The sequence below is a fragment of the Lontra canadensis genome, unplaced genomic scaffold (assembly GCF_010015895.1).
Source record: "Lontra canadensis isolate GAN:19392208 unplaced genomic scaffold, GSC_riverotter_1.0 scaffold31, whole genome shotgun sequence".
Lineage (NCBI taxonomy): Eukaryota > Metazoa > Chordata > Mammalia > Carnivora > Mustelidae > Lontra > Lontra canadensis.
In genome coordinates this window covers 8,485,108-8,628,450 of record NW_022631025.1, presented here as the reverse complement: position 1 = coordinate 8,628,450, position 143,343 = coordinate 8,485,108, and the positions used below count along the sequence as shown (strand labels likewise).

The window sequence follows — 143,343 nt, the reverse complement described above, 5'->3', positions numbered from 1 at the left end:
TTCATGCTGGAATTTCCAAGAAAGCAAGAGGATCTAGCTGAGGGCAAGGAGCAAGTCCGGCCAGGACAAGTCACCACAGACTGGGGGGCTTTGAAACAACAGAAATTTATTCTCTCCTTGTTCTGGAGGCTAGAGATCCAAAATCAAGGTGATGACAGGGTCATGCTCTCTCTCAAGGCTCTAGGGGAGGATCTGTCCACGTCTCTTGGTTTCTGGCTGCACTTGGCAGTCCTTGGCTTGTGGACACACCACTCCAGTCTCCATCTCTGTGTCTGTGTCTCCCCAAGGTGTTCTCCTCTCTGTGGGTCTGGGTCCACATTTCCCTCCTTTTTTTTTTTTTTTAAAGATTTATGTATTTGAGAGAGAAAGAGCGCATGGTGGAGAGGGGCAAAGGGAGAAGGAGAGAAGCAGACTCCCCACTGAGCATGGAGCCCTACGAGGGGCTCGATTTCATGAAACTGAGATCAGATCTGAGCCAAAACCAAGAGTAGAATGCTTAAGCAACTGTCCCCGCAGCATATGCCCCTGCACTTCCCTCTTTGACAAGGACACCAGCCACAATGACTCCACTTGAACTTGCCTAATTACATCGGCAAAGACCCTATTTCTGAATAAGGTCACAGGTTGAGGTTCTGGGTGAACATGAGTTTGAGGGGATAGCAGTCAACCCGGGACAACCCGTGACTAACCCCAGGAATGAAAGCCTTTCTGTCTGGGAGTCAGGGGCATGGCCCAGAATGGCTGCTTCACCTTGGCCTCTGGTCTGCCACAGCAGCCCCCACAGTTGAGGACTAATCCTGGGCCAGGCCTTGCATGGTTTGACGTGCAGTAGCTCCTTACTTTGCTACAAAAATCCCAGAAGGCAGAGTCTGCCGTCCCCATTTGACAAAGGACACTCACCATGCTGGGAAGTTGAGTATGTTTTGGATAGACCCCCACAGAGGCACCAGACCAACTCTGTGCAGAACTCTGGATCAGGTTTGCTTTTATCCATTTATTTTGCTTTTTGTAATTCTAAGAAACATCAAATTATGAAACATAGTCTATCAAGGTCCACGTTTTCAAAATTATGTTTGAAAAGGGAATTAACCAAGATAATTCACACAAGCCTTGAGAAAATGAAAACCTACGTATGAGAAACAGTACAGGGGTGCCTGGGTGGCTCAGTTGTTAAGCGTCTGCCTTCTGCTTAGGTCATGACCCCAGGGTCTGGGATCAAGCCCTGCATCAGTGTCCTTGCTCAGCGGGAAGCCTGCTTCTCCCTCTCCCACTCCCCCTGCTTGTGTTCCCTCTCTCGCTGCCTCTCTCTGTCAAATAAATAAAATCTTAAAAAAAAAAAAAAGAGAGAGAGAGAGAGAACAAATCTCTTGAAGTCAGCCATGTGTGGCTAACTACCAACCCCCAAGGTTGGATACCTGAGTGCCGTGAGCCGGGTGTCCCCCAGGAGTGGTGACCCCATGTCATAAAGGGGCCGGATCTATGGGCTCCCTGACTGTGACAGCAGCCCTTCTCCACCCTCGAGCTCCACCTTCGAGACAGCCTGGAGGAAGGAACAATCCTTCTGGCCCCAAGGAACTCCTGTCTAACTGGGCGGTGACAAGACGGACCAGTCCCTCGCCTCACGGACCTTGTGTTTTGGTGGGAGACAGGCATTTAAACAATCAAATGAGTGTATTTCAGGAAGTGAGCTGTGCAGGGCGAGGGGCAGTGACCTTTGGGTGGGCAACATGAGTCTGGGACCCCGAGAAGAGCCTCTTTCAGGAGATGACAAAGGAACTGAGACCCCATTCCATGGGGTCTGAGGTGAGGTCCAAGAATTGGTCTTTCTGCCACGTTCCCAGATGTCAGCGAGGCTGCTGGTCTGGGAACACACTTGGAAAATTCTTCTGGCGTCTGATTCCTCCTTTCTCCCGGGTGCACTATTGATGGCTGCATTTTTCCTTTGTATAATTTTTTAACCTTCCCGGAGGTTCTGTGCCTCAGTTCACACACTTTGGTAAACCCCTTGGAGCTGGAAGTAGCTCGAGTGAGCTCTGTCGTCTGCAGCTAAGCAGCCTGATTCACACAAAGTCGCCAGTCTTCTGTACAGATGCTCTCAACAGTCTTGTAATTCTCAACCGAATCCACCCGTCACCTCCGTTGGGGTCTTCTGGTCAGGTCTCTACCCGTAGCTCTATTGCTTGCGGAAGTCCTGGGACTCACACTGACCTAAACCCCATTCGACCAGATGTTCTTCATTTCACCATCCGGGCTAAGTAACTCCCTCTTGTTCTGGAACTATCCCAGACTCCCCCACTTTCTCCCAAAATAAACCAATCGGGAATGTTCCCTGAAGGCCAGAGTTAGGGTCCATTTTGCTCAAAGGCAAACATGTCTTGAATTTAGCACCGAAACTGAAGTAGCCGCACTGAAGAAAAAACTAAAGTTGTAAGAACATCTTTTTATCTACCAAAGGGGAACAGAAGTCAGATGGCAGGTGCCTGCTTTGTGCTCTGTTTCTTAAGATCTGATCCTTTTTCTCCTTCGCCTTTTCCTCCACTTCCTCCTCCTCCTCTTTCTCTTCAAGTACCTTAATGTAAAATTTAAAATCAAAGCAACCTAAAAGAGCCCGCTTTGAAGGCTATGAGAGTGGATAAGATTGATTAAAAGGCATCTTGCTAGACGCGTCTATTTAAAAATTGGTTAAAAGGTATTATTTACCCAATGAACCATAAGGGCTCAAAAAAAAAAAAAAAATCCTAACACAATAACAGTCCCTCAGGTAAATGCCCCTTCAGACAGTTTTTTAAATGTGTATCATTTATTTGATAAAGCATAGCGGCCTATCCAGAGAGGAGTTATGGTCTGCTGCATAAATAGGCATTTGGACAGCTTTAAAAATGCATAGTCTTTACGCCCAATGCCGAGGGAAAATCCCAACAGAAGGCCGTCATTATGAGCAAAGAACAACCACTTTTCAAAACCAAGAGGTGATGCAGCCAAAAAGTCTTTCAAACTTTTCTTCTCTGAGAGCGGCATTAAAAATCTTATTTGTTTACTTAAATGACCACCAGTTGCTTCTGGGTCTGGGTCTAGAGCCCTCTGACCTGCCCTGAGCTCGGACTTGTGGGTGTTCTCACTGTAGTGTGCCCACCAGAATCACCAGGGGCCTACCCAGACCCCATCCCAGAGAGGCCAAGGCTTGGTTCTAAAAGCCCCTCAGGTGATTCTGACGTGCAGGCAGGGTTGAGAAACCCCATGCTAGATAAAGAATCCAAAGCCCAGAGAGGCCAAGTGCCTTACCCAAGATCACACAGCAAGCCTGGGGGCGACCCAGGTGTCTGGATCCTAGGCTTCACTGGTGCTGCTCCCGGACATCACTCCTTGCCTTGCAGAGTTGCCTTCTCCGTTTACTTTTGGCATAATTTCACGCTTCTTTCATTACATTTAGAGTATGAAAATAGTGTAGAGTCACATCAGCAAATATTCGGGAAGTGCAACGAGAGAGAACACACTTCCATTCCCCAAATACCAGTACAATAAGTACTTCTGTATTTATAGTACTACATTACCTTAGGTCCCGTTTTCATCTTTATATATTTTCCCTGTTTGTAAATGTGAGTTCATATGTTTGTGTATTTTAAAATTTTATACCGCAGGTATTCTACCTTACTGCAAATTCTCTATTGGTTTTAAATTAGTTTTTAAAATAATAGATGTTTGGAACACCTGGATGGCTCAGTCTGTTAAGCCTCTGACTCTTGATTTCGGCTCAGGTCCTGATCGATGTGGGGGTCGTGAGAGGGAGCCCTGCACCCAGCTCTGCCCTGATTGTGGAAACTGCTTACGAGTCCTCTCTCTCCAAAAAAAGCAAAAAACAGAACAAAACAGAAAAATCCCTCTTCTTCCTCTGCTCCTCTTCCACCCCACTCTCTCTCTTTCTCTCTGAATAATAATAATAATAATAATGGATATTACTGAAAATTTCAAGGACTAAATATACATAAGATAGAAAATAGAAGGTCCTAAACCCTTCACCTCCCAGTTTCTAGAAGAAATATTTTTTTTTCTACACATACTCTGAGATGAGAACAAAGGATGGGTACAATTCTGTAATTTGTTCTTTTTTTCTCTTTTTCTACTTAACTACATGCTCTGGGCACCTTTTCCTGTCAGTACATACTGATTACCTCATACACGCCATGCCCCTAAGTAGATAGTCCATAATTCATTTAACCGGTCTCCTACTGAAACAACTGAAAAGCCTTTTCTATCAGAAACATCCAGCATGCCAACAAACTGCAAACCATGTGAGCTCCAGGGCCTCCCAGCTGCGGCGCCCACCCACCCCGGCTGACCCCCGCCCCGGCAGTGGGTCCCCGCTGCCCGCGTCCCAGCGCACACTCTGTACTCTGCAGATAGAGGGCTGGGAGGACGCCCGTCACTGACTCCCCAGCCCGACCGCGGCTGGAAAAGCAGCCCACAAGGAGTGACACTGATAATTCCCCTCCTTTCCAAGCCAACTCAAAGAACAGGGAGGCCGGCCCAGGATGCGTCTGATCTGAGTGTGCCTTCAGAAGTCCCCAAGCTGCCAGAATTCAAGGACTTGAGGTCTCCTGCCCAGACTAACCTTTGTTTTCCGGGGCCCTCCTCCTGCTGCCATCACAGGGATGGGAGGCAAGATGGAAAAAGAGCCATTCAGCAGCAACACAGGTGGTTTTGTCTTTCACTCTTGTTTTTTAAACATCAAGGAACGAGAGGAAATAGAAACTCATTGCCAAAAGAGTGACTTTTGCAGAAAGCAATTTAGCAGTATTTCAAGAGCCTTGAAAATGCCCTTGAAGCGCTAACTTAGAGATCCTATGTCTGGGCAACCTAAAGAGAGAATCACACTTGGGCAGGAATATTAAGAGCCAGGCCCCGGGGGCCAAACCCTGGGGGTTGAATCCTGGCTCTGCCCTTTACTGGCAAGTGGCTTTGGACAAGATTCCTCTCCGCACGCGTCTCCTCATCTCTCAAATCCAAGTAACACTTGTACCTCGTCATTGGGCTCTTGTGATGTTGAGATCAGTTAACCAACATAATCCATTTAGAAAGAGACGGAGGAAGCTTTGTAAATGTTGGCTATTGTCATATGTAACCCCAGCGATTGACAGGAGTTAGTTAAATAAACACTGGACTATTATGTAGCCATGAAAAATCGCCCCAGGCAAATGCTCACAATGTAACGTCAGTTGAGAAAAACAATTAAAAAATCGCTTTACACAAAGTATGATATTGATTACATAAGATTGCAGCCAAGTAGTCTAGACTACCCGATTATGAGAATTTTTAGATTTTTTTCATATCTTATGAAGTTTTCTGTAAATAGGCATCAGTGACATTCATAATCAGGGATAAATAGGGTTGTTGTTGTTTTTTAATAAAAAAGGATCTCAGGAGACATACATGTGTCAAGCACTGCTAATCCTTTTCTCCCAACATTAGAGCCAATGCTGCTCCAAAGTGGGGGGCTAAGTGTTGTTTGTCCAGTCTCTTGGTCTCCCCACTGTAGTGGCCCTCCCCCTCCCCACTGCTGCCCCGTCTTTTCACTTCCCTCCTTTCTCCCTTACTTGGCTTCCTCTCGAGATAGGAGTCTATGAACTTCTACAGGCTCAACTGTAAAAGACGGTAATGCTTCAAGGGTTGTACTTCCCACGAAAATGTTTTACCGGGGAACAGAGACAAAGGATGACATCCCTAACAGTAGAATTTTGGACACCGTCAGGACAAAGGAGGATGTTGTTAAATAAGCAGGAGGGGAAAGGATTTCCTGCAAGCCTCTGAAATCGAATCCTGGCGATGACATTCAGCTGACCCAGCTCAAAATAAACGGACAGTTCCAAGTGCAAAATCTTCATCTCCTGAGAAGAGCAGAACTTGATCAAATTACCGGGAACGAATCAACCAAGTTGGAGGAGGGGTAGAAGAGGCTGTGGAAAGGGGAGGTTCACCCCAGAGAGAGGTTTACTATTTTCAATATGATATAGGTTGTTAATGAGTCTTTGGGGTGTCCAGAAGGAGATGCTGGGAAATAATGCCAGTTCCTTGGCAAGGAGAAGAAAGACATCAGTGGCTTCCAAGAACTGGACTCTCCTGACTTTCTGCCCACCAGAGGTAGAAAGAAGGAAAAACGAATGCCCTTCCCAAGTTCAGAGGCCGCTGCGCTGGGGAAAGGACAAGCCTGGAATTGACATTGTCAGCCCAGGTTTGTAACAAAGAAATCGCTTCGTAATTTTAAAATTATTCATCCTCCCCCCCGCCCCTGCCGCCCATACCGTGGCCTCATCCCAGGAAGTAGCAAGTCAACTGTATCCAATGAGGGATTCAAGATAATAAATAAAAGAGTAGCAATTAGTTGTGCGTCCTGATTTAAGAGGCCGGGCTGCCTGGGTCACGCTCGAGTGGCTTATCAAATTTAGGTCTATTATGACTGTCTTGTATTTCAATTGATGTTTGTGCTCACGTCTGAAAGCCCTTGTAGCACGAGGCTTTTCTGTTATAAAAGAACTTGAACGCATAGATTGTTCTAGGATTCTATCATTCTTGCAGCGCAAGGCAAAAGTGTTCAAAATGGCAGTTTAATGAGTCGTGCAAAGCCGCTTGGAATTCCGAGCTCCTGCTTCAGTTGTCTTCCCCTCTGCAAAGGCCAGGAGACACGGAGTCCTAGGGCTGTTCTCTAAATGCCGCAGTTCTGCCTCGCCTCTTTATAATTCTTGGTAATTTCCTTGCTTTCAGAAAAGCAAAAGCATTCTGGGGGCCCCAACCTGAGAGGGTCTGATAAAGGTCTGATTCCTTCTCAGAACCAAACAGGAAAAAACAAAACAAAACAAAAAACCAAGAAACAAAACAAAACAAAGGTGAGGAAATCAGCCTTGGAGGAAGTTGAGGACGGGGCAGTGGGAAGCGGGGAGTGGGACAGGGGAGGGGATTTTCGAGGCGGCCCTCACCCGGAATGCACCCCTTCCCGAGCTATTGCCAGGGCAGAACGTGCAGGTGGATGCTGGAAGGACCCTTGCTGAAACGTGCTCAAAGTCCTCTCCTCGGTGGCCTTGGCAGCGTCCTTGGCCAGGGACTTGGGGGAACGCCCTGATCAGCCCCAACGGGCAAGGGTTTCCCTGCTTGATCGACAAATCTAATTTTAACAGTGCACTAATTCTTTCGTTTGCTGCCTCCGTATTTCCACCTCCCAGCCATAATTTTACCTGCCAACTCAGGTAAACAGTCTTTAATAGGACAAAGGCTTCGAAAGGTTAGACCATGCTCGCTTGTGTGCAGAGACTTTGTACTTCCCTGTTGAGTCCTCATAAGAGAGGTTTTGTTCCCCTGGGGTCACCACCTGGCTATATTTTTGGGGAAGGAAGGGGTCCAGGCTATCCTGTAGCCAGGTGTGAGAGGACCAAAAAGCCAATAAATGGCCCCCGTGCTGTCCACCTCTCATGGCCCTCTGTTATGTCACTGCACATGCTGGGGACATGCAAAAGGAAGTGACAACTGAGGAGAAAAGGATTTTTAAATCCAACGGGACTACGGCTATTCCTGTAATACAAGGGAATGGCTCTCAAGAAAGAAAGGGAACAAAATTTAAAGTCGTTATCCCGCACTGTACTACATAGAAATCAAGTTAGCACATGAGAAACCCTAAAAATAACAAAGAATTAGCTAGAATGCTTAAAATTCCGTCCCTAGCTTCCCCCAACAGTGTTACATGGGGAAGCACCATTTGCTCTAACACCCCGTGATCGGGCAGGCGAGGCACTCGCAAGTTTCTAGAAGCCCTGTGGACTGATATGATGTTGGATTTTAGGAAGCTTTTGCAATCTGTAGTTTGGTGGCACTCAGGTCCGCAGCCACAAATCGCTTCCATATTCATATGAGGTATTTGTGGGCTCAAGGAGGTTCTTACACGTTCCTCGAAGGCACAATCACATTATTTTTGGACTCCCTAATCCATGAGATAATCCATGAGTGCGTGAGCTGCAAAGTACAGGAAACCAGGGCGTTTAAGCAACAGAAACTTCCTGCCTCACAGTTATGGACTGGAGGCTGGAAGTCCAACATCAGGAGGAGACACCCAGAGGCAGGGCTCCTCCTGAGGCCATGAGGGAGGGATCTGTCCTGGGGCCTCTCGTTTAGCTTCCGGCGGTCCTCGGGCAATCTTTCCTTGGCCTTGGCTTGTCGACGTGACCTCTGCCTTCATCTTCATACAGCCTTGTCCCTGAGTGCATCAATGTGTCCAAATGTCCCCCTTTGATGAGGACATCAGTCGCTCTGGATGAGGGGCCCAGCCTACTCCAGCTCCCCTGACTCTCAGCTTGACTAATTATGCCCACTGGGACCCCACTTCCAAAGCAGGCCTTGTTCAGAGGCACTAGGAGCTGGGAATTTAACACACGAGTCCCTGGGACACAATTCAACTCCCAACAGATGTCTGTGCTTTTATTTCCGGGAAAAATGATGGAGCGGCTCAATGAAATCTACCGGTAGGAACCTGGTCTTTGTTCAACACAAAGCTGATTTATAAATAAAGAAAATAATGTTGGATTTCTTTAAAATACACACACACACACACACACACACACACACACACAAAATCTCTGAATATCAACTAGCTAAATGACCTTGGGTGAGTCCTATAATCTCTCTGGATTCTATTCCCTTATCTATAAAAATGAGTTTGAGATAAACTTAAGATTTTTCCAGTATTAGAAATCTAAGCCCACAGCACAGAGGAGAATTTATGACTTGTATTGACAATGGAATGCAGACAGTTTTACAGTGGGCTTATGGTCAAATAATAAAAGAAGATCCGAACGTTTTGTTTTTAAAGATTTTATTTACTTATTTGTCTGAAAGAGCGAGCACACGCAAGGGGAGCAGCGGGCAGAGGGAGAAGCAGGCTCCCTGCTGAACAAGGATGTCAATGTGAGTCTCAATTCCAGGACCCTGAGATCATGAACTAAGTAAGCCAAAGGCAGATACTCAACCAACTGAGCCCCCTGCAGGCCCTGTATCCAACCATTTTAAAGTAGGTTTCTGCGGCTGTTGAGTAAGACAAGCAGACCTGTTCCCGCCAGTGTTATGCACACAGTAATTCGGTGAGTGACCCCAAGTTTCCAGAGGATTCTGGCTCCAGCATGGACACACGCCCGCCTCTAGGGTCACTGGCACAGCTATCAAGTCAGCTACACAGCCTGGGATATGAGCACAGTCAGAAATAACAACTAAATCAAAGCTAATCATTAAATGCATAGATCACCCTCCTCTCTCACGGGGTACCAAGACTTGGGTCGTCCATTGCTAAAAACCACATTCTTCCTTACAGGTCACAGAGTGAGCACCTTGAAAAAATCATTCTCTAAAACAATCATGTTCGTAGAACCATGAAAATATAAGCATCTGGGGCGAGCTTGATCTAATCACCTCCCAGCACACGGGGGAACTGGAGAAACCACTCTGTACTCTTTCCTTCTATTCTTGGGCAAAGCTCTGTGAAATTTCCTTGGCTTTCAGAGCCCTGAACAGAAGTGCAGACGAAAGCTCACTAGCTCCAGAATGTTATCCTTCCTGCCTCTGTGTAATAGCGGTCCTGCTCTCAGACTTTCCTAAGGAGATACAATCTCAGACGGGGAGAAATGGAAGGAACAGACCACCGTGAATTTCTTGCTTCTCGTTCTGTGCATGGTTTTAAAAGGACAGAATTGTTTAATTCCGCTTCTCCTTTAGTTCGTGGCAGTGTGAACAAGCCACATTCTCCAACTACAAATGAACTTGCTTAAGAGAAGCAAGAGAGCCTAACGCAACTGATTCAAATCAGTAACCGCTGGAAATAGTAACGATCACGCCAATGATCTCGATATTTGAAAAGAGATAATTTTATTTGAAGCATATATTGCCGCACAGGTTTATTTGTTAAGAGAATATGCCTTACATAGGGAAAATGTTTAAGTTAATTGTTAAAGATCGACTCCGTGGAATTTTAGGTATTCTTTTTAAACGATGGTTTTGAAGTCTATGTAATGACATAAGGAGAAGTATATTAATAATTTACAGGAATGGGACACCTGGAAGGTACAATCCATTAGGCATCCAACTCTTGATTTTGGCTTGGGTCGTGATCTCGGGGTGGTGGGTTTGAGCTCTGTGTTGAGTTCTGTGCTAGGCATAGAGCCTACTTGGGATTCCCTCTTTCTCTCTCCCTCAGCTCCTCGCCCCCCACCAATACACATGCTCTCTCTCTAAAATGAGTGAATGAATGAATGAATGAATGAATGAATATTTTAAATGTCACAGGGAAAAATCAGGGTCACCAATGTATTTTTATAAATGTATATACAATGATTAACAAAATAAAGTCCCGTACTCTCGCCCAGGCCTGCATGATCTGGCCCCCTACCTGGCTCTCTGGCCTCCTACCTGGCTCTCTGACTATATCTTCTCTCCCTGTCCAGGTTCTGCACTGTGCTAGAGCCACCCAGCACCTCTTACGGTTATATGCACCCAGCGTGTTTGCACTGCGGGGCCTTTGCACGTGCTCTTTTAGCTACCTGGAATGTCCTTTCCCCTCTCCTTACACACCAACTCTTTCTTCGGTGCAAGTCATGGTTCAACATCACCTCCTTGGGAAGCTTTCCCCGAGTCCTGATCCAAAGAAGAGACCTCATGCTTCCTTATCACCTTGTTTGATTTTCTCCTTAGTGCCGGTGAAGGGCCGAAATTATTCTTGTTGTGTGTATTCATTATTGTTTTTCTCGTTTACTTGATGACATCAGGAGCTCTGCTTATCATTTACTAGTAGATCCCCAGATCCCAGAATAAAAGTCGGTCAGGTAATATTTGTTCTATGAACTAATGAAAATATGCATTAAAAAAGGAAGACAATACATTAATTGCGAGCGTTTTCTACACAGTTACTGGAATTAAAGGCTATTTTCCCCTTCTTTTCTGTATTTTTTATGTTTTCTATAATACTATTCTATATTATAATGAAATAAGAAATTATTTGCCTTTCAAAATGCCCACATAAACATAAAAAGCACAGTCCTATTGTATATTCCAAACTGTGATAAATTCATAACTTTTTCCCTTAGTAAACCAACTCCAAAGAACCCAAAGAAAGTAAGAACATTTGCATCTGCTTTTGGAAATACTAGGACTAACTTAGAAACTGATCACATTCAATCACTCAAAAGTATTCTATTTTGTATCTTGCTTCTGGAACACTGTATAATCAGAACTGGGTTCAGAAGTTCCACCTTGGGGCGTCCGGGTGGCTCATTCAGTTAAACTTCTGACTCTTGATTTCGGCTCAGCTCAGGATCTCAGAGTTGTGGGATGGAGTCTGGAGTCCCGCTCTGCGCTCCGCGGGAGTTTTCTTGAGATTCTCTCTCTGCCCCTCCCCCACCCCACCTCATGCCCTCTCAAGTTAATTAATTAATTAAGTTCCACCTCAACATAAACCAGCCTTTCTGTAGATACTGTGGGCTCATACTTCTATAGAGATTTCTGGAAAGTACTGATTTTTTTTTTAAGGATTTTATTTATTTATTTGACAAAGAGAGTACGAGAGAGCACAAGCAGGGGGAGCTGCAGAGGGAGAGGGAGAAGCAGGCTTCCCGATGAGCAGGAGACCCAGGACCCTGAGATCATGACCTGAGCCAAAGACAGAGGCTTCACTGACCGAGACACCCAAGCACCCCTAGAAGGTGCTGAATTATGATAGCAACTGTAAGTAACGTGCCTTGAATTTTTAAAAATAATCTAACCTCATTAAATAAAGACCATACAAAACTTCTAATCGCTATATTAATGACATGGGCAGTATGTACTTGGTAAAATAGGTGATGGATGCACTTGGAAATGTCTGGAAACCATGAATCTTGACCAGAAAACTCTGAGAGAGAGGAAATAAGAAAAAAAATGTATTAGGATTGTTCAGTGGGTCTTTTGTAAAGGATTTTCCCGGCTCTGTAAATTAAGGGGTGCAGGGCTGTGAAAAGGAAAGGGAAAAAAATTTTTCCCAAATCACAAAAAATCCCGGTGAGGAATGGCCGGCCCTCCGAATGAGCGGCCCGTTGATGCCCCCTGCTGGATCCTGGCGGCACTGCTGAGAGTCCCCCCCCACCCTTTCAAGGCGGGTTGATTCTTGTCCTCTGACCTTCTTCAAATCCTCTAATCTCTTTAAAGCCCCCAGTCGGACTTCCTCCTTCTTTTCCTTCTTTAAAGGCCCTGGGCTGCTAACTGATGTTCACCGGACGCCAGTCCCTGTTCTATGAGCAAAAAGGACCTTCTGAAAACTGACTCTGTCCGAGGACTTGCTCTGGCGCGTCCTCTGCAAAGCCCGTCCTGACCCCCCCGGGCAGAGTTAGCCCCCCTCCTGCTGAGTCCTTCCCGGCCCACAGCCCACCTGGCCCTGGGTGCTGGTGCATCTGCCCCCACCGCCAGCTCTGCAGCACGTGAGGACCCTGGGGGCCCCTGCTTCCTGAGCCCGGAGTATGATAATGCTGGCACGGATGCTGGCAGGCTTCACTCAAGTGCCACAACACATTTCATCCTCCCCACAGCCCAGCAAGTACCTAGAACCCTCCCTACTTCCCAGATGAGGAAACTAAAACAGAGAGGTGGAGTAAGCCTCCAGGGGCCCCCAGGCAGGCAGTCTGGCTCCAGGCCCGTGCCCTTCACCGTTGTCTGCAGGCTCCGCGTATGAACTTGGGCCTGTGCTCACCTGTCACAGCGGGCCACCACGCTGGGTTTGGGCACTGCCCTCCAGGCACTCCGTCTTCTGTTCCCTGCTCTGCCCCGTGTCCTGGGATACTGGCCTCTGGGGACCGCATCCACAGGGCCCCTTACTCTGCAGCTTCGGTTTGGCTGTGGTCAGCGGGAGGTGCGCCCCGCAGCCTGGGAAGGCAAGAGAAGGGCGAGAAGCAGTACCTCTTTCCTTGGTTTTCTCCCTGCTGGTGGCCAGAGGCTGGCTCAGTCCCTGCTGAGCCACAGGCCCTGCCAGAAGGCCTTCTCCAAGGCGTCAGCAACTCATGGGTTCCCTCGGCCATTCCTCCCCACGCCTTCAGGACGAGGGGGCAATGCCGGCCACTGGGTGCTGTGTCACCCCGTATTGATTTCTCCTGACGGTCCTCGCACCCCTGTAAAGTGTGTTTGTATTCAGTTCTCCTGGGGGTGCCGTCCCGCTCCTGTTGGTACCCTGACCAGTCCCGCCTCCAAGCCCTCCCCTGCCTGCTCCAATCTGCCCCCCTGCTGAGCCCACCATTCAGTTTGTGGGTTAAGGTTTTCTGTTTCCGGGTGTCCTTTGTGTGAAGGCCAACAGCTAGGAACCTTCCAGCCAATAATAACAACTGTTCATCATCATCCCTGTCCCAGGACGAGTAGCTTCTGCAAAGAGAAATAGACAAGGGAGTCGGGAAGAGCAAACCAGGAGGGTAGAGAAGGGGGAGGAGGGATGTGGTCCCAGGTACAGACTCTGCCAGGGTCCTAAAGACGACTTTCTAGAGGGCTGTCTAGTGCCGTGGTTACAGCGGGGCCCTGGAGGGATGGGAGCCGGGTAGGAGTCACAGCTCTGGTACCTAAGAGCTGGGGGCCCCCGCACCGCACAGAACCTCTTCATTTAGAAAAGGCGAACAGTGGGGCGCCTGGGTGGCTTGGTCGACTGAGCTTCTGGCTCTTGGTTTTGGCTCGATTATGATCTCAGGGTCAGGAGATCGAGCCCTGCACTGGGCTCTGCACTCAGCGTGGCGTCTGCTTGAGTTTCTCTCTCCCTCTGCTCCTCCCCCCAGCTCGCTCTCTCTGAAATAAGTACACCCTAAAAGAAAAAAAAAAAAAAAAGGTGACCAGCAACAGGATATGTTTGCTAAGGTTGTTATGAAGGGTAGACGTATAACACAAGCAGACACTTCCCACCACGGCCAAGTGTCCCGGGCACAGCAGTTAGGGATGCTGTTAGCAGCTCAGCGTTTCTGTTCCCAGTGCTTTGGGAGGCTGAGCGGAAACCTTTGGCTCAGCGATCGGGGAGGTATGGGAGGGTCGTGGGGGGAAAGCAAGTACTGTCTGGAAAGCAGGGAGCTCGGAAGTCAGGACGTCCTGGGTTCAGATCTTGTTTTGTCAATTCATAGTTACATGACCATGGGCAGGTTTTACGTCAACTTTGTGTGTCTCAGCATTCTCATCCATGAAAGGGAGGTGATTTTGCCTACCTCACAGGCCTGTTCAGAGGGTCTGGTGAAAGCAGAATGGTGATCCCATAGGAGGCACTTGATTTTATTTTCTTCTTTTGAAAGCAAGATTTTAGATAGGTAGATACATGGATAGATGATAGATAGATAGATATCATTATGAAAGAGAAAGAGACGGAGAGAGAGAAACATTCATTTTAAGGAAGTAGCTAACACAACTGTGGAGGTCATGGGTCAGAACTCTGGGTGGCCGGCCAGCAGGCTGGATGCCTGCATGGGTGTTTATGTTGTAGCCATTGGGCAGAATTTCTTTTTTGGGAAAACTCTTATGGCCCTCCACTGATTGGATGAGACCCACCTACAACAGGGACTCAAGTCAACTTAACTAAATATTAACTACATCTGCAAAAGACTTCCACGGCAACATCTACGACACTAGTGCTCTAAAACACCAATGTTTAACCACACAGTTGGGCACCACAGCCTAGCCAAGTTGACAGAGTATAGTAACCAGCACAATGGCCATTCACATCCCACATAGTGTTATCTTTTAAAGACCATAGGATCATGTCGCTCTACCATTTGTGTATGGGGGGTGGGGTGGGTGTGGGTGAGTGTGTGTGTGTGTGTTTTCTTTCTTTGCTTCTCCTTTAGGTCTTGAGTTCTCAAGAGAAAGAGAGTTAAAGATTGATTTCTTGGGAGACAGAGAAATTCCTGGACATTACAGACTGGTGCTCCTCCCAAGTCACACTCAATCTGACAGAAACTTACTTCTCAGCATTTGTTTAATTTCTCTCGTTAGGAAGAAAAATTACATACTAGGCATTTCACATTATACAATTTAACTTATTTAAGCTTAGTTAATTGACTTGCATTTATTAAATTAAAATACTTTCTTTGGGTGGGTGATCGTGAATGGCAAAGGTGAGGGACACCACCTGGGACCCTTCTGTAGGCGTATTTTAACAGCTCTAGCCAGCAAAGTATGGGCGCGACCCGGATTTCCTCATTGACTGGGTTGGCTTTGACCCTTTCTGCTGTTCCATCTCTAATTTCATGAATGACAAGAGGCGTTTGTGTTCTGTGATTTAGCCAATCTTTAGAAAAATGTGGCCATTCAGTTGTAGTAACTCAATCCTAAAATCAATTTCTGTAGAAATTTGTGGTGTTGTCAGGAGCCCGGGGCTCTGGCCCATGACTCAAAGCTCCCCCCCGCCGCGGCCGCATCCTCGCTCATTCTGCCCAGAAGAACCGTATCACAGCCCTGATGAAACAAGTTCTGTTGATGATGATGACTTACAGCTAAATCTGCAGCCGGGGCCTCTTCCTCCTAGGCCCCTGTCCTCTTCAAAATGCCATTTATTTCGAGAAACAGCTAGTTATTTTGGTTGCATGTCAAATGAGCTGCCCGACTGCTACCTGAAATGAAACCACTTGTGTCTGGGGACCTTTCCGAGTTTCCTTTTCAACATGAGTTACTTTAAAATGGCCGGGGGCAGGGACCGGGACAACGCAGAGCCTGGGCTCCTTCATCATGAAAGTGGTGATTACCACGTACCAGCCTGTCCCACTCCGGGAAAACAACCCAGGAAGACAGGAAGTGCCACCAAATGTCAGGTTTTATTATAATGGGGCAAAAGCCCCAGTATTTTCCGCAAAGAGGCCATCACTAAGGAGAAACTGCACACACGCTGTTCCTCTCACTGTTCCCTCCCTCCGCCCAACGTCGGCCTGACCACTTGGGCTCATCCTTCAGGTTTCTGCATAGTCACCTCCTCAGAGAAGCCCTCCTAGGTTTCCTATCTGTCTAAATCCCTGGTTACAATCTGTCCCTGCTCCCTTTAGTGGATTCATTCCTCACAGTCTGTACACAGATGTTTATTTCTGTGATTCTTGGTAAAATGTCTGTCTTTGCTCCTGGAATGAATGCTCCAGGAGGCCTGTTCCTCATCTGTGTGTTCACAGCACAGAGCCTGGCACTTAGGAGGTGTTCAACAAATATTTATTAAAAGTGAATTAACATGCCTGTCCCTCCTAGGATTCTCTTCCCCAAAACTTGAAGGAAAAACTTTGGGGTTGATTTTCCCTTCCTAATTTCCTCAGAAAGATCCTTGATTCTTAAAACAAAAACACAAAAGGAGGAAAGAACACTGAACTTCTGTTCACACCATGCTTGATCTTCTTAATAAAACTTCAGAGACGGGCTCGGTAGAAAAATGATGCTCAAGAAACTGCCCTTGGAACAAAAATTCGCAAAAGTTGGGGCCAGGTTGACCTAAGTCCCTCTCGTGAACAACAGTGACCTTGACCTGCCCTGACCTGTCTCCCGGGACATGCCCACCCCTTTCCCGGGGCCCCTGAGGAGCCTGCCTGAGGCCCCTGAGGAGTGGCATGGCCTTCCTGAGCAGCTCTGGAATCCCACCTCCCCACTGCCCCCTGGTCTTCCCTATTCTTCATTAAACCTCCACCTTGTGTCGCCTCCCTTGGGAGAATAAATTTGGCACCAGTTCAGAATTAAAAGAGGACACACGAACGCATTTTCCTGTGCTAATATGTTTTCTCTTGGCAAGAGCGTGGACATTCACGTGGCCATTACTTACGATTGAACATCCCGCCTCTGTGTGGTACTGGCTTAATATTAAGGAAAATGCCAAGGCTGATAAACACAGTTCTTGGCTCATACCCATTTCCCCAAAAACGAAGAAAGAAAAGGCAGAATACATATTGAAACAACTTCCCACAATGAAAGATTTATAAATTCTGGAAAAATATTATAGATATCCTATAAATTCATAGCTGACCAGAAAAATAAGAGAAATCTCCAGAGGTGCCAAAGAGCCTAAAAAATGATATCTCATCAGACTTGAACTCAGATTTTTACTTCAAAAGGCCTTCAGGAAACCCTAGTTCTAAATTCACATCAATGCCTAGAAATGAGGATGCCTGGGTGGCTCAGTCAGTTAAGTGTCTGCCTTCGGCTCAGGTCACGATCCCAGGATCATAGGATTGAGCCCCACATCGGGCTCCTTGCTCAGCAGGGAGCCTGCTTCTCCCTCTGCCTCTGCCGCTCCCCCTGTTTGTGCTCTCTCTCAAATGAATAAATAAAATCTTTTTTTTTTAATTACCTGGAAATGTCCCCTATTTACAGGTAACTTACCCTCCAACTGGATGAACCAGGTCTTCCTCTGAGCTAGATTAACAGTTCTTAGCTATGGCACTCAAAAGCACAAGACATTAAAGAAAAAAAGTGATAGATTAGACTTGACCAAAATTCAAAATTTTACGTTCCCAAAGGCACCATTAAGAAAATGAAAAGACAAATTGCAGACCGGGAGAAAATATTTGAAAATCGTGTATTTCCTAAAGGACTTGCATCCAGAATAAGAATTATTATTATTGTTTTTTAATGGGCTCTATGCCTAACGTGGGACTCAAACCCATAACCCTGAGATCAGGAGTCACATGCTCTACCAAATGAGCCAGCCAAGCACCCAAGAATAAGAATTATTAAAACTCAATAATAAGAAGACAAATAACCCCATTAAAAAATGAGCAAATTATTTGAATAGTTATTTCACCCAAGATGGTAGAAGAATAACTGATATGCACATACAAAGATGCGTAACATCGTTAGTCAGCAGGAAAATGGAAATTTAAAACCACAATGAGATACATTTCACGCTCACTAGGATGGCTATATTAATAAATGCAGAAATCATTAAGCATTGGAGAGGATGTAGAAAAACCGGACCCCTCCTACATTGCTGATGGGAAGGGAAAACAGGGATAGCCACTCTGGGAAGCAATTTGCCCATTTCTTAAAAAGGTTAAATATAAAATAGTCATGTAACCTAGCTATTCCGCTCCTAGGATCTGTTTGAGAGAAATGAAAACATAGGCATTTACAAAGACTTGTATGTAAAGGTTTATAGCAGGATTGCTCACAATAGTCCAAAAATCCAAACGTCCACTGACTGGTAATGTTGCCTACGTCTGAGTAGCAGTGTACCACACGGTTCCATATGGTAGAATCCTATTCAGCATGGCTGAACCACAAAACCATTGCATTAAGTAAAAGAAGACAGATTCAAAAGGACACATATTATACAGTGCCATCTGTGAGGCGTCCAGGAAAGGCAAAGCTGTGGATACAGTGGATTAGTAGCTCCTTGGGCTCGGGAACTGCAAATGGACACAAGGGAATGTTCTCAAGCCGGATTGTGGCGATGAACCCACCCCTTGTACGTTCACTAAAAATCACTCAGTTGTACCCTGGAAGCAGGCAGATTGCATGGCTTATAAATTATACCTCATAATACCTCGATAAAGTTGTACTGTAAAACAATTAAGGGGGGGCTGCCTGGGTGGCTCAGTCGGTTAAGCGTCTGCCTTGGGCTCAGGTCATGATCCCGGGGTCCTGGGATCGAGCCCCGCGTCGGGCTCTCAGCTCAGCGAGAGTCTGCTTCTCCCTCTCCCTCTGCCCCTCCCCCTGCTCATGTTCTCTCTCCCTCTCTCTCCCTTTCACAAATAAATAAATAAAGTCTTAAAAAAACAATTAATGGAAATTTTCAAGTTGTGGGTGTGTTTTTTGATGTTGGTTCACTTTGCTTTATAAAGTAGCAATGAAAGAACCGTGTGCGTGAAAAGATACACCAGGACAGCAAAATCAGGTGTAGAAAATATTGATCCAGAGAAAACAAAATTCAAGAAAAAAAAATCATTGCAAGTGACCAGGAGAGATATTTCACTCTCCATTAAAGGTACAGTGCACTGAAAAGACGTAATAATCATGAGTTCACAAGTCTTTATGTCCCCAGAGCCATGGCCTCAAATTATATACAGCAAAACCCAGCAAATACAAAAGGTGAAATGAACAGATACGTGTATGTGGTTATAGGGACACCTGAGCACATTGAGACATCAACAGATCACAGGGCATAAAGTAAGGATGGGGAATACATGAAAACAAAATGAATTTGTATGTACATTTAACCTTGTGTGTATGTTCACACTTTGCACCTCCCAGAAATAGCAGTCTTTTTTTTATTTTTTAAATTTAATTTATTTAAATTAAATTAACATATAGTGTATTATTAATTTCCGAGGTAGAGTTCAATGATTCATCAGTTGCATACAACACACATTGCTCATTGTATCATGTACCCTCCTTCATGCCCATTACCCAGTTACCCCGTCCCTGTACCTGCCCCAGCAACCGTTAATTTATGTCCTATAGTTAAAAGTCTCTTATGGTTTGCTTGCCTCCCTGCTTTCATCTTGTTTGCTTCTTTCCCTCCCTTCCCTTATGCTCCTCTGTTTTGTTTCTTAAATTCCACATATGAGTAAAATCATATAATTGTCTTTCTCTGATTGACTTATTTCACTCTTAATATCCTCTAGTTCCATCCATGTTGCTGCAAATGGCATGATTTCATTTCTTTTGGTGGCTGCATAGTATTCCATTGTGTATATATATATATACCACATCTTCTTTATCCATTCATCTGTCAATGGACATCTGGGCTCTTTCCACAGTTTGGCTTTTTTTTTTTTAATTAACATATAATGTATTATTTGTTTCAGGGGTACAGGTCTGTGAATCATCAGTCTTACACAATTCACAGCACTCACCATAGCACATGCCCTCCCCAATGCCCATCCCACAGCCTCCCCATCCCTCCCACCCCCTTCACTCCAGCAACCCTGTTTGTTTCCTGAGACCAAGAGTCCCCTGAAGTTTGTCTCCCTCTCTAGCTTTGTCTTGTTTCATTTTCCCCTCCCTTCCCCTATGATCCTCTGTCTTGCTTCTCAAATTCTTCATATCAGTGAGATCATATGATAATTGTCTTTCTCTGATTGACTTATTTTGCTCAGCATAACAGCCTCTAGTTCCATCCACGTCATCACAAATGGCAAGGTTTCATTTTTTATGGCTGCATAGTATTCCACGGGGTGTGTGTGTGTGTGTGTGTGTGTGTGTGTGTGTGTGTGTGTATCCCACATCTTCTTTATCCACACAGTTTGGTTGTTGTGGACATCGCTGCTATAAACACTGGGGTGCTGTTGCCCCTTGGAGATCACTACATTTGTATCTTTGGGGTAAATACCTAGTAGAGAGAGCACAGTCTTTTTCAATAACTGTAGAACATGCTCCCAAATTGGTCATGTATTAAGTCACAAAGAAAAGCTTAATACATTCTAAATATGAGAATTTATTTTTAGGAAAACCAAATCACATTCATTTTGCTGTCGCCAGAAAGCTTACAGCATTCACTTAAAAAAAAAAAAAAAACCTGTTTCCGTGGTTTTGATTTGCCAAGGAGATTCAGCACTTGTGGGTGTGGTTCCATTTACTTCCCACTTTCTGGGTTAAGCCACTGCCTTCGGCTCAGGTCATGATCCCAGGGTCCTGGGATCGAGTTCCACATCGGGCTCCTTGCTCAGGGGGGAACCTGCTTCTCTCTCTCTGCCTCTGCCTGCCACTCTGCCTGCTCGTGTGCGCTCTCTCTTTGAAAAATAAATAAACAACAACAACAACAAATTTTGAAATGGTCTTAAGGCACTCAGTCGGTTAAGCGTCTGTCCTAAGCTCAGGTCATGATCCGAGGCTCCCTGCTGAGTAGAGAGCCTGATTATGTGGGGCTCTCTTCTCAGCAGGGAGCCCTCTTCTCCCTCTCCTTCTGCCTGCACTCTGCTTACTTGTGCTCTCTGTGTGTCAAATGAATAAGTAAAATCTTAAAAAAAACCCAAAAACTCAATATATGCCTTGCTTCCCCTTTCTTTATTTTTCTTAGATTTTTATTTTGCCTTATTCTCATTGATTTAAAGATTTTATTTATTTAGAGAGAGGTGAGAGGCCGAGGGAGAGGGAGAAAATCTCAAGCAGGCTTGGGGCAAAACCCAACTCGGGGCTCAATCTCACAACCCTGAGATCACTACCCCAGTGGAAATCAAGAGTCAGATACTCAACCCACTGAGCCACCCAGGCTCCCCTTCCCACTGATTTAAAGAAAGAGCTGCTTTCCCCCTGCCCATCTTCCCTGGGTACTTCTGCAACGTTCATTATAAGTGTTTACTTCCCTTACTCTTACTTATTTTGATTGTGATTGGCAGGTAACATTCTATTAGTTTCAGGTGTACAACAGAATGGTTCGATATTTGCATACACTGTGAACTGTGAGGTGATCACCCCCTGAGTCTAGTTATCATCCGTCCCCACATGTAACTACATCCCCACCCCCAGCTTTTTTTTTTTTAAATATTTTATTTATTTATTTGACAGAAATCAGAAGTAGGCAGAGAAGCAGGCAGAGAGAGAGAGGGGGAAGCAGACTCCCTGCTGAGCTGAGATCCCGATGTGGGGCTGGATCCCAGGACCCTGGGATCATGACCCGAGCCAAAGGCAGAGGCTTTAACCCACTGAGCCACCCAGGCACCCCACCCACCCCCAGCTTTAAAAAAAACAACAACCCTAAGGCTTATCTCCTTCTGTCCCATGTACCCTGTGCCTACCCCGGGAAGCCCGGTACCAGTCCAGTTCAGTCTAAGTATGTGACAGTTATCCTGGTGACCCTTCCTCCTTGCCTCCCATGCTTCCTGCCTTAGCCATTTTCTCTTGTTAGAAAGGGGCCATCCCCGCTGGTTTCTCCTCCTTCGCTCCCTGGTTCTTCACTGTTAATCACATACCAGGCCCCCGTGTGAGGCTCGGTGGTGGGTAAAACCCACGTGGCGCTTCTGGCCAAGGTAACAAAATGCAAAACCAGTTTGCAGGTAGGAAGGTTGGAGCTGCCCATCAGCAAGGGGGTTCTTGCTGCCTTCTTCTGGATTCCTTAACGAGAGCTCTGTGATCTCTTTCTCTCTCTGGGCTGGATAGGATCCTCCCCCAATTTGTCCTTCAATCATCATTCGTCATCTGTTTTCCCTAGTGTCCTATGGGCTGCTTTCTTAGTCTGATGAATTATGCCCTAACTCCTCTACTTCCTTCAGCCGGCCTCAATTTCACTGAAAACGAAGATGGGTAAAGGTGGTGGTCAAAGGTACAAACTTCCGCTCATAAGACAAGTAAGCCTGGGGATGTCCTGTGTAGCATGGTGACTACAGTTAATAATACTGTATTTTATATTTGAAAGTTGTTATGGGAGTAGATCTTAATAAAGGTTCCCATCACAATAAAAAAAAATTGTAGCAGTGTGTGGCGATGGACGTTAACTGGAATATGGTGGTGACCATTTTGCAATGTGGACGAACTTGGAAACTTTCGGCACACAGCTAAAACAAATGCTTTTGTCAATTATATCACGATGAGAAAATTAAATTTTAAGGTCTGAAAAAAGAAATCCTAGGCTAATGATAACCTTAGCTTTCAGCTTCTGCTACGGAGTGATGAAGTGGGCAAGGCGATGTCCCTTTTAAAGCAGTTGCAGAACATTTTGATGTCCCTGATGGGTCACCGGTTGGGACACCTCCCCTGACAGGTTACCTGCAGCAAGAAGAAAACCTCTCTGCATTCTGGTTCCCAGCAAGGTTGTCGCCTTTGTTCCATCCCTGAACTGGCCCCTGGATGCACGGTCTGGGGATTCCAGCGGGCTGAAGGCGAGCAAACCTTCTTGGAGAGCAGCACGTTCACTGACCTAGCACAGCGCCTTCCTGCCCCAGTACACGGGGACTTGAACCTTCAGGAATGAAACATGGAGATACTGGCTATGCAATTTACAAAACCACCTAGGTTGTTTTTTGCAGTAGACCTTTCCTTCCCCACAAAGAGTTAAACTTCGCAAAAACAAACTATCGATGACAGGAGGGGTCAAGAGGTAGCCTTCTGGAGTTCTATAAGCAGCACGTCGCTTGACCTGGATGGCCGTCATCTGAGTATATACAATGTAAACTGCATGGACGGGAACACTTAGGGTTCCTGCAGTTTCTGTTTCTTTTGCTTCCATCTGAAAATTTTAAAGTAGAGATGGATGGTGGGGATGTTGCACACTCAAAGATGGTTAAAATGGTGCATTTTATGTAAATGCTACCACAATAAAAATAATGCACTTACGTCATCTGGTACAGGTCCCTCTCATATTAAAAGATGTTAATTAAACTTATTGATAGCCAAGCTGTCCTTATGAGGCGATGGAAAACCACCTCTTTGCCTGGAAAATTTGCCTTGGCTCTGCATTTGTTTTCCCAAGTTCCTTCCTTCCCAAGGTCGATCATCTCTCCCAGAAAGTGGACTCATATCTGTGGGTGAGACTTCTGTCCGGGCCTCCTCGTGACCCTGACCTGACCCAGCCCTCACACTCTCCCCTGCTTGCATGGACTTCCAGGGTTGAGGGAAGCCGAACAAAGACCTAGGGTTCAAGGGGAGGGCAGGGTGCAGAGCAGGGCAGAGAGAGGAGGGGAGAGGCCCAGCCAGTATCTCTGCTCTTCTCCTATCTCTGGCTTCCCCTCTTCCCTCCCACCAGCCCGAGGCAGGAGGCCCATTGCAGACTTTTAGGCAGCAAAGAGACCCTAGGTCATTAAATTCTACCTCTTTCTTTTTATTTCACTTCTATTATTTCATGAGGCTAACAAAGCACAGAGAGGTAAAGGGGCTTTTGCAAGGTCACCCAGCAATTGGAGGCTGAGCCAGTACTGAGGTTTAGCTTGGTGCCTATTGTTACACAGGACCTGCACTTGCCTTTAGCTCAGGTCATGAACCCAGGGTCCTGGGATCAAGCCCAACATCGGGCTCCCTGCTCAGCAGGGGAGCCTGCTTCTCCCTCTCCCTGCTCGTATTCTCTCACTCTCTCTTTGAAATAAATAAATCTTTTTTAAAAATCCACTCATTCATTCAACAAACATGAATGAGCTACTAGGGCATCTCAGGTTCTGGGCTAGCAGGTGGAGATACAGCTATGAATAAGACCAAACAAAAACATGGAAAAGAATCTCATCATACACTTCGGTTTCTGAGGACCAGCTCAAAGCCAGCTGCCCTGACACCAGTCATAACTCCTTGATGAACAGGAATCTTCCCCTCCTCTCCTCCCTGATTTTCTACAGCATTTTTCTCATCTGATCGCAAATTACTGTTAATGACCTACCCCTTTGTCTTGTTTGCTTTGGCAAACAAGAGTGCTCAGTGCGGATCTCCCTAATTAAGCTATATCACGGCTCTGTTCATCTTAAAAAATAAATTGTCAGTTATTCTACCAGCAAAACCAAGTTTATTTAGGAATAGCAGAGGACGCCATTCAGCACGCACAAGCTAGGCGAAAACAATAGGCAAGTCTGAGAATAAAGGAGAGCAATACCTTTCTATAAAGGGTAGGGGGAAGTTGGGAGAGGCTGTTATAAGCAAAACATCCATTGGGTAAACTGGCAGTTCCAAGTATAGTGGCTTCTCATTGGCCGGATTGTGACTGTCTCACATTGGCTGGGCTGTTCCTGGGCAAGGAGAAAATCTTCCTTCCTCCCTCCAGAGTCATCAAGGATAGGCCTCTTCTTGATCGCGATGCAAGGTACTGTCTCCTGCCACTGGGGTCTGGAAGTGGTAGGGCACCAGAGCTCTCTTTTCTGGCTTCCCTACTCCATTTTATTTTGTTTTATTTTGAATGTTTTTAAGTTTTATTTATTCATTTGAGAGAGAGAGAGAGAGAACACAAGCATGTGGGGGGAGGGGCAGAGGGAGAGGGAGAGAGAATCCCAAGCAGAGCTCGTTGCAGGGCCCTATCTCCGGACCCTGAGATCACAATGTGAGCCAAAATCAAGAGTTGGTCTCTTAACTGACTGCACCATCCTAGTGCTCCCCCACCTCCATTTTGCATGAGGTTTCCCTTTATTAATTTTCCCAGCACACTTGTCCACTGTAGGCCTGGGACCCAGAAACATCCTGCCCCTCCCCATTCCCATGACCCACTTGTTCCCTGTGCCCTTTTTGAGGGACAATGGAGGAGCTGCTGGATCTTTCTTAACACATGGAGAATGTGAGCCTGGGTCCACTTGCTGACTTTTTTTTTTTTTTTTTTTTGATTGGGGAAGCCACTTCACCTCCGTGGACCTCAGGTTTCTCACTTACAATGTGGAGATCATGACAGGACCTAGGTCAAAAGCCCTGGTGATAATTCAGTGAATTAATAGAGAAAGCATTGATCAGTGTTGGACATGAGGAAAGCTCTATGCAATTGTTGTTAATTGTTGCTTAATTTCCCTTCACTTCATTTCTGGAGTAGATCCTAGGCTTGCATGCATTTGTTCTTTTATCCTCCTGTTGGGCTGAAATAGTCCTCCCTGCCTGCCTGGTGTGACTCCTCTCCTCCCCAGACTTGATACACTTCCTCCATACACGTCCAGCCGAACACTGTATTTATGTGGCTGTCTCTCCTGGTAATCCTGAGCTCTGGCAAGAGAGGGTCTAGGTCGTGTTCCTCCTTTAACCCACCAGCCAGGCGGGGCCTGCTGAGGGGAGGGGAACCTGAAGGGCAAGGACAGGTCCATCATTTCAGACCAAGCCTGCTGTCCACAAAAGACTTGGAATGTATTTCCAAATGTGTTATCCCATTTTGAACTGTTGTCTTAAAAAAAAAAAAAATCATTCTGGGAGCCTCAAAAACAAATGGAAGCCCATAGCAGGGATTCACACTCTTTTTAGGTAACAGGACCAGATAGAAAATATTTTAAGGTTTGTGAGACCTACAGGCTCTGTTGGAGCTCCTGGACCCTGCCCTCCTATCTTAAAGCAGCCATAGACTGCACATAGAGGAGCGGGTACAATTGTGTTCCTATAAAACGTTATTTAAAGGCACCAAAATTTTGAATTTCCTATAATTTCCCATGTCATAAAAATTCAACTTTTCATTTTCTTCCAGCCATTTAAAAATGTGGAAGCTATGCTTCTCCCACAGGCTCTAGCAAACATACAGTCATCAGAATTTGGACTACAGAGACAGAGCTGATGATACAAAAGTGGTTTTCTGGGGAGTGTGCGTGGGGCACTTGAGTGGCTCATTTGGTTAAGCGTCTGCCTTCAACTCAGGTCATGATCTCAGGGTCCTGGGATTGAACCTCAGGGAGCACTGGTGCTCTCTTTCTCTCTCTCAAGTAAGTAAATAAAATCTTTAAAAAAAAAAAAAGTTTTATTTTTTTTCCTATTCCTAAAAGGACTTGGGGAAATGGTGTTTCCCAGAACCTATAAAACTTGGGTCGCCGTATTTGGCAAATAAGAAATACAGAACACCCAGTTGAATTTGAGTTTCAGATCAACAAGGAAAAATAGTTTTTAGTGTATTATGTCCCATGCAATATTTATGTATTTTGTCCTGTACCCCTACTTCAGAGAGTATCAGTAGTATTCACTAAGTATAAGGCTACCAATCCGACGCTCTACTCCTACCACCTACCACCTACCACCTCCAACGCCACAGGGTTGGGGTCTACCACAACAGCTGATTATGCCTATTCCCATATGGAGACCCCCTTCAAGTTCACAGTGTGTGGGGATGGGCAGGGGAAACACACACTGCCTGTCTTCCGGGCAGGAAATAGGGCCTGACAGGGAGCAGGGAGAAGTTTCCTTGCCCTGCCCAGGACCCCCACCACACCAGTGCATGTCTACAAGATGGCAGTCACGTGGGGCAGACATACCGGCTTGCAAATGGCGCGTGCCTGGTGGTTGCGAATCTGGCTGTGGGCTGGCGGATCCCCAACCAATGACCTTCCCCTTGACATCTCCCGGAAGAGGAATAGAGGATTTCACTTTGCAGGCTGGAGAATGTCCACGCATGGCGCTCTGGGATTATTTCCTTGTTGCTTTTCTCTGTTTTATGAATATTTTTAAGTAGTAATAACTAAAAAAAATATTCTGCCCTTGTCTCAAAAAGTTTCCTCAAAGCAAAGAAAGGCTTTGTGTTCCTCCCAAGTCTATTAAAGCAAATGGAATGCATCCGTTAGGAATGGCCATCCAAGGAAGGCAATGAGGAATGATGCGGGCTGGGGACGTGGGCACCCCACGGATGAACATTTCAAGGTCAAGTTGGAGTCGCCTGAATGTCCCCATCTTGAGGCGGTCCCATTTCCCCCTTCGGGAGATGTAATTCGAGTTTGTATCAATTTACCATCCCTTCATGACTTGGTTCATGAGTCCAAAAACTGCTCCCCTGAAAGCTTGCTTCTTCTAAGAAGCCTCCCAGGCCCCCTTCAGTCTTCAGGGTTTTCTCTTCGAAACTCCTTCATGCTTAACGTCGCCATTCGTTGGGGATGAATCCTGCACTAACTCAAGACACTTTTTGAACTGAACTGTTACTGATATTTTCTTTGCCGAGATATTTCACACGTTTGTCTTGTTTTCTGAGCACCAGGAACATGTTCTAGAGTGTTCCCGAAGTCATGTTTGGTTAGGGGTGCCAACTCGGACAATGACAAATTACAGGAATCAACTTGAAGCAATATTCATCGATAGTAGTATAGAAATGTATAAATAATTATTTCTTGTTATAGTTGCAGGTAGTTTTTCTTTTTTTTTTTTTTTAAGATTTTATTTGTTTGTTTGTTTATTGGCAGGGGAGGGGCAGAAGGAGAGAGAGAATCTGAAGCAGAGTGCAGAGCCCCACATGGGACTTGATCCTACGACGCTGAGATCACGACCTGAGTGGAAGTCAAGAGTCAGGAACAACCGAATGAGCCACGCAGACGCCCCTACAGGTATAAATTATTTTTAAATGATTTATGCCAATAATTGTAATGATTAGGGTTAGCCATCCTCACTCTCTGGCTTCTTGACCCATCATTTTTTCTTCTGGAATTAGACGAATTTTTGTTTTTATAATGTATCTCTAAAACTTGGTGTAGTTTTCTTGCATTTGTTGGGAAAGTGGAAACCTGACAAGGCCTTCTTTGGGGCGAAAAAAAGCTCGCTGAGCCACATAATAACTGATATATGTGTCTACTAAAGGTTTCAATTTTTAAACTTGGAATCAGCCACAAAATATTCATTTTACTATTCTCAGCGCTTCTGCCTCATGTGAATGGCCCACGGTAAAAACCCAGGCATACTTACATTGTTATTTATCTTGGTAGTATTAGCACTGTGAAACTCTCTGTTTGCCTTCTTTTTATTTTGTTAGCAAACTCAGAAATCGGCAAGATAGTGGCTATTGAACCCAATGGGAGATGTATCAGAGCCCCTCTGTTGGTATACATTTTAACTTCCAATTCATTTGAAACTCTTAAATGAAATGTTATTTCAGGATTTGTGTTCACTGTTTCCTCTGGTCTTTTAACACTATCGCAGCAGAAGGCCCAGGAAAGCCTTGTGAGAGCCTCAGTTTACCAGAACATTAGCTGTATGAGGAAGTACTTACCTAAACAGTCAGTAATTTCAGGGGGATTGTTAAAATTAAAAAGCGGACAGCTTTGTTTTTAAATTAGTTAAAATAAGGCATTTGTAAGTTAAATCCTAGAAGAGCGATTTGAATGTGTTTGCTCTTTACAAATCTCAAACATTAAACCTGTATGTTATTTATTCTTTCTCCACCTAACTAAACTTTGTAAAATAAATTTTTCTGAGCCTAACACTTTACTTTTCTTATTAAGGTGGTTTTTCTTTAAGTTTTTATTTAAATCCTGGTTAGTAAACACACAGTGTAATATTACTTTTGGGTGTAAATTTAATGATTCAACAATCCTGTACCTTACTCCATACTCATTAAAATAAGCATACTATTTAATCCCCGTCTCAAATATATTTTTTAAAGATTTATTTATTGGGACACCTGGGTGGCTCGGTCAGTTAAGTGTCTGCCTTTGGCTCAGGTCATGATCTCAAGATGCTGGGACTGAGTTCCACTTCTGGCTCCTTTCTCAGTGGGGAGCCTGCTTCTCCTTCTGCCTGTGGCTCCCCACTGAGCAATGAGCCCCAAGTAGGGACTCATCTGCTTAGGTTCTCTCACACTCTCTCTCTGACAAATAAATAAATAAAGTCTTTAAAAATATATAAACATTTATTTATTTATTCCAAAGAGAGCACTTGAGAGAGCATGTGGGGGGGTGGGGGGAGGGGCACAGGGAGAGCATCTGTAGCAGACTCCCCGCTGAGCAGGAGTCCAGAGAGGAGAGCCTTGACCCCAGGACCCTGAGATCATGACCTTGAACAGAAACCAGGAGTCCTCACCTAACCAACTGAGCCCACCGGTGCCCCTACAATAAGTATTCTTAACAGATTATCTTCTTGAAATTTTAAGCAGTTGATCCTACAAAAAAACTTATGACGGCAAACTATTTCTTTTTCTTTAGGTTAATATAAAAAAGTCAGTATGCTGCTGACAATCTCAGAACAGCAGTTAATATTGAAGCGTCAACTACTATTATCTTCAGAATGCATTTTTTACTCTCTCTGGAGGCCAAGTGCGTTTTCTCCCGATCACTTCATTTAACTTTCAGGTCCAGTGATTTTTCTTTTTTCTAGATAACTTAAGGTTTCCCTTTAAATGTCATAATGTTTACATTTTAACAATTCTTCCTGGGAAAAATTACAAAATATTTATATCCTTTTCTTACAGGGTAAGGAATAGAACCTGATTTAAACTTCAGTTGCTAACTCATGGAGGGCATTACTTGTGAAAGTCAATCATGGCACAGCCTTAGAAACAGGGATGACCCCGGGGTCCCCTGCAGGCAATAAGCATCTGCCTCTAGTGACACAGAGCCCCGCCTCCCTGGGTGCTGACTCCTCCCACCCATGGGCTCCCACACATGCCACTCAGCCTGCTTGATGGTTTTGACGGGCCAGCTTACTGTATCCTTCAGTTTCCCTCAGGGCCTGAGACTGGCCCCAAGTGCTCAGATAATGTGGGGACAGTATGCTTTGTGATTGATGTTTGCTACTCAGAGTTTCTGTCCCTCATCTCCAGGCTAGGCTCCTAATTACTGACCTTGCCGGGAACAGACTCAGGAAGAATGAGCCAACTGCTCAGATCCTAGAACCTGCCTCAGTTCCCCTCACCTTCCACTGGTGGCTCAAGATTCCTCCTATAGGATTCTGAAACAACCCCTCACACTAAGGTAGTGGTTAATCTCTTGCATGCATGGACCGAAGCCCTTTACATATGTTCGTAATTGCATTATGTCAATTGTCAGGTCCTTTCCAATTTCCAGATAAAGAAAGGAAGGCCTGGAAGGGGTGAGTGACTTGCCCAGGAGCAGTACATTGCTGCTAAGTGGCAAAGCCATACCTCTAACACAGGCAGCCTGCGTCCCTATACCCCACGCTCTTCAGGACACTGACTGCCATCCTCTCTCCTCCATCTGTGTGTGGCAGGCATGGAGCTGGACATCTTGCAAATAACTCTGATCCCTCCGATATTGTCCTCTCTTCATAAGGACCAGAGAGGTTAAGTGGCTTGTTCAAATCACCCAGCAATTGGCAGACCTACCACTTTCATTCCTCAAACACCTCAAGGACGAAAACCTTTATCCTTCTCCATTTGCCTATAGGATAGAAGCCAAATTCCTCACTGGCAGGCAAGGTGCCACCCTATCTTTCCAACCTTATCTTCTGCTGGGCTCCAGCTTGACTCCTCTGTTCCAGACTGGCAGGCCTGGGCCCTCTCCCCCAACCCACAGGATCACTCCCAGTGTCCAGCCTTCTATCAGTCGTTCCCACGACCTAGAAGGTCCTGTTTTCCCCTTTGTGCCTGCTCAGATCCTGCAAGACTGTGGCCATAGACTCTTCCTCCTGCATGCAGGGTCTGAGGCTCTACCGTGCTCCCTCCTCCCTAAATTCCTACTGCTCATACTGCCTGCCATTGCCCCCGCACAGCTGTACACTGAGTTGCTAGTTCAGGATAGTGAACTCAGGGCTTCACACTTGACCCTAGTATGTAGCTTCGTGTAGAGGGTCAGAAGCACCAGAGAATTTTCCCCATGACCTGTGGCACCAAGACCCAGGGCTAGGACTGCTTTCCATGGACAAAATGCAAAGTAGATGAAATTGATCATTGATGTTTTCTAATAAAGCTCCCCACTCCCCACACTAAATTATACTAACATGTGAAAGGTTATATGTATATGTATTCTGCTTTCTCCCACTCATTTTTTCTTTCCAGTATGGAAATAATAATAACGATGACAACAGACTTGTTACTGGGTGTCAGATACTTTTCCAAGCACTTGATAAGTATTAACTGATTTAGCCTTTCTAACAATCCTTTGAAGCAGTTATTATTACTATCCTCCTACTACAGATGACCAGACTGAGTCACAGGGAGGTCAAGAAATCGTCTAAGCTCACAAAGCTGGGATTCAAAGCCAGGCATTTAAATATGGTGCTATACTGACTCACTAATAAATTAATATATTTGCTTTTTAATGATGGTGGAAGTAATGCCTGCCAAATGTTTTTAAAAATCAGATAGTAAGTATAAGCACCACAGAACTATGACAACTAGAAAGCACAACATGTAATAATTTTTTGTACAATGAGCTTGGTTTCCGAATTCTGGTGCTGAGAATGCTGGAAAGCTGAGGCTGACCACAGGGCTGAGGCTGGGGGGACTTGGCCCAACCCGGATGTAAGCCCTTCCCACACAGCCATGGGGGGAGAGACAGAATGGGGGTGTGTGTGCTAGAACTTGGATCAACTTTGCAAAAACATAAAATAAAAACAAAGTATAAGGAGGTTATCCCTCATAATCCGGTAACCCAGAGAAAGCTAAATAGCCTATCCAGCTATAAACCCACATTAGTTCTTATTTCAGAAATGGAATCACATTGTATATTGTGGTGCTCTTTTGTTTATTTGATTGTTTGTTGAGGCAAAATTTTTAAAAATTTTACTCATTTGAGGGAGAGAGAGAAAGAGATGTGCATTTTGCATTTTGATAATGCCAGCAGAGAGAGGGGCAGAGGCAGAGGGAGAAGCAGAGTTCCTGCTGAGCAGGAAGCCCAAAGCAGGGCTCAGTCCCAGGACCCTGGGATCATGGCCTGAGCCGAAGGCAGACGCTTAACGGAGTCCCCCAGACATCCCAAGGCATAATTTATATACCATAAAATTCTCTTACTTTAGTTATACCAATAATTTTAATAAATTTGCTGAATTTTGCAACCATGACCACAATACAGTTTTAGACCATGGCATCACCCCCAGAAAGACCCCATATACCCATCTGCATTTCCTCTCCATTCCTAGCCAGTCCCTGGCAATCTCTGTAATGATTTGCCTCTCCTGGACATTTGATATAAATGGGAACGTACAATATTACGAATCTGGCTTCTTTTCCTTAGCATCCCGTTTTCAAGTTTCATTCTTGCTATGAATGCAGCCCCATCTCATCACTTTTGATGACTGGAGAGTCCATGGTATATATATGCCATATTTTGTATATACATACATACATACCTTCATTCAAGCATTGATGAATTTGGATTATTTCATGTGGGTAATGCTGCCACAGATATTCACGTCCAAGTGCTTGTGTGGACAGATGTTTTCATTTCTCGGGGTTGCTATCTAGGAGTGAATTATTTAGTTGTATGGTAAAAATTCCCCAAATGCCTGTGTTACTTTACATTCCCACCAGCAGTAGCTGAGAATTCTAGTGTCTCTACATCCTAGCCAATACTTTCCACTCATCTCTTTTTTTTTTTTTAAAGATTTATTTATTTGACAGACAGAGATCACAAGTAGGCAGAGAGGCAGGCAGAGAGAGAGGAGAAAGGCTCCCCGCGGAGCAGAGAGCCCGATGCAGGGCTGGATCCCAGGATCCTGGGATCATGACCTGAGCCGAAGGCAGAGGCTTTAACCCACTGAGCCACCCAGGTGCCCCTCGTCTCTGTCTTTGAGCACAGCCATCCTCGTGGTTGTACTGTAATTCTTCACTGTTGTTCGGACCTAACATTTCCCTAATGGTTGATGATAGCAAGCATCTTCCCATGTGCTTATTGGCCATTCAAATATTTTCTTCAGTGAAATGTCCATTCAGAATGTTGCCCATTGTTTTGGTTGTTGTCTGTTCTTTATTAAATCATAAGGGTTTTAATATATTCTAGATACAAGTCCTTTATCAGATATATGATTTCCAAATATTTTCTCCCAGTCTGTGGCTTTTCAGGTTCTTAATTCTATCCTTAGAAGCACGAAGGTTTTGCATTTTGATAATGCCAGTCTGTCATTTTTTGCTCTTAATGCTTGTGCTTTGGTGTCATATCTGAGAGGTCTTTGCCCAACCCTGCTAAGTTTTGGAACAGACTTCCCTCTGCCCCCACCCTACTCATCAGCATGTCTTGGCCATCTGTCCAACTCAGTGCATACAGAGCTGCATCATCAGCCTTCAGAGCTCTGGTTTCTGGAAGGGGGGCAGTAAAGAAACGAGACAATAGGGCCAGACCGCTCAAAATATCCAGAACCAATCTGCTTGCTCCTGAGGGCTCCTGACTTCTCTTTTGGATCATTTTGTGCCTGATACTCCCTCTGTGGTTTGCAAATAAAACTTTATTAGGCTATTAACTTTCTCACATTTTATGTTTTTGTACCTTGGTCACACAGCTTCCTAGCCCCAAATTGTCTGTAGCCTTAAATCTCTCCATCACAGATTCTAGTGATGGGAGGCCCCTAAGAAACATGTGCTCCCCTATAATTTGGGACTCGACAGCTGCTGCTTCCAGCATTTACTTCGTTCTCTTCAACTGGATTGGGCCTTCGGAATAATTCAGTGCTAGCTAATGTATTCAAGTATAAAAATATGGAAAAGGATCATTGGTAGGTAACTGCAATTGGCAGGTGTGTTTCAGTGGAAGATCTAGGAGTATTGCTCAACAAAATAGTAGTTATCATTTAACAGATTCCAGAATGAGATAAATGGTTGCATCCTGGCTTCCGTCCAGAGTAGAGCTTCACTGGGCTTGGTGGTAAGGATACGAGGTATTGTGTAAAGCTAGGAGCTTCTTTAGGAAGTGATTTTCGGCCAGAGAATACTAATGGAGAAAATGCAGGCTCAGGGAAAAAGCCCGTGAGGGGGGCTTCAGAATAAGAATGCAAAGAGTAGGTTGGAGGATTTCAGAGCTCAGTGAAATGCCAGTAACCACCTTGGTGAGAAGCCAAGCGGGGTGGCCTCCATCCTTTGCGGACCTAACCCCCCTGGATGGGGGCATGGCATTTGGAACCCGAGAGCTAATACTGGGGAAAAGCAGGGAGAGTCCCAGAGAGATGTTAGGGCAGCCCCCTGGCTGGACAAGGGCCATGGCGAGGTTAGGGAAGTGGCACTGAACAAAACTGTTAAAGGGCTTCCAAGCTTGTTGGAAACTCTGTGAAGCTGAGAAAGGCGGGGGTGGTAGGGGGGATCACTGAAGTCCTTTAAAACACAGCCTTGGGTCTTTAACTTTTGCTTTTCACAAGGCGAACAACACAAGGCCATTGCAGGGGCCTGCTGCTGTTTTATGTGAGATATACTGAAGATTAAGAAACAGGGAGCCCCTTTGGAAGCTACTGCAGATCCAGACATGGGAAGGGCTGGTGTTGTAGGGACATTGTGGGTGTGTAGGAAAAATGATCTGATCAGCAGGCCTTAGGTTCCGATTTGCCCTGTAAGTGAACAGAGGCTCAGAGGAGTGTTGTCGGGGTGTGGGTGGAAGGCTGTAAGACCACCGACGGTGTTTAGAGGTATAATTACACACAGCGAATGCACAGATCTTAAATGCGGGATGAAGTTTGGATAAATGTCTCCATCTGTTAAGTATGACCCCTCTCCCATCCCAGTAAGGTTTTTTAAAGGCTGAGTGCACAGAAAGACCCATTTTTGGGTGCGCTTCAGCCCCACAGTGAGGGTCTTATTTGCTGATTAAGGGCAGAGACTTTTCTTCTCTCAGGGCTCCCATCTCATCCTTCTTTTAAGTAAGAAACCGCTTTTCGAATTGGCTTCTGCCAACCTCTGCCCTACCGAGCTAACGTGGAGAATGGGGGAAGGGAGCTAAAGGACCCCACAGGGTGGTCTGCACCTCCTCCAAGCGGCGTGCACGACGAAGGTGCACAGCTACGTTCCTGATCTAGGAGCTCAGCTCCCTCCCTGTGCAGCGTGCTCCCGGCAGCCGGGCCTAGGTGCCTGGGGGAGCGCAGAGATCACGTGTCCCCGGTGGCTCTGCACCTCGAGGTGCGTTGCAGCCACCTGCAGCCACGCCCTCGGTGTTTGCAGCCTGTGCGAGCTGGCTCCCGGCGGGAACGCAGTGGCTGGAGTTGGGGGGCGGTGGGCGTGGCCGCATTCCCTCGCGCCCTCTCCCGCCCAGGCAGTCCCGGGAACGTTCTGAAAAGTATCTAAAAGTTCTGCGCGGCGCGCGCGCCAAAAGAAAGGGCACAACCCCCCACCAGTCTGGGCGTTGCGTGTCCAGACCGCGCCACTCCGGCTGCACCTCCGGCTGCAGCGCACACGTCTTCTGGGCCTTCCCCGTGGGAGCCTCGCCGTCGCCCGTGTTCTTCGCTTGCAGCCGTCTCCAGACCCGAGAGGGGCCCGGCGCTTCCTCGCACTTCTCGCTAGGGCACCATGCCCAACGACGACGCGTTCAGCAAGCCCTCTGCCTCTTCGGAGGCCCCGCACGCCGCCGGGGCACCCCCGCAGGGCAAGGCCGGGGGCTTTGGCAAAGCGGCTGGGGCGCTGCTCGGGAGCAGTGGTGGCGGGAGCGCCGGGGGCAGCGGCGGAGGCGGCGGCTCCTCGGGCTCCGGGGCGTCGGGCATGGGCTCCGGGAGCAAGAAGTCCCCGCGGCTGCCCAAGTGCGCGCGATGCAGGAACCACGGTTATGCGTCGCCGCTCAAGGGCCACAAGCGCTTCTGCATGTGGCGGGACTGCCAGTGCAAGAAGTGCAACCTGATCGCCGAGAGACAGCGCGTGATGGCCGCGCAGGTGAGTGCGGGCGTCCGGGAACCGAGCGTCCGCCCCCAGCTTAAAGTCCCTCGGGCCGGGCGGGCGCCGCGCGGTGCCGGGTTCCGGAGACCCGCGGGGGAGCTCGCCGACGCCGCGGCTGCCAGCCTCGCGCCACGCCGGGCTCGCAGGGCCGGGAGTCCTCTGGGATCCGGCCCGCGGAGCAGGGAGGTTGCGGGGTTTGCTCGGCCTCCGAGGGATCCCTGATCCCGACCTTCGGCAGAGTGGCGGGGCCGCCCCTTTGAGTTTGCCCAGGACCTCTGATCCCTCTCTCAGAGCAGAGAGTTGCGGGGTTCGCTCTGTTGGGAGTCCCGGGATCCCTGACCCCCGCCCTCCAACAGAGTTGGGGGGGTTCACCCCGTCGGAGATCCCGAGAATCCATCCCCACGATCTCCGCTCCTGCTTCCGGAGCAGTAAGTTGCGGGGTTCGCTCTGTTCGGGAGTCCCTGATCCCGCCCTCCAGCAGAATCGCGGGGTTCGCACCCTCGGAGGGCCCCACCATTGCTAGGCTCTCCGGTCGCTTTCTCAGAGCACAGAGTTGCAGGGTTCGCGCCTTCCGAGGGCCCCAGGACCTCAGCTCCCGCTTTCAGAGCGGAGAGTTGCCGGGTTCGCCCCGCCGCGCGCGCGGGGGGTGGGGGGGGAGGGCATCCCTTGGACCCCGGACCTCACTCTCCGAGCGGAGAGTTGGGGACCCTCCCCCGCCTCGGGAGGCCTTGGGACTGGGAGCCGAGACTGGCGCTCACACTGCAGAGGTGCGGGAGGGCGCCCGCTCGGGCGACTGGCGGGAACGGCGGCCGCCGCTCTTCCGGGTACCGCGCGGGGCGCGTGGTGCTTCTGGAAAAGTCGCGGCAGCGCGCGCGGAGGCCGCGTGGTCCTCGAGGAGCTGCCGGCGCCGGCTCCGAGCTCGCCGCCCGCGCGTCCGCGCCGCGCGCTGCGGCCATTTTGAGCGCGACGGGAACAGCGTTCGCTCTGCGGCTCCGGCTCCCTCGTCCCGACTCCCTCAGGTACCGGCTACTCGGCGTGTGTTCGAGCACGCTCAACGAGTTTTTACAAGGAAGCGCGAGGGGGAAAATGCCACGGCTTTGAGGGCTTGTCTGTCGTGTTAAAAAATAAAGAAAAGGAAAGATACGTCCTGAGGAAGACAGGCACGTAGCGTCTTAAGCCGAAATTCTCCAAGTCGTCTGGCGTCCTGAAAGGATTTTTTTTTTAAGGTTTTTTTTTTTTTTTAACTGAAAGGATTTTTTAGGAGAGAATAATACACATTCTTTCCAGCTAAAATTTGTTTCATCCTTTTCAGGCAGTTTATTTAAGATGAAAAGATACCAAAGAGGTGTTTGCTTCGGATGTGCTGCTTTGGACTGGGAACGTGTAAATATTCTCCGTGGAAAATAATTCCTGTGAGAGTGTTTTAACAAAGACCGAGAAAATGCTTGAAGATTATGCTTTTTATATGCGTCTCATCTTTTACAAATGTGTCTTAAATTGGATATATGTTGGCTTCGCAGATTTCTTGGGTTTGCGGGGTCATCTGTAGTGGGTGAAAAGATTTCCCCGATGTAGCGTTAAAATGCATTACAGTGACTTTACTGAAAAAGCCTTAGGGGACCCCGAAGTTCTATTTGTAGCTAGAAAAATCTTCTGAACATAGAGCTGTTTTAAATATTGAGTGCAGAATATGTATGCTTGGGAGGGGACTTTTCTCAAAATGTAATAAAAACATGTATTGAAGTAGGGCCATTCATTTTGTACAAGCTTCATTAATTGGGGCACCAGTTTCCAAAAAGCCCGTTTGCTATGTTAAAAACAAAAACGACTCAGGATTACTTCAATAATAGGAAAATTCAACGTTTTCCACGCTGGAAGTCTTGTGTGGTGCTAGATAAAATCCTGTAAAATTCTGTGTACCGGCTATTTTTTTCTTTCTGAAATAGTGTGAAATTGATCTTCGATATGACCCTAAAATAATTGCTTTTTAATCAGTTGCCCCCACCTTCCCTTACTGAATAGCTTTCCTTTAAAATCCTTGAGAGGCCTTTATAAAAGTGTCCTTAGTTTATGGCTCATATAATAAATACCCTGTGCATTTTGTGCGTGCATGGAATTTGTGTGGATCAGGACATAAGCATGCATTGATATGCTTCAGAGATTTGTGGATTTTTTTTGTTGGTATTTTTTTAATCAAATCCTTAATATTCTGTTTCTAAACTTGGTTAATAATTAAAAAAAAATCTAAGAGCGGTGCTTAATCGTTTAATGTTAATTGATTATTTAAGGATGGTTTTTTAAGTTGAAAACTCTTGTTATGAGAAAATCCAGTTGTAAGTTAATCAGCTTGCTAAGTTTGGACTACAATTTTCCTAAAACAATAAAGAGTCGTTGTGTTTCTGGTTTACCGTTTTGATTTCAACTTTTGGCTTCTGTTTTGGTCTCTGAGGTACAGATGTTTTACTTTCTCATTTCACTATCACTAATAGTCAAGTTTCAATAGAAAGTCTCCTTTTTTGTTACATGTAGTAGACAAAAGTACAATTTCTTTTTTTCTTTTTACTTTTTTCTTTGCAACCTTTAACAATGTTATTTAAAAGCAGATAAGTTGAAGAGGGACCATGAGGAGTCTTTTAGGTAGTTTAAGTCCCTTAGACCCTCACTTCCGGCTCCTTCCGTCCTGCTGGCATAGAGGAAGGACCTGTCCTTTCTTTCTACCTGCAGCCTCTTCCTTCTCCAGGGACTTCAACACCTTATTCCAGCCTTTCCCCCATTACCGCTCTACATGCTCCCCTCATTCCGGAAAGCCTGGCCCTGCGGGGTTTCCTTAGCAGCCCCTGCCTTTCCTGCCCACCCTGCTCCCCTGTTCTGCCTTGGGTTCCTTCATTCTTGCCTGTGTGCGTGTTACTCAATCTGTTCTTCAAGGCCCTCTTCCAGTACCTCTTCTGGCTGATTCTTACCCTTCAAACCATTTTTGCCTCCAGAGTCCTGCTGTGAGGCAGCGGTGTCCGTCTCCTATGGTTTTTGCCGCATTTTGTGTTGAGTTGCCTTCGCATGTGTGCCTGCCTCCTCTTCCTGCTTTTAAACAGTGACTACCTTAGGATCTAATCTAATTTTACTGTATCTTGCTGGTCACTGGCCCCAGTACAGTAGCCTTTGACAAATGTGTGGCCAGAAAGAGTGAGAGATCCCATTCTCCTTCCTTCCTAATCTGTCAATGCTGACTTCCCTTCAGATGGAACTCCTCTGCTTGACTGACTCTACAGCTTTTCCGGATCCTCTGCAGCCAGCCTTATTCCCTGCTCTACATACTCATTAGTGTAACGGACATTTTTTTTACCTACTGTGGGCTTGACGCCATTTCTCAGCTTTGGCTGCACATCCTGGTGACTTGGGTAGCATTCAAAAGGAGTGAGAGAATCCTAGACCTTACTCCTGGAGCTCAGGGATCATGATATCTGGGGTGACTGGGACTCCAAGGGGTTTTGGCAAAGCCGTGCAAGAGATTCTGGTTATGGGTGGCTGACCTGCTGCCCTGTGCTTCCAGGTGGCCCTGAGAAGGCAGCAGGCCCAGGAGGAAGAACTGGGGATCAGCCACCCCATCCCGCTGCCCAGCGCTGCTGAGCTGCTTGTCAAGAGAGAGAGCAATGGCAGCAACCCGTGCCTGATGACCGAGAGCAGCAGCCCCTCGCAGCCCGCGCCGGCCAGCACCCCCACCACTGCAGCGTCAGGTAAGGTGCCTGGGGTTCACCCAGGTGGTCGCCAACCAGGATGGAAGGAGGGCCTTGGCCACAAAAAATCAGTCTCAGACTGTCCAGAGCCATGCCTCACATTCAGGACTTAAGAGAGTTTTCTTTTTCTTCTTTTTTCTTAAATAAAGATTTTATTTATTTATTTGAGAGAGAGGATGAGAGAGAGAAAGCGTGAAAGGAGAGAGGTCAGTGGGAGAAGCAGACTCCACGCCGAGCAGGGAGCCCGATGTGAGCCTCGATCCCAGGACTCGAGGATCATGACCTGAGCCGAAGGCAGTAGCTTAACCAGCTGAGCCAACCAGGTGCCCGTTACAGAGTTTTCTTAAAGGGTTCTCCCTCTGCAGGTTTGTTTCTGGGGGCTTCCCGAAGGAGATGGCCAGGAGTTCTAGATTTGGAAGTTTGGTAGCTTTACTTTCTTGTTGGTTATTAGCTAAGTCTGAATCTGGATAGAGTCAGACTCATTGATAATCAGAGGGCTGAGATTACAGATTTCATCTCTGTCCACCCTCCATCTTGGGGTTCTTTTGGTGGGAGCCAACGATCCTTGTTTCTTAGAACTGAAAGTCCATTTCTCTGGAAAGGACTGCAGTCTGTTTGGGGAAAGTGTCTGAAAAGGACAACTCCTAGGTGTCTAGTTTTGGTGGGAACTGGGAAATGAGGAGAGGCATGTCCCATTAGCTTCGATTCTCTCTTGTGTGCTTAGACTGTACCAGGGGCTACATGCATGCTGATTCATTTCATTTCATTCTTAGATAGAGCATTCTGGATGTACAACCCCCGTTTTACACATGTAAAGACTGAGGTACGGGATGTGTAAGTGACTGGCTAGGTCCACAGAACTAGAAAGTATCTGACTGGTCCATTGGCATCCAGAGCTCCTGGTGCTTGCTGCTCTGGGTCTTGAAATTACCCTAAGAATCAGCGTGGTCTAGAGCTGCACTGTCCAGTATGGCAGTCCCTAGTCACATATGGCCATTTGAGTTTAATCTCATTACAGTGAAATGAAATGAAAACATCAAATCAAAGAAGGTATATGGTTAGTATTACTGATCACAAGAGAAATGCAGATCAGCACTACAGTGAAATACCACTTCACACTCACTAGGATGGCTGCTATAAAAAAAAAAAAAACCCAGAAATTAATAGTATTGACAAGGATGGGGAGAAATCAGAACCTTTGCACATTCTTGGTGGAAACATAAAATGGCGCAGTTGCTTTAGGAAACAATATGGCGCTTCCTCAAAACCTAAATACAGAATTACCAGACAACTCACCAATTCCACTTCTGGGTGTTTACCCAAGACAGTTGAAAGCAGGGTCTCATAGAGATACTTGTACAGCTGTGTCAGTAGTAGCATTCACAGTAGCTAAAATGTGGGAGCCACCTGAGGGTCCACTGACCTCTGAATGGATCAGCAAACTGTGGTCTCTACATAAAGTGGAATATTATTCAGCCTTCAAAAGGAAAGAAATCCTGCCACATGCTGCAGCTTGGATCACCTTGAGAGTATTCTGCTGAGTGAAATAAGCTGGTCACAGAAAGGTAGATACTGAGATGCCTGGGTGGCTCAGTGGGTTAAGCCACTGCCTTTGGCTCAGGTCATGATCCCAGGGTCCTGGGATCGAGTTCTGCGTCGGGCTCCTTGCTCGGCGGGGAGCTTGCTTCTCTTTCCGCCTCTGCCTGCCTCTCTGCCTGCTTGTGTGGTCTCTCCCTCTCTTTCTTTCTCTCTGACAAATAAATAAATAAATAAATAAAACCTTAAAAAAAAAAAAGAAAGGCAGATACTGTACGGTGGTACTTACTTAAAGTCATCAAGATCATGGGGACAGAAAGTTCAATGGTGGTTGCCAGGGGTTGGGGGGCAGGCGGAGGGAAAGGAGAGTTACCTTTTCCTGGGGATCGAGTCTCAGTTTACAAGATGAAAAGAGCTGTAGAGATGGATGATGTGACGACGGTCGCACAACAGTGTGAATGTGCTCATTATCGCCAAAGGGTGCATTTAAAAATGGGTAAGATGGTAAATTTTATGTTGTGTATTTTGTCACTGAAAAATGTTGAAAAATTTAAAACCTTCAGCTCCTCAGTTGTACAAGCCACGTTTCAAGAGCCCTGTAGGCACAGCTAGCTCAGGTTTTAATTATTTAAATTACTGGAAAGTGTGCGTTTCTGTTTTTCGCAGAGTTCCATTTAATGGCACTGGTCTTAGAGCACAGGAGTTCTAAGAAATGCACCAAAGATCTGTGAAATCCTGTTGGCAAATAAATACTCATACTGTTCACCCCTGAACAACACCCCCACTCCGCGCAGTCAGAAATGCACCTGCTAACTTTTGACTCTCCAAAAACTTAACTGCCAATAGCCTACTGTTGACTAGAAGCCTTCGGAATAACAGGAAACAGTCAATTAATGGATATTCTGTATGTTACATGTACTATACACTGTATTCTTACAACCAGGTAAGCTAGAGAGAAGAAAATGTTAGGAAAATCATAAGGGGGAGAAAATACATTAACGCTACTGCCATATTTATCGAAAAAATCAGCATGGAGTGGACCCTTGCAGTTCAGGTCTGTGGTGTTCAGCAGTCCCCTGTGTGTCATCCTAAAAACACATGCAGAGAGTCGCAGAACGTCTTCAGAGTCTGCTGAGGATGAAATACAGCCTCGCCATGTGGTTCCTCTTAACTAAGCTTTTCATGAGTTACTACTCCCTTCGCTGTGCCCCCCAGCTGAGTAGCAGTTAGTCCGCTGTCTGCCCCTTACACCCTGTGAAACTTTGAACAAGTCATTTTAGCTCTCTGGGCCTTTTGTTTTCTCTTACCAAAAATGAGGGAGGAGGTCTTTGAGGGTTTTGAAGACTGAGTCTTGACCATGACCGTGAATGTAAAGGTTAGCAGGCACCAAAGAAAGCCAGTGAGGGATGGAACCCTGGTCCCGGGGCAGTAGGTAGGGGGGTGTGTGTGTGTGTACCTGTCACTCTGTGTGTTGCTGGGGCGGTAGGTTCTGTAGTTATCAAGGCCAATCACTTTTTTTTGTTTGTTTCGTTGCTTATAACATAGGCTTACAAGGCTTTCCAAACTTCCCTTTTGATAGAAAGGGTGGAGTATATTTATCAGAAATAGGATCTTTATACTTCCAAGATTATACACTGTGTTTAAGGTTGATTACCAAATAATACCAGGTCCTGGCTGGTCTGGTGGGTTTAGCTGGAGGGCTGAGATGGGAAAGGGGTGTGTCCAAGGAATAAAGAAGGGAGCGACTCACTGGTTTTTTACAAATGAGGTAGGAACTATTCCCATTTGCAGATAAGGAAACCAGTGGTAAGGAAGGTGCCCAGAATAAAGCTGAGTTGAGCTGGGGTTCAGTCCAGGGCTGGATGGTCCCAAAGCCCCTGGATTTTCCATTTTACCTGCCTGTGGAGAGAGACTGGGAGCAGTTGCCCTGTTTCCTTAGGTAATGGACAATTAAAATCAGAGGCTGTGGTTTAATCCTCGTAAGAGCTTTAGGGCCACCTGGCAAATAAGAACAACATTAGGGGCAAAAGTCCCTCCCATTCACTGTTGTCCTAGAAGGCTGCGGCCACTGAGCGTGGGGAGGAATACAGGGAGTGAACCAGTGATGGATAACCGTCCAAGCTGGGCAGTGTGTGGGGCCTCTTGGGTGGACCTGGTTTAGCTGCCATCTTGCATTCCGCCTCGGGGGAAGGGATGCCACAGTTGCATCATCCACCCCAAGCTAGGAGCTTTAGAGCAGGATCGGGATCTCAGGCTAGATGGAGTTCAGCCTGACAAAGGCCTCGGGGCAGAGTATTTCAGAGCAGCAACAGGGAAGGCAACAAAAAGCAGCAGCAGGGGAACAAGATAGAAGGTTCAGGGTCAAGGAGGATGTGACCAGATTCCCTTCTTTGCCTCTGGAGCTGGTAGACTGTAGAGTCCTTTTGGAATCTTGAATCAGCCCTCAAAGGGAGGGGAACATGGGAGCCAGCTCTGTGCTGGGCTCCCGGGCTCTGGAGGCTTTACCTGCCTCGGGCAGGGGGCTCTCCCCTTGTCAGCCCACTGCCATGGGGCAGGAGCCACAGATACATGGTCTCACTCCCAGGACTTGCACGAAGCCTTTTGAGTTGAGATCAGTAATTCCAGATTGGGCCAATAGAATAAACTACATAAATAGAGAGTGGTGGCGGGGAAGAAGGAGGAAAAGAAAGGGAGGTGGTAAAGTGGAGAGGTAGAAAAGACAGACTGAAGTGTGTCCTTCAAGTTTCATGCAGCACATGGGGCCCAACTTCTGGAAATAGTTTGCTGCTAACAGGTAAATCTTTTATTTCCAGAGAGTGGGATTATTAAAATAACACATCATGTGAAATGGGATTGTCCTTCTAATTCCAACCTGCAAGTCCCTTCTGTCTGGCATTTCAGGATTACTAGCTCCCTGGACAGGCTCATGTGTCTGTCGCTTTTGCAGATGCGTATATTATTTATGTATTGAACATAATGGCAGTGTACTGTTCTCACTGGTGTGTAAGTAGGGTTTTTTCGTTCACTTGCAAGAGCTTGAAATTTTATAATGGGCTAATATTCCATTATATGGATGTGAAAGGCTAGGCCTTGAGATTATTTAGGCGGGGTGAAAGCTGTCGATGGGATCAGACGATGAGGGCCCTACCCACCTGGCAAATAAGGGGCAAGCTGCTCCCCTTCTCTTTCTAATCATTTATGTTAAGTGTCTACAAGGGCAGTAGCTTAGTGAAATTCAGTAAATTTTTATGTCCTTGAAGTTTCTTTGTTATCTCCTTTTGGCTCCCAAAAGTGCCCAAGTAGAGTGGAAAGTGCCCAAGAATTATTGCTGAGGTTATTGGCTGAATGCGGAGGACACTGTGAAGGAAATTGGGTTTATTACCAGGCTTATTACCAGGTTTATTACCAGGTTTATTTCATTTATTGGAGAACGGACTTCCTTGGAGTAGGGTAAAGTACCTAACATCTCTACCATCCTTAACCAGAGATTGACTAAAATCAAACAAAACACTGACCAAAGATTCCTGGAACGATGGGTGTGAATGATTCTTACTGTCATCTGCGACTGTGGGTATCACCGTGGAAGAAATAGCCTTCTGAAGCAGTACCCCCCGTTCATTGCTATTTCTCACACTAGTAGGATCCAAAAAAAAAAAAAAGTGAGTTTCTTTTATTATAAAATTAAAGCAACGTCAGCATTATCTCCATGGCTTTACATTTTGAATTTTAGCAAAAGATTGATATACTTTAATTTTCCAAAGTGTCTGCTAACTTTAAAAAGACTTTCACAGACATTCTTCCACTTTGAAACCTGGGTTCCTCTGTTTTGTTTGCTACTCCCCTCCTTCAACCCCAGCAGCCAGCCGGAGGCGGTTTCCCCCGCTCTTCCCGCTGAGGTCGTTGTAGCTCCTGGCCTCCTGTTCCGCACACCGCCGGCACAGATGAAGGGTTGCATTGTAGAGCCCTTGCTTCTGCCTGTGCGCCCTTTGTAAGTAAGGACCTGAATGTTATCGCCCTTGAGGCCCTCCCTTCTGGAGCACCCTGGACTTCCACACACACTCACATTCACACTCCCTCACATCCAACTGCCTCCTACGGTCTCTGGCCTTCCCCCTGCAGCCAGGCTTCCTGGGGCCAGTGGCCCGCTCTCCCTCGCCTTGCCCCTGTCAGAAGGGTCAGTCAGGTCTGTGTTTGATAGTGACGGGACCTCCCCCTTCGCGTCTCCCCTTTAGCAGTAATTTCTCATTTCAGCATACAGACAGACAGCACATAGGCTGGTAGGGGAATGCACTAGTATGTGCTTTATGGATATGAAAAGAGGCAGTTTGAAAATTTATGGAGTCCTGTGCCCATGTTGTTTTTACTGGTAAGAAAGGTCACTAATGAATGATTAAAGATACTGAGTTTATAGATTTTTAAAAAGACTTTATTTATTTATTTATTTATTTGAGAGAAAGGGAAAGAGAGAGCACAAGGGAGCACAAGGGAGAGGCAGAGGGAGAAGGAGAAGCAGACTCCCCACTGAGCAGCGAGCCCAATGGGGGGCTCGATCCCATGACCCTGAGATCATGCTCTGAGCTGAAGGCAGACGTTTAACCCACTGAGCCAGCCAGGTGCTCCCAAGTTTATAGATATTTTTTTAAAAGGAAATAAACTTTATTTGGGGTACCTGGGTGTCTCAGTCAGCTAAGTGTCTGACTCTTTAAATCGGCTCAGGTCATGATCTTGCATCAAGCCCCACATGGGGCTCTGCACTCAGCATGGGACTCTGAGGATTCTCTCTCTCTCCTCACCCTCTGCCCCGCCCCCATAAATAAATAAATAAATCTTTAAAAAATTATTCTTTTTTTAAGAAATATTTTATTTATTTATTTGACAGATAGAGATCGCAAGCAGGCAGAGAGAGAGGGGGAAGCAGGCTCCCTGCTGAGCAGAGAGCCCAACGTGGGGCTCAATCCCAGGACCCTGGGATCATGACCTGAGCTGAAGGCAGAGGCCCCAACCCACTGAGCCACCCAGGCGCCCCAAAAAATAAACTTTAGAGTGGTTCTGGATTCACGTCAGAATGTGGAGGGAGGTACAGATATTTCCCATATGCTGCGTCTCCCACACAGGCACAGCTTCCCCTCCTATCCACGTCCCCCACCTGAGTGGGATGTCTGGTGTAGTTGAACCTGTGTTGACCCAGCGTCACCTCCTGACAGCTCTTGCTCATATAAGGATGAGGCGTTCTGTGGGTTTGGACAGATCTGTGACAACTCACATTCACCATCATCGTATTATACAGAGTCATTTCACTGACCTAAAAATCCCGGATGGAGTTAGATAAATTTAAAATAACATTTCAGTTTTTATCTTCACAGTTTTCCAATATTGTACAAGAGAAGCACTTCATTTAAATGAACGCCCAAAGTATTTTATCTAAATCGCTTTGAGAATTCATTTTTGGAGGATTCTGGCCACTAATACGTTAGATGACCTCCACTGATTTTTTTAAGATTTTTTTTTAAAGACTTTATTTATTTATTTGACAGAGATCACAAGTAGGCAGAGAGGCAGGCACAGAGCGAGCCCAAGGGAAACAGACTCCTTACTGAGCAGAGCCCGATGCAGGCCTCCATCCCAGGACCTGGGATCATGACCTGAGCTGAAAGCAGAGGCTTTAACCCACTGAGCCACCCAGGCACCCTAGGTGTTCTTTTTTAAGAAGACTTTCCATTATTTTCCCAATTTTATTTTCAGAGTCAAGGAGATTTCCAGGTTGTCTAACAAAACAAAACTCCTTACACTGAAGCAACATTTGGAGGCTTGAATAAAAAAACAAACCCTGCAGAGTCATGCTTCTGATCATTTGATATCTGTTGTTTTAGATAGTATCTCACTCAGTTTTATTGATTTTAAGGGCAGTCTTCACTTCCCTGTCAGATACTGGCAATTAATTGGCCTGATGGAAATTCTCTGTAGGTAGTATTTATATACAGCAGTTGTAGCAACAGAATACACAGGAAGTAACATTCTGATCTAACTTTGGCTAAAAAGAAAATTTGGAAAACATCTAGAGCCACAAAGATAAATGTGGGGGACACCTGGGTGGCTTAGTCAGTTAGGCTTCCAACTCTTGATTTACGCTCAGGTGGTGATCTCAGGGTCCTGGAATCGAGCCCCATGTCGAGCTCTGTGCTCAGCGTGGAGTCTGTCTGAGATTCTCTCTCCCTCTCCTGCCACACCCCTGCTCGCATTTTCTTTCTCAAAATTATTATTTATTAAATTTCTTTCATTTATTTATTTCTCAAATAAATAATAAAATCTTGTTTAAAAAAGATAAATACCAAAAAGTAAATTAAATTAAGCCAAAAATTAGTTGGGTAACAACATTTTCAAAAGAAATGAAAATATTTGATAGTTTTACATCTGTATCTCCCTTCTGGACATGCAGTCTTAGGGAGAACATTTTGTTCATCACTGTGTTCACGTGCACAGGATGGTACTCAGCTTTACAGTAAATGGTCAGTATACTTTTGCTGAGTGAGTGTACAGTGATGGTCACATTGGAAGTTGTTTTAAAACATTAGACCAGTTGTTGTGAGCCCATCTGCAGATGGCCAGAGAGTAAGTTCATCGATGTTCAAGGTGCATTTTTTAGTTTTGTTTTGTGATTTTTTAAAAAAAAAAGTATTCCAGAATTTTCAAAATGGTATAAACTCAAATGTAATTGAACAGTGTAATTTACATATTATACAATTCATCTATTCAAAATATGCGACTTATTGTTTCTTTGTAAATTCACAGAGTTATGCAACTATCACCAGACTCCCAATTGTGGAACATTTTTGTCTCCTAAAAAGAAACTGTGCACATTAGTAGTCACTGTTCACCTCCTCCCCATACCAACCCCAGGCAACCTCTAATATATTTTCTGTTGCCATAGATTTGCCCACTCTGGACATTTCATATATCTGGACCCCTCATATAAATGGAATTGTATATGTGACCTTTTGTATCTGGCTTCTTTTGCTTTTCCTGCTGTTAGTGAGGTTTATCCATGTTGTAGCATGCATTTATTATTCATTTTTAAAATTAAAACTCAGTAGGGGTATCTGGGTGTCTCAGTCAGCTGTGTCTGACTCTAGATTTTGGCTCAGGTCATGATCTCAGGTTCATGGGATCGAGCCCCCAAATCAGGCTCCATGCTCAGTGCAGAGTCTACTTGAGATTCTCTCTCTCTCTCCCTCTGCCTCCCCCCACCGCTGCTCGTGTGCTCTCTCTCTTTTTTTCTACCCCCCTCAAATAAATAAAGTCTTTAATATTCCATCATATGCAGGGGCTCCTGGGTGGCTCAGTCAGTTGAGTGTTCTTGAGTTCAGGCCTTGCATTGGGCTCCACACTGGGAGTGGAACCTACTTAAGGAAAAAAATACATTATATGCATACATCCTATTTTTTTCTTCATCAACTGATGGACGTTTGGGTTGCTTATACTTTTTTGGCTATTGAGAGTTGTTTTTTTTTGTTTTTTTTTTTTGAGAGTAATTCTCCTGGGGCACCTGGGTGGCTCAGTCTTTAAGTGTTTGCCTTCAGCTCCAGTCATGATCCCAGGGTCCTGGGATCAAGCCCCATACCGGGCTCCCTGCTTAGTGGGAAGCCTGCTTCTCCTTCTTCCACTCCCTCTGGTTGTGTTTCCTCTCTTGCCATCTCTCTGTGTCAAATAAATAAATAAAATATTTTTTAAAAAAGAATAATTCTTTTATCACATTTTTATACCCTTTTTAAAAAGATTTTACTTATTAAGTAATTAGTAATAAGTAAGTAATAATTACTATTACTTATTATTAAGTAGTAATATTCACTTATTAAGTAAATTACTACTTAATTTAATCTTAAAATTAAGTAAATTACTACTTATTAAGTAGTAATAAGTAAGTAAGTAGTAAGTAAATTAGTTAAGTAGCAAGTAATACTTATTTACTTATTACTTATTTTACTTATTTAAGGGAGGGGCAGAAGGAGAGGGAGAGTCTTTTTTTTTTTTTTAAGATTTTATTTATTTATTTGACAGACAGAGATCACAAAGTAGGCAGAGAGGCAGACAGAGAGAGAGGAGGAAGCAGGCTCTGTGCTGAGCAGAGAGCCCGATGCGGGGCTCAGTCCCAGGATCCCGGGATCATGACCCGAGCTGAAGGCAGAGGCTTTAACCCACTAAGCCACCCAGGCGCCCCGAGAGGGAGAGTCTTAAGCAGACTCCATGCTGAGCGCATAGCCTCATTCGGGACTCTATCTCATGACCCTGAGATCACGACCTGAACTGAAACCAAGAGTCAGATGCTCAACCGACTGTGTAACCTGGGCTCCACTGTATCAGTGTTTGTATGAACATTCTCTTTGCTATATATCAAGGAGCCCCAATTGCTGAATCATAGGGTAACTCTATGTTTTTTTAACCTTTGAGGAACTTTTGAGAATGTTTTCCAGAGAGACTGCACTCTTTACATTCCCATAAGCAAGGTATAAGGATTCCAGAAAATTCAAACTTCAGTTTTTTAAAATTAAAAGGTAAGATGCTTTCATCCTAGTAAACATTGCAGATATAATACCCAGTGAGAGTCTCTCTGAAGATTAGAAGTTTACATCATGAAGGGTTCTTTAGGTTTGCGTTTTGTTATTCCTGGATACATATCAACATTCAGTCTTTAAAAAAGTTTCCTCTTTTAGGGCACCTGGGGGGCTCAGTGAGTGAAGCGTCTCCCTTCAGCTCAAGTAGTGATCCCAGGATCCCACGGATTCCCGGTTATCTGCTAATTCAAGGATCCTGTCCATGGACCACCCCCTCACCACTCAGCTGTTCTTTGGGTATTGCGGATGCCTTTTAGTCCCATCAGCTATTTTATAAACTAACTTTTAAAAGATTTTATTGCATCAGGATGCCTGATTCTTCTGACTCTTAACCTCAGCTCAGGTCTTGATTTCAGGGTTGTGAGTTCAAGTCCCATGCTGGGGTTCACACTGGGCATGGAGTCTCCTTGGAGGAAAAAAAAAAAAAAGTGAAATTTTCGTCATGTCATAACATCCATAGCATAAACCTGGCCATTTTAACTGCTGGTTGGCATGCCATTCTGAAGCCAAAGCAGCCGTGCCGTTGTGCAGCCATCGGCACTGTCCTACACCAGGGATTTTCTTCATCTTCCCCAAAGGGAAGAGTGCTCCCCTCTAAGCAGTAACTCGCCATTCTCTCCCTCTCAGGAACTGGCTTTGGACTCCGAACAGCCTGTTTTGCTCGCAGAGCTGTCTCCAAAGCTTTTCAGCCTCTGAAATCATCTGCAGGCTCCCCTGAGATAAGATGATCCCTTTTATCTCCGTCATCATCCTTCCCTTTCTCTCCTCTTTCCCCAGCCGCTCCAGTTCTGCCTTATTGCTGACTTCTCTGTCTGTTTTATATGCGGGTCTAATCTGTAGCGCTAGGGTAATGAGATCTGAAGTTTCTCAAAGGACTGAGGTCTGTAGAGAGGGGGCCGCAGGGAAGTGCGCCTCCTGCAGGACACTGTAAATTCTGTACCTCTGCCAGGTATCGCATCAGAGCCTCTTCCAAGTGCTGCTCCGTGTGGTGCCGGGATGCAGGGGAAGCAGGGCGGGGATGCCTGCGGCCCCGCAGCTCCAGACACTGTCTTGTGGGGTCTTGACTTGCCACGGTCCCTTCTGTCATCACACTCAATTATGTAAGCACAGATCTGTGTTTCTGTCTCAGCCTCTCATTTTTCAACTTATAAAAATATTCAGTGTGACCACCTTTTTGACTCTCCTAAGAAAAATCACATAAATATTGATCCCTGTTGCTGAACCAAGTAACATTTCAAACCCCAGTTTACTCTAGTCTCGTATGTCTGCTTGTGGCCTTCACAGTCATCGCTCTGGTCTTACTGTACGATCCTACTGAATATGCTTTTCAGAAGAAAATGCACAAGAAACTCTGAAAGTACAGTCTAAGTAGCTGGTTAGTTGTCAAAAGAAAATATTGATTCAGTATTATGGCAGATTCTTCTTTCATTTTTTTAAAAGTTTTATTTATTTGAGAGAGTGAGTGAATGAGAGAGCACAAACAGAGGGAGTGGCAGAGGGAGAGGGAGAAGCAGGCTCCCACTGAATAGGGAGCCTGGTGCAGGGCTCAGATCCAGGGGATCCCAGAACCTCAGGATCACAACCCAAGCCGAAGGCAGACGCTTAAGTGACCGAGCCACCCAGATGTCACTCAGTATTATAGCAGACTTTTCTGATGTTTCTTGGCAGTAAGAATTTTTTTTTTAAGATTTTATTTATTTATTTGACAGACAGAGATCACAAGTAGGCAGAGAGGCAGCAGAGAGAGAGAGAGAGGAGGGAAGCAGGCACCCTTCAGAGTAGAGAGCCCAATGTGGGGCTCGATCCCAGGACCCTGGGATCATGACCTGAGCTGAAGGCAGAGGCCTTAACCCACTGAGCCACCCAGGCGCCCAAGCAGTAAGAATTTTTAAATATTGTTTCAACCATCCAGTGTCAGTTAATTGTATATTAACAAATGACTCTCTGTTGATTTCAGCAGTTACAAAACTACTATTTTTGCACCACCCCTTAACTCCAGTCCTGAGTGTTTGGAGTTTATCTAAAACATAGCATATGAATAAATTCAGGGAAGCAGATTGAATTTATCAAACACCATTGAGTGCTTGCTGAACTGAATTGAATTCATCTTGGTTAGGGAGTCTGCCTTCAGGACAAGATCCCCTCCCTCCCTTCTTACCTTTCTTCCTTCTGCTTTTCTATCTTATTTTTCTTTCATTTAACACATGTTCACCATGTGACTGTTGTTTCAGACCCCTTTCCAGGTCTGGGAAATACAGCAGCACGTGAAACGTGTCTCTTGTGGGTCTTACATCACCAGCAGGGGTGACTGATAAGCAAGTACACCAGCAAATACAAGATGTTTTCAGAAAGAGTTATGAAGAAAGACAAAATGATATGATAGACGTGTCCAAAGGGTCAGCGGCTGTTTGATAGGGTAGTTAAGGAAAGGGAGCCGCTCGAAGGAGAGTCCTGAGTGATCGTGAGCCCTTGGTGGTCAAGGTCTGGGGCTTCCAGGCTGAATGCACAGTGGAGGGACACCTCACCTGAAATAGGGAGGAGGCCAGGGTGCTGGGAGCAGGGGCTGACATCACTGGGGACTGCATCTTGGGGGTCGCTGTAGGATGGGGGAGAGTTTGGGTTTTATTTTAAGTACAGTGGGAAGTCAGTGGAGTGTTGAAGCAGTGAATGGCATGATCTGATTTACTTTCTCAAAAGGTCTCTGCTGAGGCCTGGCGTATAGATTGAAGAGATGAAAGAGAAGACTGTGCAGGTGCCCAGGCAGAGGGAGAGCTGCTTGCCCTGGGGCGGTGGGAGTAGAGGTGGAAAGAAATGGTGGGACAGGAGGTTTCTCTTGGAGGTAAATTACGTGTAAATTCAGGGGATCTCGTCAACAGCACTGCCTGCAGACAGTGGCTGCCCCAGCACTGCCAGGACGAGGTTGTCTTTGGTGCTTCCTGGCCTGAAAGTTGAAGCGTTGTATGTTGGGGTGGTTAGAATAACGGCCCCCCAGAGATGTCTCCACCTCAATCCCTGGTACCTGCAAAGATGTCCCTGTCCATGGCAAATGTGACAAAGTGTCAAGGACCAGGAGACGGGGAGTCGGCCCTGGGTTTTCCAGGTGGGTCTGTCCTCACGGCGTGAATCTGTAGAACTGGAAAACCCTTCCCGGCTCCCCCCAGAGATGCCAAGTGGAAGGAGCTGCAGGAGGGTTTTGAAGCAGGAGCCTTGACCCATTGCTGCTGGCTTTGAAGGTAGAGGAAGGGGCTCTGAGCCAAAAAGTGCAGGAGGCCTTTGGGAGCTTGGGACAGCCCCCAGCTGGCAGTCAGCAGGGATGGGTACCTTGGTCCTGTAACTAACTGCCAGAAACTGAATTCTGCCGGCTCCCTGATGGAGCAAGGACCCGGACCCTCCCCCAGAGCCTCCAGAAGGGAATGCAGCCCTGTTGACGCCGTGCGCTTTAGAGACTTGTATTAGACTTTAGGCACACAGAATTCTATGATAAATTTATATTGTTTTAAGGTGGTGGTAATTGCTATATAACAATAGAAATAAAGTACGGTTTGTAATCACTCTTTTTTGTTGTTAGTGAAATTGAACATCTCTTCATATGTTTGAGGGCCGTTTCTAATTTTTTTCTGTGTCTGTCCTTTGCCCGTTATTCTTTTGAATCCCCCACACCTAGGAGTTCCTCATGTATTATGGAGATGGGTTCGCTGTGCTATGGGGGGCAACTCCCACCTCCCGGACTGCCCGGGGTTTCACCCACGGGATTAACTGGGCACAGAGGGCAGAGCGGAGGGGCCCGAGGACTGAGCCCTGGTCACTGCACTCTCTGGAGCTCAGGCCGAGGAGTGGAAGCCTATGGCTCTTCTGGTTCCCCATTAGCAGACCGTTAGCCGAGTGAAAACGGCCATGGCAGAGAGCTAAATCCGCTGTGTTCTTCCTATTCTCTCAGCTTCGACTCCTTGTTTCAGTTTAACTTTGGGCAGATCTGAAGCTCAGCTAATGGCCCCAGTGGATTAAACCATTCATGGTTCTGCCCAGTGTTGTGGGCCGGCAGGTTCAGTTTGACTGTTTGGTGGGTGACAGACTGGAATGGCTGTGACTGGGGAGTGGGATTACACCATCGCATCAGCTATTCTGCTTACTGGAGACTAATCTCGTGATTACCAGGGTTACTTAGTGAAATTACAAAGCACGTTACCCGTTTCATACTTACTGCTTTCTTGGATTGGTGTGGAAGGTGCCCAGGGTCCTGCTTCCCCTGGGGGTGAGATGTTAACCACCACACGTCAATGCTGGGTTCCTCCTCCCTGCGAGAAGGGTAGGGTACGAGGCAGCAGGAGCTCGGTCAGAGGTCTTGGAGATCAAAGACCTCTGGAAAGGGTTTTGTTGGTATCTCCTAACTTCACACCTGGGGAGGAAGCTCCATGTCATTGAAAGAACCTAAAACCCAGAGTCCAAAGCCTGGCTCGGGTACCTGCCCCCTGTCTGAGGTTGAGCCGTCCACTTCCCTTTGCTCATTTGTAAAGTGGAGAAAATGGTAATGCTTGCCCAATTTACAGTGCTCGCCTAGAAACATGCGTGAAAGGTCTTTGTCAGCCCTGAGGAAGGCAGAAACATGCTGAGTACTCAAGGCTCAGGTACTGATATGGGGGCGGAGGGGTGAGCCTCGGTACAGTCCGCTCTGGAGCCCTGAGCTGGTTTCTTCTGCACATGAAGCCACGTGGATGGACAGGACAAGGGCTATGTCTCTGGGTGAAAATTACGTAGCCCCTCACCTTTCCCTCCACCCCACCTGCACCCCAGGTGCCAGGAATCTCAGGAATGCATCCCAAAAGAAGTTTTTTTTAATTTTTATTCAAGTATAGTTAACGTGGACTGTGTATTAGCCTCAGGTACACAGTATAATGATTAAACAATTCTGTATGTTACTCAGTGTTCCTCACCGTAAGTGTACTCTTCATCCCCTTCTCCTGCCCCCGCCCCCCGCAACCACCAGTATGTTCTCTGTAGTTAAGATCTCTTGGTTTGCCTCTCTCTCTCTCTCTCTTTCTTCCCCTTTGCTCATTCGTTTTGTTTCTTAAATTCCACGAGTGAGATTATATGGTATTTGTCTTTCCTTCTCGTCTGTTGCACTTAGCATTATTCTCTCTAGATGCATCCATGTTGTTATAGATGGCAAGGTTTCATTCTTCTTTATGGTTGAGTAGTACTCTATTGTGTATTTATACCACTTCTTTATGCCTTTATCTATCAAGAGACACTTGGGTTGTTTCTATATCTTGGCTATTATAAATAATGCTGCTGTAAACAAAGGGGATCATATATCCTTTTGAATTACTATATTTGTTTTTGGGGGGTAGATATCTAGGAGCAGAATTATTGGATCATATGGTAATTCTGTTTTTAAGTTTTTGAGGAACCTCCATGCTATTCTCCAGAGTGGCTGCACCAGTTTGCATTCCCACCGACAGTGCACAGTGGCTCCTGTTTCTGCACATCCTCGCCAGTCCTTGTTGTTGATTGTGTTGTTGATTTTAGCCATTCCGATAGATGTGAGGTGATACCTCGTGTGGGTTTGAAGAGTGAAGTTGAGCATCTTTTCATGGATGTGTTGTCATCTGGATGTCTTCTTTGGAAAAGTGTCTATTGAAGTCTTCCATCCATTTTAAAATAAGATTATTTGGGTTTTTTTTATGTTAAGCTGTATACATTTTTTATGCAATTTGAATATCAATCCCTTATCAGATATATCATTTGCACATATCTTCTCAGGTTGGGTTTTTGTTTTGTTGATGGTTTCCTTTGCTCTGCAGGGTTTTTTTTTTTTTATTTCAGTGTGTTGCCAGTAGTTGATTTTTGCTTTTCTTTTCCTTGACATCTCCATAAATATATTGCTATAAGTCTGAGATCAGAAAGATTACTGCCTATGTTTTCTTCTAGGATTTTTATGGTTTCAAGTCTCACATTTAAATCTTTAATGCATTTCAAGTTTTTGTGTTTGGTGTAAGGAAGTGGTCTAGTTTCCCCAGCCCCATTTCTTGAAGAGGCTATCTTTTCCCATTGCGTATTCTTTCCTGCTTTATGGAAGATTGACAGTATAATCATGGGTATATTTCTGGGTTCTTTATTCTGCTCCATTGATCTCCAACCATTTTGCACCAGTACTATACTGTTTTGATCTTTGTAGTATATCTTGAAGTTTGGGGTTGTGATGGATTGTTTTGGCTATTTGGGGTCTTCTGTGGTTCCACAAATTTTAGGATTTTGCTAGTTATGTGAAAAGTGCTGTTGGTATTCTGAGAGGGCTTACACTGAATCTGTAGATTTCTTTGGATAGTAGGGACATCTTGACGATATTGGTTCTTCCAAATGAGGGGTGCACCTTCATGCTTACACACAGTGAATACATGGTGTCTTCACATTAGAATATGAGTACGCTTCCCCCTTCTTTTCTTGGCCTTACTTTTCTCTGTTTTATGACTTTTACTGATCTAGGTCTTTAGTGTTAGCCTCTCTTATCCTTCCTAAGGGTGTAGGAATGCTGTGTCGCCACACAAATACTCGGGAGTCAGAGACAAGGAACTTATCGCCAGCAAAATAGGGAAAGCACCACAGTATCTTGTTGCCCTTCACAGTTTGGACAGAAGGCACAACATTTTAGAAACCTTGGGCCACACGTGCTACATGTTAGCATAAGAAGCAGAGGGTGTCAGCACAGACCTGCCGGGGACAAGGGGGAGGAGACACCGACATCACCACCTTCCAGGTGAAGCGTGAGAAGGCTGAGCTGCGTTGAGCCTATTGTGTTTAGTTTTAGGAGTTTTTTATTTCATTATTTGAGAGAGAGAGAGGGAGAGAGAGCACATGCATGAGTGAGCAGGTGGGGTGGGGGCAGAGGTCGAGGCACAGAATCCCAAGCAGACTGGGCTCAGCACATAGCCCGATGCAGGACTGGATCGCAGGACCCTGAGATCTTGACCTGAGCAGAAATCCGAGTCGGATGCTCAACCGACTGAGCCACCCAGGCCGAGAAATTTTATTTTTAAAAACACTCCAACAAAACTTGTGTTGAACATGAACAGTTTTCGGAAACAAAATAAACTGTTTGAAAATACAGTGTCAGATGCTTTTGTTAGGGGTAGAACAAAGAACGCATCAAGGACACTGTTCTGATGTACGTGTGGAAGGCAGCGGACGGGGGAGCAAGAGCGAATCAAAGCGGGAGCACACAGCTCCTCATTAGCGAGTCAGAGCCTGTCTGAGAGGGCCGCTCAGCATCCCAGCCGGGAGCTGCCACCTCTTAGAGCCCCAGCCATCCTCTTGGAGAGGGTGGTGTTCATTTCCCTTATCACACGGTGCCTCAGTGTTTATCTGAGAGATGGAGTTATGAGTTACAGGAGAAAAGGAGTAAGAAGCACATCAAAGAATTTTCTTGTGGCTCTGGAAGAAGGGGCCTTACCGGTGTAGGGTTGTTCACTCTGGCTGTGCTGTTTTCATCATGGAGCACCTGGGGTTTGTTTTTCTCTAAAAGAAGTAGATAAACTCGAGAGATCCAGGGGAAGGACAACAAAAATGATGTATGGCTTGGAGAGGAGGAGAATAACAGTCTATAAATATTTGAAAGGTAATATAAAAGAGGGAGAGAGATTATTTACAGCAGCGGAGAGGAGTTTGACAGGGAACACAAGCTTGCATCTCGGAGCAGGGGAAAATTGGGTAGACCGGGAAAGACCACGCGTTATAAGGGCGATTAAGCAGAGAAATGTAATTCTCCCATTAGCCTGTGTTGCCAGGAACCCGAGTGGCAGGAATAAGTGGGATTTCTGAAACGGAGGATCCACCCACGATTGTGAATAGCGTTTTCTTGATTCTTCCATGAGAAGGGAGGACATTGCTTTTGTTCTTTGCCTTCTGAGCTTTAACTCCCAGCTTTCCGGCTTTGTGTGTTCAGAGGTGGTGACGGTGATAATCCTTAAGGTACCACTAGCTCTCAGTTACTGAGCTAGGACTCCTGCTGGGTGTGGTCTTCGCTGCTTTGTTATTTATATTCTCATTTAATCTCTACAGCAACTCTGTAAAATAGGAACTGTTTCTTCCACTTAGAAGGAAACTGAGGCCCAGTAACGTGCTCTGATCACACGTGTATTCAGTGTTGGGGTGGGGATTCTGACCCAGGTCTAGGACTCAGAGCCCAGGCTCGTGTGCTTGCTTGTGACAGGAGTCGTTTGCGACCCACTGGGGAGACAGGGTGCTCAGCTAGGTAAACAGTTTGTATCCAGGTGTGGGGTGAATAAAATAATTGATGTCCAGAACTCCTTTTTCTTTTCTCTCCCTGTTTTCCTCAGATACATTTTCTCAGTGTCAGTAAGTGCTATGTTATTATTTTACATTTTCTCATTTTATAAATTCAGTTATACACAAGCTTTTAATCATCCTTACAGTTCTACGTGACCTGTAGAATTTCACGTAAGAGATTTTTTTTTTAAGATTTTATTTATTTGACAGAGATCGCAAGTAGGCAGAGAGGCAGGCAGAGAGAGAGGGGGAAGCAGGCTCCCTGCTGAGCAGAGAGCCCATGCAGGACCCTGGGATCATGACCTGAGCCGAAGGCAGAGGCTTTAACCCACTGAGCCACCCAGGCACCCCAAGAAAGAGAAATTTTATAAGGCAGGTGTTACCCTCAATCTTGTGTGCTTGTCCTGGGGATCCCTAAGCCATGTTCTGTGCCTCCTTTGGCTTTCTGGCTCTGATATTTGCAGTATCCAATGCATTGATGATTGCTAAACAAAACAAAACACACAGAATTAACTACTCAGAACAAGGGCGAAGAACTGGATGTCAGAATTTTTCCTGTGCTTTTGGGGCAGTGGAGGGGTCCACACCTGGAATCAGAAGGCTTGGGTTGAATCCCGACTCCAGTGGCTGCTCTATTCCCCGGTGTGCAGGGCCCCTGCTAAGCCGCAGGTGACTCCTCTTGCCAGGGGGCAACCTGGTTCCTGCTCTCTCAGCCCCCCAGGGTAAGTGCAGAGCTCTCGCAGGTAGCAACTGCAAGATTGTATGTAAATTGGTAAATTGGAGGATATTCTAGAAATGAATGCTGATATTAAAGTTAAAAGTTAGCATCATTTGTATTAGCAGCTCTTTTCTTAGCTCTGCTAGTTACGGGGGAGTTAGTAAGGATTGAGACTTTTCGAGGCAATTGATATTAGTCAGAGAGGGCAGTGTCAGGTTTTCACTGGGGGGCGACACAGCAAGTGTCAGATGACTTTCAAGGACGCTGCCCAGCAGATACTACAACATTGCCTCTTCCCTTTGCTCACGCAGGCATTGGGTGAAGTTCACGCCCAGTTTCCTTGCCAGATGTTGATGACATAGAAACCCAAAATGTGGCTCATGGTCCTGACATTTTTTACTCATACTTTCCATATTGCCCGTCCTATTCGTTCTATAGAGGAGGTACCTTCCCTCTGGAGTCGTGTGCCTTTTTTTAAAAAAAGGGCTTTTTGATTTCTGTCCCCATGCTGTTCACCCAGTAGTGGTCTCCAGTGAATTTCTTTCTCGGAAGTCATTCCTAGATTACTTTTACTGTAAACTGTAATGATTTTACTCTGGTCATATTTCTCCCAAGGTCTCCTATCTCGGTTACTTGTAAGGCTACTCCTCCCCTCTCATGTTCTCTTTGATCTTTTATAATTGGCTTAAAACTCACCATATTTAATCTACAGTGACTTTGTTTCTCCTCCCTACTTTCGGTTTTCCAGTCCCTGAGAAGTTAATAATCTGTTGCTTATTACTGCTTTAGTTTTACTTTTACCTAAGGTGTCATATTTTCTGTCGCACTGTTTAATAGTCTTTTCTCCTTGTCTACAGTGTTTCAGTTGTGCAGGCAGGTCTGCATGGTCTGTGTTTTGGCTTGCAGTAAAGGAAGCTGCAGTGAAGGAAACTAGGAGCGAGTAGGCTTCCTAGTTTCAGGCTGAACCTGAAGGCACCTGTGGGTGCACGTGGTAATGTCGTGGTAAAGTGACCCTTCCTACCTTGGAGATAAGCAGGTGAGCAGCCAGCTGGTACTGAATGAATGAATGAATGAATGAATGAATTTGAGTTTGGGTGGGTTTTTTGTTTTTCTTTTTAAGAGAGAATGTAGGGGGGCGCAGAGGGCAGGGGCAGAAAGAGAGAGAAAATCCTGAGCAAGCTCCACACCCAGGGCAGAGCCCGACACAGGGCTTGATCTCATGACCCTAAGATCATGACCTGAGCCATAAGCAAGAATCGAACACTTAACCGACTCAGCCTTTCAGGCGCCCCGAATGAATTTGAGTTTTGAGAGCTTTTTCTTACAAGTGGACTTACCCCTACACTTAAGTGGGGCAAATGGCTGGGAGCGCTCAGCTCTTACAAAAGAAGAGCTCTCTTTCCTCCTCTCTGGCTGACTTCTTGGTGAATCCTTCCTGTGACAGCATCTGGTCCCAGCACTGCAGTCTTTTCTCAGGAGAACAGCCTTCTTGCTGCCTTTCTGGTCAGTGTCTAGTCCAGGATGAAGGAGGACCCCTGTGGGGCTCGAGGCTCTGTCTGTTCTGTCGTTTTTTTCCTGGGGCTGGAGGACAACTTACTTTTACAACCTGTGTGTTTCTAGGAGTGTGTGCGATTTTTGCTTTTGTTCAGTTACTTAGCCTTGTCTCACTGTTGAATTCAACAACAACAACAACAACAACAACAACAACGTCTTCTCTTGTCAATCCAGTGGTCTCAGAATAAACCTTGAGAGGCCTCGCTGAGGTGGGTGGGTGACACAGCCACAGGTGACAGCAGGGGCTGCCCACAGAGTTGGCCGACTCCTTCGCTGCACACAGCCCCCTCTGTGCAGGCTCCCAGGGTTAGAGTGCGTGCACCCCTCCTGCCGGACCCCGGGCTATACCCCACTGCAGACATGCTCCTAGGGGCTAAGTGTGCTTTCCGTGGCGGCCCCCAGCTCTTGATAGTGGAGACCTTTCTGAGAAGTGGAGTGTCTGAAAGCATGTTAGATCTCCAGTGCTCCAGACATGCAGGAGTCCTACACGGTAAAGGTGGGTGGGGGCGGCTGTGCCTGTAGGCGCGGGCCAGTTCCGTAGCTCCCGTCCTGCTGTGTCTTAGCTGCTGGAGAGCGTTCTGGCTAACTCTGCGGAAGGGTTTCCTGGAATTAAGATTTGCCTTTCTTTGCTGTTAGGATGTTGATTGATACATAGGTACTGATAACAGGTGTGCATATGGATCTGTGTGTGTGTGTGTGTACGCGTGTGTGTGTGTGTGTGTGTGTGTGCCTATGTGTCTGAATACACAAGTCCGTATCCCACATGGTCTGCGTCTTCAGGGCTTTGCACTTGCTGTCTCTGCCGTTATTACTAAAAGCCAGAAACCTCTCACTCCAGCCAGAAAGAAAGAAGGAAGGAAAGGGCACTGTCACAGCGGAAGTCTCATTTGGGCAAGATGACTGGCAGAACTTGCTTTCTGTGCGTGATGAGGCCTCACTGCACCGAGGCTGGGGGGTGGGGTCCTGGCCCCCATATCGGGGAGGCAGGTGTTGTCCCAAGTACAGCGTCTTTTGCCATGACCTTCTGTCCCTGTGGTTAGGGACACGTTTGGTGCAGCACCTAGCTGCGAGGAGGTCACTGCAAGTCTGGGTGACTTGCACGCACACCTGGAGAACAGCGTGGCTGCCGGGTTGGCAGCAGCTGGGAAGTGAGGCTGGTGAGCTGTCTCAGGGAGGCGTCAGAAGAGCCACAGGCTGGGGCTTCAGATCGCTGTGGTGCCCTCAGACCAGATCACGGCTCTCAGTCGCTGTCCTGCCCAACCTTCCCCAGTAGGGTGAGATGAGGTTCTGACCAGGCCTCTGTCTTTGGAATCTGAGAACGCTCTAGACTCTGTGTTTGATGCATCGCCGTGTCAGCACTTAAACCATGAGCAGTCACTTATGTGCTTCCCCAGGAAATTGTCAGGCTTGACTCTTTTTTAGCAGCAACAGATGTTTTTTAAACCTGGCACATTCACTGGTCGTGTCTGCACGGCCTCCTTTTCCCCTAACGATGAGGCCTGTGGCCAAGTGCGGGAGCCTCAGCCTTATCCACCGCTCTTGTGCACACGTGCTCAGACTCGCCCCTCTTACTTCTCCAGACATCAGAACAAGGGGCAGAATTATGTCGTAGGCTTCCCTGGTGCCCGACTCTGTGAAAAGCTTGTTAGGCTTCCTTTTCTCAGTTCACCCGACCTGGCTTTGGTAACGAAGAGTGTTGAGCAGATGGACCAGGGTTTATACTTAGAACTGACTTCTTCTCATTTTAGAGGAGCTTCATTGAAAAGGAAGGAAAGACCGAGGGAGGATAAAGATTGCAAACGCTGAAAGGCCACTCATCCAGGAGGTGCTGGCGGACAGCGTGGGGGCAGCAGCCGCGAGTGGCCGCACAGCCGTTGAGTGGTCTCATTTCTAACAGCGCTGCTTTGGATCTTGGCGTGAACTGGGTCCGTGCTTAGAGGCGCGTCTCCCACTGTCAGGCCGGCACTGTGTAGCAGGGCTCCGGAAGGAGGCCGTTGTGGGGAAGCCAGGGAAGTGCCCAGGGATGGCCGCACCCCCAGGCCCTGCGCCACATGCAGCCAGTGTCCCGTCGCTTCCGCCCATTCCCTGCTAACACTGGAAAGTGGGATGGCTGTAGAGTGACTCGCTGCGGGGGGACCGAATGTCCATCCTAGAAGTAATGTCTTAAGTGCACGTGGAATCCCCAAGGTCCATTGTCATCACTGATTAGAACACAGCACCTCTTCCTACTCAAAAAACAAACAAAACCCCCCACTAAATGTGGGAGCATATATATTGAATTTAAGATTTAAAGTTTCGCCCAACCTCACCTCCACCTTCTCCCAGTAGCAGTCTTTAAAAAGTGTGATACAACTAAATAGCCAACTTCAAAGAAAAGGGAGTACGAAGGGCTGCAGATGATTCCCGGTTGGGTTACCAGCTCCCACACAGTGGGTTATGCTTTGTTTTCCTGTTGTTCCTGGGGAGGTAAGACTCCATGGAGGTGGGAAAGGTGCATCGGGAAGAAATGTGAAACGTCGCCGATTCGAGGTAAGCGCGCCTGCGGACGCTTCTGGTGTTGACTCGGAACAGCCCCTTGCAGGTACTAAGAGTCAGGAGAGCTGCCTTCACAAATTTGGTGAGATGGAGTGGTTAGCTGTAACAGCCTGCAGCCCTGGAGGTCACGGACCAGCCTAGGAGAAATAATTATGCATGGTAATGGGCAATTATAGATAATGGGCTTCTGGGGGTGGCAGAAAATACACAGCCCCACAGTCTTGCCTGGAATGAACATTGAATAGCACATTAACTTTATAGCAAGCTAAAAGTTCAGCCTTGGAACAGCAGCGGTCCCCCCAAATAAATAAAATCCATGACTGACTGAAGGGAAGTGGCACCGTCGTTGCTATGCTTCTCAGAAGCAGAACTGAGTACTCGAGGTGGTGGGGATGGGGGAGAGAGTTTGGGGACAGGAAGCAGGGGTCAGCTCTGCCCGCCCCCCCCCCCACGGCTATATTCACTTCACTAGATCGAGATGGGTTCAGGCCTGTGGCAGGTAAACAGGGAAGAGTTCATTTGCTTTCCTGGCTCTAGGTTTGTGTTTGACGTTTAAAATAGCCCTGTCATGATTGCCTTGTGGGAGAAACAGATTGTTCTCGCATTTCCTGATTATGACTTTAGGGAGTGATACCACACCGCCTGTACTCAAGGCTACCGTCTGACCTCAGAGAAGGCCAGGCGCGGAGGATTCTGTCCCTTTCCAAGTTCATTTGCGTTCAGGAAGCCTCTGCCAGGTGCAGCGCAGCCCTTCTGTGGTACCCCAAAGATGAGCATGCGTGGCAGGGATTTTTTTTTTCCAGAATTATTTGGTGGCTCTCTTGCTTGATGGCAGAGAAGGCCACCACTATGTTGTGACAGTGATGAGAATAATAGTTAACATCTCTGGAGCACTTAGTGTGTCAGAGCCTTCTGGGCCCTCTTTGGTGTCAGTGGCAGCCTTATCCAACCACGTTACACGGAGACATGGGGCACAGAGCATGAAGTGCCTGGATATCGGGTCCTGGGGCAGTAGAGCGTAGATCTGATGGAGCAGTTGGACATGGGAGCCAGTGCTCTCACCCAGAAGTGCTGCTGCCTGGCCATACGGGGCAGTGGTTAGTGTCCGCTCCACTGAAAGGAGTGTTTCTGGCTTAAGGTCAGAGCCAGAGGTGCCCCCCGGGACTCGTCGCTAACTGCTAACTTGGCAGCAGGAGTGGACCCCGGACTCCAGTCGCTCTGAAGTCATTCCTCCTGGAAGGAGAAGACTCACAAGACACAGGCCTGCAAACACTTCAGGGGCAAGGACCCCTTCACGCTCTTAAAATCATCAAGGACCTCAAGGAGCTTATAAGGATGTGGATTCTATCTATCAACATTTATGGAATTAAAGCCCAAAACCGAGAAATTTAAAAACATATTTGTTAATTCCTTTAATAAATCTATCACTTGTTAGCAGAAGCAACATATTTTAATGAAAAAAAAAAGTATATTTTTCCAAAACAAAACTTAGGAAGGAGAGTGCCATTGTTTTGACGTTTTTGCAAACTGTTTTAAGTCGGACTTAGTGAGACGTGGCTGAGTTCCCATCATCTGCTTCTTCAGCTTGTTTTGATTGAGATACATGAAAATTCAGTTTCACATAGATAAATATTTGGAGAATGGAGAGTAGTGTTTGAATAGCCTCTTGAGACCCTTGTGCCTGTTTTCTGATAGCGGACCAAAACTTGAAACATGGTTTATTTGTTTATTTTTAAATATCTTATTTATTTGAGAGAGAAAGAGGGAGAGAGGGTAAGACGGCATGAGCGAGAGGGAGAGCGAGAACCTGAAGCGGACTCTGCGCTGAGCTCAGAGCCTGAGGCCGGGCTGGATCTCACAACTGCAGGATCGTGACCTGAGCGGAAACCAAGAGTCTGAGCCAGCCGAGCCAGCCGAGTGCCCTGGTGATGATTTCTCAAAGATTAGTTGCAGGGTAAAGTCTGAAGCCATGCTAACGAGCCTTTTGTTCTTTCCAAATTGAAACCCATCGGTCCATCTTGCACTTTAGTTATTTACTTACTTCAAGATTTACTCATTTTGAGAGTGGGTGTGCACGTGTGTAGGTGAAGGCAGAGGTAGAGGGACAGGAGAGAGACACAATCCCAAGCCGACTCCCCACGGAGGGCAGAGCCCAACACAGGACTCCTTGTTATGACCCTGAGATCACAACCTGAGCCAAAATCAAGTGTCTGATGCTGAACGGATGGAGAGCCGCCCAGGCACCGCCATCCTGCGCTTTAAATGGACCTTTCGCCCGTGCATTACTTTGTAACATCATTCATTGGTCATTTGGAAAATACGAGTTCACCGAGTTGTACAGATCTTCCAGAGGCCTTATTGCATTGCAAAATATCAGAAAAAATCCCATTCGTTGTAAAACAGTCTTCAAATTTGGGAAGCTGTCAAGTGCATGGTGGCAGATGTAAGTTTGCAAAAATTCTGATTTTTACTTGAAAGCTCGATTTTTGGGCAATAAATACTGTCGGTTGTTTTCCTTGAAGTGACAGGCTCGCTTTGTTCCTTTTGAAGACCGTGCCAAGCGCCCAAGCCCCAGTAGCCAGTTTGTCATCATTCTTTCAAGTATATACGGTGTTCCATAAAAAAGCTGAGCGTCTAGCTCTTCATTCAGACGTTTGGACAAAGTACCTCGTTCAAGGAAACCATCGCCCTCAGCTTGCCTCAGAGAAGTGCTTCATGCATCCCTCCCACTTTGTCACGGGATATTAAAAAGGGACGGGCAAAGGTAGAGATTTAATCAAGGTTTTTTTTTTTTCTTGCTTCATCAAGGGCATCTTAAGCAAGATGACATAAAAAATTTTAAATTCTTTAATATTTTACAAGATTACAAATGAGGACTGCTGTGAGGGAACCAGTGAGCACTGGAGCGGTTTGGTAGGACTGCCTTGATGTCCCCACCACTGCTTCCACGTCACTAGCACGGCGGTCAACACAGTGGAGAAGGCAAGTAACATCTGTATATTACTGTGGAAACTGGGTTGACCTCGTGGACCCCTGACAGGGAGCTGTGGCTGGGGGCCTCTGCGTTGGTGGAACTGCTGCGGTCGGACATGGGGTGTGACTTCTCGACACAAACACGCCAGCCTGTGCTGGGTTTAGAGCTGGGCTCCGACTGCTGGTCCTGGCGTCACCGTGGGTGCCCGCGGTCGGTCTTCGCAGGAGGCTGCTGTGTACAGGGGCTGTGGTGTGGCCTGGCCCCAAGGCATCCTCCCCCAGACCACCCCTGCCACCAAGGGTGACAGCTGGCTGAGAGGCAGGCTGTGGGGGTCGGGGGCAGGCCTTCTCAGGGATCGGTCCCGAAGACCAGAAGCACAGTGCACGACAGAGTCCTCACTGAAGTCACACGGGCACCAGGCAGATCCTCAAGCTGAGCAAAAGCCGTGTGAAACAGGGTGATGAGAGGAAACTGGTGTTTTATTTCTTCACATTTACTGAAGTGTCCACGTCCAAACTCCCCATCACCATCTGAGACCTGCAGGAGCAAAGACAGAAGCACCTGTGATCCCCTTGTGTTTATTCTTCAGTAATTTTTTCAAGTTTAAATTCTGTTCGTTAACAGCGCGGTGTGGGTTTCTAGAGTAGATATCAGCGATTCGTCACTTCCAGGCAACACCCAGTGCTCATCGCAAGTGCCCTGTTTGGGACCCATCATCCATCCCGCCCATCCCTCACCTACCACCCTCTGTGATCTTATTTTCAAAGAGAAAGTTATGAAGGAATCTAGATCCCAAGCCAAAGGATGCTGGCTGGGAGCAAACTTGCAGACGGACACCCCGGTGCCCGGCATCCTTGGTGGCCAAGCGGGAGAGCCTGACAGAGCCTCTGTGTTTGAAGTTGTCTGAACAGAGTCCAGAGCAGACACAGGTCTGTGTTCACAGTCTGTCACAAATGCTCCTAACTTCAAGTTGTCCCAGTGCAAGGGATACAAAAAAGAGGGAGGAAGGGACTCCCTGTAGGGTCTCTTTCAGAACAGAGCACCGGATAGCTCTCCTCTCTTCTCCATCCCCTCCCAAACCCGGGCTGGCTGGGGGACTGTTGGTGGCCCTGCTACTGTCAGGCCCACTGGCGATATCAACAGAGACGCATGCTGTCTCTGGCCTCTTGCCAATGATAGGGAATTTTAGCCTAAAAGGGAGAAAACTTTCGTGGCATGAAACATTTTCTAGCAAAGTCAGAGAAATGGCATCTTCTCCATCTCTTTCCCTCTGCCAGCCAGCAGTTTTCCTGGGTGGCCCCGGGAAGTTCTGGGGAGAAAGAAGTTCTGGCCCTGGGAGGGGATGTGGAAGGGGGAACATGCAGGGAGAGGAGGGAAGGGAGAGCAGAAACCCGGGAATGGGAACACAGGTAGATGTGCGTGTGTGGGAGGGAACTTGTGCGATGCCATCAGCTGCTCTCTGGGACCACATGGGGAAGCCTGCCTGCACTGTGGGGTGCCAGTCTTCAGATTCACTTAGGATTTTCTTCTTGGAGGAGAGCCTGAACCCCATCCTATGCCGGCAGCACCCTCATTCTCCTCCTGCTGGAGGGATATGTGTGTATGAGTGGTTATTTATATATATGTATATGTGTGTGTGTACATATATGTGTATTTGTATATATATGTATTTTTTAAAGACTCTTATGAAAACCTTTTGTGATCCTTTAATTTCTCCTTGGTGCTCTTTCTCACCATTAGAGAGAAGCACCTTGAAGGCAGGGATGGACTGACCAGCACTTGAGCTTGTAGCTGGGGTGTGGGGATGCAGGAGCAGCCAGCTCTGGGGGTCCCAAACAGACCAGGTTCGACTACTTGGTGCTGTCAAAAATCCTCACGCAGAGAGCCAAGTGGAAGAAAAGCAAGAAAGGCATTTCTTTTAGTGAGGCCAGCACCTGGAAGACAGCAGATGAATGCCTCAAAGACTCTCTGAAGTGCCAAAATACTTCCAGGGTTACCGAAGGAAAATGCGTTACCGAAGGAAAATGGTTACCGAAGGAAAATGTCCCCACAGGTGAGCAGCAAAGGTCAAGTCAAACATTGTCTTGCGCTCAGTCTCTTGGGGGTCTTGCTCGCTCAGGGCAGCCTGGTTGTTTGAGGGGGTGAGTGTCAGATCCTATTCTAGGGAAGCTTTGCCCACAGGGTCTTTGCCCTGAGTTAAGAGGTCAGCTAGGAAGAAGAACATACTCGAGAAAGTTTGAGGTCAGGAGGTCCTTGAAGCCCAAGTTCAGGGATTGCCCACACAATGGATGTGTTACTCCCGGGGCTTTTCAATGGCCCCAGCGCGGCCTGTTGCAAATTGTGACCAGCTCCGCTGGAAGGCCTTTCTCTCTTTATATTTTCTCCATTTCTCTTGTAGTTGCTGCTTGGTTTCTCTGATGTGGTCATGTTCATCAGTCAGTGTCTTCCTCCCTTTCTCTGTCTCTCCCTCCCTCTGTCTCTCCCTCTCTATGTCTCTTCAGACCCATTTGTATCCCACATTGATACTCTACCCACCTTTGAACCAGACCTGCTCCTGGTTTGAAAGACCAACTTCAGATTCGTTTTGTTTTGAAAAGCCTTCACCCTAAGAACACTGAACTTGGCAGTTCCTCCAGGACCAGATTACATTTTTTAAAAACCCCTTGGGAAAAAGGAGAAATTGGCTCAAGCACATTCCCTGCTTTGTGCCCAAGAGTGATGTGAGTGAGCCAGCAGCAGCAGAACATGTACTTGGAAGGCTGGACTTCATCTCTCCCTCCCTTCGCATACTTTGTGTTTTCCCACAGCCTTGGCCAGTCTGTCCTTCTGTGTGTTTGTCTCACACTGTCCCTGTGAGTCCCGCAGCACTTTGTGCCCCGAGGTCCCAAACAGGTTGCCTTGTGCACAGTAAGTTTCTTATGTTGAACATGAATTGTGTCTCCATCCCGGGAAGGTGCCAGCAGAGGTGATGGTCCCTTGTTCATCATCACAGACACCTATTACGGGACAGTAGGCACACGGCCCCCTCCATGCTTAAGTCTCCCGCTGCACCAGCTCTGCTCTCCCTCTGCAAACCCACCCATACCCTTGTCAGGATGGCAAGTTGTGTTGGAATTGTGTGCGTGCTTAGAGGTTCCAGCGGTCAGCTCACAGGATGTCTGTTCTCCCTGTGTCTTTCTCCAGGTTCTCCCCTTGATGGGGAGAGACCGGAAACATCTCTCAGGGTCTCTCCATTATTCCTAGGTCTAGGAAATGCCAGGAGCTGATAATCTGGACATAGGGGTAGCCCTGCCGACAAGAAAGGTGTAAAAAAAAAAAAAAAAAAGCCAGTTGCTGAGCAAGTCTTCTTATCCCAGGGAGGTAGCCCCGTTGTCTTCCCAGTTCCCTGACAGGTCATCATTGAACACAGTCTTAATACCTTAATTTCCCTTAAAAAAATAAAAAGAAATAGAGAAAATGACTGACACTTTTTCTGTATCCTCCTCCTATTCAGCACAACACATTAGATGGGTAATTTTGAGATCTCAAACTTAGCAGTGAACAATTTTGCCTGGTGGGTAACTCTTAGAACGAGAAGCTAAGTAAGACAGGGACCGTGCAAGGCATGGGATCACAAGGAAAAATAAAACCTGCTATATGTAAATGAACCATTCTCAGTAAATTAACTGAGATGACTGTGAATCATAAATAGTCTTATTATTTTAAACGGTTAATTCTGGTTTTCTGTGCGATCTTTCATATTGGAAACGGGTTTGGTTTTGTCATTAAAAAGGGAGTCTGACTCTTGGTTTGAATGTAAAGGACTCAAAGTGCAACAACTCTGAGAATCTTGACACTAGAGAAGAGTAGGAAAAAAAGCCTTCATATACCTTAAAATGAATTACTGGTTAACTACTATTAATATGCCATGGGCCCGGAGACCAGCATATAATACTGCAAGATCAATACGGGTATTTATCAAGTGTGGGTATCGATCTCTCATGAAGGAGTGAATCATATTTCACGCTGCATATGTTAGTGCAAAAAAAAAGTAGCAGAGGCATTGGGAAGCCTTATCAAAGAACTGGCTGGGTGGAAGGTAAATATACTGAGCTACGAACACGAGCATGGCAATAAAAAGGGATCCAGTCTGCAGGCAATATTTCCACACACGTCTCTGTCAGACGGATGCCATTGGTCATTTTTCCAGATAGATGCTCCTCTAGCTCCTTCTTGCTTTCTTAGTTGTTGAATCCAGTCCTGCTGACCTGTTTTCCTTCTAGCACAAATTAGTACTGTACCAGTGATAAATACCAGCACTGAAAAGGTCCAACTTCATTCTTCCATTGACATCTTGGCAGAGGACCTGGAGGTTGATAATTTTTACAAGAGACTGCTGGTTAAGAAAGCTACCACATTGTCTTGTGAAAGCACAAGCTGCTGTGTTTTCTGTTATTACTAATACCATTTTAAGTCATCTTGGCCGTGTTTACTCTAGAAAAATAAAGTGAGATCCAGCTTAAGAATTTTCAGCAAACTCAGTAAGATGTTTCCCCTGTCTTTGTGCTTCGTCATCCTGGCCATGCAGTTAAAATGCCCCCATCACAGTGTGTGTCAGGTATGGGGCTGGGCAGGAGGAATTCACAGCGTTTAGATCAAGTCTGTGGAGCCAGCTGCCAATGTTTCCTTTTCTCCCCCTATGGCTCAGAAAAGTGTTAGGAATAGCTTCTTAAGAGTTCGTACGTGGGGAACTACTTTTTGAATATATACATACATATACATTTCAAATTGTGCATGGTTAGTTTATATGAGTTTTGTGATTTAGGAGTAATAATTCTGCCTCTGGGTTTATTGCCAGTCCGTAGTGACGCTTGGCCCAACCGACGGGCTTTGACGACGACATCCCAGCGTTCCAGACGAGGTCTCTAGCTACTCTTTTGGGAATTAGGCTGGAGTAGAGGTTGGAGAGGTCGCATGTTCTGCTTCTGTTTTAACTCTTCCCCAGTCTGGGTGAGAGCTCTGCTCTTCACAGGCTGGAGTGTCACGTGATCACTCGGCAGCGGAGCAAGGGTCTGACTGGGGAGCTGGGTGGCTTCCCTGGGTGCCAGGTGTCAGCAGTGTAACTTGGTTGTTTGATGGGAGTGCCCACAGCACAGACAAACCAGGGATTTCCGGGCATTACTGCAGCCTCCCTGTACAAGCTCATAATTACCTCTCCAGGCCCCGACTGTTTAAAAAGTCTAGCATAGCCTCACTTCTAGACCATCTACTCACAAGAAACGATTCTAGTGTAGTCCATTCTCCTGCCTCCTTATTCTCATAGATCTGTTGTTTGTGCTTGGATCACCTTTCCTAAAACTTTTTTTTCTTTAAAGATTTTATTTATTTGATAGAGAGAAACACAGCGAGAGAGTGGATACAAGCAGGGGCAGTGGGAGAGGAAGAAGCAGGCCTCCCGCTGAGCAGGGAGCCCGATGTGGGGCTCCATCCCAGGACCCTGGGATCATGACCTGAGCTGAAGGCAGATGCTTAACAACTGAGCCACCCAGGTGCCCCCCTAAAATGTTTTTATGTTACTCCCTCACTCTGAGAACCTTCATTGACTCGCTATAGCTTGAGAAGAAACCAGAAGTCCTTGGCTAGTCTCCACATTCAAGGCTTTCCATGGTTTGAGCCAACGCAACTTCCCATTCTCATCACCTGTGGGCCCTTGACATCAACGCTGGACTCCTGCCAGGCTCATCTGGGCACTGTCTCTGCAACACTCCTGTGCTTCTCCTCCTTCATGACCCTGTTGCTGTCATTCTCCTTCGAGTGTGTCCCCATGCCATCTTGTCTAAATCCCCATCCTGGCTCCCATCTCCACTACTTTCGCTGATGGTGACATCTTCCTATACTGTCATTGTGGCAATGAGTTGAATGCTTTATAGATTTCTCAATCTGTGCTTATTTTCCCAAGTAGATGGCACATTTTTTTTTAAGATTTTATTTATTTGAGAGAGAGAAGGTGAAAGAGAGCACAAGTGGGGGATGGGAAGGGTGGAGGGAGAGGGAGACTCCCTGCTGAGCAAGGAGTCCATCATGGGGCTCGATCCCAGGACCCTGAGATCATGACCTGAGCCGAAGGCAGATGCTTAACTGACTGAACCACCCAGGCACCCCTAGATGGCACACTCTTAAGAAGAAATGTTACATTTTGAATATTTCTTTGTGCCTTTTACGACCAAAGCAAATCTTTGAACATAGTTCTAAGATAACAAATGAATGAATCAAATATAAATACAAAAACATAATTTAAGGTCAAGAATAAATGATTTCTATATTAACTGCTCCTCTTGATTTTTCCAGAAGCCCTATGTAGAATATTAAAGTTTTCCAAAGGGGATAGATGCTCAGATGGAGTTAAGCTTTTGTGGTTAGAAGACACGAAGAAAGGCTGGGTGGAGGCCGAGAGGATCGGAACGTTTGGGCAGCAGCACACACACCGCCTGCGATCAGAGCTCTGCAGAGATTTCGGTGGGAGTCGTATTGATCTGCTTGCTCTTTGGTAGCCAGTGAGGAGTGTCACAATAATGCAGTCAGGGGTCACATCTTTAGGGATAACCTGTGGAGCAGTTGCTTTGAATCTTTAAAATAGACCAGTGATTCTCGATCTTTGAGTGCATCGGAGCCTCCTGAGGGCTTTGTTAAAGCTCAAGATTGCTGGGCCCAACCTTCAGAGTTTCCGATTCAGTGGGTCTGTGGTGGGGTCCAAGAGTGCGCATTTCTGCAAGTGCCCAGGTGGTACGGATGCTGCCAGTGCAAGGACCACACTCTGAGCGCCGCTGGATCAGACACCTGCTGTATGATGGATGTTTATTTCAACCTTGGGAAATTTCCATGAACTAGTAGCATGCGCATAAAGACTGGGAGTCATAAAGCTGTTTTTAACATTGACCAAGAGTTTTGATGTGAACTTGAAAATGAAATGTGTGATTTATAAGATACAGTGTTTGGTAGTTCCACGTGTCCCTAGAGCTTTTTAAAGTGTCACTTTTTGTTTTTTTCTTTAAGAGAGGAGGAGAGAGAGTGGTGGATGAGGGGCAGAGGGAGAGGGAAAGAGAGAAACCTAAGCAGGCTCCATGCCCAGCCTCTCACAACTCTGAGATCATGACCAGAGCCACATCAAGAGTTGGATGCTTAACCAACTGAGCCACGAGGCATCCCTGAAATGTCATTTAAGAGTAATTAAACATTTTAAGATTGGAAAATATTAAGGCATCTTTTCTTAAAGAGCTCAAATGATTTTTATTATTTGAATACTGGTATAAAATGAAGCTTTTCCAACATGTATCTTAATTTATTCTATAATCTGAAAAAAGAAATAAAATATGGGTGGGTGGGAAAGTGATGGCATCACTAGCTAATGACAGTCTGCTATAGCAAAGCAAATCCTTGCTCTGACCTGACATAGCATGTCATTTGAGGTTCCCTGTGTAGTTTGTTCAGTCTATCCTCTTGTTGCCTTGAGAATTACTACCAGCATCATTTTGTTGCTGGATAGAGCTGAGACCTGCTAAAAGATCCTGACTGAGTTGTGATGCAGAAATTCATGAACCCGTGTCCGTAGAATGCTAGTGTTCTTGGGGTTCTATTTAACTCTTTGCCCACTAAAGTACTTTGTTTTCTGTATTGAGACCCTTGCTTTTGAAGGGCAGGTCATAAGGGGTATCCAGGTTTCTCACTGCGGGGACACAGATGAACATCTAAAATGCCTTCCTAAATGTCTGAGACTGTGTATGGATGTCCCATCACTGCTTGTGACTGAGTGGTTAAGACTATGTCATTCATGATATATCAGATAAAGGGCTTAGAATCTAAAACCTATAAAGAACTTATCAAACTCAACACCCAAAAAAACCAAAAAATCTTGTCAGGAAATGGGCAGAAGACATGAACAGACATTTCTCCAAAGAAGACATACAAATGGCCAACAGACACATGAAAAAACGCTCAGCATCGCTTGGCATTGGGGAAATACAAATCAAAACTGCAACGAGATAATACCTCTCACCAGTCAGAATGGCTAAAATGAACAACTCAGGAAACTAACAGATGCAGAGAAAGGGGACTCTGCTACACTGTTGGTGGGAATGCAAACGGAGGCAGCCACTCTGGAAAAGAGTATGGAAGTTCCTCAGAAAGTTAAAAATAAAACTTTCCTATGTCCCAGTCACTGCACTACTAGGTATTTATTCTTGTATCCCAGAGGATACAAACATAGTGACTCAAAGGGTCATGTGCACCCCAATGTTTATAGAGCAATGTCCATAATAGCCAAACTGTAGAAAGAGCCCAGATGTCCATTAACAGATAAATAAAGAAAATGTGGTGTATATATACACATATACACACACATGTATGTACGTACATACATACATACAATGGACTGGTATGCAGCCATCAAAAAGAGTGAAATCTTGCCATTTGCAATGATATGGATGGAACTAGAGGGTATTATGCTAAGCAAAATAAGTCAGGAAGACAAATACCATATGATTTCACCATGTGGAATTTAAGAAATGAAACAGATGAACATTGGGGAAAGGAAGGAAAAATAAGATAAAAATAGAGAGGGAGACTAACCATATGAGACTCTTAACGCTAGGAGACAAACCGAGGATTGCTGGAGGGGAGGTGGGTGAGGAGGCTGGGGTGACTAGGTGATGGGCTTTAAGGAGGGCATGTGATGTAATGGGCACTGGGTGTTATCCCCAACTGATGAATCACTAAATTCTACCCCTGAAACTAATGATAAGCTATATGTTAACTAAATCGAATTTAAGTAAAAAATTTTAAAAAGTATATGTCATTCTTCTCCGATTTAAATATCCATACAATTTGTCATTTTTGCAAAACTTAAATTGCTAATTTAATCAGGAAAACAATGAAGACACAACATTAAACACTTGAATTAGCTACTGAAAACCAACTGTTATGGCATGAGTTTGGTGTTTAAAATAAGAAAAAGTAGGGGAGTTCAGGAGGAGCGAATAGGCATGGGTCTTCTCTCAATGCAGTGTAGGATAACAAAATTGGAATTTCTCATCTCCATCTGGGAAGAGGAGAGAAGAAAGGGAAGAATTATAATAAAAATTGGCTTGACAGAACATTGGCAGGAGCTTAAGGGGATGGATTTGGTGTTCTTTGAGAGAAGAGACGTTAGCACTGACTTTAAAATGAGGTTGTAAAACAGAACTTGTACCTTTTTTATATTTTCTTCTTCTCCTTCCACATTTAGCCAGTGGACATCTGAGCATCTGCTCTGGGCCATGTGTTGACTCTGGGGAGTTTCTCTCCACTGGCTTCTCCCTGCTTATCTATGCTCAACCCTTCTCTGTGGTTTAAAAATGAGATAACATCTTATTAGGAGCTTCTCTGTCTTCCTCACATTTATTTTGATGCCTGGCTACTCGGAAAACCATTACGCCTTGATCCCTTCTGCAAATACTAACCGCTGCATGACCTACGCTGCTAGATACGGGGATGCGCAGGTGAACCGGAGGCGTGCTGGCTGCTTGCTGGACCAGCACTCTGGTGAAGAGAAGGCTCTTTCCGTGCTCATGTGGTCTGTCTGTCTCATTGTTTACTTGTTCCTCGATCTCTTGGAAGCTCCTGCTCCTTCCACTGTGCAAAAACCACAAGGCTCTGAAGACTTACCTAGTCCTCCGTTGGTCTTTTCCAGAACTGATTTGCTTGATGTCTTAGCTGCAGTTGACAAGGCATCCTGGCCCCTCCAGGATCCCCATCAACTTTGGTCTGTGTGACGTTGTGTTCTTTCCTCCGTTCTCCCAGTTCTATCCCCGGATCCCTTCTCTTCTCCCAGAACACACTGTTTTTTAACAACTCCCTCCTCCTCTCCCCAGAGGCAGCCAGCACCTCCCACCTCCGGGGTGCCTGGATCCCTGGATCCCTGCTGTCCGCCTCCTCTCTGCCAGGAGCGCACTTTCTCGCCCTCCCCGGTAGCCTGCATGTGCCTCCAGCATGTGCCTCCAGCGTCTCCTCTATTCAGCAGAACCCACCACCTCCCTCTCCCCTGCCACACCAGGCTTCTCCCTCTCCCCAGACTGCCCCTCCAGGTCTGCCGAGTTGTCTCCCCACGCATGGCATAGGTCCCTCACTTCTGTTTGCAGACTTCAGGGTTCTCTTTCCTTTGCTTGTCCTAAGACTGCCATCAGGTAAATCACTCTGCAACACAGACCGGACCATGGGCTCCTGGCTTGGAAATCATCTGAGGTCTTGCCGTACCCTGCAGGGTCTGAAGAGGCTTCCCCACCCCTTGCTCCAGCTCCACTTTTTCCCATTCCCTGCACCCAGTTCTTCAACCCCATCGCCCTGTCCAGCACTCCCAAGCCCTCCCCCTTTCCTGCTCCCAGTCTTCTGTCCTTGTTTACACCTCTTTCTGCTCCTCCATTAGAGGGCAGCTGGGGTAGTTTTTTTCCCAAGATCTCTGTAATCTTTTCTAGGCTGCAGGTCATCTTCCCAGTCTTTGGGTTTCCATAAAAGTTTCCGGGTCTTCCTGTGTGATCATTCTTGCTGTTATTTGTAATCCCATCACATGTTTCACCCCGACTGCAGACTCCCTGGGGAGGGGCATCCTGACACCTTGCGGCCATTTCAGGCACGTGGACCCACTCTTTGAACATTGTTTAATGGATGTCCTTTGGAGAGATGTCTTAGAAGTCTGCTTGTTGATTGCCATCGACACAATTTAATATCTAGACCCAGGGTTGAGAACCTGTAGCCTTTAGGTTGCTTCGGCCCAATGTCTGCGCTTGTGAATAAAGTTTTATTGCAACACAGCCACTCAGCATCCTGGACATTCTGCCGCTGAATGGCTCACAAAGCCTGAAATAGTTAGGAACTGACCTTTTACAGAAGAAGTTTGTCTACCCCAGTATATACTATTGTCCAGACTCCTGAGGGATACAGTATCAGCTGTGGAAGGAAGTGAAGGAAACAATGTTTGCTTCAACTCTTAGCCTTTCACTTTGGCTCTTTGATATATCAGTGTGCCTACCATAGTTAGGGCAGTGGGATTTTGCTATTTATTTAGAGTGAAGTACAATTAACTTTGTTGTAGAAATGATACAGACAGCCAAGTTAACTAGAGTTGATCTCTAATTTCTTGATGTTAGAATAGGATTCTCTGGGGAGATGTTAAATCTGGTCAAGCTTTACGTTAGTAAAATGTTTTTGGTATTCTCAACAAAAACTGACCAGCAAGGGTTGCCCGGCTGTGTTACTCATTCCGCCAGTCTTAGACACTTATCCTGTATTTCAGCCCTAGGAGGAAGCAGCGTGTTCCAGACCCTTCCCCTACCCCTTTGGAGATGAGGAAGGCCATAGATCACCAGGGTTTCGAGTTAAAGTTTTGTGGACCACCCCCCTACCCCCGCTCCCACATTTAATACCTTATGGTCTTTTTGTCTTTCTTTCTAGAGGGACGCATGGTCATCCAGGATATTCCTGCTGTCACCAGCAGAGGGCACGTGGAGAACACACCTGACCTGGTGTCTGACTCCACCTACTACAGCAGCTTCTACCAGCCGTCTCTGTTCCCTTACTACAACAATCTGTACAACTACCCGCAGTACTCCATGGCCTTGGCTGCGGATTCCTCTTCTGGGGACGTGGGAAGCCCCCTTGGCGGGTCCCCCGTGAAGAACAGCCTTCGGAGTCTCCCAGCACCTTATGTGCCTGGGCAGACAGGAAACCAGTGGCAGGTAAGACATTACCCAGAGCAACTGGATGTGTCGAGAGCACACACAGACGTACCCATGACCAGCTCACACATGTGTGTACACGTTATGCCAATGCTGTGGAAAGGGGTTCACTCTCCCATGACGTCATGTGACCCCAGAGGTTGGCTGCAGGGATTGTAAGGGAGTATGCTTGTATACATTTGCGTTTGAAATTTTACTTTTCTCATTTTAAACTATCATTTTACATAAAGACCCCGTTGGGTAGAGTCAGATTCACAAGGGGTTCACTGTGAGGTCTCTCCCCCTCCAGGCTCATCCCCACTTTCTTTGAGCAGCTTAGAACATGGTGGGTGCAGCCTTCTGGCTGGCAGTAACATTAGTGATGAATTAGCACCTCGGGAGGGAGAAGTTTTATCATCTGTATGTTTCTGTGGAAGCAAGGTAAGAAAACGAATTAGGTCATTGTCATTCTGGGCCAAATTGTTGGGTTTTTGTTTTGCTTTTTTTTTTTTTTTTAAAGCTGGAAATGAAGATCATCAGTCATACTCAGTGTACAACCAATAACTTTTATTTTTTTTAAAGATTTTATTTATTTAATTGACACAGAGAGACAGCTAGAGAGCAAACACAAGCAGGGGGAGTGGGAGAGGGAGAAGGAGGCTTCCTGCTGAGCAGGGAGCCCAATGAGGGACTTGATCCCAGGACCCTGGGATCATTACCTGAGCCAAAGGCAGACGCTTAACAACTGAGCCACCCAGGTGCCCCTAACCAAGAACTTTTAAATTAACATCTCAGATAAAGCGTTTTGCATTGTCAGGAAAGGAGTGTTGTACCAGAAGCTGTCATGCTCCTTCAGCTTTAACCATTTCAATCCTGGAGTATGTGTGAGGCAGGTGGAGGCAGGGAAAGCATTCCCAGGCTGGGTCCCCATGCTGCAGGAGTGTGGACACACAGTGCTGACACTCACCCCTGCCATGGCCCCTCTGACCTCGGTGTTATGATTGTGGGAGAACGTATTTTGGGTATGTTTACCATGTTCAGGCTTTGTCAGTGGGGCTTCCAGCACAATGGACAGACATATTTGGGAGTTTAGGGCAAATCTTTGACCTTCTTATGTGCACCTTAAAAAAATGTGAGTTGAACTTTTCCTTTGAGCAATTCTATTCTATTTTGCATTTCTTAGGTGTGGGGAAGTTCTTAATATTCACACTTCCCCACTTTGTGGATTCTCTCATTACACTTTGGGATCAGACTTCTTCAGCCCATCAGTATGTCTGTTGTAATCTGCTGGGCTACACATTTTCATGTTTTCCACACATTTTATTTTTTAGAATCATACTTTTTAAGAAGAGACCTTAAAGCCTGTGGGTGTGTGAACTCAGAGTAATACGAGATAGAGGAAGTGCAGTGATTTATGGATCAGTCAGCCTGGACCCCTGCAAGTCTGTCCACATGCCGGCTGGACTTTATTATTAGGGGCAGGTTTTAGGTTGATTTCTATCAGAGACTCACTTCTCTGGAAGGAGAAAGAAGTATCTTGTAATTCTGAAAAAAAAAAAAAAAACAAAAAAAAAAAACAGTGCAGCCTGTAGATTCCCGGGAAGCAGGGACTACTACTGAAGTGTTCTGGTTTCCTGGCTACTTCCAGGCTTTAAGGATAAAGTAGGAAGGTGAACCTGTTGCTTATAAGAAAACAGGTGAGCAAAAAACATCTTAAGTGTGTTCCGAGAGAAAGCTGGCGAGCTCATGATCAGCTTTAGAGCGAAGTCCAACATCTACTTGATCAGATTCATTCAGCAGGTGTTAAGATGGTAGCTGGCGTATGACGCTCGACACCCTAATGCTTCTTCTTACTCCACCTGGAACACCTGGGAAGGGGGTGGCAGAGGTCTTGGATTTCCTTGGAGGACTCTTGCCAAGTTCCTCCCTCCCAGGGACAGCCAAGAGGAGACGGGCTCTGTCAGCCATCTTCCTTGCCTGGTCTTGGAGAGACATCTCAGGTGCTATGTGCAAGGAGAGAGTACCCCGAGGGCATGTTCCTGCACCCTGGCTAGCAAAGCGGGAAGGAAGAACCGTGCCCAAACTTTCTTCGTCCTGTGGTGCCAGCCAGCTTTGAGGCTGCTCATGCTTTCCCTTGCACCGCCACCTATAGAGAGAGGTGTCCCTGGTTAGCTGCCCAGGAGAGATGCCAAGACATCGTGTAACGTGGGAGTTTATTTTCCCAGGAGGCTGGGCTTAAGACTTTTTCTTTCCTAGCCAGTCGCCTGGTAATCTGGTAATCTGTTCTCATAAAACAAATTATTTTGCAGAACCAGATCCTTTTCTGCTGCTGTAGTTGATTCCCATTCCTCTTAGTAAGTAATAGCACCAATGATGACAGCCAGCGTTTGCAGGCCAGTGAGTCCTCCTCATGGCCTCAGGAAGCAGATCATGTTGTCTCCTCTTTAGAGAGAAGGACATTGAGACTCAGGGCTGACTTTGGGCCATGGCCTGTGCCCTCCTGGTGGAAGCTTCCCAGGGGAGGGCAGCATGTGGGTGCTCCCATGCCTGTCATCATGTTCTTCATCTCCTTTGTGGCAGGTGTCCCACATGTGCATCTGGAGAGCCCCACGCTAGCCTCTCCTGTCTGTGTCTTCTCTTGGTCAGACCCTGGCTCCACCTCAAGGGCCCAGACCTCTGGCGGCATCTCCTCTACCTTCTTGACTTGCTGCTAGGAGCTGACTTCCTTCCTCACTCCTCGCCAGAGCGAGCCACTGTTCTGTTTGTTATCCTCCTCCCCTTGTTGCTCGGTGGATCAGTGTGTCTTGAGGGAGCAGCACACGTTTCTCAACAAAGAGCTGACTTTTTGACTCCTAGAAAGAACTGACAGAAGTGAAGATCAGCATCATTTTTTAAAGCTAGTCTTCTAAGAGATCAGTAGGGAGGGCATTGAGTTACTTGCAGAAAGAAATCATTGACTTTTTATTGTAAAGCTGAGGCTTCCGGTAGGTGTCCCTATAAAATCAAGCAAGCCACAAATATTTATTGAGCACCTACTAAGTGCAAAATCTACTAAAAGAAATAGAGCAGCATAGTAGGTCAGCATCCCAGCATCTCAAGCTTCTTCCGTTTTCATGCCCTGCATGCTGAGAGCTGCTGTAATCACCTCAGAGTCTGCCTCCAGCCTCTGGAGATTTGTGGCCCAATCACAGATTCCTGTCCTACTGTGAAACAGGAATAACATTTGTGACACTGGAACCGACTCACGATGAATGGCTAGTTCCGCTGACCAGCAGCTCAATTTCACTTCTGCATTTAATTGCCTGCAAAAGCTGTTTATTGCCTTGTGCACTCCTCCACAGCAACATTATCTCTTAAATAAACATGTTGTACCAGGTTGACAAGGGAGAGGTACATATCAAGTGAGCAGAAATAAATACGGGAGGACTCAGAGCTGTACCTGGGGTCTCCTTTCTGTCCCTCTGGCAGGCGGCCTCTGGATTGCTTTGCAGAAGCTGGGGCCGCCAATGTGTAGACTCCCAGGCAGACTCCCATTTGGACCACAGTTCTGGTGTGGTCACAGTGGCAACGCGGGTGATTTCGTTCATTCAGGTGGTTATTTTGGGCCCAGTCTGAAGTGTCTTATGCTGTGTATGCTGTGTATGCTGATGCCTCTCACTGGGTGTGTTTGCTTATTAGATAAGCAGGCACGGAGAGCCTGCTGTGTGGTAGGCATCTGCCACTGAATCAGACAAACATGCGAAAGGCAGGTCTTGGGGTGGAATCCTGCCGTTGTCACCTGGACAAAGAGACAGGAACTTGAGGGTCATCTAAGTAGCCCTGTGTTTAAAACTGAGCTACAAGCGGGAAGGAAAGCTGATTCCGGCATCTAGAGCTTGGAGCTCGGAGAAGGTGCCCCCTTGTGAGCATTCCTGGGATGGCCCTCTAGCACCTTCCATGGGTGGGGGAGGGGGTGCAGCAGGGCCTTGCAGAAGCCCCTGCGCTTTGATGGTCGAGGTCCTACAACAAGCAGCCTGATGGGGCCCTTTTCACACTGCCTCCTCCTTTCATTCGAGTTGCTCAGCATCAGAACAATGTGTTAGCTAAAAGATTAAGAGGAAGTGACTTCTAGAGCTTGTGCTATGTGGGGGCAGCCGGTGGCCCCTCCCCATCTCCTAGAAGTCCCATAGGAGGGCCCAGTGGGGGTGCGGGTGGCTTAAATCTGGCTCTTGTTCCCAGGGAGACAGTTCTCATTAACAGTCAGTGTTTTAAAATACTCTTAAACCTAAAAAACAGTATGTCAGAGAAAAAGAAGTAGAATGCAAAATCTATGTCAGCTTTTAAGGTTTAACAGACTTGAGATCCATTCTTTGTTTGCCTCAGGCCACCAAGCTCTACCATCAGGGACCCCAGGGTGACGCACATCTGGTCACCTCAGATTCCAGGTTAGGTCTGAGCTGAGGAGGCCGAAGGGATCAGTGGAATGCGGCTGGGTATAGGGGAGCCAAGATCCAGCACTGGGCCCGCTACCCTTGGTCAGGGGCTCTCTCCCCAAACGGTCTTGTGATTGCCGGGCTGCCTTCTCCAAACTGTCCCATGCCAGCTGGTAAAACTAGCCGACGCTCCTCCTCTTAGAGCAAGCTGGGTATTGGCCACTGTCTGTTGGCGGGTGGACGCTGACTGCCTGTTTTCTCAAGAAAGAAAAACTGGCAAAGTTTGCCAGCGCACACACACAAGGAGAGTTTATGAGAGCAGATACCATTTAAAATATTTCAAGCAGTTTCTTTCCTTAGGAAAAGATAATTACAATAGATTCAGTATTTGCCTGAGGCTGTTAGTGCTAACAACCTTAATTTGGTTTCTTAAAGGGGAATTAGAGAGATATAAGTTTATGTTGATTAAAAGTGTGATGGGTTCTGCTGAGATGGGGTATATTTATTTCGTATCTTACCACTTCTGTGAAATCTGTAGTTTTGGTCATTTTGTAGTTGCTTCTTTTGGGGTATCCAGGATAGACTCAGAAAAATGTTAGTACTGCCGTTTCCCCCCAGATGCCCCAATTCTCATATATGTTCCTGGTGCATTATTCAGTTCTGATAACTGCAGCGGATATTAGAGTGATCTTACTTGACTGGGAATGTGTCTAGTGCTTCACTGTCCTCTGTGAGGGTTGTTGTTACCTGTACTGATTTTCACAGAGAAATGAGAAAAGAAGGACAAGGGAATTTTTCATAAAGCTCAATTATTCAATTCAAAAAATTGCTTTTAGGGGCGCCTGGCTGGCTCAGCTGGTAGAGCATGTAATTCTTGATCTCAGGGTCGTGAGTTCAAATCCCACGCTGGGTGAAGAGCTTACTTTAACAAAACATTTTTTTAATTGTTTTTGTTGAGACTATGCTCTCCAATGTTTTGTGAAAATAAAATGATTCTATGAGGTGGCAGGATTTCTTTTTGTGTAAACGCCCTCACTCAGCACCATCCCTGCCCCTCCCCGTCTCTGTCTCTTCTCCATCTTGACTAGCCTGCAGTCCAGAGAGAGTCTGGAAACCTCTGTGTCAGTCACTGTGTGTCACCATGACAACAGTAGTGTTCCCTGGGTCTTCTGCTGCTTTTAGGGATTGTGTCCACTTTACACGCTGCTTAACTCTTTTCAGGCAGAGTGGTTTAGTCTCTTCCTTTCTGCGGCAGCTCTGTGAACACCCAGCATTTTGTGGGACTCCTTCCCACGAACCCCAAGTAGGCTCTGCTGTCTGGCTTGGTGAGGACTCAGGACTCGGCCAGGTCAGAGGGTCGGTCTCAGAGAATCTTCTCTTTAGGGAAACACAGAAGTCCCCACAGACCTCCGGAAGTTTAAAGCCAAAGGGAAGGCATGCGACTTCTCCAGGTTTGGGGCTACCTTGCCTTTGCTGTGAACTTCCCCCTTCAGAGGGCTGTCAGATCTTCGCTGCATTTATACCTCTTTCCAAGATTCTTCTCTTGGAAGGAGAGGATAATGGCTCCGGCCCTCGGGGGCCTTCACAGCACAGTCCTGCTCCTGTAGGCAGCGGGCTTCTGTTGGCCGCCAGGCCCCAGGGACCATGGAGCCCTGAGGCCTGCATGAGTGCAGCCCCCACTCCCTGCCTCTCAGCAGTCACCAACGATGGGCATGGTGGCCAGCATTTATTGCTTCCTTCTTGAAGGACTTGCTGGTTTGTCTCACAGATGATGAAGACTTCGTGGCCCGCGCACTTCTAAGCCTGCAGTGAGGGCAGTGTGGGAAGGAATGGTGGGGGCGGGGGCGGTGGCTCTGGGCCTGGAACAGAGCTGAGGGAGACAGTGGGCATTTCGGAAGCTGACACCAGACAGATGGTGAGAGGTGGGCTGAGGGTTCTCTCCTAAGGGCGGCAGGGCACAGGGCGGGCATTTATGCCAAGTGTTTTGGTGCAGATGTGCACCATGACAGAAGTGCAGATGACAGAAGGAAATAGAAGTCGCCTCTGGAAACCGGGGGCAGGCAGTGCTGACCAGGGGCTGGGCCCTTAACATCCTGAGGTGCTGTTTGTCAGCCTGCAGGGAGCAGTCCGGTAGCATCTAGGCAGCCCCCATGTTTAGGGGGGTCTCAGGTGTTTAGGAACCTGGGAAGACTCTGGTACATGCAGGTTCATGTCCATTCTAACACAAGTTCAGTGTCACCTGGACGGAGCTGGAAAACCCTGCACAGTGCTGGTGTACCCCGGGGACTGCTGTGTATTCAGTCGGGGGCAGAAAGAAATACATTACCGGTCTGTTGCAAGATTTTTACACAACCTGATCTCTGACACAGTATCACCAGGTTAGTAAAGAATCCAGTCATTTGGGGATTCTGTAATCTGCTTGAACACCAGATAATTAGATCACAGTTCTTGAAAGCTTTCAGGTTTGATTTGGTTGGGCTGGTGGCCAAAATCTTATCTGTTTATATTTGCCCTTTTAGCTTACATTTTTTCCTAAGCATATGTGAATGTGATACAAAATCAGCTGCTTTTCAGAGTGTTTAAGTACATGGCTGGGTAGGTTCAAATTTCTTGAGAGCCCATTTTATATGGCTTGCTAAGTGTCCCTCATTAATTGAAATAAAGACCGAAATCAAGGGGGAATGCATGGGAGAGGCTGGTTTGCCTATTTTTAGAAAACTGTATTAGGAATATGACAGTAGAAAGGTTGAAAGAACAGGGTCACAAAATATCTCTGGGGCACCTGGTTGGCCGGCTGGATTGGTAGAATGTGTTACTCTTGATCTCGAGGTTGTAAGTTTGAGCTGCACGTTGTTGGGTATACAGGTTACTTAAAAATAAAATCTCCATTACAGAGAGTGTATGAGAAATGCATTCACCCATTTCATCATTACCATTCATGTATTGAGTCCCAGCTCTGCCCCCGGCGCTGTGCTAGCCTCGCTCACCAGCCCCAAGGATAGGTCGCAGGGAAGTGGATTACAGGAGAATCAGAGGACACACGGAATTCTCAGATGCTGCTGTGACTGAGCCTGGAGCTCTCCTGGGGAGGGCTGTGGACATGTCATCCCTGTGCGGTGGTGTGCAGGGGCGGGGCGAGGCCAGGGTGTCATCACCGCTGTTGTTGAGAACGGCCACTGGATGGTGACAATTCAAAGCAGATTGACTTAAATGAGTTTTACTACATTTCTTTTTTTTTAAGTCATTTTAGAGTAAGAGAGCGTGGGGGTGGGGGAACAGGGGCAGGGAGAGAGGATCTCAGGCAGACTCCCTGCTGAGCACAAATCCCAATATGGGATCTCACAAACCTTGAGATGGTGACCTGAGCCAAAATCCAGTTGGGTGCTTAACTGACTGATCCACCCAGGACTTTTATTAATTTTTAACCATTCTCTGCAGAGAGTAGGCCCCCGTACTGAGCACCCCCAGGACAGGTTGCTCCCAGGGCCCTGTGGGCATCACCCTGGTCATGCACAGTCTCTGGCGAGCGGGCGGGTTCATAAGAAGACAGAGAAACCGGGGAAAAGGGATTGTGTCCTTATTTTGTTTTTTCACATCTTTTCATCTCATTCCTTCTCATGAACATTCTTTTTGGCAGTTAGTCGTTCTTATCAGCCAGTCCTGGGAGAATGCAGGCGGACAAAATAACCCCATCTTGAGTAATGGTATGGGCTCCAAAAAATGTGAAGGCACATTCTTCTCTCTTGCTGTTTTTCTCTCACTCTCTATGTAACAGTGGCAGGGTAGCATCTGCAGTGGGGTTTCCAAATTTTTAAGATTTGAAAAGTAGAAAAAATTCAGAGAGGGGAGTTTTCTTTCAAATACCAAGCAAAAGGTCCATATACTTAAAAAACTTATGTATGTGGTAAAAAGATTTGTCTGTCTCCCTCTTTTTTAGCAGATCCCTGGCATACCTGGGAAAGGGCACCCCAAAAGAGGGGTCCTGGAGTGTGACCATTGCCGTCCCACTAGTGCACCCACAGAGGGAGGCCCCGTTGGGGGAAGGGATGGAGAAGGTGCAGCAGGACAGGTGTTAAACAGCCTTAGTCTGAGCACTTCATATCTGCTGTCTGTTCACCCCCTACAGGCAGCCCTCAGGGATTGCTACCACATCTGTGGGTAAGAAAATGGACGCTCAGGGAGAGGAAGTAACTTGCCAGGATCACACAGCTGCTGAGAGTGGGATTGGCTTTGAGCCAAGGTTTACCTGACTGCAGAGGGTACATCTGTTCCCTTATATCTCTGCCTTCCTAGTATGGCAGCCCACATTCTTGGTTTTCCTTGCAAGAAGCCTTGACAGGTATTATATGATGTTTTCTTATATCTTAGGATATGTCTTATCAGATCTTAGAGGATGTAACCTATCTTAGGTGATGTTTTCCGAGACCGGTTATACTAGAGAAAGTGGAGACTCTTATGTCTGCATAGGATTAACCAAATTTAAATCTCGGAGTTTATTGTCCTTAAGCATGGTTCTGTGGCTCCCCATCCTGTCCCCTCTCCTGCCACTCCCTCTTCTGTACACTTCAGGGAAACAGATTTCTGGTCATTCTTGTGTCATTTTGGTTACTGAGAGGTGGGCTGTCCATCATAGTCTTGGAGTGGCCTTTCCATACCGCTAACCCAGGGGGAGTTGGGCGGACCCATCACCCCTCAGCAGCCTGCATTTGAATCTTTCATACCAGCTCAGGTGAAGTATGTGTCTGTGCGTGTGCTCACGTGTAGAAGCAGGCCCCAGACAGTCTCACCTTGCCCTCCAAGCAGTCTGTCATGTTCAGTACTCATAAGATACCCTTCACACTGCTGATTTATGCTAAAAGTATCCTAATGTTTCTGACAGCTCATGTGTGACGTGAATATAATCCATATTTCTTAGAGCAGCTAATCCAAGTGGCTTATTTCCCGATAATGCTGATAGGGCTATATCTCTTGATGTCACAGCCGTTGAGATTCTGATGGTAACATATTGTTTGTGGGTCACTAGTTTTGTCTAAAATAGTAGGTTGGAACAGAGTAGCAAAGGTTAATTAAGTTTGTCCATCAAGATGGGAACAGATATGGATGCCTCTAACGCTTTCGGTCCTAAAATCAAAGTTCCCAAATGTGTGATTATAGGCTCGTTTTCCTCTCATTTTCAGACGTTCCCCTCCACACAACCCCTACCAAAAAGTTTCTTATTTGATCTTGAAGAGGGAAAACACGGAAGAACTGGTAAAAGCCAAAGTTAGTGAGGAGGTCTTTATAATCCGCAGACATCTTAACTTGCAGCAGGCAGGGCGGCTAGGATTAGTGGAGAAGCTTCCAAGGTGGACTTGCTCTGTTTGGATACTGCTTCTCTGTTTAATCTCTTTATGAGTGGAAGCCTGTCACTTCATCCCCCTGAGCTGTTGGTTCTTCTTATGTTAATGCTTATTTAACTGTGAGGATGCCAGGAGAGCACAGGACAGGTCTCTTCTAGCATCTCTCAATGAATTTACTCAATTTCACTTTCCTTTCCTCCTCTGAAAGTCCATTCATCCTGTGGTCAAGAACCAACATTTTCTCAAGAAAGTTACTTTAAGAAAGTCGCCATCACAAGCCCCCACCGCCTTGCTGAAGAGGGGTTATAATGATTTCAGAGACACACCGTGTTTGCCAAAACGGGGAGTCCTGTGTCTGGGGAGTTATAAGCCCGGTTCTAAAAATGCAGACTTTCCACACCCTTTTCCACCAGCTACTTTGCTGAAGCTGTGTTTTCTGTTGGCTTTCAGGTAAATGATGCTTGCTTTTCTGTCTAGCTCTGGAAAACTTCAGGTGGTTTAGATTCGTGAATTGAAACAGATGGAAATACTGACCCAGGAGCTGGGTAGTCCAGCAGAGATGCGTGGCTTGGGAAGACAAGGGAGGTGCTGGGCTGGCTGTAGCCGAGACTGTGGGCAGGCAGACCAGTCCCCCCAGCCCCCTGAAGTGCATCTGAATCTTTCCAGGGTTCAGGAAGGGAACCATTTTATAAAATGGGGTTTTTTTTCTTGTGTGTACCTGTTTTTTGAAAGTCCTTGCTTCCTTTTACCAGATTTATATACCAATGTCTTTCAAACATTTTAGACAGATCCAGAGTAAGAACTTAATGTTTTATATTGTGATTGAGTTCATGTTTACACATACACACAAACAGAAAATGAAACATTTCATACAACAGTTCTCCCTCATACCATAGACAATGAGCATTCAGATTTTTCTTCTATTTTATTCTATTCAGTTTCATTTGACAGAGATAGAGACAGCGAGAGAGGGAATATAAGCAGGGGGAGTGGAAGAGGGGAAAGTAGTCTCCCCACTGAGCGGGGAGCCTGATGCAGGGCTGGATCCCAGGACCCTGGGATCATGACCCGAGCTGAAGGCAGCCGCTTAAGGACTGAGCCACCCAGGCGCCCCTATTTTTTTTTTTTTTATACTGATCGCAACGTGCTGAATTAGGTCACTTGCAGTCACAGTGCTGCGTTTTGGAAAATACTGTCTAAGGAGTAAACCCTGTTCTCTCAACACCACAGATGCATATGGTGAAACCAACCAACTGAGCAGCACAAGTTAAAAATTAATTTGGGTTTTTTAAAATGTGGAAATAATCCTATTTAATTGTTTTGTATAAGGACAAGCATAACAGACCAGTGACAAATGTGCTTGTCCTGATCCCTGTAGAGTGTCCACTCCTTAAACTGTGTGTGGGAGTGGTGTGGCTCTTCGTGCCCTCTCTGGGATTTCTAGGAGTCGAGGGAGGCTTACTGTATGTTCGCACAGTCTGTATAGGTTCTGTATCTCCAGATGACTTGCTTATTGTTCGGTGACGCATCTTGTGCATCTTATGGCTGTTTATCCTGTGTTTTGTATCTGCGCTGGTGTGAATCCAGACCTGACATCGAGCTCCTTTCCTTCCAATTCTTTCTGAGAAGGCCCACTCACACAAGTTTCATGTTACATTTGCCTGTCTTGTCACAGACTTCCTGGAGCTTGGGGAATTGTGGGGTTTCAGGTGTCATAGAGGTGTCGTTGCTTAACTGATTGTCCTTCCTGCTCTACTGCATGGCCGTCCTTCTCCTCCTGTTTTTTCTTCCACCTCCTCTCTGAGGAGCCTCCCTTCCGTTTTTGGGCACATAGCTCTTAGCTTCTTCAGCTGACCCTCCGAGCCAGCCCCTTCCTCCATGGCTCACTGGACAGATCTACCCAGGCTTGGGGGAAATCTCCTGCAAGGGCCTGAGGTGGCACAAGGCCAGTCTCGATGTGCTGTCCCCTTGTCTTCCTCACACTGAGAAGGGACTTGGAGGGCACGGTAACATGAGCCCCGAAGAGAAAGCAAGGTGAACACAGCAGAGGAAGTTAAGGAAGCTGGGTTAGAGAAAGCTGACCGCCAGAGGACCCGAGGGACAAGGAGGGAAAAGGGGAAGGACGGGCTGTGTCCCAAGAGTCAGCATTTGCCATGTTAACATTTCAGTCATCTCTGAGATGTGCACGTAACAGCCATCATTTTTAGCTTGTGTATTAAGAAGAATTCTTTCTAGCTGTGACGTGTGGCATCCCAGAGGATGAATGAGGCGTGTGTTTCAGGAGGTGAATGGGCATTGCCCTTTGGGTAAAACATGTGCACAGGTGAGGTCTGTGGGCGAGGAGGGCTCACGGGGTGTGGTGAGGTGAGTGTGGGAGCAGGCATCCCATTCAAGGGTTTGAAAAGAAGCTTCTATTAAAGCCGAAGAAATCCTTTAATGAGGATGAAAGTCAGCCCCCAGCCTTCACTCCTCACATCACCGGGAGACCTGGAATTCCACAGCGTGTGAAGAGCCCTGCCTTTTTTTTTCAGAAAAACATTTCTGTTCATAAAATCAAAGGTTCATCCCAAATGTGGCTTTTGCGCCTTAAAGGGCTGTAAAGCACATGGTATTGCCAAGGTTATCTTCTTACTATTCATTTTAATATCAGGGCTTGCACTTGGGAATTTTATCCTGTATGGTTCTCCAGAAGGCTGTTTCCTTTCCTGGCCAGCCCTGCTTTGCTGCGGAGCGGGGCTCCGTGAACAGCTAGTCCGCGGTCTGGTATTCGCGACCCCTCTCAGCCTGGATGGGGCGGGCTGTTCTCTGCAAGATCACACTCTCTAGGCTCCGGTGCCCCCAGACAACCGGGAACAGTATTTAGGATTTTTTTTTTTTTTTAAGGAAGTAGGGTCTTACATTTTTATGTTTTGTTGGGATTTTATTGTAACTATAAAAAAGAGTGACTAAGGTATATAAAAAGAAACCTGTGGTTCAGATTTATTGTGCTGTATGTCCTCAACAGTTTAATAAAAGAAAACCCAAAGCTCTTAGGTGTTCCTCTGGGGTTAATGCTAACACCACGCATGTTCCCCACCAGCCCAGTTTCTATCTGTGGGTCACACTCTGGTTCAGAGACTTAGAGTGGGTAATAAGATTATAAAACATGTCTCTTGCTTGCCAGCTACCACATGCTAATAGTAATGGGATTCATAATTCACTGGATACTGGGTTTTTAGGTTTTACTTGGTTCGTTTGTTTAATTTAAAGGAACAAATCTTGAGAAGAAATAAGGCTTCCCTGAATAAAGGGGAAAAAATTAGATCCTTTTAGCAGAACTGAACACTGCCTCTAATTTGTGTACAAGTTCTGTCCTCAGTTGGCCGCTTGAGCTGGAGGTGAGGGGCTGAGCATAAGCCGGGACTAGGGGTGTTTAAAGCAAGTTTTCTCAACCTTGGCACTCTTGAAACGCTGGGTGGCTAGTTCCTCTTGTGCAGGGAACAACATTACATCCCCCCAGCCTCTGCTCACTAGAGGCCCACGGCATACCCTTCTCCTCCCCTCCCCCAGCTGTGACCAGCAGAAGTGTCTCCCCAAGTCACCAGATGTTCGCAGGGGACACACTGCCCCCAGTAAGTGCTACTGCTTTCAAGCAAAGCAAGTTTCAAACATTTCCTTGTTTACCCAAAAGCAGCCAGGACTGTGGCTTTTGTTTCTTGTTCTTTTTCGGGGGGGAGGGGGGGACGGGGGTTAGAAGGTAACTAGAAGGGACCTAGCATTTGAAATCACATTCTGCCATGCCTTTTCCTAATCAAGTCACAATCTGATATTAGCTTCACATTTCAGAGACTTATATACATGCTCAGAAATGCTACGGTTGACCCTTGAAAGGAACAGGTATGAACTGCATGAGTCCACTTTGATGTGAATTTTTTTTCTGGTCAGTATAACACAGTTCTGTAAATGTGCTTTCTTTTCTTTATGTTTTCTTAATAGTGTTTTATCCCCCTAGCTTAGTTCATTCTAAGGATACTGTTTGTGTGTGTTAATTTACCATGTTATCGGTAAGACTTCAGTCAACAGCAGGTTATTTAATAGTTGAATTTTGGGAGCGTCAGCAGTTACATGTGGATTTTCGACTGCCCTCCTGTCGTTGAAGAGTCAGCTGTGCGTGGAACCATCCTTCCGTCCAGGTGAAATAACCATGGATGGTTATTTGTGGATTATTCTTCAAGTTGAATGTGCTGATGTGATAAATGGCTTCAGCAAAGTCGTATTTTAATAACCTCAATTGGAGTCTGACCCTTCGTATCTTTCTCTTTTCCTCGAAGTCTTGTACCTCAGTGATCTTGGGATTCGTTCGGGAAATTCAGTGTTTGAGTTCAAATCCCTCAACTCTTACTTCTAAATAATCCTTGTTATGTGATGCTTTCTAGAGATAGCAGGAATTAAAGGGAAAAATTAACATGCATGGGTTTGAAATTGTTTATTTTTCGGTAAGCTTTAGTTTAAGGGAAAAAACTCTTCAGTTTATTTGAATCTCTACAAATATAATGCAACTTGAGGTTGGCAGGAGTCGACCTGTCTGTCAGACTTAACCTTTTGCATTTTTTAGTTAATACTGGGGATCTTGGGGTTTCATACTTCTTGGGGGTGTGGGAAGTATGTCAGTGTCTGGGTCACTGGCTGTCAATCTTGACATCACATTGGTATCACCTGGGGAATGGATAAAGAAGATGTGGTCCATATATACAATGGAATATTATGCAGCCATCAGAAAAGATGAATGCCCACCATTGCATCCACATGGATGGAACTAGAGGGGATTCTGCCGAGTGAAATAAGTCAGGCAGAGAAAGACTGTTATCATATAGTTTCATTTATATGTGGAACATAAGAAATGGTGCTGAGGATCATAGGGAAAAGAACGGAAAACTGAATGGGAAGAAATCAGAGAGGAGAACAAACCATGAGAGACTCCAGAAAACAAACTGAGGGTTACAGAAGGGAGGGGCGGGGGGATGGGGTGACCGGGTGGTGGTTATTAGGGAGAGCACCTATTGGGATGAGCACGGGGTGTTACATGCAACTACTGAATCGCTGAACTCTACAACAAAAACTAATGATGTACTATATGCAGTTACCTGGGGAGCTTTGAAATAGCCCAGGGCCAGGCCACCTCCCAGACCACTGAAATCAGATACTCCAGTGGTGGAGCCCAGACCGGAGTGCTGGGTGATCTCTTCCCTTTCCTCCACTGAGACCGAAGGTTGTAAACCAGTGTACCTTTTTTATACATAAAGTTTTATTGGAACATAGCCATGCTCATTCATGTACCGATTGTCAAGAGACCCTCTGGCTTGCAAAGCCTAAAATATTTCCTGTTTGGCCTTTTACCAAAAACATTTGCTGATCCCTGCTCTGGACTCATAGCGAACATTTTTCAACATTTTGAAAAGAGGCTTTATACAAATTCAGAGTAAAAGAAAAAAAATCCAGCATTTTGCAGAGCCTGCAGGTCTCAAAACCTATCCGTTTACTTGTACACAGAGAACAGTGAAAAGCATTTTCCTTGAAGAACTGACTTGCAGATGTCAAATCAGAAGATGTGACCAGCTTAGCACCTGCTGTGGGTGGCGGGGAAGCCTCACCATTTGTTGCGATGTTGTGTGTGTTAAAGCAGACAGTTGGCTTCTTGCTCAAAGTTCATTACGTAGTCTGCAGGGGACTTCAGGGAGGTCTGGAGAGGCAGCAATGGCTCTTTCATTTGAAGAGAGTTGGAGTTTGGTCTTAGATGGTGGCAGACCTCTGAGAAAATTCCTTTAGCTCTGAGGAATCTCATGTATAAAAGGAAAAATCATGAAAACACAGCGCTATTTACATGATTTCCATCCTCCCTCCATGCAGGTGGAAAGTCAGCAGTGATAAACAATGGATCAAAAGAGTTTTTTAGAAGGTCCTTTTTGGTTGTAGGGCCCTGAAGATGTGAAGTGTGAGAGAAAGGATTGTTTACCCTGGTCCCTTGTCACCAGCATGAGGTTTTTGAGCCAGAAGGATCAGCATCTCCTGTGCCAGACTGAGGCCCTACCACACCCTTAGTGAATCAGAATCTGCTTAGCCCCAGGCCATTTGCATACATATTAAGAGAGCCCTGGGATGCACTGGTCTAACCGATATTGGCTTCTGTGCAGTTAAGTGGTCCCTACCCTCCTGTGATTTCATGGCCCTTTAATGGCTCTCCTGACCTGGGGTTCTTCATTATGGGCAGGCAGGTTTTCCCCTTTGGCTACTTCCAAGTATAGCCTGCTCAGCCTCTAATTTAATAAAGATTTATGTGAAGATAGGAGATGAAAATGGTGTGATTAAGCTGGAAGAGATACCAATTAGTATGCTTCAGAGAAACAGAGTAGGAAGGATAAAGGGAGCTTGCCAGATAAACTTCAATTGAGAGAAAATAATCAATTGGAATACAGTTGTCTTTGTTTTGCCGAGAAGAAGTAATCAACCCATCAGAGTGAGTATTCATTTGTGCTGGGGATCACTTGCGAAGGTTGAAAAAGTACACACAGGCCTGTAGTCATTGGAAAATTGCCCAAAACTTAATATTCGTAGATAATCTTGGGGAAGCCCAGTACGTAAATTTGCCCTGCCAGCCTGTCACGTTAGTACGAGTTTCTTAATCAAGTTGCATTATTGGATTGAAAAACATGATTTTGAACTTACTCTTTAATTCACGGACAGAGTTGATTTTTCCTGAACATTTCCTTAAATTGAATTTTTAAACAAAGTTAATACCACTTAAATTTAATTTTTTAAATGCAATATAAATAGGGGCGCCTGGGTGGCTCAGTGGGTTAAAGCCTCTGCCTTCGGCTCAGGTCATGATCCCAGGGTCATGGGATCGAGCCCCAAATCGGACTCTCTGCTCAGCGGGGAGCCTGCTTCTCTTCTTCTCTCTGCCTACTTGTGATATCTGTCTGTCAAATAAATTAATAAAATCTTTTTTTAAAATGTAGTATAAATAATTGAAGTCTAGCTGTTCTTGCTGGGAAGACAGGATCACATGCTCAGTGTCTATACCGGGGGTCATGCAGGAAATAGAACAGCTCTGCAACTTTGCGGAAATGGGTGGGGAGCTTCTAAGTCTTCAGGTCACATCACCTTACCTTTAAACGAGAGGTCAGGAAGCAATGGAGAGCTGCTCCATACATAAAAGCTGCCCCAGTGTCCCAAAGTCAGATTCTCATTTGCCAGTCATGTGTCTACATGACTGTAAAGTCAGCCTTCAATGTCTCCCTGCATGTCCTGTTTGCAGAATCCACATCACCTCAGGACCCTGGTGACAAGAGGGTCTGGGAAGTGGAGATCCCAGACTTGGGTTTTTTGCTATAGTGAGAGCATGGAAGGGGGCTGGGAAGAGACGTTGAGGATAGTATCAGGCACGTCATTGCACGAAAGGCAACAGCTTACCCTTACACAAGCTTTGTGTGTTGTCTTTTTTTTAAATGTTCTTTTTTATATGAACACAGTGAGGTAACCAAAGTGAGATGCCTGTTTTACACGTGAGGGAAAGTGAGGAAGCAAATAACTTGCTTATGGCTAAGTAACTAGAAAGAGCTGCGGTGACGTGTTGGCTCCTGGGCTAAGTTGTTCCTCTATTACTGTGTCCCTTAGTGCTTGTTAACTGAGTATCACGTGACCAAATGGGGCTTCAGGAGTGTTCCAGTAAGGACCCCAAGATAGAATAGTCACCTACAGGATGCACAGTTAGAGTTTCTAGGGTCATTGTGCTGGCGGGGGCGGGGGGGTGCATTTTCATGGTCGAAGGTAACTTCCAGCAGCAATAACCTGTTCTCTTACAGAGTCAGGCAGTTCTTGTAATCATTGTAAAATGCAACTTTGGGCTCAGTGTATTCTTTTTTTTTTTTTCTCAAGCAGATGAAAAACCCGGAGAACCGCCACGCAGTGAGTTCCCAGTACAGGATGCATTCTTATTACCCGCCTCCCTCCTACCTGGGCCAGAGCGTGTCCCAGATCTTCACTTTCGAGGATGGCCCCTCTTACTCAGAAGCCAAAGCCAGTGGTAGGTGTCTGGATGCACAGCTTGGATTGGGGTGGAGGGAGGATGAGTGGCCAATGCTGGGTCCCTAGACCTCTCCAAGGTCTTGCAAGTCAGGAGCTTGTGGGAGCTTGCCATGTGATTCCTCTGTGAGCATCCTTTACGGTATCTCATTAGGGAATGCTTTCGCTTTAATATCACGTCTTTTCTGACTACCTGGAGTGACAAGAATAAAATGAGAGACTCCCTTCAGAACCTAAAAAAATGTATTTTCTGGAGGACCGCTGTGAAATACAGGTTCAGAGGAAAATGTGGCTCAAACCCTGATATTTTTGGTGAGGTAAATTTCTCTGTATTGAATACTTGTACTGTATTGAAAACTTTTCCATTTCAATATTGAAGGCATATTCATCTTTTGGGGGAGGAAATGAAATAACTTAATAAAACATTTTTGAATACAATAGATCTCAGAGTTTATGCAGTAGCAATGCAAATAACTCTGATGTAATAGCTTTAAAATAAAAAATGACTGTTTAATGAACCAACACGGTTTGCAATACACAATTCCTCAACTTCAGTTTTAACCTTCTCCCGAGCATTTACACCGTGGTGATGGGCAGGTCTTTTATGACTGCTGTGTTTGTAGGCCCTGTTTTTAAGTTCTTTATATTTAAGCTTTATCTTTTGATCAAGGAAAGTGAGAAGATTACAGTCAAGGCTGTAAGTAGGAATCAGGGCAATAGTGTGTGACCTGCTAGTAAACCGACGGTTGGCCCTTGGCCTGCACCAAATAAGAAGAGGTTTGTTCTCTGAGTAAGGTGACACTCTACAGAGAACTTATTTCTTTGTAAAGCAGGCATTTAGACAACGAGAATCGAAACCATGCTTTGATTTCCAAATTCAGAATAAGAAAGTCTAAAAAAGCTGGGCAAGTTATGCTTTATTTGCCGTACTGAAATGAAATAGAGGGTTTCATTAATGCAGAGCGTAGAGGACAAGGGAACGGATCCTTTGGAACTGAAGAGGGGCTGAAGTACCCATTATTGATTGCACTTTGACTTTCATTAATGACCATTTATTGTCAGGAATGGACAAGCACAGCTCCGTATGATAAATATTCATACCATAGAACATATGCCGATGTGGTCCTTCTTTCACACTCTCTTTGATTCTATGTATTTGTTTGGCTTTTAAGCTCTTTAGGGACAGAACACATCTTAGTTACCTTTTTACCTGTTATGATGCCTTTTATTTGTTATTTATTGGTTGAGCGAATGAATGAATGAATTATTTTTTAAGTGAGCTTGCTACTCTGTAGAGAAACACCAGCCTAGAGGGTCAGGACCCTAACCCATTGTCTGTGGAGTTAGTGCCGATTGTAGCGATGAAGTAGTTAAAGAAATGTTTGTTCATACAGAAAATTAGGAGTGAAACCTTCTTTCGGGAAGAAATTGCCTGAGCTGCTTGCTCCAGGAATAATGGAGTATTTCCAGAAGCACTCACATTCTTGAGAGAAAGGTGTAAATTCAGAGCAGGGCAGTAAGATAAAAAGATAAGAGGAAATTTATTAGAGCAGAGAAGGACAGATATAAGAGGAGCAGGAGGCATTTGAATTTATGGCAGGAAAGGCTCAGAAGGAAAGAGGTTACAGTCCAGGACAGAAAGGACCGGCTGCACCAGTGCTCACCAGGAAAGACAGGGCAAATAGCAGTGAGGATTTCTTACATTTTTGCTGGTGATACGTGCGTTTGAAAGCATGAGGAGGCCTCAGGCTTACTCTCCTGGTGCCCCTCTCCCTCACCACTAGCCTCACTCCTGAGGGAGTTAGCTAGGAAGAGCTGTTAGTGGAACTCCATAATGTCTACTTTCGAATTGCCATGGAAAAAGACAATAAGAATAAATAGAAAATCCAAATAACAGCTAATTGTTTAAAGAAATGTGGCTTTATGACTTCCAAATGCATGGTGGGACTTCTGTGTTACATGGAATGTTTATAGAGCAAGTGGGAAAGGAAGAGGAAGTTGTGTTTGGGGGTGAAAAGGACACCTCCGGGGTCATCTCTTGGAGCATTGGAGCCTCAGTTTTATCATCAGCATTGACACAAGGGACAGCAGAGGCCCTTGTGTTGAGTGGGGCTGAGGCTGGTGGCAGGCTCAGTGGGTAGGGAGAGGGACAGCAGTATAGTCACCTGTGACAAGGTGACAGAGGCTGGCCAATAACCAGTTGCATTTATCACTTTGGGTTTGGGTTGAGATCCTTGGGTTGGTTGTGTTTTAATAAATAAGTTATGATTGGAAGATCTAAGCGGGGACTTGCAAGTAATTTGAAAAACAATGTTTTTCCATAGGCTTAATGCTTTCTTTAAAGTGTAAATTTGTCCGTTACATCAGTATTTCTTCACTTTCTTTTTTTTTTTTTAAGATTTTATTTATTTATTTGATAGACAGAGATCACAAGTAGGCATCACAAGATCCCTACCAAGCAGGTTCCCTACCAAGCAAAGAGCCTGATATGGGGCACGATCCCAGAACTCTGGGAGTCATGACCTGAGCTGAAGGCAGTGGCTTTAACCCACTGAGCCACCCAGGTGCCCCTCTTCACTTTCTTTTAAAAGAAGTTTAACCTGTCTTTACCATGTAAAGAAAGGAGTCCTGGTTCAAAGTCTTCTTCTGCTTTTGCTGAAGATGGCAACATGCAAATAGAATGTCATAGGGATTCCAGGGAAAGTTCCTTTTGCTGTGTCACTACTGCTTAATTTTCTCCTTGGTAAAGAGGCTAGGAGGCATTTCCTCCCCCTTCCATATCCTGAAAAGTGTCAGGAGGTAGATCAGAGAGACAAGGAGGCCCAGTCATGTAGCGCTCTGTAGAACATTGCAAGCACTTTGGCTTTTATTTCAAGTGACGTGAGAGGCCAGGCTTTCCAGCAAGGGGGCAGCCGGGGAGACATATCTGTCCCATGCATTTGGAAGCTCACTCTGGCTGCTGTGTAAGACCAGACTGTAGGAAAGCAGGTTGGAGGCAAGGAGTCCAGTAGAAGGCACTGAGTAATCGTTGCGAAAGGTGGCAGTGACCTAGGGAGGGTAGGAATGTGGTGGTACCGACAGGCGGTTTAATTCTAGATCTGCTTTGAAGGTAGAACCAACACGATTTGTGGATGGATTTGGGAGGTGCCAGTAAGAGAGAAGTGAGGGGATAACTATAGTTTTTGACCTCACCAAGTAGAAAATTAGAGTTTCTGTTTATTGAGGTAAAGAAGACCATGGTGGGATGGGCCTGGTTTGTGGGAATTAGGAGTAGTTTGCACATGAAGTTTGAGATGTTTGTGAGTCCTCCAGTGGATCATCAAATAGGAATGGATGTGTAAAGTCTGTTTCAAGTTGAGAGGAGACATTCTTGCTAGAAATAAAAGCTCAAGGGTCGTGTGCATAGATGTTAGTTGAAGCCAGTCTGGTGAGAGCCCCTGGAGAATTGGGTGTAAATGGTGGAGAATGAAGGACCGAAGATTGAGCCCCAGGGTCCTCCGGGGTCTGGACATGTGTCGCAGTTGAGAAGGACCAGCAAAGGGTAAAGTGACAAGGTGTGGCCAGCGGGGTAGGAGGAGAGCTAATGGGACATGTTGTCTTGCAAGCTGAGCAAAGAAAACATTTCAGTGAACATAGCCAAAGAAGCCGATAGGTCAGGTGAGAAGAGGGCTAGAATCAACCACCGACTATTGTATGGTAGGAATGATGGAGGAATCTGGACAGGTGGCCATTTGGGTGCGGACAGGGGAGCAAAAGCCTGACTACGTTTGGGAGTGCGCGGGAGAGAAGGTAGGGGCCAGGACACAGACACTTCTTTAAGGAGTTTTGCTGTAAGGGGGAGTCATGAAATGGGGCAGCAGTTGGAGGGGAGCCGAGTTCAAGGAAGATCTTTTCCTCTTTTTCAAAGAAAGGAGATAGCGCAGTAGGTTTGTATGCTGACGGGAGTAGTCCAGTAGAGGGAAGGTTTGCCCCACGGGCTGTGTGGGGTAGGGACCACCATTGTCAGGGACACTACCGGGGTGCTGAGTAAGCAAGACTAGTCAGGGCCCTGGCATGGGGGCGTGTGGGTGCTTCATTAATGGTCTAAGAGGAAGTGAGTAAAGGAACTAAACATAATGGAAAACTTACTAACAGTTTGACACCATGATTTAAGGTCTATTGAATCTAATTCGAAAATTGGGGTTTGAATATTTTTTTCTTTCATTTTTCTAGGAATTCATTTTTTTATCATGGTAAAATCCACCTGTCATAAGATGAACCATTAACCATTTTAAGTGTATAGTTAAGCAGCACTCGGACCTTTGCAGTGTTAGGCAACCATGACCTTTATCTAGTTCAAAGGCATTTTCATCACCCCAAAAGGAAAGTGCGTACCTAAGCGGTCATTCCCTACTCTCCTTTCCCCCAGCCCCTGACAGCCACTGATTTGCTTTCTGTCTTAAGGGACTTGCCTATTCTGGATGTTTTATGTGAATGGAGTCCTATAACATGTGGCCTTTTGTGACTGGCTGCTTTCACTGAGCATAACGTTTTTGAGCTTCCTCCAGGTTGTAGCAAGTATTAGTACTGAACTCCTTTTTATGGCCCACTAAGATTCCATTGTTGTGGATAAACCAAACATCTTGCTTTTCTGTTCTTCAGTCAATAAATATTTACGTTATTTGAACCTTTTATTGGGTGTTGTGAATTGCTATGCTGTGAACTTTCATGTTCTCCATTTGGAGAGCTGTGCTCATTTCTTCTGTGAGCATACCAGCAGCAGAATTGCAGGGTTGTATGGTAATTCTGTGTTTAACTTTTTGAGGACCTACCAGACTATTCTCTGTAGTGCCCGCACCATTATACGTTCCTGCCAGTGTGTGAGGGTTCCTATTTCCTTAGCCATCTCATGTTACGTACCATTTTTTAAATTATGATTCTAGTAATTCACTTTTGTTGTATCTTATGAAAGTATGAGACCGTGGGGGATTGGAAACAAAACCAATTCTAGGAGTGCCTGGCTGACTCATTGGGTAGAGCATTGCAGCTCTCGATCTTGGGGTTGTTGTGGGTTTGAGCTCCATGTTGGATGTAGAGATTACTTAAACATAAGTCTTAAAATTTTAAACAAAACAAAACAGGTCCCTCGCCACAGATAGCTTGAGAAGCACTGATCCTAGTGTGCGCATAGAAGGTTGGCTTCCGCATGATTCTGGCCTCTTCATAGTAACAGATGCCAGTGGTTCACAAAGTGGTGGCCGGAGCACCCTGGAAATGAGGCTTCTTCACTCGGGATAAAGAGGGCATCTCCACAGCCCTGCCCCTGTGTTAACAGATACACTCATGTTAACAGGTGGGCGGCATTTCATGTCACAAACAAGCATCTTTCTCTACATGTTGAATTCTTGCACAGAAGTTCTTGGAGGGTACTTGGCTGGCCAGCGCCTGAGAAAAGGTTTCAATTTAAAACGAGCATCTTTTGATCTTTTCGTGTCTTTATCCTGCAGTCTCAGTTTGAACATTAGAGTTGGTGCAGCCAGTTTCTTTGCCGTCTTTGGCCCTTTCCAGCGTGGATAGAGTGGCAGGCCCCCGTGCAAACTCACCCTCCCTTTACATTCAACCTCTGCTCTTGCTAGAAGCCAGAAGCTAGAAGCTAGAAGCCAGCGTCTAAGGTGCTCGTTATATATTATGAGCTGTGCCTGTATTATTCATTTAGCACACATAGGATGTCTGCAGCTCCAAGAAGCAGGGTACAGAGCGTTTATGTTTCTCCAAAGGTCAGATGGCCCGAGTCGGCGGAAGGGTCTCTGAGTTGAAGGGCTTGTGCTCTTTCTGTGATGTCTGGGCAGCTTGCAGAAGCGTCTGTGTTCCCAAACGTGGCTTTTCGAATCCATGCAACATCAGCAATTTTGTAGCCCAGTGAATCTGGAAGTGCCTGATGTCACTGATGGCCTATGCTACACACCCCCCCCAACCCTCCCCGCAATTGCTGCGACTAAATGGCTAAGCTTTCCCTCCGTGGAATGGATTTGCTTCATGCCGCATACGGGATTCTAGTGAAAGACCATCCATCTAGTTTTGTAGGTGAGAACAGCGGGGCACGCACTCCCTGTTGGAAGCACCCGCAGGTCTCTCTCACTCACAATCCGGGAGGCCAGAACTGCCCTTTGGTGAGGTGAGGTGACCTTCTGCCAGCGCCCCTGGCTGGGGTGGTAGAAGCTTTCTGTGCTTAGCATCGGAATGGAACCGCCGCTTGCTGACTGTGTAGCCCTGGGAATATGAGACTCTTCTCTGAGACCCTTACTTCCGTCACCCCTTAACACAGGGTGAGGAGGTAGGTGTTGTGAGGGTGAAATCATGTCCCTTATGGAAACAAGCTCTATAAATCACCAAATATGGCAAGAGATGGCAAAATACTGTACATACTTCCACCATTCCTTTCTGTAAAGGGTGTGTTGACATTTCAGGCAGTTCTTGTCAGGGAGAAAGATGTTCTGGAAGTGTTTTAGAGTCCTGCTCAGACAGGAAGGAGAGCAGGCCAAAGAATCTGAGGGCTCGCTTTTTTGTGTATATTCTCTGAAGCATATGGCAAGCCTACAAGGGAGAAAAACACTGACCTTTTTCTTCTGCTGCTGCTTTAAGGAAAGCTGAATGTGTTTTATGCAACATTTATAGAATGTTGAGTTTAAACTTCTCTTTAGGAAATGATTTGAGGGAGGTCAGACTCTTTAGGAAATGGGTTAAATTTCAAAGGAAAGCACTTGACTGCTAAACCTGTCTTCCTTAGTGACCTTGTTATTTTCAGGAGTAGCTTTTATTTCTTTATATTTTTTAAATTTTAGAGAGAGAGAGAAAGAGTGGGCACGCTTGCATATGCACAAGTTGGGGGAGGGGGAGAGGGAGAAGCAGGCTCCCCGCTGAGCAGGGAGCCTGATGTGGGACTCGATTCCAGGACCCTGGGATCATGACCTGAGCCGAAGGCAGCGGCTTAACCCACTGAGCCACCCAGGCGCCCTCAGCTCCAGCTTTGAACAGAGAGGTAAGTGGGGGATTCATTGGCAGTGACCATGGAGGCCGGTGCTTGCAAGGCGATGGGTCCCACCCCAGGAGAGGAGCTCCGGCTCAGATCCCCAGCACTGGGCCTGACTGTAACATGCTTGCTTCATCTCTTCCAGCCTCACTTCCCTTATCTGGAAAGTTGAAAGAAAATAACAGCCTTACCTATTACATATGGGTCAAAAAATTTTTTACGTAAAAGCTACGTAAAAAAGCCATGGCAGAAGTTGTCAACTCCCTTATTTCCATCTGAAGACACGCCACCATGTCTTACACATCTTTCTCTTCCTGCCAGTGCCTGGCAGGGGGCTGTGCAAATGACACCACCGTCATTAGGGATGGCCCGTTTTTAGCCCTACAGGGGCCCTGTTTGAAACTAATCATACGTGTATTGGGATTTCGAAATTAGCTAGACATTGTGGTCTTCTGAGTGAGGGAGATGAAGTGGAATCATTTTAAGCGTATAATAAACAACAGGCGGCCGTGGAGGCACATTTTTAATATATTACATGTGGTATGTTTGCTAAGTAAAGCAGAGGGGATGAGGGAAGGGGAGTGTGGAGGGCCACGAGCAGGTCCCCTCGTGGCTGAAGAAGAGCACCGAAGGCGAGCTGAAATGCCGTCCGACGAGAACACGCAGGTTTCCCTTGTTTCTTCAGGCCTTTCCCTCCCTCCTCGAGAACAGCACCGCACAAGGCAAACTGTGGGAAGACTGAGACTTGTTGGGCCCCTAGCATGCCTTGTGTGTAAAACACTGCCCTTCGACAAGGCCACCCCCAGTCTGGAGAGAGCGAGCACTGCCGCGTGAGGGGTGTCCGGCTCACGGAAGGAAGAGGTTCACATAGCGGCCTGCTGTAAGAGTCATCGAGCTGTGGTCTGACACGCAGGGCGGGAATCACGTTCATTCAGCTTCGTCCCGTGCCAGGTGCCAGGGGCTCTCATCCTGCCATGTTCCCAGAGGGCTCCTGGGATGGTCTGTGGTTCTTGAATGAGTAAGAAACCTCGAATCCTTCCTGCTGTGCCTCACTGGCCCAGAGTCTGGAGTTCCAGTAGAACAGGCATGGAAATAAAGCAGACATGGGCAGACGTAGGCTACGACCTCCAGGCCACCTCATCTCCTGGATCCATATAGGAATCAGAACATTCCATACATTCCCTTTGGAAAACTCAGATTTTAAAGACTTCCTTCTTTGCATATACTGGGTTTCGACAAATAACACAGCCCTATGAGCAAGGTCAGGAGGGGCTTCCTTAGTAAACACACTAACCAGAGAGGCTGGGCCGGGGTGGGGAGCTTGCAGCCCGAGCGCAGTGACCTCCCTGCGCCTTACTGCTAGTGCTGGGGAACAGGAGCCAGCATAGGAACTCAGGTCTCCAAACCACTCCCCTGGGCATTCTTTTTGCTGGTGTACCCTTGATTTCTCTTCCCTCCCTCCCTTTTCCTCTCCTCACAAGCAGGTGGCCCTTACAGTGTCTGTAAGACAAGGTTCTGTGCACTCAGTGGAGATAACTCATTTAGTTCTTAATAGTAGTGTAATTACCCCATTTTATGGATGAGAACACTGAGGCACAGAGACAATGAGAGGAGAAAGGTCCTCATTTCCGAGAGGCAGAGAGAGAAACTGAGGCCCAGTGATGCCTTACTTAGCTTGTCTAAGGCCTTACTGGGCAACAGTCTGGCGTTCCTGTGTGTGAAGTATTTTCAAGGAGATGATGGCTGTGGTTGGGGTTTGGGTTCTGTCTGCTGAGTCTGAAGATATGCATGTGATATTAACTCTTCTGTAATGATAAAATTCTAGAAACTACTCCTTTAGCATATGCGTCATGCAGAAATACCCCTTCTAAGGGTGTCTTTCTATAGTGTGTTGGTGTCACAGAAAAAGCAAAAACAAAAAAACCCTGAAAAGCAGCCTTGAAAAAACCCACCAGCTTATCAGGCGTAGTATTTACAGTGCTCTTCCCAAAGCTCAATATAAACTTCAGAATACTTTATGACTTAACACAGAGAAGTCAAGTTTTAATTTTGTTGCTATATGTGCATTTTCTTTGTGTTTAACAGGAGAGAGTGTTAATATATGACGAAGGCAGACATTAGAAAATTAAATAACTTAATTTTAGTTCATAAATAATTAAATAAATTAAAGAGTTACCAGCTTGGAAATTATAAGTGTAGATCGAAACACAATCAACTATTTTCCTATAGTCGTTTTTATTTTCTGTGGCTATTCTGCATTATTTTAAAATTAGGGTGAGGGGGGCCTGGGTGGCTCAGTCAGTTAAGTGTCTGACTCGTGATTTCAGCTCGGGTCATGATCCCAGGGTCATGAGATCGAGCCCCGTGTCGGTTTCCGTGTTCAGTGGAGAGTCTGCTTGAGGATTCTTTCTCCCTCTGCCCCTCACTGCTCCCCACCCCCCAAATAAATAAATCCTTAAAAAATGAAAAAAAATTAGGATGAATAAAAGGCCTGTTTGTTTTCTCCAGATAATTTTTGAGGCAGTATTTTATGCTCTGCCTAGTCTGTCGTTGGCTTATTATGGGGTTGCTTTTACATCTTTAACTTATTCTTGAAAAACTCAAGGCCCTTGCAACGGTTTTCCTTTGGGCTAAAGAAGACCGTCTAGAGCAGCACACAAGAGTGTTAGCTCTGGAAACCACAGTCCTGGGAGTTCCTCCATGTCCTGACATAATGAAGTTGCACACAGTTACTGGGGGTCAGTGCTTCCCCGGGGGTGCCTGTGCTGACCGTATCTCACTGGAGTTCAGGGGTGACGTCTGGTCCCCAGCCTGCCCGATCAGTGCAGGGAACCTGAGCTTTTGTGAGCACATCACAGAGCGAGTTTGCCGATTCTGTTACTCATTGAGGGACCATTTCCATTTCTAATTCCTAAAGAGGCAGTGTCCACACAGGCATTAACTTGGAGGCGACAGTGGCCACTCTGGTTGGAGCAACGCACGTCCTCATGCAGGAGGTTTCCTCATCTTGGTCTGGATCCGCTGGGCCTCGGCCATGCTCTTCGGGCGCGGTGTGGCTCAACTCAAGTTTATTTTCCCTCCTCGGCTCCTCAGAGGCCCGGCCCTGGCCCACTACAACTTGAATAACCTTCAGGAGAGCTGTGCTGTCCTTCTGTCGGCCGCTGTCTTTGGAAATTGCCTCCAGAGTTAGTGAGCGGGAACAGTTAAGATTTACAAACAATGATGAAGCTTGTCATGCATCTTTCACCATCCATCATCCAGGTGCCGTGCCTGGGCGGTGAAGTGTTCTTCATAAAAACCAGCTCAGTGTGAAATACACCTCGCCGCAATGTTTACTGCTCTGAAGCTCGTCCGCGGCCCTTTATAGTAAATCCAGATTGCGCCGTGACATTACAGTATATCACTGCCCGGCGCGGTGGGGTTTACACTGGGAATGAGTGCAGTGCACACCAGATGAGGTGTCCAAATTGAGTTATGTCAGAATTTGGCTGTTATATGGGGATAGCTTTTGTTTTCCGAACACTGAAAGTTAGCTTTATATGTATTTATATACGGGCATATACTTCCCACCTTGCACATATACACGGGTACACCGTATATGCTGAGGTCAGCTTCCAGCCGGGCTTCAGCTGTGAAGAATGGCGACGGGCATTTATGTACCGCCCAACGGTGGTTCATGGAAATCGGCGTAACCGGCCTCTTCGGGGGGAACTAGAGTGGATGGTTATTTCATCGTAGGAGTGGGTTTGCTTCTGCTCCGTGTGCAGTGGTCATTTTTACCGTCCTTTCTTGCAAAGCCAGAGAACACTCTCTCCCGGGATTGTTGTGGTGCGTGGGAACGATCCCTGTGATATAGGGCAAGCGAAGAAACCCCGCAGGACCATCCCACCCACTGTCGAGCACCTCGCCTGTCAGCCAAGTGGATGCACTTGGGGAGGTCTCTGAAGTCAGTTGCTTATTTATTGTTTTTTCAGTGGGTATCAAAATCTGGGTGCTGCCTCTGTTATCTTGAAAGATGCTGCTTCCAAGAAAAGATTTATGGTGTTCTAACTTAAATCTGCAAAATAAAAGAGCACAGTGAATTTATTGCATGATCAGGTTTATTTACATTCACCCTAAAAGTGCTGATATTAAAAATGAGCTCCATAAAAAATAATATCAGGCCCTGCAGCCCCACAGTCATCTTCTTAACACTTATTTTTAAATCCTCTCTTCAGTGTAGCAGGGAAGTTAGGAGAACCATTTTGTGACCTTTTCGTATCTGGTGCTACAATGAATCCGGGGTTTCTCCCCCATTTACACCAAGTCTAGGGCAAGGCATCCCCCACTTGAAACGTGGGGGCACACAGCCCTCCCGTCATTGCCCTCTGCTCTTTTTCTGGCTGTTCCCCCTTAGTTGCAATGTCTTCTTACTGGAGATTGATTAACGGTGCCACTTCCCAGCTTCCTGGAGCGGCACAGGACACAACTTCAGGCTTATGGTGCTGGCCTCTAGAGGTGGGACAGGGGCCAGAAGCCTTCCATTGGCTCCGCCACCAGGGCAGGGAGAGAAGGGCCCCGAGTTAGCCCCATGCACCCGTTCTGGGAGGGCTGTGCCATCAGACACGAGATGGCCAGCGAGAGTTCGATTTCAGATAAAAGCCCAAACAACTATTTTCATATAATTATGTCCACAGTATCTTATTATGATAAAAATTATTTATTTGGTCTGAAATTTAAATCATAGCGTCCTGTGTTTCTATTTGGAAATATGGCGATTTTATACTCCATTCGAGTCTTCTCTGAATGACAATTTTAAGGCCATGGGGTAAGAGACAAAAACAAAATGTGGACAGAGGACAGCAGTACTTTCTGGAAGCATACTCCGCAGTTTTAAAGAGTTGCTTCATTTGCGTTTCTGTCAAAGTCCTACAATAGGCAGGCTGATGATGTTTGGAGGGGTTTCTTACTTTGGTTAAAGCCTCTCATGGCTTTCTCAGTGTTTCTTCCTCCGTTTGGGTAATTCATGGGTCCACACATTTCTTTTTTCATGTTTTATGGGTTAGATCCATTAATACAGCAGCAAATAAAATTTAACCCACTGCTGCTCAGAATCAAGATGGAAATTTATACTCTCTGTGCATTTGGTTCAGTTCTGTCCTCATACAACTTCTCCAGACAGAACAGTGACTCTGGAAACTCTGAGCAGGACCAGGTCCTCTCAGTCCCCATCCTGAACCCCCACCAGGATGGAAGCTGACGGCTCAGTCAGTACACAGGTACTAAACTGGAGAGGCAGCTCTCCGTGGACCGTCGTCATGCCTAGGATAAGAACACGGCGGGGAGCGTGGGACAGTCACCCTTAAATGTCAGCAGATCCTGGAGTCTCATGCTTTTCCCCTCTTGTCCACAGAGAACAGCCTTCCCTCTCTGTGCTGTGGAAGGCATAGCCATGTGCCCGGCTTTCTTGCTCTTACGTGGGACTTGGTCGCGGTCCTTTTGTAACCCAAGGGAGAGGTAGTCTTCTTCAGTTAGAGAAACCAGGGTTACAGCCAAACTGTGTGGGCAGATACACAGTCCTGTCCGGGCATGTTTTGCCTTTGTTACTTACATGCTTAGAGAGGTGGCCTGGGGCTTGATTTGTTTGTTTGCTTATAGCAGCTTTATTGATACATAGTTCACACACCATAAAATTCATCTCCTTAAAGCATACAGTTCAGTGGTTTTTAGGATATTGACAAAATTGTGCAAGCATCACCACAGCCTAATCCCAGAAATGTTTCCATCGTCCCAAAAGGGTTCCCCATATGCAGTCACTCCTCCTTTGCTCCTCCCTCCCAGCCCCTGGAAGCTACCGTTCTATTTTCTGTCTCTGTGGATTGGCCCCTTCTAGACATTTCATAGACATGGAATCCTATGTGACCGTTCATGTCTGGCTTTTTTCCCTCAGTAGTACATTTTTGAGGTTCATCCATATTGTCCCATGCAACCATGTTTCATTCCTTTCTGTGGCAAAATAATACTCTTATCATGTGGAAGGGTTGGGTTTATTTTGACTGGAAAGTTATTGCAAGGCCCAACAAAACTATGAAACCACAAGATTCTCAAGGTGAAATACGTGTGTAAGCTTATTTAAGTAGATCTCCAGTCTTCCATCTTGACACATGAATTCCTGTAATGAGTAGAGCCTACTACTGTGTGGAAGGAGAGGAGCTCATGTGCACAGACGTTGAACAAACAGGGCTGTGCTGTTTTCCTGTTCTATGCTAACATTATTTACGTTATTTTGCTAGGGCTGCCGTAGCAGAGCACACACTGGGCGGCTTAAGTAGCACATTGATTTTCTCACAGTTCCAGAGGTTAGAAGCCCCAGGTCAAGGTGCGGTTGGGGGTAGAGCCACTGCCTCATTGTGACTTCACACAGCCTTTCTCTGTGGCAGAGTCAGAAAGAGAAAGAGCTTTCATCTCCTTTGCCTTTCTTCTTCTTTTTTAAGGTTTATTCATTTGAGAGAGAGCGTGTGTGCATGTGTGAGAGTGCGTGCGTGAGTAGAGGGGAGGGGCAGAGGGACAGAAGCCCAAGCAGACTCCCCACTGAGCACAGAGGCGTTACTGGGGCTCAACTCTTGAGATGATGACCTGAGCCAAAATCTGGAGTCAGATGCTTAACTGACTGAGCCCCCCCTCAACCTGGGCGTCACCCCATCTTCCTCTTAGAACAATGGTCCTATCCAACCAGGCTCTACCCAGATGACCTTATTTGAATTCACTTAATCTCCCTAAGGGCCCAGTTTCCAGTGCAATTTCCAGTGCAGTCTCCTTGGGGGACTAGGAGGCCAATATAGGACTTTGGGGGGACTGTGACACTGTTGAAGAGTTCAGTGTCTCTCAGTGTCTCCTCCTCTGGCCAAGGTTCTTGGGACACAGAAGGATGCTGAGACCTGATGAGCCAGTGTACTGCTGGTCGTGTGTGGAATGTCTGGAAATTTACTGACTGCTCACTCACCTTCCAGACCGACATGCTGAGCCAAACCCATGGCAGGCCCTCATCTAACAGTGCAATCCCCAGAGCCAGGGGTGTTGTGCAGAGATGGAGAGCTCTGCAGTCATGCACACCCTACTCACCCAGAGCACTTCTTTTCCAGATTGTTGCTCTTCTTTCCCACATTTTTCCCCCTAGAATTTGGTTACTTACTTTTTTTTTTTTTTTTTCCTATTTCTGACTTTTGGGAAAATGGTTTCTGATTCGTTGTCCTCTTTGCCCTTGTAGTGCTCTGCATGACCTTAAACAACTCATGCCAGGGTGATGCTACAAAATTAGTCTTTGCTTATTTTCCCGGCAAGTGAGATTTTGGGGCCTTCACACACAGAATCATTACTGGTGTAATATAAAGGATGTCACTCAGTAAGGACCAAGTGGAAGACATGCATAGGACAAAGAATGGGGAGTGGGAGGAGAGATTCCATGTTCTTTTCAGGGGCACCCCCTTCCCTAGCACTTTGATGTGTTCACTAACCTAGAAGCTCTCTGAATGCCATCATTATGGAGGCTTCACCGTGAGGCATGATTGATTATCTCACTGGCCATTGGTGCCTCTCCCCTCCCTGGATGTTGATGGGGCATGGCTGGAATTTCCTAACTTCTAACTAAGGCTGGTTCTCTCTGGTGCTCAGCCCCCATCCCAAAGCTGTCTAGGGGCCCACCAAGTGCCACCTTATAAGAATCGAAGAAGCTTCTGTCACCCTTTATCACTTAGGTTCCAGGGCTTTTAGGAGCCCTGTGTAAGGAAGCAGGGACAAAGACCGAGTATCTTTCTGTGAATCCGCAGGCAGGTAGAGCAAAAATCACTGGTCTTATTTTACAACCAGTAATCTTCTCAATAGACACTAAGTGACACAGCCTGGCCTGTCTCCTGACTCCATGTCTCTCTTGTCTGTCCAACCTCAGACTGTCAGCATTGCAACTCTTGTCTTCAGCCTGCTCTCTGAGGCCTATACTATAATAGGAGCTTCTAGGTACATAGGGCTATTTTAACTTCAGCGAACTAAAATTTAAAATCAAGTTCTTCTGGCACAGTAACCACATTCCTAGTGCTCGGCAACCATGTGTGGCTAGTGGCTGCCACATTGGATAATGCAGAAATAAGACTTGTCTGTCATCACAGGTGTTCTCTTGAACATAGTTCCATCTGGGACAAGTGGGGTCTATTTTGTTACAGAAGGGGCAGCGTGGTGTTTAAACCTGAGACAAAGGAATAACACAAGTTCAACAAACACCATTTCAAAGATAACTTTTTGGGTGCCTGGATGGCTAAGTCAGAAGAGAGTGTGACTCTTGATCTCAGGGTCCTGAGTTTGAGCCCCATATTGAGTGTAGAGATAATTTTTAAATAAATAAATAAATAAATATTCAGCAAAGGTAGTAGAAGGCTAACTTTTGTGGCAACATCAGCTTTTCTTCAAATAACCTGTGGGGTTGAGGAGGACTAATTAGGGGAAGAATAATCAAATACTGATTCATCTGCGTTGCACACTTTTAACTTTAAATAGATGAAAGCGAGTGAGTAGACTAGAACTTGGTTGATCTCAGTCCAAGAATGGGTGGAAAAGTTGTTTTCTGGCCATGGGGTGGGATGTGAGAATGTGAGTCTTTGGGGACTCGCCAAGGATTCTTGCATTAAAAGCAGAAGGGGACAAGTGGCTTGGATCCCCAGTCAGAGGTACCATTTACAAATATGATTTCCCCTTCTGTGAGTTTTCACGCTGTCGATTGTGTTGTATCCTTTGATACAAAAAAGACATATATAATCATGATGAAATCCAATTTGTCTTTTTCTGTTGCATATGCTTTTGGGGTCGTGACCAAGAAACCATTGCCAAATGTAACATCCTGAAGCTCCCCAACCCCCATGTTTTCTTCTAAGAGTACTGGGCTTTGAGTTGTAACATTCAGGTCTTTGATCGATCTTGAGTTAATTTTTGTATTAGGTAGGGAAGAGTCAGCCTCCACTCGTTTGCATGTGGATATCCAATTTTCCCTTATTGAAGACTCCTTTCACCCTTTGAATGATCTTGGCACCAAGAGGGAAGAGTATCAGAAGGGTTAATGCTCCACACTTGCCTGTGGCCTTTTTCTGTGTTCATCAGAGAACATTAGGCCTTGTGTGTTGACGGCACAGAACACGCCTGTCAAGTTGCCAGTTGCTGATTCACCAGGGTATCAGTGGCGAATAGATCTTCTTACTTACTTTTTTTTTACTTTTGTTTACTTTCCCTGCTATTTCAACTATACCTTTTTTCCACCCCTTGGAGTTGTGAAACGAGAATAAGGTAAGAGAAGGGAATCCTTCCAAAACCAGGATCACAGTAGAGCAGTGAGAATAGTAGTGTGGGGAAAAGACTGGCTGTTTTTCCATTTCCTAAAGGGAAGTGCGTAGAACTCTCGTAAAGGATAGTGACAAATACTAAATTTTAAAATGCCCAGTTTTTTAAGGTCATCTGAAGCCTTTCCTATGTAAGAGATGGTAGACCCTCCTTAGCTGAGCCCCTGGGGGGAAAGCCCTGAAACCTTCTGGCATTCCGTGGGAATCTTCCTAAGGAAACAGTGCAGAGCAGAGAAGCCAGAAGGGCGGGTGCTAACGCCTGGCTGGCGGCAGCCTGAAGTTGTCAATCACCCCTTAATGTTTACAGAAGCAAAAAGTCAATGTGTAGTTGTTTTAATTTGACACACTCTTGGGTTGAGAGAGTGTAATCGCTGGAGGGGACAGTTAAGTGGCTGTCTGGGTCTGACTCCTGTGCTAAGCGCTTTTCTGATGAGCAGTAGATTGTGTTAAATACCGGCGTAATTGCTCGCGTCCTCAGCCCGGCCTCCAGCACCTTGTACTACATTTCTGTCGCCTGAGGCTGTCGGGGTTTATGCTGCAAAGAGACTCCGTATGTTCATTTTCATGAATCAATGTCGGTTTTTGAAAAGCAGTTGTTACAGCGCTAAGTGGACTGAAATAAATGACACCCCCTCCAGACCCGTTGGAGTAAATCAGAACTGTTCATATCCACGCGAGTGGTCTTCTCAGTATAAATGACTTTTTGTTTACTTATCAAACCGAATGTTTGTCTCCAGGAAATGGAGGCAAATGATTTGTTCATTTTTTAATCCTGTGAGTAGCACTTTGCTGCTGTTAAACCAGGGCGGTTTATTGTTCATTGTTCTGGGTATTGATAGGTAGGAAAGGGACCCCGCGCAGCAAGTGAAATTATCCCCAAATCATTCTCAGGGCTGGGAACACTTGATGGTAACTGTACCCGCTCTGGGCGGCAGCCTTGCTCAGACCAGTGCCTCCGTGAGCCAGGGGTGCACGGGCCCTGGGAAGAGGGCGTGCTGTCTCGCCCCAGACCTTCTGGGCAAAAGAACCATGCTTTGGAAAACGCATTTCTCACCTTGGGTTGCTGGGCACGACTTCCTGTATGAAGGACGCGGGCTACCTGGTTCTTACTTACCTAGGTCGCTGAGAAGACTAGTTAGAGGGCTGCGTTCGGTCCTTTTGCAAATTCAGGTGATCAGAGGTCGAGCTGCAGAAGTGGCAGGTGTGCCAGTGCCAGCTTTGGCTCCGTGAGCCCTCCTCTCAGTCGGTCCAGCTGAAAGAACCATCTTATCGTCTCCTTTGCTTGTCTTCCTTCTCTTCTGTTTTCTTTTTGGTTGGGCCACTGTCTTCTTCCATTTACCTCTTCATAGAACTTGCTGAGCCATGTCAGCAACGCCTGTCTCAGTGACCCACTAGTTATCATTTATATGTGATTATACTTTTTCTTATGATGCTAAACACATATATAACATAAAATTGGCCATTTTAAAATATATAGTTCAGTGGCATCCAGTGCATTCACAGGATCGGGCTCCTGCGGGGCTCATTCCGTTGGGCAGCTGACTCTCGGTTTCGGCTCAGGTCATGATCTTAGGCTGCACATGCCTTGGGGTATCTGCTTCAGGATTCTTTCTCTCCCTCTGCCCTCCCCCCATTCACACACACACGCTTTCTCTCTCTCTCTAAAAAAAAGAGATAAATCTTTTTTAAAAATATATATTTATAGGGTCATGTAACAGTCTAAGTTTAAGCCAAGGTCAGAGGCAGTTCTTGATCTGAGAGGAGGGGCGGTGGGGTTGTCAGCTCCGGGGTGGCCTTCTAACTACCCCCCACCCCAGACCCCTCCCTGATTGGGCTGCCCCAGCAGTCTAGGGATGCCCCCAGGACATCAGAGATCCCACAGTCATCCCTCATGGACCCTTTCCCCTAAAAATCCTTTTTGTTTCTCTAACTGCCAGATCCTGACCTTTCTCCTACTCATATGTATGTCCTGGATGGTTCAAGATCTTTCTTTTTGAGGTGACCCTGGTGCTCACCTTCTGCCAGGTGCCAGGAGCCATTCACCGGTTGAAATTAACATGTTGGAAGATGTACCAGCAGCTTCCGACTTACTGATGAATTACCACATTCTAGAGAAGATTTATTGTGGTAAGAAAGGCAGGAAAGTTACCATGGGAAAGAAGCTCTTCTAATCTTTCTTAACCAAAACATATGTATTCAAAGAAAGATTAAAAGTATGAGTGACCATTAAGAGAAGTTGGTTGGTTTGGGGGCTTCAACAGGGATTCATGGTCAAATTACTTTCTTTTCCTTTGTAATTTTTTGGGGGGGCTATGAGACATGATTGAATAACGGGGCATTGAGTTTGGTGTCAGCCAGACCTGGGTTGTCACTTAGTGCCATACGACCCTGGACAGGTGTCTTCCTTCCTCTGAACATTAGTTTTTACACCTGTAAGTTGGAGGTGAGAGTATGCATCTTGTTAAGTTTTTTTTTAGTGTGAATCGAGCACAGTAATGTATGACAAAGGATTACTACCACATATGGCATATGGCCAGTGCTCAGGAAATTGTAGTTACTATTACTGGTTTCCTAGAAACTCCATGCTCTTAATTCTATGTTCTTGATGGAGTTTGTGCCTGCCAAAATTCTTAGAAAGATTACAGTTGACAGTGTTGTAGGCAGGACCAATTCCAGGACAGAAATGGAGGGATTAGTAGGGCTGGCTTTCAACATCATATCCAACTTCTTCACAGAGTCTGGGCACACACACATCTAGGCCTTGTTCTTATTTTGGGGGGCCTGCTCCCCTGTGGCCCTCCTCTTTTGAGAGAAAACAGTCTGATAAATAACATGGTACAATAATATCAGTTTTATGTCCTAGTTCTCCTGATTATTTGCATTTTCAGGGGACATCAGTGTTTATTCTGAAGAAGTGAATCTCTATTGGTGGCATTTCAGGTATTTCAGTCTGTGGGTAGCGGGTATATTTTGAGGACAGAATCTTTGCTCCCTGAATCTCAAATCACTTGTTCATAAGTCACTGCGTCTTTTGTGTCTGTGGAGCCAAGCCTGATTCAGGCATCTGGGTTTTTAGCATGCTTTAAATTTGACTTTATTCCAAACATTTTATTTGTGCCTGTATTATAATATCACTCTTACAATAATAGGGAATGTCTCATAAAGTGTTAGTATTCTGTAATGTCTCACACATAGACATCATGGTATATTTTTTATTCTAGTCCCTTGTTTGCTTTTGGAAGTGTATAAAGTAGTGTTTTAGAAGGTTATTAAGTTAACAAGATACTTTAGTAGCTCTAGTTGTCTAAAGCACACATTCCCAAATGACCAGCTTAACCAGAGGAATTACCTAGAATTGTTGGCTGAAGACCTGCTGTTTTACAACAAATTGGTGGTAATGACACAGTGCAGATTTAGTCAGCATATTAGACCTTCTGTGAAGTAGCATTTCCAAAAATCAAAATAGGTTCAAGTGGTTCATAAGAACATCATCACTAGACTCTCTAGTTAGATGTTTTTTCTTTCAAAATAGTTTGCAATCAGGCATTTCATTCTTCCATCAAGATGAAACTTGCCACACAGCTATGTTTCATGCTTTATTCATCTAAAAACTACCTTTTTAAGTCAGATTTAAAAGAAACCAGTTAAAAATAACTTGGAAAACTGTGGTTTCTCAGAACATGTTTCTGAGAGAACAGTTAAAATAAGTTATTTTTTTCCTAAATGAACAAAATGCTGATGTTTTTATTTTGTCTGTGATTTGTAAGTTGTCTTTTTTTTTAAATACACGTATATATTTTTTAGCCAGTTGTAGTCTCATCGTGTGTGCTGTTGTGATCCTTTTCCTCATTTATTTTAACAGTTGCCTGAAAAGCTAAATTCTTAACTGTATGTCCTTCCAGACTTTGAGCTGTGAATTCAGTCAGTGCAGATACAGTCTCTGTAGAAATATGTAGTTTGCTTGGCTTCTTAAGATGAGTGGGTTGTAGCAGACACATTGTTGCTAACATCTGTTTTTTTCAGTCAACAGTTGGCCTTAGAGATCTTTCATGTTGGTTCATGTCAATCTACTGTATTCTTCTTGTTTTAAGATTTTATTTATTTAGAGAGAACATGTGCATGAGCAAGGGCAGGGGTAGAGGGAGAGGGAGAAATCGTAAGCGGGCTCCACGCCCAGTACAGAGCGCAGCATGGGGCTCCATCTCACAAGCCCTGAGTTCATGACCTGAGCCAAAACCAAGAGTTGGGTGCTGAACCAACTGGGCCACCCCAGCACCCCTGCTTTTTTTTCTTTAACTGGCACATGTAGTTCTATGGTTTGGATGGACCACAGTTGACTGGTTAATTTCTCTGTTGATTGACAGCCGTGCTGTTTGGTACCAATGTTGCAGAACCTTAGACACACATGCTGCAGTTTTTCTGGGGAGATACTAAGAAGGGGCGTTTCAAAGAAATCCTACATCTCAGGTTGTATTAAATGCTGTCCCATTAACTGCCACACTGAGCTGTGCTGGTTCACTAGCGGCATTGTATGAAGAGGCTGCTTCCCCCAAACTTTTGCTAGCATGATACTATTAACATTCATATTTTGGTCACTCTGGTGGGTGGAGAATGGAGCCGAGTGGTGGCTTTTCATTTCCATCAGAGAACCGGAGCCCCTCTTGAGTGGCCTGGCGGGAAGGGGGTCCTCTTGTCTACCATCTGGTCAACAAGAGCAGGGGATAGATCCCAGGCCAAACCCCTCTACATGGTCTGTCTACGGCCAGCTTGCTTCTAATCCCAGTCAGTGTCACATAAGAAGACCAGCTCCGGGATAAGCAAAAGTGCTTGTAAACACCCCAGCAATTCTTGTCTCTGTGGCTGTTTTCTTGTCACTAGAGGTCCCAGTCTAATAGGCAGCCCAAAATACAGGAAGGAGGAAGTGATCCCACCTGCCTTCTTGCTGACATGGTGTAGAGACAACTGTGTTTTCAGTGCAGCTGAAAATGCACGGTCTCCTTTGTAGGAGAGGCTGAGGATACATCCTCACTGAGCTAAGGGGTGTGTGTCCAGGCCCAAGAGGTCATGTGGACGACAGCTGAGAGTCCCACAAGAGCAGCGGTTGACACTCCTCAAGAACTGGATTCACAGACTGAGTCCATCCACCAGGGTACCGAAGAACCAGTAGTGTTAGGAAACTGATTGTGAAGAAATTAGCTGATGCGGTTTCCACCGAGTCATCATAACACGATCAGTGTTTGATTCTGAGGCAGACACTGTCACCTGTCACCCGAAGCCACTTTCTTTAGCAGCACAAGGTTGGAGAGATTGAACATCTCTTTTAATGGCCAAATCCCAGTGATTGGAAAGAACTTACCTCATCCATTATTGACAGAAAATGTTCATGTCTTTAGTAGGGGAGAAAAGGTCTTAATTCCTTGCTTTGGAAGTAACCACTTGATGTTAAACTCCCCAGCTCTGTTTTGTACTCGGTTAACTGACTTCGACTGGGCATTTAACCCTTTAGAACTTAAAGGAAACAGATTTGAGAAATGGTAGCACAATGGGAATCATAACACAGAATTTTCATTCTGGGAGAAAAGGCCCAAGTCCGTGAGCCCAACCTCCGAACTTTAAAGATACGGAAACTGAGGCCCCACAGATGACCTGCTCTTAAGGACAGATGTTGTGTGAATGCAGGAATGAATTATTGTACCACGAACCATTTCCTGACGCTCTGGTCTCTGATCTGAGCAGGACTCTGGGTGAGTTTCATTGGTGGATAGGTTTTGCCCGCTCACCCCGGTCAGGCGCTGTGGCACTTGTGTTAGATGTATCAGGAGCCTTGATACGGCCGACCGTGAGGGGCGCAGCCTGCCGGGGTGAGGTGCTTCATTTTTCCCTGTCTCCATCCTGACTTCACAAAAGCTCATGAGGGTTGGAACTGGAGAATTACTTATCTACCCTGAACACTCGCCTCTGTGGATCTGCCCAGAATTAGGTGGTTTTGTGCCTGTCCGTGCTTGGGGAGCATGCTGGGACCATGAGGTCTGTGGGGGTGTGTCCCGCCTTGGTGTCTGCCTGCCCCTGCTTGCTCATATGTGTACTTTGCTGAGCGGTCGACATGCTCTTAGATTAGAGGCAGGGGAAAGCAAGCGTTTACATTAGGAAGGGTCTGTTGTCCCCCTTTCCTCTCCTCTCCTGAGGCACATGTAACTTGGGAAAAATAAGATCCTTTGAACACTTTTTGGACACACCCGTCCACATCTGGGAATCTGGTAGCTCTCAGATTCCCAGATCCTAAGGTTGTGTCAGACTCTCCTCCCAGGTGCCGGGGATCTTGGTAGAAGTCAGTGCTCACTCCATGGCCCCTGGTGGCCTCCCTGCTGGCCCAGGGCATACTGTCCCCTCTGGCTCTGCTGCTTGGAGCCCACAAGGCTCTCAGCAGGAGGCGGCCTTGGAAGAGAATGGAGGGTTCTGCCAAGTGATTGCTACTTCATTTTCTGAAACACCCAGCATCTGACAATCAGCTGCAAACAGGTAAATTGTCCCCAACCTTTCACTCCACCAAATCACCTGATGGATTCCTGAAATCTCTTTTGCTTGGAAAACAGATTTTTAAAATGTGGGAATTGGGGTCCCTGGGGTAGCTACCTCTTCCTGGATTCATTTTCAGAAGGCAGACCTCCAGCTCAGGTGATGCTTGGACATCAGAAGTGTCTCTTTGAGCAAAACTGTGGCTTTCTGGGGAGGAACTCAGGCAGCAACTTTGTGACCATGTAGAAGGGGATAGCTGGCAGGCAGAGGGCTCCCGGGTGCAATCGACAATAGGCGGGCAGAGACAGCAAGCCCTCAAACCGCTCGTTGGGTGCTGTGGCCTTGTGGTAGTCAGTCCCGGTTCAAGGCCTGAGGACATTCTAGCTCTGACACTCGGGGCTTGTGTGACCTTGGATGTTAATCACCATCTCTGGGCCTCAGTTTGTAAAATGTGCCCAGTGAGGTTATTACTACCCACCTCCCCAAAGGGTGTTTTGTTCAGATGATAAGCAGAGTACAGCCTGGAACATGATAGGGCCTCAGTGAATGATAATGATTATTATTAATAATTATACTAATAAATAATGTGGGCTGAGGCTCATTTCACAGGCCTGCTTACCTAGGTCAGCACTCAGCCAGTGCCTGAGGCTGGGGGTCCAGCCTTCCTCAGAATCCCTGCTTCATCTCCCAGTGTCCACGGCCTGTGCTCATTAAAGAACTCCCTCCTACGGTTCACGTGGGGACAGGGTTGGGTTTCCAGCATGGCCTCTGTCTTCTTTCATTTCCTCTTATCCTTCCTTTCTGCCTTTTTATATCACTTTTTATTACTCCAAAAATAATACATGTTTGTTAAACACATTTAACAAACTTAAGTCCTTTGGCATTTGATAGCTTATTTTGACACAGAAGCTTCTAAGTACTTTTACATAAATGGATGACCTTGATTTAGCTTGGTAAATTCCCCCCTTACCTCCCAAGCACGCGGTTAGCTAATATTAATATTTGTGTCTTTTCCTTTTCTCTCAGTTCTACTTGCTTTAGTGTGAAAACTAACACCACTTCCTAACAAAAATGATTAGAAGTTCATTTTATTCAGTGCTCCGACAAGTACTTCATTAGGATTCTGGAGTGTCCATGAAGTGCTAGAAAACAGTTACTTTTAGTGGAAAGCAATTATCTTGTAACTTCGATTCTTAAAATACCAATGGTTTTCTGGTTTGCCATAGGACTTCATTCTCGTTAAGCTCCAGGAAGGGAAGCTGATTATCCGCAGGAGAGTGTCTCACCGTAGATGCTCTAAGGGCTGTGACCATGCCCGGAGGGGGCCACCGGCTGTGCGCGGGCCAGAACCTCGCTCAGCAAGAGCGTCTTTGCTGCACAGTAGGAAACCCTGACCTAGTCAAAGCGGCACTCGAGATGTACCCAGCTGATAACAGTACGTTCTGGGTATTGAGCCATATAGGCAGCGGTCTAGAGATTTTCCCTGCCCCCAGATGACATCCCTGCGGTGTCAAGAAAATGAAAACACTGACATAGAGGGTCAAAGCGTGAAGCTTGCATTTACCTCATGAAATAGTTTAATTGGGAGCTTTTTGTTAAGAGCTCCAAGTGGTTCCTGAATGGCTAGAACTGTTTCTGGAGCGGGTTGAGGTGAAGGGGAAGGGGTGATGTGGCAGGGGGAGACCGGGAAGGGGGCAGGGCCCACAGATTCGAACAACAGAGAAGACGTGCCAGCAGGTGAGAGAGACACAAAGGATCAGACAAACAGAATGGGGAAGAAAACACCACCTTCCTCCTGATTCTGCTTCACATGCCTCATTTACACTTGGAGCCCGTACTGATTATCTGCTCTCTTACTGCCGAGAGGAACAAGGGGAGGGAGGACACTCATGTCCACCGAGTACTTGGTATGTTTTCTTTTTAATTGCAACAGCCTTTAACGCTATTGTTTTTCATTAATGCATGATAAGGAGTCGAGGTTCAGAGCTGTCACATTATTCCCACGGTCACATCCCCAGTAAGTGACCCAGCTGGAATCCGGTCCCAGGTGTCTCTGGTTACAGGTGTGCCTGGCGTTTTCCTTACGAGAACAGAGACTGGTTTTATTCACAGCCCTATTCCCTGTGGCTACTGCCATGCAGGGCACAGAGTAGATGCTTATAAATACTCTTAAGAAATAGGTAACCGGTTTGCACCACACTGCCTTGCCTTCTGCTTAAGAAGAGTTTCAGCAAGTTCTGGAGGTGGCTGAGGAAGTAAAAAGGACCAGGAGTCGTTGCCTTCCTGAGAACACCCAACTCCCTAACAGAACTCTTCCTACCCCTTGGATGTGAAATAAAACGTGTCCTGAAACTTGCGCTTTAACAATGATGGTGTCATCAAAAGGCCGGGCGGCACATAAACTTGGCAGTTTTTGCAATTTAAATAACGTTCCTGATTCCCAAGAGGCTGGGCAGGTGACTGTGGAAAGCACTTCCATGTGTAAATTGGTCACTATTGAGATGAGCTGGTACCTTCTGAAATTGGATTACTTGAGCTTGAAGGAGCTGAGGTCACCATTCCTTATCTGATTGTTCTTTGCTCCAAGCTCCCAAGGCAGCTTACAATGCAGAGTGCTGGACTTTCACTCTTGTTTTCAAATTTAATTACAGTCTTCACTGAAGATGAACCAAGTGTGAAAATACCTGATCTACTTGGAATGGGGGCTCGAGGAGGAGTGTGCAGGCTGGAGTCCTTGCTGGGGCATTTAAAGACTTTCAACAGTAGCATTAAGGGCGGAATCAATTATATTGTAACCACACTCTGCCTTGTGGGTTACTTGGAGTCAGTGAAATTTATATGCTTCTTGTTGATCATTTTTTTTTTTTAAGCTGAAAGGTTTTTTTTTCTTAGTTGTTATTCTGATAGACTACAGACTTGAATCTCTAAGACTTCCAGGTTTGGAAGATAGACATCTCTGAGATTAGCCGAGACTGGCTTTGCACACTGGCCTCTGGCTGCTGTGGATGTGTGTGTCAGGGCCGCTTGTGAGGCATGTTGAGGCCCAGCTTCTCTGTAGGTCTGTTGAATGAAGCCGATTTATTGTGGTGTTCACATCTTCAGTCAGTCGATAATAAAAGCAGTTTTTCCAAAACCTACCTGATGGCACCATATTGCCTACTTGTTGAAGGTAGTAGTTTTATAAGGTTCTTTCACTGCAGAGAAAACAAGAGCCCATATGCCTTCCTGTCCTCGTTTCCACACAGTCGGTGAGGATCTGACTCTGGATTTTGGCTCAGGTCATGGTCTCAGGGTCATGCGATTGAGCCCTGCATTGGGCTGGACGTGCTTAAGATACTCTCTTCTTCTCCCTCTGCTCCCTCCCAACCTCCCAATCCCTACCCCCAAAAAAGAAAAAGTTGATTCATGATGCCTCATTAAATCTCCATCCTTGAGAAATCAGCTATTTCGCAGAAATGAATTTCCCAAATAACTGATCACTTCTCCTGCTGTTGCCAAAGTTCCTGCCTCCCACCATCTGACACAGGGAAGTTTATAAATGGATTCTCTTCTTTCTTGCCTTCAGGATGCTGAACTTTTCTTGAGGGTTCGGGTTCACCATCACATCTATAATTGGACTCCCAGCTCTCCTGGCTCCTTTCCCCTTCCTGGATGTGGGGCCGGCGGCCATCCCATTGCCCTTGTCGTGACAGCTGCCTCTGGGCCATTGTTCTCATGCCAGTCACAACTGCTTGGGGTCCAGGAAACAGCTCAGCTGGCTTTAACCAGTGAATTATTCATTCTCTCATTTCTTCATCAACCACTGCTTGTTGAGTACTTACCAGATGTAAGGCTTTAACTGGTGGCCACCAAAGGGCCCCAAAGACAAATATGAAGTGGATTCTACCCTGTTCCTGTTCTTTTTTTTTTTTAACTAGGCTCCATGCCCAGCACAGAGTCGAACATGGGACTCAGACTCACAACTCTGAGGTCAAGACTTGAGCCAATATCGAGAGCCAGATGCTCAACACACTGAGCCAGCCAGGCGCCCCCTACCCTATTCTCTGGGGAGAGTTGTTGGGTCAGTTTTGTGGAAAGGGAAGGGAAAAGGAAGGTGGAAGTGACAGCCACATGAAAGGCCACAACAAAGTAGCCTGGGCATTGTTTCTGCTGAGAGCGATCAAGGAAGTGGCTTTGAGCTGGGTTTGACCTGTGGAGATTGGGGGACAGTGGGATCAGCACAAGCTCATATCAAATGCTCCTGGGTCTGCACCAGGGTGGGGAGCGGGAGGAGTCTGGAACATGGTTCCAGTGCAGGGGACATGTGGAGAATCCGCTTGCTCCTCAGATGCCAGCCCAGCAGGTTTGGACATATCCAGATACTACGAGAGGTGTTGATTGAGGAAAGGAGATGGGCCTCTGAAAGCACAGGGGCCATCCTGGGTAAAGTGCAAGAGGGAGGCCTGAGCAGGACAACCAGACGCTAGCAGATCAGCTACAAGGTGATAGGTGTGGGATCCAGTCTGGGGAGTGGAGGGATGGGGTCACCGAAAGAAGAGATCTGTGGAAAAGCTCCATGGTGCTCACATAAGCAGGACTTTGCCAGTGCTTAGAGGTGGGAGGAAAGTGATGGGAGAAGTTTCCTAAAGTAATCCTGAGGCTTGGAGCCTGAGCAGGTAAAGTGGGGTGGGCTCAGGACCCAAGAGAAGAGGGTTGGGTTTACTCTGTGGAGAAAGATGGTGGGTTTACTTTTAAACATAGTGAATTTACACTGCAGGGAGTTAATCAGGTAGAGATGTCCAGCAGATATTGAAAATACAGAAGTAGTTCTCAGAAATCAGGGCAAGAAATATAAATTGAAGTAGTCATTTGCAAGAAGGTGATATTTAAAGTTTGTGTGACAAGGGGGAGACAAATCATGCAGTTTGGAGAAAGCCTGCAGGGTAGAGGCTAGAGAAGAGACAGAAGGCAGAAAAGGCTGGGAGAGCCACAGTGGAAGGTGGAGGGGGAAGGGCAAGGTCAAGTGTCTAGTGCCCCTGAGGGGAGGAAGGGGGACTGGAGCATCCCTGGGCTGCAGTGATCAGCACATCATGGGTGACCTGAAGAAAACTTGCCTGGGAATAAGACTGCCACCAGTTTGCCAGGGGTAACCCAGCAGGTGGACAGTGAGGGCAATTCTTCAGTCACGTTTGGTGGTAATACAGTGGAGACAGGACAGTAAGTCAGCATTAAGAAGTGTGGGGAGAAATTGAGGGAAGGGATTAATAGGAAAAAGACCAGGGGTCTCTGAGTGGCACAGTCAGTTAAGTGGCTGGCTCTTAGTTTCAGCTCAGGTTGTGACGTCAGGGTCATGAGATTGAGGCCCGTAGCAGGCTCCATGTTCATCTGGGAGTCTGCTTGAGATTCTCTCCCTCCTTCTGCTCTCTCGCTTGTGCCCCGCGCTCTCTCCCTCTCTCAAATAAATAAATCTTAAAAAAAAAAAAAAAAAAAGACCAAATCCCCCTTAGGATGGCTATTATTCAAATAGAAAATAGTGTTAGCAAGGATGCAGAGAAATTGGAACTCCTGTGCATTGCTGGTGGGAATGTCAGACAGTGTAGCTGCTGTGGAATACAGTCTAGCAATTCCTAAAAAAATCTAAATGTAAAATTACTATATAATCCAACAATCCCACTTTAGGGGTTGTACCCCAAAGATATACGAACAGGGAATTGAACAGATAATTTGAACACCACTGATCACACCAGCATTATTCACCGTGCTGGAGACACACACAACCCTCACATCCACTGATGAACAAACGGGTAAACAAAGTGTGGTATCTACATACCGTGGAATATTATTCAGCCTTCAAAAGGAAGGGAATCCTGCCCCACGCTACAACATGGATGAACCTTGAGGACACGATGTGTACTAAAATAAGATGAGTTGCAAAAGGACAAATACTGCGTGACCCCACTGATGGGAGCTTCCTGGAGTTGTCACATTCACAGAGACAGACAGAAAAGGATGGTTCCCAGGGCTGAGGGAAGAGGGAAAGGACCATCCCTGGGGCTGAGGGAGGAGGGAAAAGACCGTTCCTGGTGAGCAGGTATGTTGGAGTTTCCGTTTGGGAAGATGAGAAAGCTCTGGAGATGGCAGGTACATAACAACATGTCTAAACTTAATACCCCTCAGCTGTACACTTAAAAATGGTTAAAGTGATATGTTCTGTGTTACGTGTGTTTCACCACAATAAAAAAAATTCAAAACCAAAAACTAAATCCTGAAAGGGAATCCAGCCTGTTGACCAGAGGAAGGAAGAGTGAAGTAACAATTTATCTCATGCTTTGGTAACTACTTGCCAGGGTTGGTTTCCTTCAGTTCCAAGCTGTCGTCAGTGGACCAGCAGCAGCTGTCCCTGAGCAGGAGCATCTCACCCCAAGGGGCTGGAGGGGGTCATTCTGTGGAGCCCCCAAGTGCAGGCTGATGTCAGCTTTGGCTTCAGATGGGATGCAGTTGAGGAGAAAAAGGAAGATGTTTTCCTTTCTTTCCTTCTTTCTTTCTTTCCTTCTTTCTTTCTTTCTTTCTTTCTTTCCTTCTTTCTTTCTTTCTTTCTTTCAAAAGATTTCATTTATTTATTTTACAGATGGAGATTACAAGTGGGCAGAGGCAGGCAGGAGGCGGGAGGTGGGTGGGAGACAGGCTCCCTGCTGAGCAGAGAGCCCGATGAGGAGCTCGATCCCAGGACCCTGGGATCATGACCTGAGCTGAAGGCAGAGGCTTTAACCCACTGAGCCACCCAGGCGCCCAAGGAAACCATTTCTTGAAGGGAAACTAAAATCCTTGTCCACACATGAACTCTTCTCTCTTGAAACAGTTAAAACATACCACAGACACCTGGAGGGGAGAAGACGCCATGGTGCTCCCTGAATGCCTTCTTTCACTCACAGATTAACTGGACCCATGGAAAAGGTGTAAATCTTTTCCTGGGGGCTAAATGAAAAGATGGTACTTTACATAAAAATTTAATTTCAGAGATACATATATTGAGGGGCACCTGGGTGTCTCAGTGGTTAAGCATCTATCCTCAGCTCAGGTCGTGATCCCTGCATCCCGGGACCGAGCCCCGCATCCAGCTCTGCATTGGGCTCCCTGCTCGGCAGGAAACTTTCTTCTCCCTCTCCCACTCTCTCTGCTTGTGTTCCCTCTCTTGCTCTGTGTCAAATAAGTAAATAAAATCTTAAAAAAAAAAAACAAAACAAGGAAATATGTTTATTGAATTTCCTTTTTTTTCTTTAGCTTTTGGGGTCTTAGGGTACATGTAGAAATTGTCTTTTGGAAAAATGTACAGTTTGTGCTATTATTTTGTTATTTCTCTTCACCTTTAGCATGAACCTTTCCAAAATAGTGTGTTCTTGCTCCTGTAACCTGAACTTACCTTGTCCATCCATGATGATCGTGTTGTATTCAGGTGGTAAAGTAGCTTGTGTGGCTCGGACTAGGCATGTATCCTCCTGTCCGGAAATGCCTGGGATTTTCTATCCTGATTGATTTCATCTGGTGTATTTTTTTTTAGATGAATCCGGGCATCTGCTTCCTTATTCTGTATCAGAGGAAAATATTAATAATTACTGGTCTTAGATTTCCTGTAATGCTAGCTAGGAAGGAGAATGAAAAGCTGGCATGGGATGATAGCCAATACTGGGGCTATCAGGCCTCAGTAAGTACATAGCCTGAGGCTATGTATTTGCCTTTGAAGAAGACTGAGTCCCCGGGTAGAAAGGATGAAATAATTTACCGGACACCACCCTCTGCCCTTCTTCTAACACACCATTTGGGGCACAATATTTACTTTTGAATTACAAGCTGCAAATTTTATGACTTTTATTTGAGAAATGGTTCACAGACTTTCTCTTATATCCATTTCAATAGCAAAGTGTCAGGATATCTCTAAATGAAGAACTTCTTTAAAACCATGTGGCTAGGGGTTCCTGGGTGGTTCAGTCAGCTAAGTGTCTGCCTTCGGCTCAGGTTGTGATCTTCAGGTCATGAATGGAGCCCGGCCTGTGTCAGGCTCCCTGCTCTGGGTGGAGTCTTCTCTCCCTCTGCCCTCTTTCCTCCGCTCGTGCTCTCTCTCAAATGAATAAGTACAATAATTTTTTTTTTAAATAAAAATTTAAAAATAACAAAAGCATGTGGCTAAAACTACATTATCTAGACTGTTTTGTAAAAGAGCGTGTTTTATGGAAGATGATAGGATTCCAAAGTGAAAGGCAGGCCACAGGCTGGTGGATTAGCCAGAAACTGAGCTCCTTTCGGTGCTAGGTTCTGCCTCCTTGTGACCTGCCCTCCTGGCACAGGTGTTGCCTCCAAAACTCACATCCTTTTTCTCAGCCTTCACAAGGTGCGTCATATTACCCTTTAAGGCTGAAACATCTGTGACCCTTCCTCCTCCTCAGTGCACAGAAAACCGAAGGGCTCCGTGAAATGCTTCTGTTGCTACAGAGCATCTGGACAGAGCCAGGCCGTTTTTTTTTTTTTTTTTTTTTTTTTTTAGCATGATTGATACCACACACAGCCTGCGTTCTGGGTTTGATTCCTGCCATTTTCTCAGATCCCAGGATCGATGGGAAATCTCGAGCATCCTGCTTGCCGGGTCGGCTTTAGTTTCTGAGATGCCATCATGGGCGTGTTTGAACTGTGTTTGCAGCTGCAGCCGCGTTTCACACACACGGTCAGGCACTACTCGTGGACCTGAGCCCTTGTTGGCATTACAGAGTCCCTGGGGAGCAAGGTCCCATGTGCTCCCCAGGAGCCAGGCTCTTTGGGCCTGGTCCAGGCTGAGATCCCAGGTCCACTGCCTGGCCCAGGGTGTGTTTGCTGCAGCTTCTTTCTGCAGAAACGTGTGTGCCCTGGCTTTGCTTAGAGTCTGTGTAGGCACACAGACGGAAGCACCTAAAACCCGTGCACGCTCTAGTCCCCCAGACTGGCAGTAGGCCTGCGACTCTCCTGCTGGTGTGTGGGTGAGCCCTGTCCTCTGGTTATACCACGTCCTGCGAAGATTGACTGCCATGGTCTTTCCCACACGTTCATCCGTTATTAAACACCCGCTGTGTGCCCTGCACGGTGCTAGAGCACAGATGGTAGTTGTCCTCAGTCTGTTTCAGTTTCCCGGATGTTTGTCTTCCAGATTGTAGGCTGACTTCCTGTTTCTGCCACGAGGAGGCCTGAGGGCTCCGCTGGCTGAGTGTCAGTTTCTGGCCCGTGGGCGCAACCTTGGGAAACGTTACTTGTGACTCTGGTGCTGAGCTTGGCGCTATAGAAGGCACAGACTAAAAGGCTCAGCTTTCAACTTAGAATTTGTTTTAACTGTCAGTCTTCAGATGTGTAAAGAAGGATGAATAAAGAGGGCACCTGGGTGGCTCAGTCATGAAGCATCTGCCTTCGGCTCAGGTCATGATCCCCATGTCCTGGGCTCAAGCCCCGTGTTGGGGATCTGGCTTCTCCCTCTGCCACTAGCTCTTTCTCTCTTGCTCTATCTCAAATAAATAAAATCTTAAAAAAAAAAAATGAACAAAATACAAGTCCCCTTTCCTTGTACATCAGAATTGAACCCCATCTGAGAACACTGAGGGATGTTTGACCTGTGATGTCATTTTTTTTTCCTTTCTCAACCAGTGTTACTACAAGTCTTACTAATTTCTTGGTTCTGTGTAGACAATGGCGTACATAGACTCACTGTTTCTGAAGTTTTCAGACTCAGTGTGGGGGGATGTGTAATGACTGACAAGTGTGTGGAGTCATCAAGTCTACAAGCTGTTTTGTCATATATCATCTCAATCCTCAGAGCAGCTTTGTGAGACACATAATTATTCTTTATAAATCCTCTGACAATTAAAGAAACCCAGACTGTTTATTGAGGTGCTAGTGTCTGATGTCAGATCCACAGTCTTTCAGAACATTCTCTTAGAGGCCTCTGAAGGCAGTGGGGAGGAGGTGGGAGGCTGGGAAGTGGTGCTAGGGGCAGAGCCCAGATAGTGCCAAGGTGCTGCTGTGGCCAGGCCCCACGTGCGGATCACCAGATCGTGGCACATTATGTATTTTGAACATGGGCTTTTCAGCTGCATCAGGCTTTATGGGGCCCCACCCAGTGTATGTAGAACCATCTATCCTAAGTGCTCTACTCTATTCCCATTTTACAGACAGGGACACTGAGGCATGGAGAGGGTGTGGAAATGACCACGCCTGCACACCTTCCCCTGGCTGTGCCCTGTTGCCTTTGTCTGCAGATCAGCTCCGGCTGCCCCAGCAAGCCTCCATTCTCAGGGCTCCGGGCACCCAGTCACTGTGGACTGGAAACTGGGGAGACCCTACTTCTGGAGCATGAATGCCTCTGCCCACTACTTCCCAGAGTTCCCACCTCTTAGACAAACTTAGGCTCAAACATAAGAGAGTCTTCCTGCTTCCGGATACTACTGTCTGAAGGGATGGTTTCCTTGATCGTTGGATGATAACACTTTTTTGTACAGTTTATAAAGCATGCCCACAGACGTTCTGCTATTTGATTTTGATTTGATACCAGCCATCCTGTTACACACACACCCCCAAGAGCTTATGTCACAAGGGGCCTATTGTCCAAGTGAGGATGAGGTTGGTTGAGACACCCCAGCTAGGCTCTAGGCCCCGTGAAGTACAGGTGAGTTCCTCATTCCCCTTTCTCAGGAAGGGACTTGTATGTGTGAGCAGACCTTGTACCAAATCCCCCATGACTTCCTACACCTTCAAAAGCAAGAACTTTCTAACTTTAACACACCGAGACATAGACTGCTGACCAATGGAATAAGGAAACTAATTACTGTTACTCACTAATTAGCACAGTGGCCTGTGATTAGCCTCATGTCACAGTGGGGAAACCAAGGCACAGGATGCTTCTGTCCATCCCCCAGGTAATACAGGGGATTTCTTCAGAGTCAGCCTAGTGTCTGGTTCACTGAAGGGCAAAGTAGAGCAGTGTTGGCCAGTGTGAGGATTCGTCTCAGGGTGTTGTTACCTAAGTGAAGTGAAAGCCACAGTATAGGTAGGTTTTAAGACTGAGTATATTTTGGTGAAAACCCAGTGAGGCATTGTGAACGTTTGGATGGTGTATCTCCCCAGACGCTGCCTCCCAGGGTGAGGGAAGTCTGTGGGCCAGTGATGATGAGTGAACACCTCATGTGCACACTTGCTCCCTTCAGAGAGAGTTCAGGAATGAAGGAGTCAGGGAGAGACGTCTCTACAGTTCGGGATCAGGGAGCCACCAGCAGTATCACCACTGCTGATGGGTAGGGGGCTTTGGGAAGGTGAGCAGGAAGGTCCTTGGGGACATTGAGCACCCATCAGGATGGGCTGTTGTCGGGGCGCTCTGCTTATTCATGGGCTTGCTTTGACACTCCAGCTTTCTGACCCCCCTCTAAGAAATAAACAAGGAATGGGGAGCCCCAGAGGCTGCCATGCCTTAGTTAGGAATGTCTGTCTTGCGGGGGTGGTGATGGGGGCCGAGGAGGGCATCTGGTTCCAGAGGGTTCTACCTGGGTCCCAGGTTGGGGGTGGGGGGGTAAGAGGCTGAATGGTGTCCCTTCTCGCTCTTCCTTTTTTTTTTTTTTTAAGATTTTATTTACTGGAGAGAGTGAGAGAGAGAGCATGAGATGGGGGAGGGTCAGAGGGAGAAGCAGACTTCCCACTGAGCAGGAAGCCCAGTGTGCAACTGGATTCCGGGACTCTGGGATCAAGACCCGGGCCGAAGGCAGACGCCTGACCAGCTGAGCTACCCAGGTTCCTTTTTTGTGTGCTACATTAAAACAATCCAGAAAGGAGTCTTCCCTTTCTGTTGGACTTTGTAGGTCGGTAAGGGAGTGGCTTTGGTGTGTTGTCCCTGACTTCCTGAAGCAGCAGGAGAGCACGCTGCCCCCACAGGCAGGCCAGGTTGTGAGCCCGGCGGGCCGGAGGCTTCTGCACTGCCTTTCTGCAGGCTGCCTGATCAGCTCCTACTGATTTTGAGAACCAGAGTTGTCCTGGTGTTAACTTTGGGATTTGTGGATCCGAGTCATACAGGACGTTTAGAGGGACAGAGGTACTGTTACTAGTGCATAGATACGCTCTTTCTCTTGCAAGGTCACTTAGTTTTTAGCGTGGCCGTCCCGTGCTGGCACTGGTGGTGCCGATGTGGGGGGAGAAGGACTGCTGTGGGCCTGCTTCCTGCCTCAGCGACCCCCTGTACAGGGCCTGGGCCGCTTCTCTTCACAGCACACAGAGCGCAGAGCTGGCCTCTCTCAAAATGGGGGCTGGATTTTACCACTGCCCGGAAGATGTGTTTCCAAGAACATAATCCTAACAGCCCCCTCTTTGTCACCTTGCCACTGACCTTTCAGTACACGTAGGTGGTAAAAAAACAACACATTTAATTGTTTCAAAGATTATATATATATTTTTTAGCAAATATATAGTAAAGGGGGGGGATTAATAAAGGGCTATTTTTCTCAGCTTGTGGTTTCTAATTACATCAGTTACAGCTTAGCCCTGCCCTTAACTAGAGTGCAGGCATGAACTGGAAAAGAATGAGCTAATCCGTGATAGATCAGGTTGAATAAAGATCTCCATTCATATCTTTACCTTTTATCCCTTGTTCCAAGTGCCAAGAATTAATGCTGTTTGAAAGTACAGACTGAACCTGCCAAGCTTTGGAGGGCTCCGATAATCCTAATTATTTTAGACGTGAGTGAGAAGGGCAGCAGTGCCGCTGTGGAAAAGAGTCCCATTGTGAAACATTACATATCTGCTAAGTGGTGTTGATTGGACATGATTTTATTTCCAAACACGGCAGTTATCACGAGCGGAAGAATTTGTTGTTTGAGATATTTTCATTAGCTTTTCATCAGCCTCTGAGGCCTGCAAACTCAGGAGACCAGAGGCCAGCACTTTTGTTTTCTTCCTGTCCACATGGAGGCATGGAGCTGCTAACAATTGAGGAGTGCCACTCATATTCTTATTTTTAAATGGCTTCTTAGTGGGCGTTTAACAGCATTTAACAGAGGAAGAAAATTTTTCTCAAGCATGAATATCCTGTTTTCTCACATCACTGGAGGAGAATTATTCGTTCCAGCCCACTGACTTCCAACAGATCATTCAAGTTAAAAGTCAGGGGTCTTTGCAATGTTGAAAGATTTAGCAGTTAGAGTGGTTTTTGTTTTGTTTTTTTCGTGAGGTGGGTTTTTTTTTTTGACGGGAGTGCAGTAAGATAGATAGTATCGCTGGAATCATCTTTAAATTTTTTTTTTTTCCCAGCACTGGTTAGAGTGTTTACGTATAAGATTTTTTTGTTTGTTTTTAAATAATTGTAAAAGAAAGCCCCTTTAGCTTTTTAGACAAACAGGCTACTTGAGAGAAAACAGATACTGGGCTTGCTGGTTCAATCGAGGGTCAGCCTAGAAGAGGTTTGTCCACTTTTCATTGAAACACATACAAGAAATCAAATGAGCAAGTTTTTCTGTTTCTTACTTTTTAGTCTCTACTTTGGTGTCCAGAAGTCATTTTTTCCATTTGGGGAAATGCTGGGAAATACTGGGAGCCTGTCCGTGATCTATGGAAGGGTAGCAGAATCCTGAATTGTTTATTGCCTGTGAATGCTCGCTGCTTCCCCTCTCAGCCCCTACCCCAAGCCCAGCTGCCCCCCACCCCCACCCCCACCCCCAGCACCCAAGCAAAGCACTAACATCTTCAGTGATGCAAATAGTTGTGTATTGAGCATCTCTGGGCCAATTATTCTTTCTTTCTTTGGGCTTATTCCCCAGAGTAGAATTACCAGGTCAGAGGGTATGAACAGTTTTACGGTTCTTATTACATGTCCCTAGATTGCTGTCCAGAAGACTGAACCGATTTCTAGTGCTACCAACAGTGTATCTTTTCTTACAGTCCCACTGACACAAGGCATTAGCATTTCCACAAAATAATTAAGGGGAACATTTTGAGTTGAAATTAGCCTTGTGTCAGGCTCATTAGAATCAAATTGAAAGGCAGAAAAGATAATTCTGACTTTTGAATTTTTAATTGGTATAAAATAATTTATAGTGGTCAATGATTACTCTTCCCCCAACAACATTTAATGAAGCTGCATTAAAATGGAGAGGGTCCTTTTGAGGGTGGTAGTAAAATAGGGTTTGGACATTTTTCTCCCAAGAGAATGCTGAGGAAATCTTTACTGTAACTACTATTGGGAGGGGCCACACTAAGTTCAGCAAATCCTGTCCCGAACTTCAGCAGCCTCCTTTTCAAAGACGCTGCTAAGCCTCGACGTAAGTAAGAACGACATAGACAACAGAGACAGACAGTGGAAAATACTGGCATTTTTCAAAACAGGTTACGTTCATTTATTTGCATCTTCTCTGGAGTGCAGTCACGCGTGAAGGCGGCTGCAGCCCTGCCCCTGTCTGCAGGTGACACCCTGTTGTGTCTCTGGAGCCAGAGGCTTAGGAATACTTCCCAAGAAAACACCCACAAGGCAACTGAGGGCAAAGGGGGCTATCCCCTGATTTCTTCCTTTTGCAGAATTCCTGCCCTTCCCCTTTTCGGTCACAGATAGGTTAACTGTGAGTGGATGGTGTAGGGCTGGGGTGTAATGGGGAGGGGGCGTCTCCTAGGTCGGCTGCTGACCGAAGACAGGAGGAAGACTGGGGGCCCAGGACATGTCAGGAGAGCACTCACCCCTTCCTCGCTGCTGCCTGAGTGTGACAAGGGTCAGGTATTTTGCCTCCTTAAACTCAGAGACTAGGACATTTCCGTGGCTGGTCACTAAATGTGGTGCCCAAGGGTGGGGAACAGTGCAGGGAGAGTGAGACTGTGGGTCAGGCTGGCTGGTGCCACACTGCCCTTCAGCTTCCAGGGGGTCCCCTGTGTCACCCCTTGAGAATAATTCTTCCAGTGAATGGTTGGAGCATTACATACTTCGTTAAGATTTGTGGCACGCAGGAAGTAGGCAGTAAAGGCTCCCTCCTGTCCCCGTTGCTCCTGACAGAGGACCTTCTGTCACTGGTTTGAGGTGGGATGGGGCAGTGGGCTGATCAGCTCATGGACTCTGCAGTTGGCTCTTAGCTGTCCAGATCTGTGTAGGGGACCAAGATGTCAGAGCCAAGTCTGCTGCTTTTGGAAAACCTTTCTTTGTGTGTGTGTGTGTGTGTGTATGTGTATATATATATATATATATATATATATATATATATATATAGCATTCTGGGCACACAGCGCCATTCATAAATCATCTTGGATTTGCAGGGAACTTTGCATCCATAGAACAATTTGAATTTAGCCTTTATGAACTGCAATAAGATGAAGGCTTCAGATTTCACAGGTTCACAGGGTTTTTTGGTTGCCATATGTATTTACATAAGCATGTGTATGTTTTTTGGTGTCTGTAAAGTACATTTAACAACGTTCTACTTTAAAAATTTTTTAAAAAGGAGCTTACACACTTTTACTCTTGCTTTTTATTTAAGCAACTAAACAAATACTATCAATATCAAAGATAGTTGCTGGTCAGGAAATTGCCTTAATTGTTTCTCAGATTTACTCACTAAGTTCTCAGATCTGTGCCTTTCCTTATTGGAGGTATTTGAGGTAGTCATATAAAACTCTCCGTCCTTCTGTCTGTCCATCTGTATGTCACATGAGAAGAAAGGGGCTTTCTGAAACGAGTTGGTCTAGTGGTGTGGTTCAAGGTCTGCCTCTTAAATCCCAGCTCTGTTCTTTTAGTTCTGTGCGGTTCCACTAGCTGCAGCAAACCTTTTCCAAACCCATAACAAGCGTAAATAGTGTTCTCTTGTAAAAAGCTCTCTTTTCAGCATGGTAATATACCTTATTAAATCCCAAACATAATAAGTATTGATGGCAAACACATCAGGCCCCGGTACAGCTTCTACTATGATTTAGTTCTCTACAAATGACTCCAGCACTCAGCTCCCAGTGCATTTTGCTAATTACATCATAGATTTCCCTATTGATGAACACAGACTGAATTAACACAGGAGCACTAATGTACCCTTTCACCATTATTGTTGTACAAGAAGCCGTGGCAGATGCTGGCAGTTAGTTACACAAACATTAGTATTAACGATTGGCCATTTGGAATTGGTGACAAACTACTGCCCGGCAGAATCCTGAGGCTGAAACCAATCAGGAAGTTAATGAGGAGAGAAATTACCACTGCAGCTTCCCCTTAATTACATTCACTATAGGCAGGAAGGGAGTTCTGGGGGTGGGTCTGAACTCGGCTAAGGTTAAGAAGGTCAGAGACCCTTTTGCTTAAATTTTGTATCTACTGTGGCTTGTAAGGTTGCAGAAATTGCTCAGCACATTATCATCCTTCATATTTTATGTCAGGTCCTAGTAGAGTTTTACGTTCACGGATTTGCTTTTAATATCTCTACCTGACTCCTATTTTAGTGAAGGTATTCCTTTAACTTTTTATATTAAAAAAAAAACCCAAAACTCTTTAGTTTTCAAAAGTTATGTAAATAGCAAGTGTTTGGCCCTGTAAGTCCAAGAGAAATACCAGGTATATTAATCTATCACCTTCGCTGGCTACATGTTGGAAAACTTAGGTTTACCTGTCAAACGGTAGAAACACATGCATGGAGCCTTGCTTGGGGTAATTTGTCAGACGGTTCATTTGACAAGACAAGTTCTATTAGCATCCTTTACATAAAGGGGAGGGGTTCAGTGAAGGGAGGAAATAGTTTCCGCAGAGGGGAAAGGGGGAAAAGACTTTTTTTTTTTATTATTTTCCTCTTTATGCACGTAAATTCAGAACTCTGCTACCTAACTTTCCCCTTCAACTCAGATAACTGAATAGATATTGTGCAGAAATACTGTGTGTGTGTGTGTGTGTGTGTGTGTGTTTTCCTAAAGAAACACTGGGGTTTTTAATGAGTGCCTAGAACAACACTTTCAACTCAGAATAGAAATGCACAGTGCCTCTATCTTTGTTGGAACCTAATTGAATACTGAATGCGGAAAGACTAGCCACTTTTAACACTCTTCTCCCTCCCTGTCTCTCCCCACGTCCCAGTATTCTCGCCGCCCAGCAGTCAAGATTCTGGCTTGGTTTCCCTCTCCAGCAGCTCTCCTATTAGTAACGAGAGCACAAAGGGAGTGCTCGAATGTGAGTCTGCCTCGGAGCCCAGCAGCTTCACCGTCACTCCCGTCATCGAAGAGGACGAGTAAATGAAGCCTCGTGCCTTTGGCTGTTGCCTTCACTTGCAAGAGCAGGCTGATTCCATTTAGACACGGGGTTTGTTGTTAATACTTTGCCTTGACTCAAGTCGACTTAACTGTTGAGAGCGCGTTTGGTTTATACTCCTTAGAGCTTAGCCCAGAGGCTAAAATACATTTGGAATAGTTTAGGATCTTTGAGCACCGTCTGCAAGAACTAAGTGCTTTGCTCATGGAGTTAAATAGTAGTATCCCCCGCCCCCATTTTTTATGATTCTGGTTTACATGTAGTTTTCAAAAAATACAATAATTCACTAAAGTCAGGGAGTACGTTTGCATCTAAATGTCATAATTCGATATTCTGGTTTTAAAATGAAATCTTAGGTGCCTTAGACGTTTCTATTTTAGTATTTTAATAAAACCGCAAAAATATAAATTTAGCCAAGTGCCTGACCAGTGAGAAGAGCGCAGACTTAATGATTGTTCTAGAAATCTGTAGGTCAGAGTAATTGGAAATACTGTGTGTTTGTGTTGCTGTTGGAAAAGCCAAGCCCTCCTCCATCCTCCCAACTCAAAAACATGATTGAAATACAGTTGGAAAAAGACATTAAAGCCGTAAAGAACCACTGCATTTTCTGTAAAGGGTGTAATTTCAAAACAAAGCATTTTAAAGTAACCTCAGCAATACAGAATTCCTGGGTTTGTTTCTAGAATAATAGGAGAGTTTATCCTACACATTCTTTCTACTACAGGGGGAAAAAAATGGATGCAATCTAGACTATTTTGTAACCTTAGGTTGTAATCTGATTTGAAAATAAGTACATCTTTAAAAGTTACTACGGATTTCTGAGTTCATTATTTTGTTAAAAATTGCTTGTGGAGTACTTCCTTATGTAACAGAAGCCATCCTGAAATGAGACTAGTCGGAAAAAAATTCATTGTTCTGTGTAGTTGCAGCTGTACCTGAAATAAAAATGTTATTGATGACTGAATTTCCTTGTGTGTATATTTGGTGAGCGGTATTAAACAGGAAAAAAGAAATTACTTGTATTTTCTTCGCTCTGTGCTTTGAAAACATCTATTTGATTTCACCCCCGTCTGTTGTAATCAATAACCTGACCATCTTGTTTTTTATTAAATGCACTTACTCTTAATTTCATCCACCAGTGGTTTTAGAGAGAATAATGTGGAGTTACCTATATAGGTTTGACATTATAAATCACTTCTTGGGGCTGAATCGTATAGTGGTATCGATTGATCCTGATATATCACAGAAATTTACTGTCACTTCTGTTTTCAATTAAAGATACAATCAGTCAGATAATGACTTAATTGGATTTTACAGAAGATTGAGTTTTATTGCCCAGTGCTTTACGAGTTTAGTTAAGGAAGATCATTTTATCACACTTGTCAGGCCGCTGCTACTGCGGGCTGTGTGCCCTTCGGGGTGGCTGTAGCTATTGTGAAGGCGTCGCCAGGAGGCTGTGGCGCACCAGGAAGGGACCTGGTGGTGCAGTTGCAGCCTCCCAAGGCCTTCATGGTGGCTTTTCCCAAGTTGAAGATACATCGTACCCTTGCTGCCCACAGCCCGGGCCCCCTACATTTTTAAAAATAATCCTGGCTTTGTGGATCCAGGACTCTTCCAGTTCAGCCGTTCTAGAGAGGACCCCAACACAAGAATTTTGCAGGGTGGTTTTGTTGGAGAAGCTGTGCACACCTCCGTGGGGTTGGTGGGGGCTGCCCCTTAAGTGCCCCTGCGTTTCTGAAAAGCCAGGGGAGCCTGGGGAAATACGGCCAGCGCGCTATCAAAGCCGTGGCCCAGCCTATTCTAGGCCCCGGGTGCCCACCCCACTCTACCCTGGGCTGGGCTCCGGTTTCCAAGCTTCAGGATCAGGTCGGGTGGGCAGCTTCTGTCTTTAGAGAGACTCCTAAAGCAGCGCCCAGTGCCGAATCTGGTTCTGAACCCTGCGCTACCCTGCCCCCAGGAGGGCCAGTCCTGGCGGGAAGGCCGGGCTCCAGGTCCACTACTCCCCTGGTGGTGTTTATTTCTGACTGCGAGGGAGGGAGTCAGGCTGGCCCAGCAGGTGCTCCGCGTTAGGAACTTGGCAAATTCTGAACAGGAGGTAGAGCAAAGAAGGAAGGCTTTGTGGCTGGGTTTTAACCCTATCTGAATACACGTATTGAAATCAGTTTTCTAAAGCTTTGCCCCTTTTGTACGGAGGCCGTAACAGCAAGGCCGCTTCCTCGTGCAGGCGATATCCCTGGAGTGTGCGGTGTACGAGTGTGCCCAACATGCGTGTGCAAGTGTGGGCATGTCGGGCATCCCCTGTGCGTCTGGCGTTGGCTCGGGACGGACCCGAACCTTTCCAGGAGTTTCTGCTGCTCCATCTCGGGGAAACCGAGGCGGGCTCACCGAGCCTTCCGCTCCCGGGAGGTGGGTAAGCTGCCGCCACGCGACGTGGGGCAGTGGACAAACGAAACGCGTGCTTTTCCCCAAGGCCACGTCGGGCTCCTGCAGGGGCTTTGGGCTAGGCGACCGTCCCCCCACTACCTGCGGCGCCCCACTCCGGTGCCCCCTGCACTCATCCTAATGAGCTGCAGGACTAGGGCACCAGAGAAAGCTGCCTTACAGGCCCGGGGCGACCCTGATGACACTGCTTCCTCGCTGTCACAGCCACTGTCACAGTCATAGCGGGGGCTCCCTCCGAAACCCAAGCACGAAACCGCGGTTCGGGGCAGGGGCGTGAGCCAGACCCGCCGAGTCGTCATCACGGTCTCCCTCGCACCTCGTGGAACCCGGTGCGCACGCCCCAAAACCGAGCCCCTCTCCGCTTCCCGGGAACTTTGGAGCCAGACCGGTCTCACACGTACACGCACACGGCCCCGCATCTTGACGTTCTGCATCAAGTTGTATTAAAAGAGCTTTGTGGAAAGGGCCACGCGACTCAAAAAATGCCTGAAGGCAGCGGGTGGAAAGTGAGGGATTTTTCTCGGCCCTGCCTGCCGGCTGCCAGTACAGGAAGTTAGCCCGGGCCTCCGCGCGGGGCCCTCGCCCTCCTTCCCGCTCTGCGCGCACCCACGCGGACGCGGCCTGAGCCCTGCGGCTGCCCGCTCAGCCCCACGCCGGCCGCCCCTTCACAGAAACGCGAGCGATCTCGCTCAGCCGCCTCTTCGCCCACTTCCCTCCCTTCTCTACGGCAAAACACTCGGCTGACTTTCCACGGGTTCGGGGAGGCGGCCCAGCCGGCCGGCGAGCACCCGGAGCGGGTGGGCGGGGCGAAGAGCGCAGTGGGCGGGGCGCTGGCTGGGTGGGCGGAGCCCCAAGCGCCCCGGAAGTCGCCCCGCCCAGGAGGCTCCGGAGCAGGCGGTGGAGACGAACGTCCGGGCCTAAGGCCCGGGTGTGGGGCGCCTTACGAGGCCGGCGCCCCGCTCCTCCCAGCGTTACTCTCCCGCCTCTGGTCGGCCTTCCGTGCGTGGAGTTCGCCGCCAGGGCCCCCGGGGCTTGGGTGGCGCCCGCCGTTTCCCGCTATCCCCGGGCCCCCAGCGTTGAGCTGGGGCGTCTTTCCCGGAATTCCACGCCGCCTCGCGCTTCCCCCGCAGCGGGACTTAGTTCCCGGGCCGCGGGGCGAGAGGGCAGGCGGGGGGAGAAGGGTGTCCTGGCAGAGCGGCTGGTCCTGGGGAAGAAGTGAACCAAGGCCCCGAGAGCGAGCAGCGGTGAAAAGAAACTTTCCTTGCCCCTTCGGTGTTGCTCAGAGTAGCTAAAAAGATTTCCTTGGCCTTCCTGTTTTGTTTTGAATGCTGAAGGCGCAGGGGAAACATCTTTAGAATGTTCTCGGCCCCGCGCTGCTCGAATTTTCCTTTGGGGAGGACATGCTATTTTTTCCCCCCTTCTCTCAGAAGGCGGACAGGGTTTGCAGGCCGCCCACGGCGAGCCTTCGGCAAAATGCTGTAGGGACAGCACCGGCGCCCCAAGGGCACCCCGGGCCCTGCTGCCCGGCGGGGTGAGTCGGGACGGGCCCGGGAGCCCCATCCCCAGCGCACCCTCGAGGAGGGAGAGGCCTTGCCCGGGGCCTCCTGGGAAGCGCCCTGAGGATGCACTTTTCCACTTCCCCCTGCGAAGCTCGGGGCAGAGGTGGACGCTCCGTGGGCCCCTAGGATGCAGCAAAGCTGGAGCGACCCTCCCCAGTCCTCCCCGAAATGATGGCGGCGGGCACGGCCTAGTGTTTGGACGGGGTCTGAGGCACCTGCGCGAGTGGGAGCGCTCGCGCCCAGTCTTGAGCCCCTGATGGTTTCGAAAGTTCGAGAACGTGAAGCACCGAGCCAGCAGTAGCACCTGCCGTCTGCACAGGGCCTGAGGGCTGGTCTATGCCCCGTTTACTTAAGAATGCCTTGGCCCTTAACGATCCTCAGGCTGCCCACCACCAAAATGGTGTGGGGACAGGACCGTCCTTAACTCTCCTTGTGCCCAGCCCTGTCTCCAGGCCCATCAGACGTGTTCATTCAACACCCCCACTCCGCCCCAGGCCGCGCCCCGCGGTTGCCCTCGACCCTGCGCCCCAGAGGTTGGCTACGGGGATGCTGTGGGAGGTGCGCAGTAGTCTCTCCCCATTTAATTGAGGGAGAACAAGGGCATTATTGTCACCTCAAGAAATCAATTGCTGGTTGTCCCACCGCTTCACCGGACATTCGTTCCCCACTTTCAGTTTGAAGCTGGCCAGAGAGAGCAATGCCTAGAGGCGTGGACGGGATGAAAGCCGAGAAGTTCACGCGCGGGCAGAGGGGGCTCATTTTCCTGCATGCACCCGGCTTTCTGCACGCCCCGGCCTCCAACGTCACCGTGGTCGCGATTAAAACGGAAAGTAAGAACCCTGACCTCCCCCTCCATGAGAAGCCAGCAAAGCAGAAAATTTCCTGCCGCATTCTACATCCGGGACAATGTGAAACTGTCCTTTTGATTAAGTGGGGTTTTTTCTTTGTTTTGGTTTTTGTTGTTGTTTTGGGGGTTTTTTTGTTTCGTTTTGCGGGGAGGAACATCCCCCAGGACTCCTGGACTTGGAGTCAGAACATCCTTGGCTTCTCAGCTAGGGCGTCTGCATTCCCAGCTTTTAAATATACACACCACGAGATTGTGCGCCAAGAGAAAGAGTGACATACGCACATTCTTTCACCCTTCCGCTGTTAATAACTGTCACAGTTCTACCTAGTTAATTGTGGTTTGAGCGGATGCACCACCCAGAGCAGCACATGAGTGGATCCAATCGAGTGAGGTTACATTTACTTGTAATCCTCCTCCCTCCCTTTCCAATTTCTTTGATGATTTTTCCCATAAGCGCGTAAGTGGCGGGGACTTTAGGAGAACAGGCCGCTCCTCCCAAACGTGATTCAGACCATATGCTTTCTACATTCATTCCCGCTTGGGCTTTTCTTCTCTGCACTAACTGCTAACACGTTATAGTCACCTTGAAATTTCCTCTGCTATTTTCCAATTAAAAGCTTAATAGCCCTGGAAACGGAGTTCATGTGGTGAAGTTTACCATAGCCCCTTGTTCTGAAAGGCTTTCTGCTGGGATCCCATTATGTGCTTGAATAAACCCTTTCTGCAAACAGAAATGGGACTCGGGGTTGTCAGGTGTTGGGTTACAATAGACTTTGAGGCAGGGGACATTTTACCAACATAAATACAAACCTGTTCCTATAGGGAGATGTTGTCAAATACTGGGATATGGAAAACATTCCCATCAAATATGAGAAAAGGATTATTGCGCTATATCAAATGAGTATTTAGGTCTCAGTCCCCGATGTGCACTGGAGTGAAACGGGGCCCCGGACCAAATAATGCCGGACTGTTCGAGTGGCAAAGGGATAGGGTGGCTAGGTGACTGAAGGAGGAAAGGAGGTCTCCTTAGTAGTGGGAATGACCCGCCCCCCCCAAAAAAATCTGTTTTGAGAACTGTTCATTTCCTTAAAAAAAAAAAAAATCCTTTACTCCCAAGTTACTTATACGCCCTAGTTACCCTGACCGTTTGGAGAAAATTGGGAGTCGTGTCTGAAAAAAAGTCCATGGTCTCTTCACTCCCAAGAGACCCGGAGATTTCCGCGCGAAAGTTCCCAGGTTCAGTGTCATTTTAGACCCTCCTTGTCTTTACCTGAAGGTAACATCCCACTTCCCAGCCCCTGGCCCCCAGGGGTTCCGGTGACCTCTGCCTCCAATCCTGAGAGCTTCTGAAGTTCCTTCCAGCTGTAGTGTTTCAGGGTTTGTTTTCCTAGCGAAGGTTGGAAGCAGGGGGCTTGAGGTGGGGGATGGGGATGAGAGGCGCCCGAGGGGGTCTGTGCTGACGCAGCTTTGGGGGGAAGCCTCCCAGGGGTAGTACTCTAGCATTAGGGTTTCCTGCCCACGCCCCACCAGCAAGCTAGCAAACAGCGATCCCCAACTCCAGGACTAGTCTGAAAAGAAAGACGGCTAAGGGCTTCAAGGGAAAAGCACCCAACCGGGTTCCCTTTATAATCCTCCTCCCTTCCCGGAAGGGCGCAGGGTTGGCCGCCTGAACGCCTGGCGACCCTTTACTTGAATTCACAGCAAACACAGAGGGACGTTTTCCTGTTGCTTGTTTGCTTTCAGGGCAGTGCAGAGAAAAACGGCCTCCCCGAGGGGACAAGGGGCGCTGTGCCGCCGAAGGGTTGGCCATTGCTGAGGACTCGCCTCGAATTCGACTCGCCCGGCCTCCAAGAGATGAGCTCAGTGCCCTCTCAGGAGCCTGCGGAAAGAAGGCTCGGGAATGCCGTCTCCCCCTGCTTTCCACGGAACCTTTGTGCTCCCTGCACCGCCTCACCCTCCTGTTTTTGTTTGTTTCTTTGTTTACTTGCGTGTGTTTGTGTTTGCTTAGGCTTCCCGGTGCATTGCTGGCGTCTGCATTAGGCCAAACCGGTACTAGTAGAGAGACACGCCGGCAACAGCTTAAACAAAGTGTGATGCGGCCCCCGTGTGCACGGGCGCGCTTCCAGTCCCAGCCAAAGACGCTGGGGTGGGGGGAGGGGAGAACGGCCCCATCTCTCATCCGTAACTCAATCACTGAGTCTGCGGGGGTTTGAGTGACTCCAGATCTCGGTTTGGTGGCATGGTGGCCGTTGGGCAGAGCGGAGCGGGGATCCTCACATCCGCTAACTCGTGGGGCGCGAACGTGGCTCCTCCGTCCGCTCTCGGAAGGTTAGACCCGGCTCTTAAGCAAATCTTCCATAAGAGCACTTCCGGGCCTTTCAGGACAGAAGCTGTTCTTCACTAAAACCTGGGGAGGAGGGTAGACAAACAGAATCAAACGCCAGAGAGGGAGGACTGTTTTTTTGAAATAGCCTGCAAAATGGGTGGTCATCCTTGGGCCAGCAGGTTGTCATCAACATTCATTTTACTCCACAGCAGCAAAAGAGAAAAAAAATTGTTGCAAAAGGAAATCAAGGAAACCAAAATTTCCCGAACCAATTCCACCGCCCTAACCCAATGGTACTCGCCAGCGGCCGCACGGCCGGACTCGCCCCAATTTAAAACCCTCTCGGCTCTGGCCAGGTCCCGAGCGCACCCGCAACGCTCCGCTAGGCTCCGGATCTCGAGGAGCCCTCCCTGCGGCCAAGCGGGGGCTTGAAAGCGGCCTCGGGCTGGGTGCCGCCAGGGCAGGCCTGCGGGGCGAGGGGGGAGGTGGGGGGGGGACGAAGGGGCCTTACTGGCCTACGGGCAC

At 46.6% G+C, this 143,343-nt stretch overlaps 1 protein-coding gene across 2 annotated transcripts; it reads left to right on the top strand.

The window, feature by feature from the left end:
- Positions 1 to 35,644: 35,644 nt before the first annotated feature.
- DMRT1 (doublesex and mab-3 related transcription factor 1) lies at positions 35,645 to 135,642 on the top strand. Of its 2 annotated transcripts, none has more exons than XM_032866555.1 (5): positions 35,645 to 36,055; positions 39,606 to 39,789; positions 77,459 to 77,742; positions 95,390 to 95,534; positions 135,474 to 135,642. In XM_032866555.1, the coding sequence occupies exons 1-5, from the start codon at positions 35,699 to 35,701 to the stop codon at positions 135,626 to 135,628; spliced, it is 1,125 nt and encodes a 374-aa protein (XP_032722446.1). In that variant the 5' UTR covers positions 35,645 to 35,698; the 3' UTR covers positions 135,629 to 135,642. The 2 variants fall into 2 exon arrangements, with proteins under 2 accessions (XP_032722446.1, XP_032722445.1); XM_032866554.1 differs by having other exon boundaries at positions 95,387 to 95,534.
- Positions 135,643 to 143,343: the final 7,701 nt, after the last annotated feature.

Bases quoted from the DNA above. Each gene is read 5' to 3' on its own strand.
- DMRT1 (XM_032866554.1), top strand. From the start codon at position 35,699: ATGCCCAACGACGACGCGTTCAGCAAGCCCTCTGCCTCTTCGGAGGCC. The intron at 39,790-77,458 runs GTAAGGTGCCTG...CTTTCTTTCTAG, and splicing joins CCCCACCACTGCAGCGTCAG to AGGGACGCATGGTCATCCAG. The intron at 77,743-95,386 runs GTAAGACATTAC...TTTTTTCTCAAG, and splicing joins AGACAGGAAACCAGTGGCAG to CAGATGAAAAACCCGGAGAA.